This window comes from Columba livia, chromosome Z, assembly GCF_036013475.1.
Source record: "Columba livia isolate bColLiv1 breed racing homer chromosome Z, bColLiv1.pat.W.v2, whole genome shotgun sequence".
Taxonomy (NCBI): domain Eukaryota; kingdom Metazoa; phylum Chordata; class Aves; order Columbiformes; family Columbidae; genus Columba; species Columba livia.
In genome coordinates, this window is record NC_088642.1 from 15,296,281 (window position 1) to 15,440,459 (window position 144,179).

The 144,179-nt window shown below is 39.2% G+C and overlaps 2 protein-coding genes and 1 long non-coding RNA gene across 11 annotated transcripts; 2 read left to right on the plus strand and 1 right to left on the minus strand.

Moving 5' to 3' along the window:
* Positions 1-556: 556 nt before the first annotated feature.
* Positions 557-37,803, plus strand: ANKDD1B (ankyrin repeat and death domain containing 1B). Of its 4 annotated transcripts, XM_065047362.1 has the most exons (16): positions 557-655; positions 1,840-1,979; positions 6,905-7,008; positions 9,059-9,157; positions 10,896-10,994; positions 11,095-11,199; positions 12,874-12,972; positions 14,631-14,729; positions 16,533-16,661; positions 17,538-17,636; positions 19,193-19,291; positions 23,436-23,534; positions 31,465-31,560; positions 34,886-35,084; positions 35,751-35,882; positions 36,187-36,790. In XM_065047362.1, the coding sequence occupies exons 2-16, from the start codon at positions 1,943-1,945 to the stop codon at positions 36,243-36,245; spliced, it is 1,554 nt and encodes a 517-aa protein (XP_064903434.1). In that variant the 5' UTR covers positions 557-655; positions 1,840-1,942; the 3' UTR covers positions 36,246-36,790. The 4 variants fall into 4 exon arrangements, with proteins under 4 accessions (XP_064903434.1, XP_021147866.1, XP_021147867.1 ...); XM_021292191.2 differs by lacking the exons at positions 557-655; positions 1,840-1,979 and adding an exon at positions 3,134-3,360 and having other exon boundaries at positions 36,187-37,803; XM_021292192.2 differs by lacking the exons at positions 557-655; positions 1,840-1,979 and adding an exon at positions 3,137-3,360 and having other exon boundaries at positions 16,533-16,631; positions 36,187-37,803.
* On the minus strand, positions 36,939-67,993 carry POC5 (POC5 centriolar protein). 6 transcript variants are annotated; one of them, XM_065047358.1, is made up of 12 exons: positions 67,724-67,908; positions 64,002-64,101; positions 59,863-60,010; positions 51,665-51,861; positions 51,106-51,282; positions 48,404-48,508; positions 46,946-47,125; positions 45,678-45,840; positions 41,692-41,765; positions 40,762-40,875; positions 39,712-39,888; positions 36,939-38,073 (listed from the first exon to the last, which is right to left on the minus strand). In XM_065047358.1, the coding sequence occupies exons 2-12, from the start codon at positions 64,083-64,085 to the stop codon at positions 37,924-37,926; spliced, it is 1,569 nt and encodes a 522-aa protein (XP_064903430.1). In that variant the 5' UTR covers positions 64,086-64,101; positions 67,724-67,908; the 3' UTR covers positions 36,939-37,923. The 6 variants fall into 6 exon arrangements, with proteins under 6 accessions (XP_064903430.1, XP_064903429.1, XP_064903432.1 ...); XM_065047357.1 differs by having other exon boundaries at positions 41,692-41,807; XM_065047360.1 differs by lacking the exon at positions 64,002-64,101 and having other exon boundaries at positions 41,692-41,807; positions 67,848-67,993.
* Positions 67,994-132,225: 64,232 nt separating this feature from the next.
* Positions 132,226-133,921, plus strand: LOC135577440 (uncharacterized). The gene is made up of 2 exons (XR_010469237.1): positions 132,226-132,381; positions 133,643-133,921. It is a non-coding gene; the product is annotated as an uncharacterized LOC135577440 (long non-coding RNA).
* Positions 133,922-144,179: the final 10,258 nt, after the last annotated feature.

Sequence of the window (144,179 nt, forward strand, 5' to 3'; positions counted from 1 at the left end):
AGCCAGGCTCTTCTTGGTGACAACTAATGATAGGACAAGGGGCAATGGGTTCAAACTGGAACACGAGAGGTTCTACTTAAATTTGAGAAGAAACTTCTTCACAGTGAGGGTGACAGACACTGGAACAGGCTGCCCAGGGAGGTTGTGGAGTCTCCTCCTCTGGAGACATTCAAAACCCACCTGGACACCTTCCTGTGTAACCTCATCTGGGTGTTCCTGCTCCAGCAGGGGGATTGGACTGGATGATCTTTTGAGGTCCCTTCTAATCCCTAACATTCTGTTGGTTCTGTGATTCTGTGATCATGGTGACCAATTTTATTTATTAGTTGTCTGGCCTGAGTGTCTTGAAAACTTTATTTCTAGAAACTTTCACGTTGGGAATATATAAATAAGTTGCTTTACGAGGTTTTGTTCTCGAAGTTGCTGAAGATCCATTTTGAAGTGTCAGTGACAGGCAGGAACATTAGCAGGAGAGAGTTTGGGCTTGAATTGCTCTGCCTATAGCTTGATCCATGTTGGAATTATTTTTGGGATAGTTTATCACATTCATGTCTCTCTCTCTCACACTATAGTTTGCAAATCCAAGCACGAGGCTGGAGCCATCAACAGCCATACTGTCACCAAAGGAGCTGTGAACCGAGGGAGTAGCCTGCAGGTGCCTGAGTTTGTTGTGCAGCTGGTGTTCTGGGGATCTCTGTCTGCTGTGTTGTTTCTGTTTGCCTTTTTTTATGTGAGAAGCTGCTGAAACTGGGCCTCTCAATTTCATTGTTCTAATTACTGCAAAGGCAAGTGGTAAGAGGCAGGTGTAACCATGAGGCATGAGGGGAGGAAATGAGTGTAGCTGAAAGGTGCTGGCAGTTGCACAGGTTAGCGATTCATTCACCATGGGATGCAGAATCCTGCAGAGTTCTGTTCCTTCAGTAAAAGCACATGTTTTAATACCGAGTAACACACAGTTCAATAAAAGCATAGTACTTGCTACCTTGACTTGATCTTCAAATCTCGCCTTCTTTTATGTGACATAGTTTTTGATTGCTCCTCTTCAGGTACTATTCAACACACTTTTGCCTTACCTTTTTTCTTTATACTTGTTTTACTTGTTTATGTATTTATTACTACTGTTATATTAGATATTAAAAAACAGGCTGAGTTCCTGGCAGAGAGAGAGATGTGTGAAGTGAGGAAGATGTTCCAGTGCTCCCTCGCCCTGTATTCTGCACTTTGTTCTGGATTCTGCATCTCTGTTGGTTTCTGCATCAGTCTTTTCTGCAGGTTGCTGGAGCCACTTGAAAGAGTCATGACTGTGGGAAGTGGGTAGGGAATGTGATAAATTTGTTATTTGCAAAGTTTGATTGCATAAAGCATAGTTGTACTGGCAAAGTTAGTTAAGATACCAGGGATACACTGTGAAATAGTATTGTATGACAGTAATTAGAACTGGAAACTGACAGCTGATTTAGAGATTCACACTTTTAACTCATGCCCTATATGAGGCTGCAAATCCATTCCTCCTTTGGTGCCAGATTTGTAGGCAAACCTAATCATTCCACAGTTGTCTGTTGTCTCTCATTTTGAAAGGGAGCATTAATGTTGCAAACAGTGGGTCTGTATTACTAGTCCAGGCACCATACAGAAACAAAACTCTTCTCTTAAGTAATTCCACTGGAACATTTGACTCATAGGAAGCAAGTAAAAGTGAAACTTCTGTGATTCAGCTATGGATAAAACAGTTGCTTGTTTTACTTGTTCTTCTCATTCTGGGTTGATTTTCACAGGGTTTGGTGGGTTTTTTTGATGGTTGGTTGTTTATTGTTGGTTTTGTTTTGGTTTTGTTTTCAGCTAACATCTATCTACTGGAATTACAGTTGATGAAACTGTTGTATCAATCCAAGGTGTACCAAGTATAAAGATTCCTACATATCACAGCCTGACTGTATCAAAAATGTTTAAAGAAGAAAAAGACTGTGAAATCTCTTCAGGTATGATAAGCAGAATCTAGGCAACTGTTTTTGTATCCAAATCTGCTGAATGTACAAACTTTTTTGCATTTTTCAGATTAATTTTACCATGGACATGTACAGTGTTAATTATCTTGGAAGTTAAGACAACTCTGTCATTTAATTGCGAAGAAAATAACATAGTGAAGGATCTTAAATGTGTCTTCAGGTGTGTAAGGCTGAATACTGATAGTCTTGCTATTCTTTCCAGTATTTGTTTTGAAATCTTAGCAATATCAAAAGCTGTTTTTAAAGTAGAGTTTAACATAGTGACTTTAAACAATTTTTATATCCTATCTCAGAAAATCATTGTCTACACAAAATGCGATACCAATGCTGGCTTAAGTAGACCAAAGTTACAGTAGACTTGAAAATAAATTGATAAATGCTTAGATCAGATGTGTTTCAATATGTCACTTCATAAAAACCGAAACTTTGGAGATGTGTGTGTTGATTTAGATTGGACTTTGACAAAAACAAATAAAACTATTGTCTGTCTGAAAACAAGGAGTCTTGAGATTGGATCAATACTGCCACTGCATATGCATATTTCTGCACAAATTTTCACAGAAGCACCTTAGTCTCTCACATCCCAATGCTGTGTCAAGCTTGCAGGGATGCAGGGACATTCACCCTCTCTCCAGTCCTGTGAGAACTGGTTGACAGCAGTGAGAATAATTCATAAGAGGAGCTTCCCCCCCCAAAATGGCCTTCAACCTGCAAGAGAGAGCTCCGTGACTACCCTGCAATCAGTGGCAAAGCCACCTGGCTCCAGGGCTCCTGTGTATGCTGTGATGCCTTTGTGTGTCTGCACGTGTGTGCTTCGGTCATTGCTTTTCAGAAGCGCCACTTGTTTGTGTGGCAGTTTGGGAAGCGCTTCAGGAGCAAGTAGGACTACATTTTGGTCTTGTGTGTGCATTTGTAGGTGTGAATTGCTATTTGGATGTAAGGCTAGCTGCTAGAGAAGACCTGTGCCAGAACTGTACGAGGCTCACCCTGTTTGGTGCCTAGCTAGTATCAAGAAATTCTGTTTATTTGGTTCCTGATTTTTTTTTTTGAAACAAACTCTCGAAGCTGCTCTGCACCTCTCCCTCCTCAGGTGACAGGGCCAGCCGCTGGGGTGCCGCTGGCGTCGTGCTGACAGGGTGCGCGGGGCTGGCTGGGTGTGCTCAGCCAACACACAGCCCCAGGAACCGGTTTGTCAGGGCCAGCACGAGGCACCTCCCTCGGTGTCCCAGCCTGGGGCCCCTTCCCTCGGGTGAGGAGGAAGAGAAGCCAAGGGCAGTGATGAAGGGGCTGAGCCGTCTGCTCCACACCGCGGAGGACGCCACACATGGAGCCGCGGCAGCCAGCCATGACGGCCGTGAGTGTGCGGGGGTCGGAGGCGGCAGCGCAGGCCCTGGGCCCCTCGCTGCAGGCAGGACAGCCCCAGCTTCTGCTGCACCTCGTCGGGGCTGCTGGGGTGGTGGGATCCACCTGAACCCCCTTTTTAACTCGGTCAAAGAGCAATGAGCAGTGGTGGCGGGGAAGAAAGGAGGAGGTTAAACGTGATTTGCTTTATATGTAGTAGGAGACTGAGGGAGCTGGGTCTCTTTAGTTTGGATGAGACTGAGGGGTGATCTCCCTCATTCATGTTTATAAATATGTAAAGGGTGAGTGTCAGGAGGATGGAGCCAGGCTCTTCTTGGCGACAACCAATGGCAAGACAAGGGGTCATGGGTTCAAACTGGAACACAGGAGGTTCCACTTAAATATGAGAAGAAACTTCTTCACAGTGAGGGTGACAGACACTGGAACAGGCTGCCCAGAGAGGTTGTGGAGTCTCCTACTCTGGAGACATTCAAAACCCACCTGCACACATTCCTGTGTAACCTCATCTGGGTGTTCCTGCTCCAGCAGGGGGATTGGGCTAGATGATCTTTTGAGATCCCTTCCAATCCCTGACATTCTGTGATTCTGTGAAAAGATATCCAGGAGGACATGTGGATGGATTGGGAGCTGGGGTTTGTCACGTTCATCTTCCAGTGTTCAGCTCCTGTGAACATCCCAGTGCCCCACTTTAACTTCAGCCCCGAAGCTGTCCAAGGGGGTTCACTGGGATGGGTCACATCCCAGAGGATGTGCACCTGCCAGCAGTTTCACAACTGGTCAGAGCCCTTCATCTGGGGGCCACACAGGCATCGGACCTTCCGGCCTCCTTGCACTTGGCAGCACAACTTCCAGTGATGGGGTCTCCAGGTTTCATCCCATGAACCAGTTTATGGAAGAACAGTCTGCTCCGACATGGGCTGCAATTCATGAAAATGGGTTATTTGTGGAAACTGAGCAGTAATTGTTAAACACTACCACAGTCCTGTCTTGTGATCGCAGCCTGACATCCAGGAGCTGTTCTCCAGGGCTGTGTGTCCTGCTTCCAGGCTGGCAGAGAGGGCAGATAAAGAAACTAAATTAATAAAATATCACTGTTAAACTCAATAGGTAGTTTTTCCCATTACTTCTTTGAATTGGAAAATGATTATTTTAGAAGAAGGTTCTTGTGAGTTAACAAAATAACTGCTTGCCCCAATCATTTGATTTCTGGTAACAAACAAGAAAACACAGAGAAAACATTGAAAATATTGCCAAATTATTAAAGATATTATATAATTTTTAGAGACAGTAGAGTAAAAATTATTTTGTTGTCATTTGAATCTGAATATTGTTGTTATTTTTCTGTTTTATCTACTTAGAAGTCTTCAGCCAATTCAGCTTCCTGGGTTTTTCCATGTGCTTTTTGAGACAATGACAGATTTTCATCTTATGGATATAACAGCAGGAAATTAAAAATGGGGTGGTGGTGGAAAGATTTCCATTGTCTATGAGTACTGAAAACTCTGGTGCACTTTTTCTTTTCATTGGAAATCACCCTTATTTGTGGTATTACTGAAAGACAAATTGAGGCCAGTAAAATAAGATGCAAATATAAGGAAAGAAAAATTTGAAGTACCTCAAAGCTTGTTGAGGAAGAGTTTGTGTTTTCAAGTTAACAAAGCAACGGACTTTTCTGCATCTTTTTACTTCCTTGCCCTTCCATGTGAGGTGAAAAGTTGTCTTGTTCAATACATTGCAGACAGAGCTTGCTCCTGAATATCCTCAGATGCAACAACATTTATCTTTGCAGGCTTATGTAAGATGCATGTGTGAGTGTTCATCAGCAATCAGTAGAAATGAATGTGGCTTTGTTATGACTAATTGCAGCTAATTGGTGTCCTATGTTTTGTTTCCATGTTTGCCACAAATTTGCCTTGAGCAAGATATCCTGTGAACATTGGGTTCAAACCCATGTTTGAAATCAAGGTAGTGGAAACCTCTGCTGGATACTTCTTCATTGTGTAGACTACAAAATCTACACGTGATTAGTTTATTCTGCAAAGATCCCTGTTCATTAAGCCATTTTGCTGTTAGCCACAGTCCTTGTCACAAATGCCAGGGGTGAATTCTTATTTGCAATGGGGTTTTTTTGTTCGGTTGTTTGGTTGTGTTTTTTTGGTTTTGTTGTTTTTGGTTGTTCCTCCATGTTGTCGGAAAAGCGAGTAATATTCTGGGATTTACAGAGAATTTTGGGAGGATGCTTCTGTTGTCATAGTGACATTCAAAACAGCTTCACAAGTGTCCAGTTTAATTTCTAGCTTGTTTTGTACAGTACATCTGTGATTAATCCCCCTGTGATTATAATAATGGGTAACATGTAAACTGCAATTAAGTTAATGTCATACTGATTCTCCTTAGTATGCTCTGTAGCCATCTTGCCTCAAGCCGTGTTCTCATTAGGCATTAATGAACTTAGACATAATGCAGTGGGATGAACTTGCACGAGAGGCCTCTAAGGAACAGATAATTGCTGCAGTTTCTATTTCAGTGGAGAGTGCTGTCCTCTTTGGTGACACAATTAGACAAGTGGCTCTCAGGCCAAAATATTCTAGACAGAAGATATCTAAGCAATTAACTTTTAAAGTGTGATATGCTAGGAAATTAAAGATATCTATTAACATTTTTGCAACTGATTTAACTGATCCTCTAATTTATTGTTAAGTGTTTAATGTAAAGGTAGAAACATGAGAAACACTCTGAGGTCTAAATTAGCTAAACCAGTTATCAGACAATGGAATTTTGTTTTCCAGAGTTACTGAACTACTGGTGTCTAAATGCATGCTGCAGCTACTGCAGTTGTCCAAACATTCATTTTTTGGTTGAGACCTTAAAGGAGGGTCCTAATTTAATAGTAAATTCCACATTGTGGCCAAATTTTGAGTTCAAGCATGCACGTTTTCTTTTTTATTTAATCTGCAAAACTCCTGGTTATATTGTCTTGTTTGTTCATTGCTTGGTTTGTGTTGTTTTTTTTTTTAATTGTGGGGTTTTTATTGTTTGGTTGTTTGGTTGTTTTGTTTTGTTTTGTTGTTGTGTTTTGTTTTGTTTTAAAATGGCTCATACAATCTTGTTACTGTATACATTTTTGTGTATTTTGGTGGTGTGTTCTGTTTTAAAACTGTTCCAAAAATAGGAAATAAATACTGTGGTTTGTGCCTCAGTTCACCGCTATGCCTGTAAAATGCTTTGGGACCCATTTAGATGTGAGAGCTTCAATAAATGAACTCTTGTTCCTGTGAGCAGTGCAAATAATGGTAATCCGTGCTGTGAAAAGTCTGCCTCTATTTGCACTTAAAAGTTGAAACTAGAAACATCAACCAGATGTTTCTAGTGGAGAAAAATGTAGTCCTGGAACACTTCTATGGTGAGAAGCAAATAATTCTCATAATATATTAAATCAGGACAAATAACAGAAGGTAAGAACAGTACCATCATCCCTTAAACTGCTTATGGCTATTCTTTTAGTAATACATTTTTTCATCATGTTTTTTCCACAGTGTTGCCAGATGAGAGAGAATTTCAATATGCTGCTAAAATGAACAATTTGGAAACCATGGAAAAGCTTTTTAAAAAGAATGTTAACATGAATGCTGTAGATACTGTGAGTATGAACCGTCTGACAGACCACTGATCTGAGATGCGATTCCTCGGGGTTGCGTGGTGGAATCCCTGCCAGCTGCAAGGCAGTGAGGCTGCACAAGTCCCTTCTAGGACCTGATTAAGAAACATTTGACACCTCCAGTATGGACAGTAGGATTTGTGCAGCGTAACTTGCAGGTCTTTTCATTTAGCCACTGGTCTGTGCAACACATCAGAAACTGAGTGATTCTGAATTGTGGTTCCTGCTCTAATACTTACCCTTTGTTCTTGGGTGATTTATTTATTGAGTTCCCCATCTTTCAGAGTGGGAAGACTTAACCTTACAGTCACTTTGAGAATGAATTTATGCTGCTAGCATTACAAATTTCAAGTGTGAAGTGTTATGTTTGGTTTGTGTGGAGCCACAGGAGCATTCTACCTTGTCCTCTGGCTTCAGGCTGAGATCAGGGTTCAGATTTACCCTGGACAGATGAAAATGCATTAGTTATGCTGATATAAACTCTAGCCCTAAAATCTAAAATCACAGTGACAAAATATAGTGCCATGTTCTGCATGAGATGTAGTTCAACAGCAGTAGACTGTTCATGATATTTCTTTGGGAGTTGTGGAGAATAGTTTGCACTCAGTGGCTACATTTAAATCATCTACCCGTGAACACCCAATATTACTCAGTCATGGGTTCTGGAAAAAACTTGCTTTCCACGCCCATGTGCATTTTGCCCACTGGGGAATTGTGGAGATGGTACAGCTGCATTCCTTGGTTTGTGAAAAGAGAGGAGACAAAAATTTATTTTGGGTAAACTTCTCTTGAACTATGTGAGTGTTCCCACCAACTACACAGTACTCTAAAAAGTCGCTTAAAATGCAGTTCTCACTAACTTATTGCTTTCCAGAATTCAAGAAATTAATTACATAGTTTTTCAGTCCAGTGGTTCATATTTTCACTCTGTCATCCTTAAATCAGACCTATAGTATAAGAGATTTACTAGCATTGCTATGTGAACATTTCACATTGACTGATTTTCCTAGTGGGGACTAAGCTTATACTGGCAAAACCATTATTTTGTTAATGTTGATCACTTCTGCCCCTACACTCCCAAGCCAAAGAAGCAAGGCTGCCAAAATGTGAGTTTTGTTGACAGAACTATTTCTGTGCAAGAGGCTTTTTGGGACATAAATGCGTGTCTTAAATCCCACATTTTTATGCTTTTAACACATATTGCTGTAAATTTAGACTTATACATGAGTAAGTCAGTTGATCTGCACAGAACCATAAGATAACAAATCCAAACTGACTTTTAAAATTAATTGGTTAACTCAGTTGTATGTCATTGTCTGGAGACTCTCACTGAATTATGTTAAATTCAGTTATGCTCACTTTAATTGGAAGCAAAACTTTCTCCACTAAAGTTTAATTTAATTTAACCAATGCCTTTTAAATTCACACCATTAATTACTTTAGTGAAAAGTTATTCAAATTTTCCTGATAAGCCTTGAGCCTATTCACCTGTGTGAGATTACTCACTGTTTGCAAGGTAGAAGCTTTCATTTACATAGATAATGACTCAGTCTGGGAAGGTGACTAATATTGAGTGAGGCAGGAATCTTGTCATGTGTTGCAGAGGTATAGCCAAAAGCAAGGAGGTATCAAAAGCAAATCTAATTGCATAAATCTAGTCCTTAGCTTTTCAAATCAAACCATATCATAAAATAAAAACCATGGATGCTTCTTGTACTGTTTGCATCTCTTCTAGGCAGTATATGATTACTTAATCCCCTCGGACACTTCAGTGAATTTCAGTGAAGGGATGATATTACATAGAGTGACTAAATCATTCTGGTTCTACAAGAAATCTTTCAGATCTATACCTAAATTATATTCAAGGGAACAAAAATGCATATAAAGAATGGTTGTTGCAGGAGAAATATACAAATGTGTATATATTGACAAACACATTTGTTAATAATCAGATAATTCAGAAATCCTGATCACCTACACAAGGAAAAGAACGGTAATATAAACCTGATAACCAAAGCTTTGCTCATTTCAGCTGAAGCGCACTGCATTCCATTTTGCTGTTGCGAGAAGTCATATATCAGCAGTGGATTTTCTTCTCCATCACAAAGCTAGACTTGATATAGCAGATCAGGTAAGCTGGCTTACATGTTTTGAATCACACAATACAGGAACAAATTAGGACAAAAGTGAAGGTAAATGTTTGTCTTACGCTCTGCATTTTGCAAAGTTATGTGCTTGCTGTAAATGCTTCAGTTTATCTCAAGAGTGCACACGTTCATATGAAAAAACATTGTTAGTAGAAAAACATGTTGCTCAAAGCTCTGGCTACGTCTAAATACTTGAGGGGAAGCAAGGATGGTTGAAGCCACATGTGCAGACACTCTGTCTGTGGGTAGTTTATCATTGGCCACTTAATATTAAAGCAGTCACTAAAAGTGAAAATTAGCTCTGGGGATCTCCAGGAGCTCAGAAGGTAATTGCTTGTGTTCTTTCCCTCCATTTCTATGTGAGTAGTTTAATGCAAAACTATCAACTACCCTGCAGCCACCAAGACATTAAGAGCTCAGTAGCGTGTGGCTGGCTTGGTTGGGCCAGATGGCAATACACATCCATTTGATTCAGATATTAAAACCAAATGTATGGTATGTTATTAATAAACAGGATATTCAAACTAGTTTTCCAGTCAGCTGAGTAATAGAAGCAGATGAATTATTTAATGTTTTTCCCCTGCTTGCTTCTTTCTCCTTATGGCAGTGTTCAAGTTCTAAGAAAGAGAAATTCTGGGTTGTTGAGGGACAAAGCTACCTTGTTTCCACGTTGAGCTGGAGTGAAAACGAGACCTATTAGTTCCAGTTACCAGTTCCAGCTCCTGGCTTGGGCATCTGCTTGCGGTGTAGATAACCTATCCTTGTTAGCACTGCTTGAATTGCCCCAGAATGTTGTCCCAAGCCACTCTGCTAATGAATATCTCACATGCTGCTTTCAAGAAATATGAAGAACTCTAAAATTAATAGTCTATGTTACAAATGCTAATAAGGGAGTTCTGCAAGAAGTGGACAGTTTTCTTTAAGTAGTATTGCTCTCCCTAGCAGTAGTTAAGAAATGGATTCCTGGATCTTTTATGGAGTACCATTGGGTATAGTGTTAATGTAATTTTATTCTGTAACTATGCTAAATTATTATTTGTGGCCAATTTTTTTTCAGTGGCTGTCTTCCAGATTTATTGAGGCAATAAGGTGACTCAAAACATTTTGTGGGTCCTTTAATTACCCTGATAGGGTGCATTGTGACCAGGTTGGAAACACAGACCCTCCACCCTTGATGGAGTTCTGTTAGACACTCTGACTCTCATTCTAGTCAAGGATTATCTTTTAATTATTAGCTGTCTTTAATTCTTAGATGAAGCCTTTCATGCAGCCACTTCTGAGGACAAACTGGGGATAAATTGTAACACCTGAGGAAGTACCTCAATTCCTCTTGCGTCCTTTAGGTTCCTCTGACTCCACCTGTTAAGTCAGGTGCTTTCATGGTGGAATATGAATGGTGTTTACACAGCACGTAGCATGATGAGCCATGATTTATGGTGTTGCACCCACACACAATACACACAAACTGAGGAGGAGATGTGAAAAAGTTATAGAGATCTGAAGCCAAAATGGGAAGCAAAGTGGAGACACTGGCTGGAAATTCCTTATATCTATTTTTTCTGGCTCTGAGAAATTAAGAAACCCCCTCACAATACCAGGTGATAACACTGATTTTCTAGAGCCTGCATAACAGACCCCACTTGTACACAGAATTAATTAAAAACAAAAATTTGGCATGAAGTATATTGGTGGTAATTTCTGCCTTTTTCATTTTATTTGAAGCACGGCTTGACAGTGATTCATCTTGCAGCTTGGAATGGAAATCTGGATATAATGCGAAAATTAGTTAAAGCAGGTGCTGATCAAAAGGCTAAGAATGAGGTTTGTTGATGACAAATTTTTACCGACTCTAAACAAATTGATGTTGGAAAAATATAATACTTGTTCTTACAGAGTTGTTGGTTTTTTTTTTTTTTTTCAGGAAGGAATGAATGTACTGCACTTTGCAGCTCAGAACAACAGTGTTAAAATTGTGGATTATTTTCTTCAAGATCTTCATCTTAATGAGTTGAACAAGCCTGATGGGGTACAGTATGTTTCTCCTTGTTTATTTCTTTGATGTCATGAGGCATCTGTTGTGGGAAAAACAATCCCCACTTAGGGAATTCCAATGTATTTTGATTTATTGCTAGTTACGTACACTTTCAGTTACTGGTTTGGGTATTGAGAAACAAGTAAGACAATCAGCCAGACAAGCACCTAAGGAAAATACTTCTTTGCCTGTCTCATGTGAGCTCCAGACACCTCTCCTCCTTCCCCTGCTTCCCTTTGTTTTGTGGCACATGATGCTCGGTCCTGTTGGTGAACGATGGGAGGAAGAGGAGGTTGGGGTAGGTCCACACTGTTTTCCTTTTTCTGCTGCTCCTCGTTTCTTACTGTGTTCCTGTGCTCCAACAAGGGATCCTCCATGAGCTGTGGTCCCTCTGCAGGTGTACCTCCTCCTGGGTCTCTTCCCTTGAGTCCTGTTGTCTCCTCCAGTATTTCCCCATGTGCATCCTACCTGTAGCACTGACTGCCCATTTTCTAGTACATGTTTGCAGAGGAACCACATGCTCCTCTGATGGGTCTAGTGCTGGCATTGGGGAGGTTGGTTTTGCCCGTTGTGGAGCAGGCTGCAACACGGGCATCTTTCATCAATGTAGAACATAAAACTGTCCTGCAGAGGTGGGCCAGGTCTTCAACAGTGCCAGGGTCTTGTCCTCACCAGGTATCCTGTGCTTATATTTTCCCTTCCCACTATACCGGGATCTCACTTTGGAGTCTTACATGGCTAAGTAGGATATTTTATCTTTACGTGAGGCAAAACTATTCTTATGGAATTTGTCACCAAAACAAAGATCCCCTAAGCTCTTTTTGAGCCCTGAATTTTATAGACCTGATGGTACAAAATTCCGAATTTTTCCTAAGCATGACAAGGCTGACAAAATAAAGTTTAACAAAACAAACCTTTGTGGTTTAGACCTTGGGAAAGAAAGGGTAAAGAGGATTTTTCTTCGTGTTGAGTTTATTTAATAATGATCTATTACTTGTGTGCAATTTTTTTTTAGACATTTGACATAGGCCACTATGAGGTAACCTTTGATAACTGATTAGATAGCCTCACTGTCTGACCAGTGGTATTATTTTACATCAAGATAACTTTCTGCAGTTGAACCGCAAATGATTGGAAAAGTTTTTGTTAGTTTAACCACCATGAACACAACCCCCTAATACACAGCATTAAATTCAAGCCTCCTGGTTGAAACTTCTGAGATGCAGTCATTGTGGTCTGTACTTGCAGAATTCATATTAAATGTGTTACGTCATGGAAATAAATCTTACAACTTCTTTACTGCCTGTTTCTGAGCATATTCAGACTTCTAATGAGGCAGTTATCTTGATAAATAGTTTCATACTAAGAACAATTAATAATTAAATATTTTGAGGACATTTTCTACCCTGTTACCCATTCTGAACAGTTCTCAAATATTTTCTTCAGGTGCACAACCTGGTGTATAATTTTTTTTTTTTTTCACAAAGAAAACATTGCATCTTTTAAAAATTCTTACTCTTCTTGTATATATCTACATTTTGTTGATTTACCTAGTCATACAACATATAGATTTTTATGCAGATATGCATATGTACATGCCAAATATCTAGTAACTGGAAGCAAAGTATTTTTACTTTCAGTAACACTGTTTTTCTTTCTGTTTTCTAGAAAGGTAAAAAGCCATTTCTTCTGGCATCTGAGAAAGGTCATGTTGACATGATAAAAAACTTGATTACTCTGAAGCTGTTTACATCTGAAAAAGATAAGGTAAAGATTTCTTTTCCACAGAAGTACAACTAAAAATGTGCTTGTGAAAGATAATTTTTTTTTCAGTGTAGTTACTACATAACCAAGTGACATGAATAAGCTGTGCAGGTATCATGGTGGTGGCAGTGATATATGTTGGACCAACAAATGCATAAGGATGATGATTTTTCAGTAATTAAGGAAGGACAGTGAAACTTCCGCTCTTATTGCCAAGAGACTTTTCCATATGCATTAATAATTAATGTAAAGCAAGACTAGCATATGCTGTCTGTTGGGAGAAGTGAGAAGGTCTGGTAACTAAGATGTCAGCCTTTGTATCGGGAGATCATGTTTCCCAGGTTTTTGCTCTGCTCAGCTGTGTCTGTGTCACTGCTGAGTCCTGCATGACTAATTTTTCAAAGTTGTTTAAATACTTCAAGATGCAAATAAACACGTTTTTCAGACGTGCCTAAACACTTCAATCTGGTTGAGCTTGCTTTTGACACTGCATTTTAAGGTGTCTGAATAACTTTTCAAAGTCTCCTCTTAAATTTCCTTACTCCTTTACTTCACTGTTTGTGGAACGAGCATGTCAGTGTTTCTCTGCACCTGAGGCAAGAAGAAATACATTAAAAATTGTTAAATGGTCGCATAGTGCATTCATAGAACCATGCAAACAAGCACACAGGAAGTTATGCCTTTTAAATTTTTTTGTTTTTTAATTTTAATTCTGATGATACTTTAGAAGGTGCAGCCCAACTTGGAGCTCTAATGTGCTAAGTAGTTTATCAGCAGCAGTTAAATAAGTGTTTTCCCAGGCATATAGCAGGCTGAACATACAAAGCAGCAACAATGAGAGGTGAATGCTGAGATCCTAAAGAGTAAGTAAGAAGTCAGGACAGCAGCTCCAGTAATGCATCTCATGGGTCACTGAAAGCAATCACACTGTCATCATCAATTAACAAACATACCTTTTCCAAAACTGTATGTGAATTTTCTGCCCCTCCACCTCTGTAGTGGCCTGGTTGAAAAGCTGTCCTTGACCTTCATTTACCTGAAGGTTAGGATCCTTCTCCTAATTGCCAGCTTCAGTTTGTTTCTAGCCAGTTCTGTACTTGCTCTTGTGCCAGTATTGTCTTTTAGCTCAAAAGCTGTTGCTCTTCCTGTTAATGATACAGCTCACCCTGGTTTTGTTTGCTTGCTGGTGTGCTGGTTATGATGGAGTTGTTTGGTTTCTTTTGGTTGATTGTTTTTTTTCCCCTTAATTAGCTAGTGAGGGTTTGTACTGATGGCAAAGAGGACTGAAGATTATGACATTGGCATCATGGCCAGTACAGCATTACATATACTTACCTAGGTTTTGTCTATTTATCTTTAAAACAGTGGTTTTGGGGTCTTGATGTCCTCATCCTTGTAGGAACCAGTGTCCAAAGTTTTATTCTGATTAATTCCTCAGGAGTCAGAATTTTAGATCTTTTTGAATGCCTGCATACATATGAAAAGGTTCCTTTCAGATTAGTCTCAATCTTGGAACACGCCGTGTGGATCTGCTGCCTCCTTGTATATAAAAGAGAGGTGGAAAGACCAAAGGCTTTGTGTTTAAGTACATGGTGTTTTTTCTTCTTGTTTCTACTTTATTCTGGTTTTTAAATGATCTTATCTGACATTTTAATTTCAAGGAGGGAAACACAGCATTGCATCTAGCTGCCAAAAATGGTCACAGCAAAGTTGTAGAAATTCTGCTTGAACAGTGGGAGGAAATAAATGAACTCAATCAGGTAAGGACACAGAAATTATTAAAATAGATAAAGTCTGAGATTTGAAAAATTGATTAAATATAACATCTCAATGGAATAAACGTTGCAGAGAGTAGACTTCATCAGTTCTGCTGCTTTTCTGTTTGCATCCTGTTTAATTGTTTCTCCTCCAATAAATTCAGCTCTATTATCTCCTTCAATGTCTCTTTCTCTGTCCTCTGTTCCTCACACAATGGTCCTCCCTCTGTCTCACAAGCCCTATCTGCTGGTAGAAGGAAACAGGAGGACCTAACCTCCACCTTGCTTCCTGCCCTCCAGCAGTTCTTGCTACATGATCCCATTCCTTTTACTGTTTCCAATTAGGCTGTTCCCTGAGTCAATTCAACATATATACCTAGTACATACCATTGCAGGCACCTCAGCAAAGAGGTCTTAGATTTGCACCTTGTTCATTTGATCTCAACTGGTTGCACAGAATGGGCTGCAGTCATTGCCTGTCCAACTTTTTTTTCAGGGTTAGTGTTGGTGAGTTCAGCCAGCATATTAATAAATTGCATATTAGCTGTGAAGGTTGTATCCCTGAGCTGATGCATTCATGAGCATAATATTAAGGCTTAAAGGAGGAGTGGCAGAATGAAATGCACACTAAGTACGCAGCTCAGTGTTCCTGCCTTGCAAAGGATCCTCGTGTCTTCTGCTTCTTCTGTGGGGCAGCTGGGATGAACTGGGTGAGTTAATTCACTTTCCTGTGGGCTGACATGCCCGTTGCAGAAGCCTGCCATGCAGTTGACTATCTGTTCTGCTGGCCCAGTGGGTGAAATGAGGAATGGACATCCACTCTTACCCAAGGCCCTCCTCTTCTTTAATCAGCAACAGATTTAGGGGTTGAGGGTTCTCTCTTATCCAGGTATGCAAGCTTTCAGGCACACAAGCCTCTGTGAGATGTGATGTCCTCATGTTTCCAAGCCTGGTCTAATAATGCTGTTGCTTCTGCACTCAAAGCTTGTACTGCTTCTGTCCCGCTTTGCCATGGCTGGTGCTCAACCTTCCTGTCCAACTGGACATGTTCTGCTCTGTTGATAAACAAGTGTCTCTTTCCCCAGCATGCACAAAGCACTAAAATGTATTATAATAAGTTTACCAGAGTAATGGTGGCAGGACTTCAAGTCAAAATCAGGATTTATTGATGCTTTGGTGAATGCTGAAACAGTAAGGTACTTTTCAGCAAACGTTTGTGTATTTTAGGAGTTGAGAAGCAGGGATTAAATTATTGTGCAGCTGATGCAACTTATTTTAGAGACTTGCTGTGAAGACATGGAGGCTTTTTTGGGGTGAGAAGATTTGAAACAAATATGCAGCAGAAGTATATGCCAGAAGTATTCCTTATCACTAGTGCTAGAGCTGGGAATTCATCAGTAATCCATGGCATTTGGCTGACAGAAATCAGTACTTACGATATGTGCCAGTGTGTTAGTGGTGTTGCCTGATGTCGAACACCAGCAATTGCTACCCACCATCTTTGTTTCTGTGCCTGCTGCTAGCAATAATCTTCAAAAGGAGCACAATTAGTATTTATGAACTAGTTATCTGTATTGTAAACCTTATTGTACATCCGTCAACATTAATGTCATCCATCACTGAAGTGTTGGTGAGTTGCCATTTTACCCGAGTGTTACTTTAGGAGCATTCAGGTTGTGTTCTCTTGTGACCATCTCCTCTTTTGTATTTGGCTGAATGAGTCTGATCGAGCTAACCTGTTTTATATCACATCCTTACAGTCATGCAGCTTAAATTGGAACAGATATTTTCTCTCTATTGCTCTAGAAGGGAGAAACTCCATTTTACTTATCTGTTGAAGGTGGTCATGAAAAATGCGCTGAACTCCTACTGGAAGCAGGGAGTGACATCAATATTTTAACTCATGTATGTACACAGTATACCTCCAGCACACAGGTACTGGGACATCCTGGGCTGTGGGGAGAACCTTTTCTTCCCTTTTCTGTGTGTAATAATAGTATATTTCCTATGCTTATTTTTATGAAATGGTGAAAAGATAAAGAAATTAATAAAATAGAAATGAGAATGTAGAGAGTGCTAACAGAATAAAACCGATGTAGAAGAAATACAGCATAGATACATTTGGCAGAGTACTGTGGTGGAGGTTTTTTATTTACTAGGTGTCCAACAGTAAGACATATGGCTAAGAAATGGAACCAACCAGGGTAATTGAAAAATTCTCCTTCTTGGCAGTGCATATGATTGATCTGATGACAAACCTGTTCTCCATATCTGGTTCCTGGACACCAGTCCAGCTCACATCTGTTGCATGGCCTTGGCTTGCCTGCTGCAAGGAGTTTATGATTCCAGCAGACTGAGAGCTTGCTTGTTTTAGCAGAATTAAGAGAAAATTGTCTATTGATTTATTTTTTAAAAGCTTGTTAATATGACTGTACATTATTGTTAAAGGTCAAACTGAATGAATAAGACTAGGAGACATGTTGGCTTTTTCATTGTCCATGGCACAGGACAGCTGACAATGCTGATTTATCTCTTTCTTAAGAGAGATTGAAAAGGACTAAAGAATACTAGTGGTTTTAGCATGTTTCTTGTGATATAGTAAAAATGGGAAGTTCCTTCAGTATTTACAAAATCACATAACGCTAACTGCTGATCCACTTCGTTTTACATCATTTTATCAAAGGAAATTTTTTGGAGGGAGTAGATCATAACACAAGTTAAAACTAAAGATTGTGTATTGATAGCTCTCTTTAGTATTGTTTTTCCAGCAACAAAATCATAAGTTTTTGCTACATATACCATTTCTTTCAGAACAATAGCAGTGCTTTGCAGATTGCAATTCAGAATGGACACTTATGCTTGGTTACTTTTCTTATTGATAAGAATATTGACCTGGCTCCTAAGCCTGAGGTGAGTGTAAATCAACACAACTTTTCTGCTTCTCTTCAGCATGTCCTGTCTTTTATGACCTTCCTTGGGAATTCAAGCAGCTGAATGAGATTAACTAGTTCCTTTATTTTTTCACTATAAACATCATTATTTGGTTTATGGGTGTTGGTTAACAATATGTATGGACCAACAAAGCCAAGGTCCTGTTGCTCAAACGCAGTGAATACCTGGGCAGACTGGTGCAGAGCAGCGTAGAGTTGGCCAGGCTAAGCCAAGAACTGGGCCTTGTGTGAAGATAAGCAACGTACCCTGCTTGAAATAAGCAGTAGTAATGCAGGCATCCCTGTGTGCTATGGGCAAAGAGTTAACACTTGTAACTGATTTTGAATAAAGGTAAATGAACACTTCAGTGTTTTCACCCTCTGCACTCAAAGCGTATGCCTTCAAAATCTGCATCCCACTATTCTTTGGGGTTTAAAAAGAAAGAGATATTCCTAAAATAAAATCTTGCCTCAATTTAGATATTACAGTTTTTGTCACATCTGGGATTTTCCATCTCTACAGTACAGGATGGAAATGGAAAACGGGCTTCATGACTTATCTGCCATAATCACTGGCCTGTTGCATAATATTATCAAGGAAGACCAATTTATGTTTTGCTTGAAATGATTTGTTTTAAAGATCAGGAAGTTGTTGTGTTGTTCTTTCTCATTGGCTTTCTGTAGCAGAAGGAACTCATAAAATCGTGACTTAGCTTTTGGAAACATTTCCAGTGCAGTGTTGTATAAGCACTTGCTTTATTTTTTCTGTAGCCTAAAAGAAATGGCTATGGTTTATAAAAACACTGATGAATTGGTATCTGGCACCTGTGAATGGCACTGCTATGGAATTATTTTTCAGCTGTATTTAACAAGAAACTGATGAGTCACATGTTTAACATGATCTTGCCAATCTAATGTTTGGATTGTGACTGGTCTTGGACCTGTGCCTCAGTTATTTTCATGAATACTCACTCAAATTTAAAAAAAAAAGGCTTAATTTCTTTCTAGCTGTAATTTGCTTTTTATAAATATGACAGCAAATCAGCTTAGTATAAAGAGTATTTCAATCAGCAATATGTGACAAGATTTTTTTTCCTGGAGTGTAGATTTTGACATCGGTTTGCTCAATACAGAATTAATCTGTCTATTCAACTGTGGGCAAACCCAGTTTTCTGAGGGAACAGTAACATTACCCTAACCTCCCTATTGTCAGCCAAGTGTAGCAGTACGTTCGAGGTATGAACACATCAAAGCAGTGTCTTGCTGCATTCCTGAATGGTAACACACTGATACACACCCCGTGCACTCAACATTTCCAGGTTTTTCAGCTGTATTTGTTTGCCTGCTGCTGTAGGTGTTGCAGGAGCGGGCTGCCATTTCAGGCTAACTCTGCGCCTCAAGGTATGTTTTCTGCAGTCTTGAACCTTTGCTGGAGTGTATCACCTTTGGTGGATTTTAGTAAGAACCTCTTTTCCTGTTTGAATGAACTTCTAATAATGTACCCAAGTTTAATAGTTTATTATTTTCTCTCTACAGCAGAAGAATTCCTCTCTCCATCTAGCAGTCATGAGTAATCAACTACCAGTAGTAAAAAGCCTCTTGGATAGCAACCATGACATAAACGCCTTAAATCATGTAAGAAAACCTGGAAATTAGCATAACCTCGCTGGTAAAGAGGAGATTATATGGATTTTGCTTGATTTTATTTTTTTTTCCTTAAAAGGAAAGTACAAAAGAATAGGAAGGAAGAGGCAGTTCCCTCCTTAATTTTTTGCGTGTGTGCATATGTATTAGTCACTGGTACACACTGTGCTCATATTGTTTGTACAAGTTAAAGATAGCAAAATGCTACATACTCAGAAAATGTCTGGATCAATTTATTGTTTGAGTGTTACAATTCATGCATAATAAATGACAGAAATGTCTCAGTATTGATCTCAGAGGGATCTCAGAATGTCACTTGGGTGGGAGTTTATTTTTTTTTCACAGCAGCCCCTATACTGTGTTTTAGATCTGTGACAAAAACAGTCCCTGTAAGGGACCAGTGTTTTACGTGTTGCTGAATAGTGTTTGCACAGCAGCAAGGCTTTTTCTGTTTCACATTCTGCCCTTCCAGTGAATAGACTGGGGGTGCACAGGGAGTTGGGAGGGGACACAACCAAGCACATAACCAGAGCTGACCAAAATGATGCTCTACAACCAGAACATCACACTGAGTGATGAGGTTACAAGTCCCTGTGGTGCAATCAGTTAGCACCTTTGGCTGTTAACTGAAAGGTCAGTGATTCAAGCCTAGACAGGGCTGCCACCTTCTGTTTTCCCCACCTTTACCAGGATTGTTTGGCCTCTGCATGGAGGCCTGGTTGGTTGTTGACCATTCTGCTGCAGACCACCTCCACCATCACGAATTCCCTGAAGTAGTGGATACCATCCTCTCTGGAAGGCCATGTATTCAGTTTGCTTGTATTCAGTTTGTATTCAGCTTGCTTGATCCCTTTTTAGCTGCACAAAACCTCCTATAATTGTTCATGACCATTTTCAGCTTTTGCTGTATCACTTGTGTCGCAGTTGAGACGGACAAACGACATGGACCAAGTTCTTTCAAGATGAAAGTAATGGATGCCATTTATTGCTACAACTGCATTTTTATACAATTCTACCAGTTCATGTGTCTTTTCACTATTGGTTACAAGTTACAGCACTAACATCTCACTGGTTAATTTTCCTATCATCCATGTTATTCTTCTATCCCCTTCTTTCTCACGGGTACATCTCTCCTCTCTCCGGATACTCCTTTACTCCCATCCTTCTCAAGGGTAAATCTTAATATCTCAAGGCTGATCTCTACTCTCATATTTTCTGTCAAGGATTCCACAGACCCGCTGCAGTTTCCCACACACTTGCTTTGCCTGAAAGACCTGTGATAAAAACACTGATATTTTTGGGTGCATGCTACTGCTATCCAGGTACTCAGAGAACCATATCATAGAGAAAGTGAGCAGTTACACCTTTCCCCCTTTTGTCTTTGAGAGATGCTTTGTGGAGAGAGGAACAAAAGGCACCTACCCTTTCTTGTCCTCCAAGATAGGTGTCTCCCAGCTTCTTGTAACTGCCTCTCAGTTCCTTGAATATCCTTGTATAATCAGGCTGTTCATATTAGTGTGTGTCTTGAACCTGATTTTTTATTATAAGGTTAAGCAGCTAATTGGGAATGCCACACAAGAATGTGCCCAGAGCCAGTTGATCCTTGGGTGGCTGGGTGTGTGGGAGGAACTGGGCAGGTGTCTGGGGCTATTATTTGCCTCAAATATCTTGAGAATTCATGCCTGATTTGGCATGTAGTCCCAGGTAACTGGTACACCATTTGAAGGAAGGGCCCCTTCCCTGACCTGATGAAACACAGTAACTTCTAATGCTGTGTTGATGTCTGATCCATGTCTACTGAGCTGCCATCTGGTACCCTCAAAAGAGAAAGAGGATCTCTTGATCAAGGAGCACACAAAGGTCTTCTGATCTGAAGCCACCCATAAGGACATTGAAAAGGTCACTCAATCTGAGGGCGCACAGCAAAGCTTAAGCAGAAATCCAGCCCTCAAGTGTAATAGTTGCTCCTGTACTCAAGAAGAAATGGTGGAAGTGGACATTGACTTGGTTAGTAAGAAAAGCAGCAGCTCCTGCTTGAGGGGTGGAAAGGCAAGAGTCAGAAGAGACAGCCTGGCCAGCAGCAGGACAAGACAGGGAAGAAACAGGAAGGACAAAAGAGGCAGAAAGTACTTGGTCCCAAATCTGAACATTGTGTGAGACAGGCAGCAAGTATTAATCCATGAGCAAGGTGAGCACATTACTACCTGGTTGCTCCAGTACTGGGAAGGTAGGGAAGCCCAGCAGCTGGGGTCCATCACAAGGGACTATGGAAGTGACAAAGGGATCAGAAGAGAGACAGCCCACCTGTGAGCCTCTGGACGTGGCTCTTATCAAGTGTGAAGGCAAGGTATTTCCTCAAAGAAGGCATTGTAAACCAGCAAGACAAGGAGACTACCACAGAATAAGTTATCTGTGTAGGAGTTAATGGTGATGGACGTGGTCTACAGTGACAACCAGGCCTCCAAAGATCTGGATGACATCCAGAGCTCATGGTTCATATGGCAGAAGTTTGTACAGATCTTGTGGATGTTGTATGCTGGCGCCCTGGCCATAATGGACTAGGCAGACATTGAGGCACCAGCTGTATATAGACCAGCCTGCCGGCTGTGGTGCTTTAAAGAGAATGTCTCTTCCCCCTCCTCATCAACACTCTTTCTCAGCTGTGGAAACACTTCCCCACCAGGTCTGTGAAGTCCCACATGGGGCACTATTGTTCTGTTTGGAGAAACACACCTTGATTTCCCATGTGACAGGTGGCAGGGTTGCTCCCCAAGAGAGTAACTAGGACTAGTCTTTGAGAAAGTATAGTTTGCCCCTTTCCATCTGTCATTTTATTGCTAAAGGTTGATTTATACACATTTTTGTGGGAGGCAGAGGCTGCTATTTGCAGCTGTGGGCAAGTATGAAGATAAGCTCTTCTGTCACACAAACCAGAGAATTTTGTAACCTTCTTGAACACATGTTTCAGAAATGATTTGTGCTTTGTCTCTAGCATGTCTGAAGTTATACACAATAGCTACATACATATCTCTAAATTACTGCAGAAAATACTGTTGGGAGAAATTTATGAGGTGATGTGGTCATAATGTGTATTCCCAAAAGAGCTGATGAGTGACTCCAATGTGGAACCCTGAGGCTGGCATTTCTTGTGCTAGGTCTTGGCGGTTGACCCTGCAACCTTTAAGGTAAGGTCTGAAGGCCAAAAAAGTTCTCTAACTAGACCTACAGAATGTAGACTTGCAACATCAGACAAGCACAAGCACAAAAACATTCACCTTAAAGAGATGTTGTGTCACATGAAACATGCTACAGGACTTGTCCAGACACGCAGGGCTTCGAGAAACAACAGCTATCTTATTTGCTGCTCTATTACAACTGTAGGTGGCTGGAATTTCTTATCCTAACATTCTGTAGAAGGATAAATAAATAAATAGGTTTCATTTGGGTATATGCAGCTGTGAGGAGACTACACAACTCTCATTTCAGATGCAAAGATTAGATGTGAAGCTGGATGCCCCTTTAGCTGTACTTCTTTATTGTCTAGTTTTGTCTAATGCCTTTTTTTTTTTGATGTCTGTGTGTGGTGTGTGTGGTTTAAGTTTCATCAAACCTGTTATGGAGCAGGTAGACTTCTTAGACTTCTGCTACATATAACTGTTTGTGGCGTGGTTGGCTAACAAACCCCATTGTGCACTGCGGCACAATGTACCACTGAAAATTATAGATGTCCAGTTGTCTTTGCATGAATACCAGCAGGGAAAAGGTTACCGAAGAGGACAGTATAGGCAAGGGTTGGCAGTTGCATGAAGCACTCTGTCCAAAACACCTTGTTTTAAGAGGGAAGAGAGAGAGCTCATTATGTTACAGTACATTAGAGGGGCATGACATCAACTTTTTCCTCAGCCAGATGGAACTCCCGCCCGGTTTTCCTGCAGAGATCCCAGATGCTCCCTTTTCTTTTCTGAAAGCAGAACTGGCAGTCAGATCACTTAAAAGTTAAATTATTTCATTCTGTTCAGTATTTTCTAGCCAAGGCTGTCTCTTGTTGTGAATCTTGTTTAGATCCAGATTGTGAGCACTCTGCTTCCAGGAGGGAGTTTGGCTTATTGTATTTCTTTGGTGTCATTAATTCCAGAGGCAGGAAACCCCTCTGCATCTGGCAGCTGATCTTGGCAACGTGGAGCTGGTGGAAGTGCTGCTGAAGGCAGGCTGCAAACTCAAGACCACGGATAAGGTAGATTATGTTCCTCACCTATGCAAGGATTACATTATTTTACTGTTTGTTTTATGAACTGGCAGAGATGCAGGAAGCACTTGTTGCCAGTTGTCTCTCCTAGGTAAAGCTAACAGTTAGCTGTAACAGATTAAGTCTCCTTTTAAAACTGCCATACCTGCAGACTTCAGAGATCTCAAATGGTTTTAGTGTAGAGCTGTAAATCTTCCAAGTTCCATAGTTTGAGGGGTATACAATATTGCCAGAGACCTCTGATGGAAAAAAGGACTAGGCTTATAGTGTGAAAATCAGCCTTTGGCTGTTTTAACAGTGCACCCGCAGACAGGTTCATTGCCAGGAGACGCATAGGTACTGCCAGCTTTACTAATCGCAGTGACAGCGAGTTTGCCCTTCAGAACCCTGGGCCATCTGCAAGTGATGGTGCTGTGTCACTGAGAAGCTGTCCCAGATCTGTTCAGGTAGGTGCTTAGACTCTGTTGCTGAAGTTCAGCCTGGAAAGACTGAGGCAAGAATGGCAACAGCTGGAAGAAGTACCAAAGCAAAGACTCTCTGGGGAAGTGCTTTTGAAAGGACATAGTACCAAATCCAGTATTTAGAAATGTTACTAAATTACTGGAAGATTTTTTTTTCCCTTTTCATAATGTTACCACTATATTGATTTTCTTTATGACTGAGTTGACAAATTTTATGTTTATCATGAGCAAAATCTGGCTCTTCAGTAATTTTAAAAAGTAATTTTCATGTACAAGTTGTCCTGATGAGAAGTTAAGCTATGATCTGGGACCATCTCTTTCTTCTCAAGCCTGATGTGAGGCTCTGGGCTCTGAGTGCGGGTGACATGGTTGATATGTTTTGGGAGGCTGAGGTAAGGTAATGCATTGCAGTTAAGCCTTCTGATTCAGTCATGCCTATGCTAGCCAGAGAGACGTAATTTTCCTGCAGGTTGGCCCAGAATGAAGTCTTGTCCACTTTGGACAGGGACAGTGCCTTGGCAATTAGAAAATTCTCTCTACCTATCGCCAAGGGGATCTGAATCACGGACTGGGTCTGAATCTGCGGCAAAAGCAGCAGATTTTGGTGCAGGCAGGTGTTTTCTGAGGCAGGGGACCGTCAGGGCAGCACTAGGAGCCGTCGGCTCTGGCGAGAGTTGTTGACGAGACCTGGGCATTGCTGGGGCAGCTGCTACTACAGCTTTAAAAAGCAGCCTATGGAGGGCTAGTGACCAGAGCAGGTAAGCAGAGTGGGAGAATGCAGTTTGCATAGCGGTTTGTGCAGTAGGGCCTGCAGAAAGGGCAGGGAAGCTCTGCCAGCTCAACCAGGGAGTATGGTGTCCACCTGTCTGAAAGCGTACCTTCTGTAACGCCGGCACCCACGACAAGTGATGCTGCTGCCCAGACCAGAACCTGGTGGGAAGATGCTCCCACCCAGGTATCAGGCTGCAGGGTGTGCCCTGCTCTTATACCAGTACTGGATGGCAGCAGTGAGCACAGCTGTGGGAGGTGTGCCCAGGTAGAGGAACTCCTCTGCTTAGTGACAGAGCTCGGGGAGCAGGTGAGTAGGTTGAGGAATATCAGGGAGTGCGAGAGTGCAACAGATCTCTAGAGTTGCACCCTGCCTTCCCTGAGGCAGGTCCAGCAGGTAGACAGGGCACAGGGTACAGAGGACTCATTATCCTCTGTCTGCATGGCGGAACATGGTGGCTCAAGGGATAGGGGGCAACGGCAGTGTGTTTCTGCCCAGCACAGCAGGATGGTCTCTGCTGTGACTACCTGCCCAGCTTCCCTTGCACAACAGGTATGAGGCTCTGCAAGTGGAACCAAACAACAATGCTGAAGATGATGGTTCAATGAAGCTGGAGGTGCTGTGGAGATTAAGTTGGTCTATGCCCTCCATAAAACAGCTGCTATAAAGAATAAAAGGTAGGTTATTGTCACAGGAGACTCCCTTCTGAAGAGAACAGGAGGTTCTATATGCAGACTGGGGCCAGGGTTAAAGGTCTGAAAACTTCCTGCGCTGGTGCAGCCCTCAGATTATTATCCTCTACTAATTTTTCAGGTAGGCAGTGATGAGACTGAAAAGGGAAATCCAAAGGCAATCAAGAGAGACTTCAGAGACTTGGGATGACTGTTAAGCAATCAGGAGCACAAGTAGTGTTCTCCTCTGTCCCCTCAGTTGCAGGAAATGATGAGGGAAGACCCACCAGATCAATACCTGGCTGCAGGACTGGTGTCACTGGCAGAATTTGGGTTTTTTTGATGACAGGTTGGTTTAAATGTCACCTGGTCTGCTGATGACAAATGAGGGCACACCTCTCTCGAAGAAAAGGATCCTTGGGCAGGAGTTAGCAGGGCTCATTGAAAGAGCTTTAAACGAGGTTTGAAGAGGGGAGGAGAGAAAACGAGGAGTAGCAGAGATAAACCCAAAGGTGGTAGGCCAGCATTTGAGGGATGGGGTGCTAGTGAGCCCCTTTGTCTACTGTCTTGGTGGAGGTAGGGGATCCAGAACCATGTGGTAGAAGAGACATAAGGATCATGGATCTTTTAGAAACCATGGAAGCACCTGAGAATGGCCACAAAGGAATCAGGGCTTCTGTAGTGTCCCGGTCTGATTTTGGGCTCAGAAAGGTTTCAAAATGATCCCAAGAGTGAGATGGAGAGAGAAAGGAGGTTAAATGCCACCTATCAGGCCAATTTATTCCATCAATTAATTATGTGGAATGGAGAGAGACAGAGTAATGAAATTCAGAAGGAAAATGAAGCATGTATTTGAGCAGATAAGCAAAAGATAAGCAAGAGATAAGCACCATCTGGATTCAGCCGTTGTCTTCCATCTGTCCCATTGGTACTGGCAGGTCTCAGGTTTCAGGTCCTCAGTAGTGGATGGCCACACAAAAGGTGTTTTCATGCGGCTTCTTATTGCACTTGGTGACAGGAGTTGCCTGGACAAACTGCTGGCCTGCTCCCAGATGTTGGTGGCTGATACTGCTTGAGCTTCGAATAAGCTTACATGACTTTCAAGCATGCTCTGAGTCCACAAACTGCAACTCATGGTCATCAAGTATATTCTACCTTACATGAGTTTCTTTACACTACGCAGCTCACAGTGATCAAGACTTACTGTGATTAAGCATTTAGAGCAAGTATTTACAGCAAGCACAACAAGCACGCACCATGAGTAAACATCTTCCTGCCTTGTTCCCCCGAGCAAGCAGGCTTTCAGACAGTAATTCATATTATTTCAGCAAACAGGCTTTGAGACAATTATTTCAAATACCTCAGCCTCCCACACTCACACTGTGGGCTAAGAACCACCGCCTCTCATAGCTTCTCTCTGGAAAAAGGTGGCAGGATCAATAGCCCAGGTGAAGTGCATCTATATGAATGCAGCCAGCATGGGCAACAAACAGGAGGATCCAGAGGCCACGGTGCAGCAGAAAAACTGCAATGTAGTTGCCATCACAGAAACATGGTGGGATGACTCCCACAACTGGAACGCTGCATTAGGTGGCTATAAACTCTTCAGAAGGGACAGGCGAGGAAGGAGAGGAAGTGGCGTAGCCATGGATGTTAGGGAGGATGTTAGGGAGTGTTTTGATTGTCTGGAGCTTGATGAGGGTGACAGTCGTCTCATAGGTAAGAATCAAGGGGAAGGCCAATAAGGTAGATATCCTAGTGGAGTCTCTTACAGACCACCCAACCATGGTGCAGAGGCTCAGCAGAACTGCTGCCTTGGACTTCTGAAGGGCAGTTTTTGCTCTGCACAGGAGGCTGGTTGGCAGAGTCCCTTGGGAGGCAGTCCTGAAGGACAAAGGAGTCCGGGAGGGCTGGTCACTCTTCAAGAAGGAAATCCTAAGGGTGCATGAGCAGGCTGTCCGCATGTGCCAAAAGACAAGCCAGCAGGGAGAAGGCCAGCCTGGCTGAAGAGAGAGCTCCGGCTGGAACTCAGGAATAAAAGGAGAATCTATAAACTTTGGAAGAAGGGGCAGGCTACTCAGAAGGAATACAAGGATGTTGTGAAGTTATGCAGGAAGAAAATTAGAAAGGCCCAAGCTCAACAAGAGCTGAGCCTTTCTAATGCTGTAAAAGGCAACAAAATATGCTTCTATAAATACATCGGCAACAAAAGGAGGGCTAAGGAGAATCTCCACCCCGTCGTGGGTGCGAAGGGGAACACAGTGACAGAGGATGAGGGAAAGGCTGAGGTATAAATGCCTTCTTTGCCTCAGTCTTTAATAAAGACCAGTTGTGCTCCAGGTACCCACCCCCCTGAGCTGGAAGACAGGGATGGGGAGCAGAATGAAGCACCAGTAATGCAAAGGGAAATGGCTGGTGATCTGCTTCACCACTTATACACCCACGAGTCTACGGGGCCAGATGGGATACATCCAAGGGTACTGAGGGAGCTGGTGGATGTGATCACTAAGCCACTTTCAATCATTTATTAGCAGTCCTGGCTAACTGAGGAGGTCCCTGTTAACTGGAAGTTGGCAAATGTGATGTCCATCTACAAAAAGGGCTAGAAGGAGGATCCAGAAAACTACAGGTGTGTCAGTCTGAAATTGGTAACAAGGAAGGTCATGGAACAGATCGGCTGGAGTGCCATCACATGGCCTGTACAAGAAAACCGTGTGATCAGGCCCAGTCAACATTGGTTTATGAAAGGCAGGTCCTGTTTGACCAACTTGCTTTCCTTCTTCCCGGGGGGTATTAGAAGGGGAGTGGTTAGTAGGTCGAGAGAGGTTCTCCTGCCCCTCTGCCCTGGGGAGACCACATCTGGAATATTGTGTCCAGTTCTGGGTCCCTCAGTTCAAGAAGGACAGGGAACTGCTGGAGAGGGTCACAGAAGATGATGGAGTGGAGCATCTCCCTTAGGAGGAAAAGCTGAGGAGCTGGGTCTCTTTAGTTTGGAGGAGACTGAGGGGTGACCTCATTAATGGTTATAAATATGTAAAGGGTGAGTGTCACAAGGATGGAGCCAGGCTCTTCTTGGTGACAACCAATGATAGGACAAGGGGCAATGGGTACAAACTGGAACACAGGAGGTCCCACTTAAATTTGAGAAGAAACTTCTTCATGGTGAGGGTGACAGACACTGGAACAGGCTGCCCAGGAGGGTTGTGGAGTCTTCTCTGGAGACATTCAAAACCCACCTGGACACATTCCTGTGTAACCTCATCTAGGTGTTCCTGCTCCGGTGGGGGGATTGGGCTAGATGATCTTTCAAGGTCCCTTTGAATCCCTAACGTTCTGTGATTCTGTGATTCTAGAATGAGGTGACACGCTTAGTGGATGAGGGGTTGTGGATGTTGTCTACCTGGACTTCAGTAAAGCCTTCGACACTGTTTCCCACAGCATTCTCCTGGAGAAGGTGGCAGCTCATGCCTTGGATGGGTGTAGTCTGTGATGGATAAAGAACTGGCTGGATGGCCATGCCCAAAGGGTTGTGGTGAATGAAGTCAAATCCAGCTGGCAGCTGGTCATGAGTGGTGTTCCCCAGGGCTCATTACTGGGGGCAGTTCTGCAGATGACACCAAGCTGGATGCAAGTGTTGATCTGCTGGAGGGCAGGAAGGCCATACAGAAGGATCTGGACCGGCTGGATTGTTGGGCTGTGGCCAATTGTATGACTTTTAACAAGGCCAAGTGTTGGCTGGAAAGCTGCCTGGCAGAGAGGGATCTGGGGGTGTTGATTGACAGCAGATGAACATGAGCCAGCAGTGTGCCCAGGTGGCCAAAAAGGCCAACAGCATCCTGGCTTGTGTCAGGAATAGTGTGGCCAGCAGGGCTAGAGAAGTGATCATGTCCCTGTACTTGGCACTGGTAAGGCCGCACCTTGGATCTTGTGTTCAGTTTTGGGCCCCTCACTACAAGAAAGACATTAAGGTGCTGGAGATTGTTCAGAGTAGGGAGACGAAGCTGGTGAGGAGCCTGGAGAACACGTCTTGTGAGGAGTGCCTGAGGCTGTTCAGCCTGGAGAAAAGGAGGCTGAGGGGAGACCTTATCGTTGTCTACAACTACCTGAAAGCAGGGTGTAGTACGGAGGGTGTTGGTCTCCTCTCCCACATAACAAATAATAGGACAAGAGAAAATGGCCTCAAGTTGCACAAGGTAAGGTTCAGACTGGATCTTAGGAAAAATTTATTCACAGAAAGGGTTACAAAGCACTGGAACAGGCTGCCCAGGGAACTGGTTGAGTCACCATCCCAGGAGGTGTTTAAAAGACGTGTGGATGAGGTTCTTAGGGACATGGTGTAGTGCTAGAGTTAGGTTATGGTTGGACTTGATGATCTTAAGGGTCTCTTCCAAAGAAAATGATTCTATGATTCCCTGATTCTATTCATATTCCAAGGGCAGACAGAGAAAACTACTTCTAATTGCCCGCTTTGTCCTTAAGCACCTGCAAGCCTTTGTGCCAGATAGTGCCCTGGTATTACAGCAGGGCATATTAAGAGAATATGGCTTTGAGCCAGCACAAGTTCTGTCACCTTTCTGCATTGGTTTTATTTCTTGGAGAAGCTCTTCCCTTGCCTTTTTGCTGGACGATGCCTGAGGCCATGCCACTGCTGGGAACATTTGCAAGTACAGCCCTCTTTAAACTGAATTGGTGCTGAGATGCCAAAAATATTCATGTCGCTTCTGAATACAAGGAAGGAAAGAGGGGAGCCTGCTTTGATTGCACAATGTTTTGCTGGCTTCCATCCCCTGGTAGCAGGAGTCCTCAGTCTCTGGAGCATGTGATGCATCTGCATGAGTTCCAAGCTGTTACAGCTTAGGAAATGCTCTCTTGGGAGATCTTCCTTCCTCACGTCTGCAGATATAATTGTCGTTGGTAGTGATTGATAGTGGAGAGAGTGCTCCCTGTGTGCAAGACTGCTGTGCTACATATGGATTCAGGATGCCAGTGGCGTCTGCACAAGCACAGGAGGCCAGAAACACCGCCTTTTTCCACCTGTCCACTTCCCTGTGAAATGCACAGCACATGTGGAATGAGGAGCTAGAACTCAAAAGGTATATATTAGAGAATTTTATAATAGCTGGAGAGTTGAAATGCCTTATAATTTAATTACTGAACCATCTAATTAAGGGGTTGGCTTCTTTTCTGTCTAATTTTCTAGAATGTCTAGCACTTGGTATGTGGAGAACACCATGAACATTTACATCTGAGGCAGCTCCACTCAGCAAATCTGCTCAAAATAGACAATTGCAGAGAGAGCTGGACAACTGCAGAGGGAACCCCTCAGAGCCACTGAGATGCCTTGACATCAAAGTGCTGACAGCAGGGATGGGTTCAGATAAACTGAGCAATCCTCTGCAGCTGGAATTAAAGCAATGGCTTATAATCCCTTTTGCTGGCTTTAATACCCATGAAACATCACCTTCAGTTGTGCTCACCTCAGTTGTCATAAGAAAGTAATTCCTGCACCCTCTTTCCATTGTGTGAACCAGCTTCTTTCACTATGCAAAACAAGATGCAGGTTTGCCCTTAAATTTGGAGGTTTCCAGCTTTGCCAGCCTGTTGGTCTGAAATGCCAGTTTAACCATAACCTGGGAATGAACTGTATTTGTGGTAGTTTTTGGCCTGTGGATGCCTGGGCTTGCATGAACTTGGAAGCAGTGACTGGAGAGTGTAAGCTGGTATAAAGTAAGCAGCAGTCTGAGTGCAGGAGGTTTCTGGAAACAGCTGTACCTCATCAGAAATACTTTAGGGGGAGTTCAATGAGGGGGAAAAGTGACCACCTCTGGGCTGAGGAAATGCAGCTTGTGCAAAGCATAAAACTTTGATTGTAGTTACCCTAAAGCCATAAAATTGTAGTAATACGTTCTCTTGAAAAAACGGGATGGGGGGGGTCTGTAAACAAAGATCCTTTGTTTCTTCTATGTTATACTTATCCTCACATATATAATGTTCTGATTCACTACCTCTGCTTTCAGCATGGGAAAACTGCACTAGCTGTGGCATCAAGGAGCAATCACGCCCTCATCGTAGATATGATCATTAAAGCAGAAAGATACTATGCCATGAAACAGGTAAGAGATGTCTTTCCTTACACTGAGGAGAACTATAAGGGAAAAGCTGATTCTGATCCTGAAGTGCCTTTTTCCTGCGGTGGTTCCTTTTGGCATGTTGCAAAACTGGCCTTGATGAACGGAGATTAGGCTTGGGAATGGGAAAGTCTCTACCCCAGCCGGGTTTATTCCTGACTGGCTGTGAAATTGTAGGCAGATCTTATAATTTTCCTGTATCCTGCTCTACACACAGACATAAAGGGATGGTGGGAGATTCTGACCTAAATTCAAACTGTGCTGTCAGCATCAGGGCTGGGATGACCTAAATCCAGGTTGATCTTTGGTCCTCTGGGACAGCAAAACCTGTGGCTGAAAAATGGAGAAGTGGGGGTGTCTGACTCCTTTGCTAGTGAGAGTTCAGCTGCCTTGTCAGGATCCCACTCTTCTCTTTTATATGTGTTAATTATAAAACAATCAATGAAATGGGAAAGAACCAGGCAACAAGTGTGAATGACACAGCCTAGATTGACTTTTGATTGAATTTCTAACCTTCTTTCCTTAGCTGTTATTTAAATGTATGCTGTTTAATGATGGCCCTCGGTAAAGGGCTGAGAGTCATAGAATCATAGAATGTCAGGGGTTGGAAGGGACCTCGAAAGATCATCCAGTCCAATCCCCCTGCTGGAGCAGGAACACCCAGATGAGGTTACACAGGAATGTGTCCAGGTGGGTTTGAATGTCTCCAGAGAAGGAGACTCCACAACCTCCCTGGGCAGCCTGTTCCAGTGTCTGTCACCCTCACTGAGAAGTTTCTTCTCAACTTTAAGTGGAACCTCTTATGTTCCAGTTTAAACCCACTACCCCTTGTCCTACCATTGTTTGTCAGATGTATTAGAGTGTAGATGACAATTATTTTGGCCTGTGTTGACTATTCCATGTCACCTATGAATCTGTACACACTCCATAGGTGATGTCTGAACAAGAAAAAGTAAGCTTAGTACCTCTTAAAATCAAAGGAGTGTTTGGAGCTGGCCTGCTGCTGATGCCCATCTAGGCTCATGCCTTGGAACCCTGACCCAGCCCAAATGGGACTTGAAAATTCAGGACATCTCATGTCACAGGGTGGTAACTGGGACCATTTAGAATTCTGAGAAGGCTTATTTATTTCATGAGCACCAGAGCTAGCAAACCAGGGTAAAAAAGGACTGGTGAAAGGAACCCACTTGACTGTCAGCTCTTGCACTCTTATTGCTGAGCTGCCCCACATATCTGTGACTTCCTTCTCATTCCTGCTTCCTGCTAGGGAGTGTTTGTTTTACCAGGTCAGCCAAGTGCCTCCCAGGGCAGTAAAACACACTAATCCTGTCCAAGCGTAGGTACATGAATTAGCCCAGCTTTTGCCACCCCTGCATGTTCAAATCTGTGACGCTTAATGTTGCTGGGCATCATGCTGGTACAACACAGACCTGGATCAATTACGAAAAACACCTGCACACATTCCCCGTGTTGTGCGTATTTGATCTGTGCCGGTTCAGCTGGAGTTGTCAGGCACAGTATTTTGTATGTTGTTTAAAGGAGAATTAGAAGTCATCTGCTGCCAGAGAAGACATGCCACATCTGACAGCGGTGAGCCTGTAATGCTCCTAACCTCTTGGCATTGTTTACTGAACTGTCTAAGGAAAAGAAAACATGCTTAAGCAGATGGGAAAAAGAAACCTAAGTGTCAGTGGAATCCCATTACCTGAAGCTAAAAGCACAGCCTTTGGGAGCAGCTTAGATCTTACAGTTATGGAATACGACATTGTTCAGGTGGTGTTGCCATTCAGGAAACTACAGCATTTTTAAACCATTAATGTAGGAACTTGTCTTTTTGTCACATTGAGATGACTTATTACCTGTGACAAGGCATTAGTTACAAAAGGAAATGTCATGTTGCTATGAGAAAGTGCACAATACTGGTTTGTGTGAGAACATTTTGTTCTGTTTGCCCTTTTCTCTATTTACTGCTTCTGCCTAACCCCACTCTATCACTGCCCAGCCTGCTTTTGGCGGTCATTGCCTAGACACACAATTAGCAGCAAAGAGAAGCTGTAATGCTGCAAAGGGAAGAGGAAAAAAAAGGGGTATTTTTTGTTGTTTGCCCTATTAAATTAAAAAAAGAAAAAATTCTTTTTTAAATTTTAAACCTCAGAAGAGAAACACTAAACCATGGAGAGCCTGAAGCCATCCTGTAGAATGTCCTAAACCTCACCTTGCATGTGTCAGGAAGCATGAAATAAAGTCTGCACTAGAAAAATGGAATCAAACATACGTGACAATGCTAATTGAACTATTATTTTTTTTCTTGCAAGACTCTTATAACATTAGGAAATAACCCTCTTGTATTTTTCTGACTTTAATCTGGAATGGAATGATTTTTGCTTAGCACTTTTCAAATGTGGCATGCTGCCATTTCCTTCTTTGCTTGGTATCTGCTTTGTAATCCTGGATCAACCTCCTGTTAGAAACAGGACTAGCATGTAAACAAATTGAAATATCAAAGTTTGAACACACCTACACTAGCAATGAAGCTTTTCCCTAGCACCACCCTGCGAGGGCTGAAATCACTGCTAGACATGACTTTTGCAGAGGTGCCCAAAGACACAACCTTATCACTCCTGTTCCAGGTGAGCCATTCATAAGGTAGCAAAATCACTTTTAATCTGGAGGGTAAAATGCTTGTGGTTTTGGTCTCTCCCTGGTTTTGCTTATGAAGGCAATAAAACTAGACCCAGGTTCAATGTGCACACGCTTACTGGTGCTCAGGCACTTTGCCAAATAGGACTCTGCAACCTAAACCCAATGACCCATGCTGCCACCAAATGACCTGGCAGTGCCACTTCAGCCAAGCAGAGCTGACAGGGCAGGGGCAGGAACGGCGTGAGCGAGTGCCATGCCAACACTGCCTCTTCTCAGGGAGAGTAAGAACTGTGGTTGAAACCCAACTATGTTCAAAACGTGACATATAAAGCAGAGAGAGCCAAGGAACACAGCAATGCTAGCGTAGTACTTGCTCTTGGATATCAAGTGTCACAGAAAGAAAGTGGTTTATTTTGCATTTAACTCAGTAAGACATAGCAATAGACACGGGAGGGCTTTGTTTCTGTTCTGTTTAGACTGTAACAACACCTTCTACGCTAAGACAGTCTTCCAAAGAGCTCTAATAGCCAAAAATGGTTCCTTTTCCTGCACTGAGCAAATCACCTGTCAGTACCTACGTATGGCTGTACAGGACACATTGCTCACTGCTCGCTAAGCAAACATTCCCAGCTTCAGTTAAATGTTTATAATCTGGTTTCTTTTTCAGGAAAATCCAGCTGATAGTGATGACGGGTCACACTTTGGCTTGTCTTTCAAACAAGATCATAGTACACAGACCAAGCAAATCCGTTCTGCCCTGTGGAATCTAGCATACAACCAGTTAAAACCCCAGGAATGGAAAAAACTGGCCCAGTGCTGGAAGTTCACAGATGAACAAATTAAAGCTATTGAAGAACAATGGACAGGTAACAACATCTGAATGGCTAGATATAATTTATAAGCTATAAAAAACACAAGGCAGAGTCGCTTTTTAAACTGGGTATCACAGATATGTACTGCCTGTGCTGTTCTTATTTACATTATGAAAAAGAGCAGTGAATAGATAGAAACCTTGTCCCTGGTTCCTGGGAAGTGGTCCTGTAGAAAACCAGAGGCAGTGAGCACCATGGAGTGGTCTTACAGATCATGCTACAAAGTGAGGACCTGGGGAACCTCGTGACACACTAAGACCTCGTTCACACTTTGTCTTCACAACTGCCATGAAACAGCAGTTTCTGGTTTCAGGCATCTCAAGTACTGGGAGAGCCCTATTTCTATAGCACGCATTGTTTGTGTTTACCACTATTCCCGAGTGTATTTCCACACGTTGAGCGAAAATGAAAGGAAAAAACACAATTTTAAGATGTATTAGCTTCCCCCTCCCTCTCCTTACAGTAGCCTTATGATAAAACTAGAATTTTTGTTTGGGGCTTTTTTAACCTTGGTAAACCTCAGTGTTACTTTCGCTTCTAGGGGAGAAAGGAAATACAAGCAAATAAGTAGGTGTTAAAATGTCTCCGAACTCTATAAGGGCAAAAGCACAAAATACTTTGTTACCACCATATGCAACAAATACTTTGTGTATTGCATAGGGAAAAAGAGCTATAAGGAACATGGAAACAGAATGTTGCTTATCTGGTTACACGGTATACTGCTGGCTCACCAGAACCCTGTGAAGCACATCTACGAAGATCTGGTGGACGCAGGATTTCGGCCTTTAGCTGGTAAGTTGTGTCCTCTGTGCGGTTCTGCGGTCCCCGTGGCTGCTGGGGGTGGGACTGTGGCGGAGCTGAGGGACAATCTCTGCCTTCCTGGGAACCTGCTCTGGCTGGGGAAGGGGGTGAAGTTGCTTGAGGAAGAGTTTAGGTGCAAGGTGAGATTTCTAAAGGAAGATAAAAATGCACAGACTCTGCTTCCCTCCCTTGTCCTGCAAACACCATTAAAATGTGACTGACCATCCTTCAGTTAGATTAGTCTGACATTGTAAAAAGTGGAGCATGTCAAACATTTCCTCTTCTTACTTCACAGAGAAGATCAGAGCTGCAAGTAGTGCTGACATGGACTCCAGAAAATGTGTGATTTCTTGAGTTCATCAATAAAATATGGCATATACGATGGAATCACAGGCCAGGTGGAAAGTGACTTTCAAATACCAATAATATGTTTTCTAGAAACAAAAACCTATTTGGAAGCTGTATGACTTTTTACAAACTTGAAGAACTTGCACTCCTGAAATAGTGCTTAGTTGTTATGTTTTTTTTTTTTTTTTTCTCATATGCTTGCTATAATATTATTTAAAGAATTTAAGAGTGAATGGCCTGCTGGTAATTTATGACTATACTGCTAAGCAAGAACTACCCCCTCTACAATTTCTACACCTGATAAACTAACATTGATAAACTAATTCTGTATTGGAACTGCAAATTAAGCTGTTCTGTCTTTGACATGAAATGTAAATGAGATGTTTTCTACCTGAAAGAAATTAAATTTAATAAGTGAAAATTATATGTATAAATCAACACTTCCAGAAATAGGTCTCATTTGGGATTTAGGTGTTTATAAAGTCTTGTTAGGATTATAGTGTTCCTGTCTGAAGAGGGCTTTGCTCTTGTTTAATTAGTGTGAGGATTAGGACAAGTCTTTCCTTTTCAGTATTTGATTTATGTAGTGAAAATACACAAAAAAGCACTGTCTAAAACCATGTGTGGCTGGCTGCAGAACTTTCTAGAATGGCATAACCTTTGTATACACACTCAAAAAAGAACATTTGATATATAATATTTAACACACTTAGCATTTATTTACCTATTTTTTTGGTCATATCTTAAATTAGTATTTGGTAGTATTTTGCTGAACATTTTTACATGGTTTCTCATTGAGTATATTTTGCATCTGAAAAATTATGTAAAATGTCTGTCTTTGTAGTCTTCTCTATAAGAAAACAGCAGTAGTTTGATCACATAATGAAACCATTGAGTATGTATAGCTAGCATTATTTCGTACTAAATCTTACTGTTTGTAATCAAAAGATGATGATCTGTATCTTAGTCTGAAGTCTTACTCCTAACCCATCTCTTGTGCAAAACCTGTTTTACCACAGCTGCAGAGCACCACAGGAATCTGAAGAACAGACTAGTAAATCCTCTGGTTTTGGAATTAGGGACCTCAGATCACAAATTCTTAGATACTGACAGGTAGACATCAAGTTCTGCAACATTAGCTTGGAAAATGAGAACGTTTAACAACTTGACAGCCTCAGTACCTCACGTGGCCCAAGTTGCACCCCAGGTGTGAAGGCTGCAACCTCATTATTCTTCTTTTCAGTATGCTGTTGTAGGATATCATTAAAATGTGTGTCAAGTACATTTAGTTGCAGAAGCAACTAAAAACATGTGTAACAAAGATAAATTAAATTTTCAGTTTAAAACAGACACTAGTAACATTAGAACTAAACAAAGAGATTCAGACAAAAACCACATTCTATCCTTTATTTAAAAGCGTGCAAAAGATTCCTTAAATAAAAAGTGTTTATCTTAATAAAATAAGTTCTCACACAGTCTGGAGGTAGAACAACATTTCAAGCTCTCTTATCCCCCTTCAGTTATTTACTATAAAAGCACCTTTACTTTAAAAATATTTTTTTTTTAGAAAATGTTAAAAACATGATACATATTTTAGGCCTTCCTACATCAAGTACGAAAAGACTGGAAAAAGGTTTAAGTTGTACCTTGATGAAAAACCCCCACGGGTGAGAAAGATATTCACTCAGTCAACAACTTTTATTGACTGAACACTGGTATGAGATTGGCCCTGAAGCATTCGCCCAACTTGTCCTGCAGGTCTCACAGTGGTAGAACCAGAAGAATGGAGCATGGTTCGAGGATATTTAGCAGCAGTGGCTTGGGATATGGTTTGCTGAAAAGTAATCACATACATCAACACTTAAATTCCCATTAAAATAGCTCTAAGTGAGCCATAGTTTAAAAAGAAAGATTTGCAATCCAGCAAACTGAGATAGAGTTAAAACAAAACAAAACAGGTTACTTTAACAGAATGAGTAATATTTTTCCTTCCTTATCTGTAATATACTTTTAAAAACAAAGTACTAAACTTCCAATTAACTATGTACTCTGAGCTTTCATCACCTCAATTTTATTTCAGGGATGGTTTGGTTGTTTTTTTACCAAATTGTTCAGAATTCTCCTGTAGTGCTAATTTAATCATAATTCCTTTTGAAGTTCAGTATTTGCTATGAGGAAGTCTCTGAGAGGTATCTGGTCTCTGAAAGGAAAAGGTTTGCATTTATTTAACAACAATTAATTCTCTCCCCAAAAAACAGCCACCTAACTGTAATAAACAGCAGCCATTCTGCTTTTAATCAAGGTAAACTTGCTCCCCTGTCAGATTAAATCAAGAGAAATAGATCAATTTGATTGACTTCGACTTAGGCATTTATTTGTAGAAAGAGTATATGAAATATCTCTGGGACTGCCACATTTATTACATTTCTAGAAGTCAGTTTTTGGAACAGTAGTGCAGGTGCCTGTCACACTAGTCACACAATCTGAATCCAGAAATTGTTCTTCATAAAGGAAGTCTCACAACAAACCTCCAACCCATTAAGGACATTTAATTTAAATAGAAATTTAGAAGCCTAAATTCACAAAAGCTGTGCACAGCCTGCCACAGGGCTGTTTCACTGCAGGAAGTGCATGAGAGCAGAACATCCCTCAGACAGACAGTTACCAGTATCTCCAGTTCAAATTAAAGGACCTGATGTATCTTTGCTTGTTCTGGAAGTATCACTGAAGAGAAACTGGACTTTCAGATAGCACAGAGGAAACTCAGATCCTACTTCACTGGTTAAAACATAAAAAATAACCTTCAACTGTTTCATACACCTCCAGTCAAAACTATATTTTACTCAGATTGGTCTAAAAGTGTAGCAATTGCCTAGGCCATTTAAGCCACTGTGTAGTCTTTTTGTATGTTGGTTTCACACCCTATTAATGCACTTATTTCAGTGTTTTCTTTAGGATAAATGAGACGGGTATGACTTAAAACACTACAAGCAGCAGGCTTCACAAATCTGTTTGCCTTTGGACAAGAGTTTAACTTTTTTTCAGCAATATTTTGCTACACTCAGCCTGTCAATCTAATCTATATCTCTATCACATCTGGCTTAGTCTCTTTTCCTGCTACACACCGTGAAGCTTGTCTTTAAGTGGTGGTTGCATGGTGATGACACCAAACATTGCTATACCAACTGACCACTTCTGCAAAGAGGATGACTCACAGAAAAGCTGGACAAGAAACAAACAGCTAAAACTACTAGACCTGTGAAATAACAACAGCAGAGACAAGACAAATAGATTGAAGTGCAAGTATTTACTTCCTCTCCTCACCTTCTACCCAGCACAAAGACAGTACTGTTTGTTATTTTAAACAGGACTCAAGTCTGAGCCTTATTTAATATCTCTTTGTAGGGGTCATTTTTCTCTAAACTGCTACCACATGTGTTTCAATAAGAATAGAAATGTAATTCTGACTTACCTGAGTGACTGGATGATGTTTTTCAACAATGACGGAACTCATGGGTGGAACAACTCCCATCACTGCTAAACTACCACATATTCTGGCTTTTTGTCCCATATCAGCTCGGCCTGTGATTCGAGCAGTGATTGTTCTTCCTGCTTTCTGTTGACCAGATGTTATTACTTTCGCCACAGGCTACAAATAAATTAAGTATTAATTGGTAAAAAATGCTAAACATAATATTTACAACTGTCTATAATGTCTGTTTAACCAGCCACCTGCCCAAAGAGAATATGGGATGTTGCAGATAATCCAGTTATGCTATATGAGACTGAATTTGCTCCACCTAGTCGCAGCCTGGTTTATTCCATCTTTTTCCACTCTTAACCATGAGACAGCGACTTCTATACTGAGGGGAGTAAGGCTAATTTGACAACAAGCAGCATGGACAGTTTATCTTTGCTCACTGGCTGCATACTTGAGTGACAGCTGTAGGCATTTCCATCACTCTGGAAAGCCTTTCTAGCAGTGACAGCACAGATATAAAAAAGCTTTCGCGCAGTAAAATGCTGCATCTTTCTCTGACAGCTGGTAGCAAACTGTATCAGATGGGAAAAAGAAAGGAGAGCAATGCAGAAGACAGTGGGGAAAAGTAAGAAGGACAGTATAGCAACAAATACAGAAAAGGGAATGAGACACACATTTCAAACAGCAGGCTGCTAAAAGTAAAGTATATTCTTTCTAGAACAAAATGGTATCATGTGAAACACCAAGTGTTCCTATTGCGCCACACGTGAGGGTACATGCATTCTTCTATTCTTCATTCTGTCACACTTCCCCTTCCAAAAAGAATTTAAAATTGCTCCTAATATACAAGAGTTTCTCTAACATTAATCAGCATTTGCAAGCTAGTGTCTTCACTACCAATCTTCACATTTGAGGAAACTAGTGGCAGTTTCCTCAAATCATCCCTGTGTTGCTCTGAAAAATGTGGAAATACTGATATCAAAGCTAGTATCTGTTATAATTATGCCTTAAAAATAAAAAAAGTGAACTTTAGCATGTTACCAGTTTCTGAGCTGATGCCACACCAGATCCTGCAGCTGTGCTGGTGACAATTACTGGAGAATCTGAGTCCAGCCTGGTCTGAGAAGTGCTTGCATGACCCAGGTGGGTAGAAAACTATGAATGAAACCAGAGTTCACAAAGAATTAACACAACTTTCTACAAGATCAGTTTTATTACTCTCTAGGTAGTCAAGTTTTTTACTATCCTAATTACCCTTCTAAATTTAAATTCTTTGCAGATATTTTATCTCCAGTTTTTACTGTTTTCTGGCTAACTTAAAAATATTAGACTAAAAATTGCAGACATAGCATGAATAACATTTGATAGTATTATAATGAGAAATCAGGAAGAGAGGCAAGCCCATCTTCTCTTTTCTAACCTGTACTTTAGTGTGAAATTGTTTTACAGTGGCAACATCTTCAGCATGGCTCCAGGGCAGGTCTGGAACATTTAAGCTGGATAACGATCTGGCTAAGCTGACATGACAAGATAATAAGCTGAGTTCCCTCAGTGTCTCTACGTGTTAAAAACTGTTAAAAAAGACTGTTAAAAAAGAAGCTTCAAGCCAAGCCAGCTTTTCCTCTTTTCAGATTATATTAAGCTCAGGTGGGTTTTTTTTTGCAAAAAACTCTTAACAGCTTTTTTTTCCAGAAAGAACCTCAAAGAGCAAATTCTGCTTATTATAGTGACCCTGTCTTCATCAGTCTAATGGATTTTCACTAAAACAAAAAAACAGAGCTTAATGAAAGTACAGCAAGCTCTGCCCCAGTCACTTCACTTGCACAACAGAGTCTGAACATACCTACAGGTTTCTTTTTAAGCTTAGGCTGTCTTCAAATTCCTTCCAACCAAGGAAGTTCATTTTTGTCACTACAAAATTATAATATACAATTATATTGTAAAATAGTTCTGTTCCAGCTACATGCTTACCATGTCTTCCAGCTGAAGAGTAGTTGCTGGTGGAGGTGGGGGTGAGGGCGGACTTTGTGAAGAAGGTAGCCTTCCTGCAACAATGGTACCATTATAATTTCTCCTGCCTCCTACATCTATTATTAGAAACACAAAGTAATGGGATCAACACATAATCTAGCAAACCCTAAGGGGAAGAAAAAAAAAAAGAGATAAGTCACAGTAAAAATTTTACTATTCCTTTGGGATTTCTGTATAATCTAATTAAAAGGATCAGCCTGTTCTTTATAAATGTGTATATAAAATGTGTGTGTGTATATATATATATATATATGTATATACACACACACATAAAAATTCATGTATTTTACCTTTCTTTTCAGATGCTTGGAAATAATATTTTCCAAGGGCCTTGTTTCTGTCCTTTGCCTCAGCATCCCTCTGGCACTTGTGACACATGGTGCAAAGAACTGAGGTTCTCCGTACTGCTTACCAATACTAAATCCAGTGTGCAAGAGCTGCTCTTACACTAAGAACCAGTTCAGGTAGAAAGCAGCAGAACACAGGCCACTCTAGGCTTCTGTGTGGGTGGAAGATCCTTAAGGGGGTGTCAGTAAAATAAGACATTATTTTAACATTCCTGAGAACATACTGCAATTTCAAAGAGCTGTAAACCATGCTCAGCAGCACCTTGTCTCCACGTACAATGGGTGGACACTGGCCACATCCTGGCTGTAGGGCTGGGATGATATATGGGCACCCTACAGCCCTCACCTCCCCCCACCAGCTGGCTAAGCCTGAGCTTGTGCAACATCCAGCCAGGATTCACTTGTCATGCAATGCAGACATCCTGGGGAGGTCAGATCTTCAGACCTACATTCAGTATCTTTTCCAAGCAGCTTCAGCTTCTTCCTTTAGAATACAAACTTCTTTAAAGAAAGCAGATATTCTCATTTACTCTCCTATTTCTGGAGCAGATGATGCTGGCAGCAGCTCCAGGGCAAGGAAACTTTGCCCAGTCCAGGGACTGGAGTGACACCAAGTGGTAGTTCATGGGTTTTTGTTTGTTTGCTTTTTTTGTCTTGAAGTGAATGCAAAAAATATAAGGAAAGTAGTTCAAATCAGTGCAATTCTCAAAGATTTCAAGAGTGAAAGTATGCCAGAATATGCATTTTGTACATATATATGCACACAAACATTAAGCTTAAGCACAGACAGTGCCAACATATAGTTACAGACCAGTCAGTTCTGACTATGTTACTTAAGTTGCTACGTTACAGTGTTAGGCTTTTTAAAGTAATGAATTCTTGTGGCTTCAATATTCCTTAAAATAAAGAGTTTTTAAAGAATCTTAACAATAATTATAAAAAAGAACGCCTGTCAGTAAAACAGCCAGATAGATTTCAGACCATCAATGTTGTTATAGACCCCTTAAAGTTATGATACTTGCACACTAATAATAACCTACATTATAATGTACACTATATGTATGTTATTTGTATATTGTATGTATACTAAATACACATTATAATAACCCAACAAGAATTAACTTGTAAATGGACCAAATGCTGCTTTTATTTCCAATGCCAGTAGGTGGCACTGCAGTGCTCACATAAATACATAATCCCCCACTGACTGGCACATTGAAGTTTTAACGTCCACAGATTACAAGACTAGAACAAATCACAGTAACCATCCCTGATGTCCCGATCACTGTCCTGTTATACTCGAGGAAGAATGCAAATAAACGGTTGTACAACCATATTAAATAATTATGTAACTAATTTCATTAAAAGCACCATCTGGCTGTAGCAAGAGAGATACCGTGCCTGGGGCAGGGGAGAAGGTGGGAGAGGCAGTGGGAGAAGACAACAGGCATGGGGACCAAGGACAATAGAAACTATGAGATGTTATGACACCTGACGAGGACTACAGTAACTACAGGAAATTAAAAAGCATGATGATGGACACCCAAAAAGTTGGGTACAGGCACCTTGGTGTTGTCCAGCACAGCAAAATCTTTAGGTACTGCACCTGTGCAGAGCATAAGCTTCTGCTTCACAGTGCAAAACAAGCAAAATGTTTGGTCCATGAATCCCAGGGGCTGGCCATGGCAGCTCTAGAGCTCAGTTTTCCTAATTTCCTTCCTACTTACCCTGTTCTTTACAGGTTTATAGAAACAACACTTTCCTGTATCACACCACTCAGATACTCAGCATTATTTTGGAGACCCACTGGCTATTGCTTATTTTTGGAAAACAATAAAAACCCAAATTTAAGAGAAAGCTTCAAGAGAGAGTAGTTCTTTATCTATAACACAGTGAAAAATAAAGTACCTGGGCAATGCCCTGTAACGTTATTCCCAAACTCAGTATTGTTTGACAAATACTTCATTCTTAGCATTTCCCGAATACTGATCCTATGTTTTTACTAGGACATAGCTACTGCACTTAGCCAATGTCATATTCTAGTTTCCTAAGCAACTGTACAAATCCTGCTTATGTTTAATAGGCTCAGACAGCTGCTTAGGTAAGTCTCCTCTTCAAGCTTCTTCAGGTTTTTATTTCCTCTTCATATCTACATTTTTGGGAGGAATTTCTCTGAAGCAGTTCAGAAATTTCTGGTATAAGATTGTTAAGTTTAGCCACTGCAATTACTTGTCTAGGGCCATTAACAACTGCTGCCAGTAGAGCTGGTTGTTAAACCACACATACAGCTGTGACATTACTGCTGGCACAGCTATTTTCTCTGTAATGTAGAATGCTGCACCAGCATGATTATGCTTCTACTGCTATAGATTGTCTCACTCTGAGGGGGTGATTTCATTGCATCAGTAAGGGTGTGCATTTCCTTCCCACGTAAGAGCGTGCTGCTGATATAATTAGGCTGGTGTTCCCTTTTCTGGCACAGAACTCCAACTAAATACAGAACCTGGGAGATTTACTTGCACTTTTTGCATTAAAAAGAGAGATTAAGAAAGAATGGAGAGCTGAGAGCTGTCTGGGAAAATCAGATTCATTGCACACTGAGATTCCAGAGAGTTAAGAAGGGTTTTCCAGGATCTCCCCCTCTCCCTCCCACAAGCTGTGTACTGACAGAATTCTGGGTAATCTTCCACAGTATTTTAAGAAGTTTGCTATCCCTGGCTTCTTGTTCTGCCTTCAGCTGCAGGCTACCACCCTCACAGCAAGGAAAAATGAAGAGAACATGTTCCACCTTTCAACTACTTTGTTTCCCCGACAATAAGCCCTAGCATGATTTCTTTCAGGATTTTTGAGGATGCTTGAAATATAAGCCCTACCCCAAAATAAGCCCTAGCTACAGTTAATTTTAAAAGTCAACTTAAATAGTGTCCAGGCAGCTATACATGTAAAAAAGTAAAAATAATTCGCAATAGAATGCAGTAGGACAAATAGAGACTTTGCCGAGAAAAGCAGACACCTGACAGCCAACTGACAGTTGCATTGCCAATGTGCTATGAGCAGGTTCCATGGACAAGAGGTGCTCGTTTCAGGAAAACACTGTCACTAGACATGAGAAATTGGGGCCACTGGTTCTAAAAGAAATAGAGTCACAAGAAATTCACGATGGAATTCAGGGTTTGGAGAATTATGATGATGTTCCAGAATGTGGTGAAATGACTATATTTGAATAAATGTTGATTTTTTTTTTCAAAAATAAATGTAGATTGTTGTCCATGGAAAAATAAGACATACCCTGAAAAAAAGCCATAACGCATCTTTTGGAGTAAAAGTTAATAAGACCCTGTCTTATTTTTGGGGAAACAAGGTACAGCAGTACAAAGCCCAGCATCGGAATATTTCTCAACATATTCAACAGGACTTTTTAAAGCAAAGAGTTTGCTAAACTACATATTATGTCCTCATACTAAAACAAATAAAAGAGAGGGGAAAAGTAGAATCCTTTAAAACAAATGAAAAAAACTCCCAAACAAACTCAACAAAACCCTCACACACTACCAGATTAGAGCTGCTTTTCATACTGACCAGAGTCTGTCCTACTGTCCTTGCTCTGAAACATTGTCATCGCTTCGAGATTCAAAGCACACACACCACGCATAAAGGCTTTCTTCATGGTGTCTTCATACTGTTCTCTTTCACTGTGCATTTGCAGAATCTCAGCTTTTGTCTGTTCCAAAGCAGCAGTTAGCTACGAAAGACAATAAGGAAAGAGCTGCCTTGTACTTCTGAATGCAAAATACAAGCATATTCCTCAATTAGCTTTACAAGTCACTATGTTTACAAAGATAGGCATGTTCACTTCAAAATCTCTGGTTCACTAGAGATGAACAGACACTTGTCACTTCTCTGTACTACAGCACATTATTTGTACCAGAGCATGCCAAGGACAAGAGTGAATTTGAAAGGACTGCCAGACCCCACCCAACCAGCTAAGCATCACTTTATCTTGCATGCTTTTGTGTTCTAGAAGTTAGGCAAGCATCACAAGCTAGATTTCTGCGGGAATATGTGTTTTCTCAAGAGAAGACAAAGTGGTGCCAGAAAACTATTTCAGTAGAGAGTGAATTGTCATCAGCAATCTCTTTTCTAGCTACTGTATAAAACTACAAATAGTGAGAAAAGACAGACCTTTGTAACTCACTACTTATCGTTTCTGTGATGCTAAGCCACATTTAGTAAGCCTATTCTTAAAATTCTAGATTTTATTTGTTGTTAAAATACAGAGTTTTAAAAATACGTATTTTAAAAGTTTATTTACTTACTGTGCACCAATGCGTACATTAATAACTCTACCTTAAGCGCTGAAAATTCTTTAACAAGCTTAACTGGCAAATTGTACGCAAAACTAAACTTAAATTCAGCCTTTAACAGAGTAGCTATTATAGCAAAGAAGTATTGTACTCGTCTGATCATTCATTATAATAATGGTCTTCTATTTCAATTGTCTTCTTCAGCTAGACCTCAAAATGCATAGCCAATATTAAAAGCGTGTTCTTAAAAAAGAAGTATCGTCCCTATTAGTGGGTAAACAGAGATTTGTCTCATTTCAGCAAGAGTCCAATTTACTTCACCTGTGCATGCTGATCAGCAACATTTTACATCAGATGTACAGAAAAAAAAAGGCTACATATAGAAGCCACAGTAGGGATCCTAGAGCTCAGATATTCTTATGTACTGGGAGCTCTGTTCATGGCAAGTCCCCACGTTTTTAAAGTTTGCTGAGAAAGACATACGATGGAGGGAATGGGGGCAGGGGAGTGAAGGAGAGAAAGTATGAAGAAACCTTATTTTACCTCTGCAATTTTGGCTTCATAATCATTGGTGAGTTGGACACAAACATCTTCTGCCCTTAACTGACAGGCTTTTGCTACTTTTTCTTTCCATTTTTCTTCACAAAGAGAGCGCCACGCTGCCCATACTTTCTTCAACAAAGCTGTCCGGAATTGTTTGTCTGCTATTCTATTTGCATATTCCTTAGGAAACAAATACAACTACAAGTTACATGCAAGCTCAGATTTCCTAAAAATTTAAGTACTCAAGGGAGCGTGGACGATTGTTTCACAATCTGTTACACAGACCACAGTGGGAATGCCTAAACCGAGTCACACATGCTGCAGTGAAGTGGTAGCATCAGCAGCAAAATGCTTCTTCCTGCACACGTCACACAGTGTAACTGTCCCATGTATGAGAAGCCACTTTTGCCAACTCCTAGGTTACACAAAACAGTGTTTTTACTCTTAGCTCAATGGTGCTTGAACAACCACCTCACATATATGGTGTAACCATGCATATGTGAAGCCATTTAATGATTATGTGGCACATTTTGATTCACTGACGGAATCATACAAAACCTGCAGTTGCAAAGATGGCAGATGATTAGCATAAAGTGACTCCTTTTAAAATAAATTTAGTCTTCAGGATGCTTTAAAAAGGCTGTAAGACAACTCTTTTATTCTACCCTGCTTCAAAATATCCACCAGACAATATGTTTCAGCATTTTTTTTTCAGAAACAAATCAGAAAAAGAAAAGAGCTGAGTAAAAAACAGACTCCTAATAATAAATTTTAAGATGGGAGGGAAGGAAAAGAAAAAAAGCTATCCCTCTCTGCAAATCACCAGTTTTGGATAGCATCAAAGAAATTGAGTTCAGCCATGAATGAACAAAGATCCTGAATACAGATTTTCCTTTTTAACAGTCTGGAATGGGAAAGGTTTGCAGTCTTGACATGGGATCCTTCTTTTCTGTCATAATTCACTTAGTAGACTGTTTACCACTAGATGCCTGATGCAATGTCCAATATTTTGTGTGTGACTAGCTCTTAGCTACTTCAAGGTTTGACAATGCAAGAAAAGAGGGCAGCAAAGGTTTTAATTGTGAAAGTGGCTTCCTCTGAAAATATGATACTGTATCACATCGCTATTCAAACACAAAGTGTTCAAAATTTAGATAGAGATTCCCTTGGCATCTGCTTCAAAATGCAGATATGTAAACTATGGTGATTTGCTGTGAGCTGATCACAGTAATTGGCCCAATATAAGACAAACATAGGTTTGACTTTTTTCCCCATCCCAGAGAGTATTCCAATACCAGCATTTGAGAAGTGATGTTTTCAAACAGTTATCTGACATTGTCAAACATGTCAAAATAGAAACACTGTCATTCCTTCAAACTGTAACAGGAACTGCAGCAACTCTGACCCTTTTGAGTTCAGAGGTTTCATTTTAATCTCATTTTTATTTTGCACACATACCTCTTGTTTGTAATTAACGTGCTGAATTCGCCACAGCATAAACTTTCTCATCAGCTCTGTTCTCTCCTTTTGTCTCTCTAATGCTTCAGTCAAGTTAGTAATCACCTGCAAAAATATTTATTAACACAATAGCTATGGTCTTTGTATGGTCAAACGGAATGTAATTTATATATCAGTTATTTTTCACTTAAAGCAATTGCTTTTAACAGATGCTTTCTACTGAATCTTCCTCTTACTCTAATCATGAAGAATAATCAGAGTTCAAATCAAAAGTAAAATTCCTGGGGCTTCGACACTCAGACTGTGGTTCTTAAACACTTCAACTGTGTAGTTTTAGGAAAAGTTCAACAGAATTGTTATTTCATCCTGCATCTGCAGGCTTTTGTGCTACTTCCTTATAATTAAATGCTACTGTACCAGAATTACTTATTTCAAAGACAATTTTGATAAATTAGGAAAACTTTTATTAAAATTTTGGTTTAGTGCCTTCTTAATTAACTGAAGTGTAGAGAAATTATTTATCTGCAGAAAGCTTATTCAACTGTCTGAACAGAATAAACAGGCTAAGGAGTTGCAAAGAACCAGAAAAATCTTTAGTGCTAGTCTCTTTAAAAGTTCTCATGAAAGATAGCATTTAGTCCTATAGCAACCAAAATATTTGAGAGGCAAGATGGCCTACTGGCCAGAGAACTCAACTAGCAATTTTTACCATCAATCTCTAAGTATGTTTTAATTAGTATACAGAACCAGCTGAGGTCACCTGATTAAAAATTAGTCCAGGCATGGTACAAATTAGGTACACCAAATCAATAAGTATTTCCTCTACTTTTTTGCCTATATTCTTAGGCTAGATTCTGCCATCAGTCACATCCGAGCAACTCCAGTGTGCAATAGTGACCAATCTTAGGACTCATGGGAGTAAAGCTATTTTAACTACCCTGTTCCATGACGTTATATGCTAACATGTCTTAATATGTTATATTGCATACGTTACGTGCCATAATCGTTCATTTCATTGATGTATATTCAATACTTAAAACAAAATTTATCCTTTAATCAACAAAATTATCTAGAAAATAGTAAAACTCCTACTTTGTTTCAGTACAGAATTTCATACAAACTGTTTCAGTCAATCTTCAGAATTTTAAATGAAATATTATGAGGCAAAAGGATGGTTTATTTAAGGTGTTTAAAAAAATTGAAGTCAGAAAAAAATAAAAGTCAATTTGATACATTTGAAGTAATTTAAAACTGATCCATCTCTAGATTTTTAAGAACGAGGTAATCATAATAAGATTCATAGCTCTAGTGTTAGTTACTTTTCTCTGCTTAAACATGACTGATTTTAAGTTTGTATAGTTTCAGAATAACGGAATAGTCTGAGCTATAAAGTAACAAAACACTTATCTAAAATTAGAAGTAAATTTGCATAAATTATCAACAAATCAATAAGAACATAGAAAGCAAAGGAAAATAATATAATCACTTCCGTTGAAAAAGTGTCAGACTAACATAAAATATCAACTTTTGATATTTCATACTTGCTGATACACATTAGAAGTCTTATTCTAAATCTATGCTTGTTAATTAAAAAGCATTTGTGAGGTTTATAATGTGAAAACAAGAATCCACAGTATTCATAATCCTTGAGAGGCTGATGGACTTTGGGTGATGCCGAAAACCAGCAGTTTTGATAAATATGGTGTGATACATGGAAACACTGCCACTTACTGTTAAGATGGTAGAAATAATAATTTTCTATTGAAAACAACTTGATTTTGGAAACAGAACTATTAAATTGACTGAAGAAATAATTTCTTTGGTAGCAGAAAAAAGCCCACCATTTTCTAAGTGTCATCAAGAATTACAGCACATTAAACATGAGTGACATACAATGATATCCACGGCATTAGATATGTTTGAATGATATACCCTGAAATAACAACAGATCTGTATATATGTACTCATTAAATTACATTTTAATAATCCTGTTTTTGTAAAGTTAAAACGTTCTTATTTACTTGGTCTGCAATACTAGACTATTTTCTAGATGGACACAGAACATCATCTTCCTCCAGCTTTTAACTCCTTCAGTGGATACTCTTTTTAAAGAAGGTAAATAGGGGTCAAACCATCAACCTCTGCTAAGTGTTCTTAAGTCCAAGGTTAAAAATTCGGCATAGCAATAAGAGGATTCAATTATATTATGTGATTGCTGGGCTGCCAAAATTTTATATCCATTTCCACAATTCTAGTTTATGTTGAAGTTGTTGATGTTGTTGATAGAAGAAAAGTTTAACTCAGAGACCCCAAATGTACTATCCTAAGAATTTGTACAAATGTACAGTTCTTAAGAATCCTAAAACAGAGACTCTCTAACATTTAGGAGACTGATGCCCATTTAAATTTCAAGAAAACAAATCCAGTCATTGAAACATTAAATGTTTTTCAAGTGTGAGAGCTAACAGACTCATCTTAGCCAGTGTAATCTTCAGGAAATAAGTAAGAACCAACAACAGATCCTACATATAAGGACAGACAATGCAAAACATATAACATTAGCAACAGTAATTATTTTTCTAATCTACAGTCTAAATATATTATTCTCTTATTTATGTTACTTGCTGCAAGAAGAACTTCGTTCAAAGAGATGGATCCAAAAATTCAGTGTGGATATTTTTAAAATAAAATTGAACTACCACCTCATCTTTTCTGCCAATAGAGATTTCATAAGTATGTAGCAGCTCCTTCAGGTTTTCCATCTCACTGGTCAGTTGTCTCACGTGAGCAGTTTGTTTCTCTTTTTCTTCTCTCATTTGAAGCTTGTAATGGTCAATCAAACTAAGCCTCCATTTTCTCAATTCAGTCAGAACATTTGTCTGAAAAGTTAAGGGTGACAGTAGAGAAATTAGTAAAATTATTCCTTTCTCCCTGATCTTTAAATCTTAAAATGCTTAGCAGTTAAGGAGACGTGGATATTTACAGTGATCCCTCCGTTACACAGGCTGTTTTTATCTCTAAATATTAGCAAACATGAGTTTTTGAATGATAGCAAACTGAACATCTCTCATGGAGAAAGTTATTCCAAAGTTCTGAAATAAGATCTTCTAATGCTTACATGCAACGCACAACAAAAACGATCAAAAATAAAACTATAATTTCACAGTGCAATCACACTGCAACCTTTCCTGCACTCATGCTTACTCTACAACACACTGACATCTGTATATGACTCTTAAGAATTCCATACAAAATAAATACCTTAAGACTTCCACTCCAGAGATCAAGTATGCTTTCTATTTGAGTTACTTTTTCATCGGGTAAAATTAATTCAGTTGTTACAGTTTCATTGATTTCTCTTGGACCACGTGTGGACCCTTGTGAAGAAGTCTCTTCTGAAAGACCAGGGCAAAGTCGTTCCATATTGGCCTCAGAAGGCTCCTTCAGTGATATTAAGACTAAAATGAAACAGAGAATAAAGAGTGATAGTCTGAAAATGCTGACTGGTCTGCATTCTGGATGTAACCCAGAAGACAGGCATTAATAACAACAACAAAAAGCCATCAGAAACCTCCCTTTCCCATGTAAACCAACCTTAATTCAAATACATGTTTCCAAGATAAGTATATTTAAACCAACAGTCCTACTGTAACATTAGTCAAATCAAAACTGCCACTCCCTTGAAGAACAGAATCTTTTAATGTAATTTCATTTTAAAGAGGATGCCCATAGCAAGTACCAAAATATAGTGTTGCCAGAAACAAGAGCCATCTGACTCAGTAAAGACTCTTTGTTGATTAACATCTCAGGTCAAAAGTTTAAAAACTTTTGCCATTTTCCTTAATGAGACTGTAAACTCCTGAAGCCAGGGGCCTGCCTTTGTGCATTCACAACGCAACCTTTGGATGTATTTCAATGTTGGTATGTACTTGCATCCATTTTCCTTGCAGGCTTTAAATTGCTCATCTAATTAGATTTTAAACTCTTCTAGAAATAAAGTATCTATTATTGTTTAAGGGATTATATAAATCCATAAGGCCTCACTTTCAGGTGCCGTGGCTAACTACCACTGCAGTAAAAATTAATCCACGCCCAGAAGCGAATGGGCATGTATGTGAGTTCCAACTAATGGGAACAACAACAACAAAAAAAAGCGCAAAGAGGTTAATAATTAAGCAAACAGATTAAATTCAATCTTGTTTCATATTTAGTTATTCCTGACAGAAAATTTGTTATTTGAGTGGCCAGCTGAATAGAAAAATTTGAAAAGAAGAGGGATTAGCAGATTCCTGGTATTAATAACAATCAGGACAACTTCAAAAGAATACTCTCCTTCTTTCACAAATGGAGAGGGGAAACCTCCAAAATCTTATTCTCCCCTTCTGAAAACAAATATTGTCTATCCAGCTGGTTTTGTAGTGGATGGGTACTATTTTTTGTTACAAGCATCCAGAGATAAGATTAACTATTTGTCACAAAACAGTATCTTCAGTGGACACTGGAAATGTATGTTTCTAACTTATTCAAGGCTGAGCCTGACAGTTGACACAGTTACCGCGACTGTCAGGCCTCCTGTCCAAAGGAAGTGAGAGAATCTGTCTGGCTAATACGCCCCCACATCAAGTAAGCTGAATTGCAATGACTACACTCATGCTCCAAAACAAGACAGAAATAAGGAAGAACTGTGACGCAGAGGCAGTTATAGCTGCTCTTTGGCACTCCTCCCAAGGCCATATACAACTAATCACCATAAAATTAAAATTGGCTTGAGCTAAATTAGCCCCATCTAATACACCATTTCTCTAGACTAAATGCCCTGCCCCGTTACGTAAGCAGAAGTCAATAAACAGATTCTTCCCAATTACACCAGCATATCAAGATCAAGTTCTGGCTTTTTTTCATTGCTGCTCCTGTAAATAAGAGAAGTATTACTTAGCTAAAGGCAGAATTTGAATATTGTTGCTTGTAAAGATCTCCAAATATATGACATGCTAGCCAGATGACCCACACTACTTGAAATAGTTCTAATTTCAGTAATGAAGAATCTGACTGATGCTTCACAATCTAAAATATTTGACAGTGCTACTATTATCAAGTATTCCCAGTTCTGTCCTTCACTACTTGTTCCCGTTCCTGAATCACTGTGTTCTTCCGTCAATTGCAACATTGCTGTAAAATGTGTGCTTTGCTTTTATTTTTAAACTTTTATTATTTGCTTGGTTTACTAACACATCAAATTTTCACAGCACAGTTTCCAAGATATTTGCAAGGAAAACCAGAAAAAAACTGTAACCAATAAAAACAGGATATCAACATAGACTGACTATTGCCTTAATCCATGATTGCAGTAGAACAAGTTTGTCGCTGGTTCCCATTAATGCTCCCTTATGTTCAGATTATCCTAAATCAGCTTTGATTTTTCCTATTTACCATTTATCATAGGATGTATCCTTCACTGAGTCCACTGAGTGTATCTGTCACATATTTATACCATTGTAGAATTTAATTTATAGAATAGAAACATTCCAGTTGGAAGAGACCAGCAAGATCATCGAGTCCAACCACAACCCAGCTCTAGCACTAACCCATGTCCCTAAGAACCTCGTCTAAATGCCTTTTAAACAACTTTAAACACCTTTCGGGGATGGTGACTCCACCACTTTCCTGGGCAGCCTGCTCCAATGCCTGGCAACCCTTTTCCTAATATCCAATCTGAACCCTCCTTGGTATAACTTGAGGGCATTTCATCTTGTCCTATCACTTGCTACTTGGCCTTCCAGTATTGACTTAATTTTCTAGTTCTATACATTTAATTAATTTATTTTTTCTTATTCCTAATGCTCTCCTGTTGTCCCTGTTCTTTCCACTGCATTAAATGATTCCATTTAGTTAAAATGCACTAAGTAATCAAGGACACGGAACTATTTGGATATGAAAAAGTATAAAACGTATGCCACTAAATAACCGCCACTTGCATTTACTCTGACAAATCTCTAGACTGTGTTTTTTGTTTATAGTAGAGGCTATTAGCTGTTTTTCCAGATATCTGTTATCCCAGTACTACTTTTTTAAAAATGTTCTTCCAGTGCTTTTGTTAAGTAAATAAGCTCTCACACACTTCTCACAAATGATCTGCTATCAGTGGCCCAAGCTGAGGGCAGCAATTTGCTAAAATATATATTTTTTTTTCAAGAAATATTCTCAAGTTCAATGGATCAATACTGAGGACTGGTACTCTGAAGAGAAGGAATTTTCCCACTGTTTGGGTGTGAATCATCATTACACATCTTTGCTACAAATAATTTACTACTCCAGCCTTAGTCATTTTCAAATTTAATCAACTAAACTGGTAACGAAAACAGGAAATTAAGTTTTAGGTTTCAAGGTTTAAAAGCATTTGGACATTGAATTGAATAGCACAGCATGTTTTATTCCATTTATTTTTCTCATTTGACTGTAAGCTTTTAGTGAAGATACTATGTGTTATTAGATTTACTGCAACAAATAGAGGTTACCAGTAATTAGACTTCTACCCCCAAAGTGGAAACATTCACTTCAGTTTCAAAAACCTGAGGAGAAACTCAAAATGCCAGACCAAAGAATACTACACAAACAGAACTCAATTTAAGAAAGCATAATGTGGTAATGGAAACTGTTGTTTTCAATACCAACATCACATGGAGAAGGAGAAAAAATATTGCAAGCTTGAGAAGATCTGCAGAGGAGAAAATTCTAGGCATCAACACTATACTCAGCACAGATGTGCATTTTATTTTACCAAGTTATAGGACACTACACTAATAAATTCCAGTTTTGTTATTTTAACACAGCAACAGTATTAGAGCTGGACATGGAAAGAAGAAATGTCAAAGAGCCTGATTCGTAGCATGAGCATGTAGCAATGTCAAAAGAACAGAGCTAAACAACAACAAAAAAACCTGGCCTTCAGAAACAACCCGCTAATCTATCCCACTGATCAGTGTCACAAGTATGGCACTGAACTTGAATTTACCTACTTTTTTGCTGTCCATCCAAAGTCTTGTTACTAGTATAATGAAAAAAGAAAAATGTATTCAGAGGCCATTAACACTGGGGCAAACACCACTCAAATACGCAATAATCCTCTATCAGTACTAGAGGTTATATAGGAGAGTTGGAAAGATTTTGGTCAGATTCTTTTGAAAAAGATGAAATAACCTCCTTTTTACAACTAGATTGTTTCAAGATCTGTCTCAATGAGATACAAGACATCTCTTTTCTAGAACGACAATGACATTTTAAACACCAAACCTATGTTTTGATACAGCAGCAAAGCATCAGAAATTTATTTATAGTGTGTAGTTAAGAGAAGCATTATGGGGCCATGTAAATATTCTCCTTGCCTCAGCCTTTGAGATGAACAAGCACACATTCTTAACTGTTTTTAACAATTTCTTTGATTTTAAAAATAAAAGACAAATTGTATTTTACAAGGTGCTGCCCTTTGCAAAGATACTAAATATCGGAGTGTCTGTAACTGAGGGCAACATGGGGCTCCTTGCACTGAACAACACATACAACCACAATGCAAAATTTTGATCACCATCAAGTATAAGAGCATGTCTTTTCCCTCTGCTGTGAGAATTAACTACAGCTTGCAAATAACTATTCTTATTCGATAATACCAAGCATATTCAAATATAACTCTATTCAAATATTTCAAGAGACGTAATCAAGGGAATGGAAATTCATTCTCTCACTTCTGTTACGTACCAATAGGCAGTCAAAAGGAACAAAGAGTTCACAGGCTACGTGTTTGGCCCCAGAAAAAGAGAAAAACAAAAAAGACCCACAAGAGCACCACCTTTCTCGCAGAATTAAAGAGAGAGCAGACAGAGCTGGCAAAAATCTTATCTTCAGACAATGACTGAAAATTGAGTGTACAGTCACCTGCCAAAAAAAGGTACAAGTCTAGTACTTTGATTCTGATTTTCTTTCTTATGAACAATAGTATCACACATCACAAATATTCCACTACAAAATGATGTTTCACTTAAACTGGAAGACAAAACTCTACAGAGAGAGTGCACTGGGGACAAGACCTGAGCTGCAATTTGCTCCATAATATAATTCCACATAGCTGGGTTTGAAATGTTCTACTCCCCTTTTAAGAACAACTTCTCAAGATGAGAAATGCTTCCAGCAGCTGACCTGAATTGCTCTACAACTGAAGAGGTTTGCAAGTGTATTTGAATCCTGGCCATCTGCTAGTGTGACAATGGATGAAGACTCGGGGGCACTGTGCTCATGAAGCTCAGGGAAGAATACAGGGAGTGACCACAGCTATTGTAAAGAAAGCTGAACCTAACACAGGAGAGGCAAAGGGTGGCCTTGGTTTTTCATAAATGACCATACCAGTCTAGTGGATCAACTGGATGTTTAAGTGGCCTTAGCTGATCAAGAAGTGTGAATGCATTTCTGTGCTAACCAGATGAGAATGCAGGACGTGTTGGCTCAACCCAACACAGTATAAAAACTGAGCAACCAGAAAAAAAACAGACTTCCAACAGAACAATGGGTTTGAGCTGGCTTCAACCTACATAGTCCTTCACGGCAACTGGGGACACCCAGCGTCATGATGGTTAGTGTATTGAGACCAGTAACAGGAACCATGTTGGTACTGTGATCTAACTGTATATGACAATTTCTCTACTATGCTGTGACTGTTCAGCAAGTCCTGCTCAGATTTTGGCTAACATACAGCTCATGCTAAAGTCTGGTGCATTCTGGGAGTAGTGCTATTAGGCCAAGGCAAGAGCAGCATGTAGGGAGGACATGATGGACAGAAGGGCTACAGGTCATTACGCAGCCGTTATCACCTGCAGCTTGCTGTCTCCTGCAGCCGTAATCCTTGCACATTCATTGTCTGGCAGTTCCCTCAGAATCCACTAACTAACGGAAATGTTATGGAACAAACTTCCAATCTGGAAGATATAAATATGTCATCTTACCCAAAAGGCTTACAAAGCATGTCCAACAGCAGCTGGACTGCCAAGGCTTTTGAGCTTACTGGTGTGATACAGGGGATGCCTGCGCTGCGATGGAGGAGGAAGGAGGAGCAATCTTGCTGTCAGCTAGGCAACTATTTTGCTCATAGGGTGAGAGCTACAAGTTGCAAGTTATTAAATGGAGAACTTGTGAGTCAGAAACCTCATGAACTAAGGGATGAATTAGTAAATTCACGTGTTAGACTAGTCTGTACAAAAGGGATTGAGCCCTTGTTTGATGTGTTTGTTTTCCTTCCTAATGAGCTTAGAGAATAAAGTTTAATTTACAGAGTATGCTGACACGTAAATTTGAGACATTCAAACAGACTGTGACAGGTGCTTGTATTGTGATTTCAGGATATTGCTTTATCACTCTGATAAACCAAGATTCTACGTAACAGCAAATAACTTCAGACAAGTCAGCTGGTATTAGAAGACTAAACCCTTCCCATGTGCAATATCTAAACAAACTTTGTCCGAGTGTATTGGGCTCTTGGCAGTAGCCACAGAATGTTCTTTTGCTGTGGAAATCACAAACAGTTTAAATGTTACCTTTAGCTGAGTCTACCAGGCTGCAATTTTTGGTACCTAGATCTGATATAACAGATGAGGATATTTTATTCCCCCAATAAAAATATTTTTTATCATAACTTTTTAAACCCAAAGCAACTGTTCTCCTTCTAGGAAATTTTTCTACAAGTTTTGACTGTTCAAGAAAAATTGCCATAGTAGAAAATACCAGCAGCTTCTATTGATCTGATTTCTTATACAACTTGGTACAATTTTCACACAGGACCTAACTACACTGGGCTAAATTAATAACCTTCAATATGTAAAAATCATAATGCAAAGGCTGCACTTGAACCTTTTACGTTGACAGAAGTTTTTCTAACATTTTTCATATTCTAAGTCCAGATCCACTTCCATTACAGAATATTTTCTCTCTCCAAATCTCTGTTCCCATTCTCTCAATGAAACCAAAATCATGCCTTCCACATTTGCTATTGCAGTCTGATATTCAGAAGAACAACCACCCTAATTCTGCGTAGGAATAAGTTACAGATGTGATGTCCTTAAGGACTAAGATTCGCCACTAGTTTATAAAAATAATAGAACATTTCTCATTATGGCATACTTGAAAGAGAGATATTGGCCTGGGTGTCTGAATGTACCTAAAGTCCACTGCAGAAATTCATTGTGGAAGGATACAGAGCATAACCAATACTAACACCCTCACTTTAATGACAATTTCTTATCTTAAGAACCTATTTCTAGATTTTTAATTATATTGTATTAACATGAGTTAATTAAATGGTAATTGACAGCTTACTAAGCCTGCTTTATATTCCAGTGAACACAAAGTACAATTTAAGAAGATAGATTTTTTTTGTACTCATGGTTCTTTTTCTGATATGAAGTAAACAGCTGTCAGTGTCTGCATTGCCCTCTGCAATCACACTGGTAAATTCCTCCTAGCAGAGAGTTATTTAGCTCTGATCAATGTAGCCGAGAGTTCTTCCACACATTAGCCATGCAAAACATTTATTCCAAGATAATAATTAGCACCAGACTTACATAGCACTTCAAGACTGCTTAGTCTCTAGTAGTAAAATTATCTGCACATTTTGCACCCCATGCTCCTCTAAATAGTAGACATAAACCCATCCTCAAGGATCACAAAAAGAGAAGTGAAGAGAAAACAGTAGGTAAATATTTTTCTAACGAAATTGCATGATAAAGAATAGAAGTTAGTTTAAAGTAAGTTCTTCCTGATTAAGCTAAAATCCTTAGTAAATAAATAAAGCAGGCATGATTGCTTACTATTTCTTCTGAAGCAAAATTAAGAGAGCTTCCTCAGTCGAAATGCTAGTGATTTAAGCAAACAACATATAGTCATAAGTGCCAGCGCTACTAATGCATCATAGGACACTATACAGTCCTAAATACCAACCAATAAAGTAAAACTTAGAAGAGAGTAATTGAACTAAAAGAGCACAAATGACACTCATGTAGTGATATGATTAGTCATTACGCAAAGCCCTTTTAAGGTAACTCCTGCTTCCAAATAATCCTATTTTAAATATTAATTTATCATGGCAGCACAGGTATAAGCAAAACCAGTTATGACCTGTCAAATTTCAGTGAAGCATACTGTAAGTAAGGGCACTCCTTTTTGCATTATTACACCAACCACTTTAAACATCTGCATCACAAACCACAGAGAAATGTGAGAACACCAATGCTATAATCTGAAAACAATGTCAGAGACAGAAATCGTCAGTGAATATGCCTTCCTAAATTTCTTGTGCAAAACGTAAATGTACTATATATCAGCTACATATATTTTTTCTAAGAGAAGCTATTAGAAAACTTAATTCAAAAAAGTTATATCATTGCTCTTGTAAGCTCAAAACAGAGCTTTGCACATACTACCTGGAGTCTTATGGTGAATGGCATCATCTGTTGCAGCTGCAAATCTGATACCTGCTCTCAGTTCTGAAGCAGGTTCTGACCTCTTTGAGACACGCTGTTCAAACTTCGGAGTCACTACAGCATAATGAAGCAGCTCTTCATATTCATCCTGTCACAAAGTGAAGGCAAATAATTATAAAACTACAACTACATTTTTAAAAACTATGTATGAAGGAGTAGAAATGGTTTTCAGGTTTTTATTATTATTATTATTATTGTGAAAACCAAGAGGATTTCCCTTAAAGTGGCAAAAGTAAGCTGTTTTCTAACAATGATTATAATAATTTATCTTTCTATTGTTTCATGTTCATTCCAACTACAACTACATAGTTACACAGAGAGACTTTCCTAGATGTCAGAATTGGATATTATAATAGGCACCTTAAACAAAAACATGAACTAAAAAAAAGTTCCAGATCCTGTAAGCTATTAATAACCTGGTACTATTCCTAAGCATTAGTATTACTGAAAAGAAACATGTATATTTATAGCCACAAGAAAGATGCTACTGAACACAGCCACATTTCACATTCCATAACATTACAATTTATTTGGCGAGAGTTCTAAAGCCTATCAAAAGACATTTGATTATACAGTATTTCATTTAGATTAGATATAATTGTCACCTCATATTATTAATTTTTTAAATCACATAGGTATAGAGAATGTGTACATAACACTAAAATAAAAGCTTTCCAGTTAAGAAGTTATAAATTAGTTTAACTGGTATACGGCACTATACTACGTATGAAAGTGAGCTAATTAACATTTTTTTTTAAATCCCCTAGTTAAATAGATTTTCAGAATGCAAGCATTTAGAATTCAATGTGAAACTGTGAACAGTCTGTACTATAACTTAAAGACACTGTATGAGGAGCAGTTAGTCATATGAGAAGTGACTGAAGTCACTGGTTTGTTCAGCCAGGAGGAGACTGGGGGGAGACCTCATCACGGCTACAGCTTCCTCACAAGGGAGGAGGAGGGGCAGGCGCTGAGCTCTTCTCTAAGGCAACCAACAACAGAACCAGAGGGAGTGGCAGGAAGATGAGCCAAGGGAGGTTCAGGTTGGGCATTAGGAAGAGGTTCTTCACCCAGAGGGTGCTGGAACACTGGAACACGCTCCCCAGGGAGGTGTCACAGCCCCAAGCCTGACAGTGTTCATGAAGAGACTGGACAACACCCTCAGACACATGGTGTGTACTGTGGGGTTGTCATATGCAGGGACAGGAGTTGGACTCGATGATCCTTGTTGAGTCCTTTCCAACTCAGGACATTCTATGATACAATCCAGTAATTAATTTTAAAAGCCCCAGTAGCAGTTAAATGCTGAAACCAATCAAAGCCACTAGTTAAACATTTGGAAAAAAAATGCCAGTTGGAAGGTACTAAACCAGGCCACTAGTAATCATTTTTTTCTTCACTTAATACTATCTTACTAATTCTGTTCAGTATCCTAATGCAGTCAAACCTCAGAAACCAAATGTGAATTTAAAAATTATTTTCCTCTTCAAGCTGGGAAAAGTTAGAGTAGAAACAATCAGTCAAAGGTACCAATAACATGTAATAAGTTTTTGGATCTACCAGCTGAAAAGGATAATATTTTAAAACTTTTAGTGCAACCCTTACATCTATGAGGGTTTCAACTAATTACATGCCACTCAAAGAAGCTAGGTTTTGTGCATTTTAGCTGAATTATAGCTTCCTTTCTATTTCCCATCTTGCAGTCTATCATGTTAAAATTGAAGTGCATGTGAAGCTATATAATTATAAACAAATATCTACTGTATCTTTTTGATAAGCAAAAGGAAGTATCATGTTCCACACACAACATATAGTTAGTTGTGCATCAGTAAATTATCAAATTTTCCATATCTTTCTAGAGAAATACAGTTTAGATTTTACCAAATGTCAAAAAAAGAAAACAGATATCTTCAGATGATTTACTCAATCAGGAACTACAAGTATCTATACAAAATTCCCCACAGCAAAATTTCAGCAGAATAAAAAAGCCAATGTGTTAGTCTCAGTTCCACTTTAAACAAAGCTGTCAAACTGTTATGTTAACTACAAAAATTCTGTTAGAGCATAAGGCTACAGGAATATAGTTCTAAGGCTGGATGGTCAGAGGTCAGAGAAGTTTTGGTCATTTAAAGCATACTATCTTGGTTTTGTAGAAGTAAATAAATTAGTGTTACAATGACCAAGGGGTACAAGAGCATTCAGGAGTTTATGTTTTTTTAAAATTCCTTCTTAAAATATTATAAAATTCTACAGATGCTGCATAGAATTTGCCCTTAGGATTGCAGTCAAGGTTACTGAACAACCGGAAAAGAATGGATTAAATGGACAAAGTCTTGCAACTCAATTATCAGTAAATGGAAATTCTCGGAAAGCCAGTGGATTCTTTTTATAAGGAAAAGGTAATAATCTGGCCTCTATTTAAAGACATCGAATTATCTAAAAGGCCCAAACAAAACAAAAAAGGCCCTTCAAAATTATCTAAAAGGAGTACTTCCCTGTCAGTATTCCTATTGCTCAGCTGTGACCCCAGTGTTCTTTTTCAAGAATAAGAGGCTCCTACGAGGAGTCGCTGAAGACACTGGGTTTGTCTAGGCCGGAGAGAAGGAGGCTGAGGGGTGACTTCATTGCTCTCTACAGCTTCCTGAGGATGAGAGGTGGAGAGGGAGGTGCTGACCTCTTCTCACTGCCATCTAGTGACAGGACACATGGGAATGGCTCAAAGCTGCACCAGGGACATTTAAACTGGACATTAGGAAGCATTTCTTTACCGAGAAGGTGGTTGAACACTGGAACAGGCTTCCGAGAGAGGTGGTTGATGCCCCAGGACTGTCAGAGTTTAAGAGGCATTTGGACAATGCCATCAATAATGCCCTCATGCTTTAATGTCTGAATTGGTCAGGCAGTTGGACTAGATGAAGATTGTAGGTCCCTTCCAACTGGAACTATTCCATTCAAGACCTGTTCTCAGTTGCAAAGCAGTCATTCATTAATATTAGCTTACTTTATTATTCTCCACAAGGTGGCTTTAGAACCTCTCTGGTAATCAACCACATCATAAAAGAAAATTTTGCTCTTTCAAAATTTGTTGCACAATATCTTGATCCTGTTTTGCAACTACAAAAGTCATAGGAAACACAGATGAATTACTATTGCTGAAAAAGGGTTAAGAAAAATTATCCATGAGATATGACCGCAGAGAAGCATATGAACTGCAGAAATGAATCATCCACGAACAGGTAGTTCAAAAGGGACAAAGTCAATCCACATGAAAAAAAAGTCCCCTTAATTTAACAAGGCTTGTGCTGCACAGGCCCATTCCACCAGGTGACAGAAGTGGAGATGCATTTCTACACGACAACTAGCAAAACTTATTTTCTTCAAACTAGCCTGTTTTGGATAGAATCCGATCAAAGGAAACAAACCCCATCCACTACTCAAATAGGAACAACCAATTCCTAAAGGATAAAAATCTGCTGCTTTCAAAAGAATAAGACTTTACCCAGTACCCTTCCATCCTCTCAAAATAATGCTGAGCACAGAAAAGGATAAAACCCCACTGTTATTGTTCTAGCATATCGTGACATATTTGATGCAGGAAACAAAAATAGCATTTCCTTTCTGAGATTAACTTGGCCACGATCCTACTCCAAAGGAAACAAATTCATTAAAATGAATCAATTCGTACAACACCATGCATGAAGTCTAACAGACACACTTCATCCCTTAAAAATAGTTTCTTCTTTATAAGACTTAACACACATAAAAAAATAACACCAGAAAAAAAAAAAAGAAAATGGTACCATTTTACTTCTAGCTGTCATTGATCAACCTCTCAGGTTCAGATAAGAATTTTGACATAAATTGAAATTTCTTGTGAAATGCACAAAAGGGAATCCAAGTGAAGATATTTTAATCTTGGATTTTGTTGTCTGATTTGCTTCCCTTCACTAACATTTTTACTGTTTTCCTGTATGCGTGAAACATAAAAAAGATGCAAGTTTTGTTAGATTTCATCTTAATTATTCTTTGCAAAATAAAATGCCATGACAGTGAACTAAATGAGGTTGCCTCTTTCCTACCTGAAGATGTGAAGAAACAGAACTGCCCCGAACAGAGTCTTTTGGCAAAATTGGACTTGTGCTTTTCTCCTCATTTGATGACATTCTGTACAAAGTTAGTCTATAAAACAGTAGAAGCTGAACTTCATTTTTCAGTTCCAACATGTTTACTGTATATCCACCAACATTTTCCCCAGAGACAGAGATTGTGATGTAGAACATACATAAACGCCCAGTCAACAGGTTAACCTGATAATAGAGTCTCATTGTATAATGCTAGGTAGGAAACTGCCTTATCCAAACCATACTAAAAACCACGAAAAGACTTCCACTAACTTTAATAGAAAACAATGGCAGATCCAAAAGCAACAATATGAAAGTTTTATTTTGCATTGATTGAGTATGTTTAATACCTAATGCTTCATGATATGCAATATAAAATTTACACCAATAGTAACTAAAATACACTGCTAGAGGAAAAACAAGAAACAGATATATCAAGAATAAGAGAAGGCTTCATTTACAGATACTTTCCTGTGTCAATTCCTCCTTATAATTCACACTGTATTGGTTTGGACCAATATCAGCTTGTTTCAGTACAAAATTCTGAAAGAGCAATGCAGGAATGACTGAGCTACACTGCAGTTTTTTACCCTTAAACTATGTCAACCACAGCCACATCTGAGATGATGCCATGAAAACTCCAGTTCAATACCCCGAAGCCTTAACTTAGTTGTCAACATCAGTCTCTCTCTACTTTTTTGACTCTTCTTGTCTTATAGGCCCAGGAAGATTAACAGGCATGGAAGAACAGGTAATGCCTTAGGTTCAGGTATCACTCCAGCAATTTCTAAGCAAGAGAGTAAGGTATTCTTTGAACACCTGGGAAGCAGATGATGTAGAACTGAGAAGAAACTTGAAGATTTCTTGAAAGATATATGTCTCTTTTAAATCTGCTGCAGCTTTGAATAAGTCCTTCAGTCAAGAACTGAAGTTCTTGTGATAAAACTTGATAGGATATAGGGAAAAAGAATTCTAAAGGATATGAGGAGAATGAAAGGAATTACAGAATGAGTGGGAACTAAGTATTAAACACAGTGAATTTGTTAATGAATGAATAGCAGAGTGATATAGTGGCCTGATGCACATGAAAAGTAATCACCAGACATGTTGAGCAGGGAGCTGTCAGCAGAGAGTAAGTACAGGAAGAAGACCACCACAAGTAAACAGAGGAATCAGCTGCTTGTACAATGTGGCAAACAACCGCACAAGGAAAACTTATTTTGAGAGAGACCTTTAAAACGGTCAATTATAGTATTCTCATTTTTTTTTAAACAGATGCATTTTCTGACAGAAATGTTGTTTTTAAATTGCTAATTGTACTGTCTTTAATTTGGGAGGAATACTCTCCTTAAGCATCATCATCTTGTTTTCAAAATCTCAAAAAAATGTAATAATCTCATAGCTTTCTATGTAGGAATACAGAAGGAAATGGTCTTTTTGTTGAGTTGATTCTCCTTCCCTCACAAAAGCTCTCTCTGTCAGGAGTATATACACCTTTCAGAATGGGAAGTTTGTTCCTGTGCTGAAGACAGACATTTTTAAATGGTATAGAAACCATTTTAAATGCTAAGGTTTTCTACAGCCCAAGGTTCAAAAGACATTATTACCATCTCTCTACTTCCTGCTGAGCCCTAATATACTAACTGTGTTTCTTAAGTACAAAATATGAAGTCAGGGGAAGGTTTACTAAGTACTTTCACTGCTGTATAGTGGTGTGTAGATGAGAGAATAAATACTAGCTTCCTCATCTGTTCTGTCTTCATTGTCTCCTTCTCTGATAATTTTCTTCTTTCATCTCTCCCGTAAATTATTTCCTATCTGTTCCTTTGGTTTTGGCCTCTTTAATTAATCAAATAATTTTATACTAGCACTCCTCCTTCCCTTAGTCAATAAATTCTATTAATAACCAAAAAATATTTATTCAGTAATCTTAAAAAGTCAGGTTCAACTCCATATGCCTTCCCACTCACATGGTTTCTAAAATTGTGGGTCCTGAGTGCCCTAAGTTCTGGAGGTATTCAAATGCGCACGGAGTGTGCGTAGGGGGCATTAGGGAGGATCACAAAGGACTGGCTATCCAGCACTTACAGGTATTATAGGTGTATTTGCAGGCAGAAATTACAAATACTGTTGTTTTTCCTTCTCAGTCCACTTAAAGAGATCTAAACTACCATAGACTCTTCTGAGAAACAGGAGAGCAAAAGGAAATACATGTGGGCACAGATGAGCTCAAGGAAGATGAGGAGAAAGGTTTCTTCTGAAAAGCTTGTTCAATAACTTAACACCACTGTCCTACTTCTATTTGCAATTTTCTGAGACTGTGCCCTTGACATTCAGTCTAGTGCTACTCTCAAGCTTGTGGTCGTCCAAAACTCAAAAAGCTCCTTTGTCATAAGTGGTGCTACCTCTCCACTCCAGGTCACTCTCCCCTTCAAATCTATAACCACAGCTCACCTGTTTGACATTGTATTACAACTCACTCACTGTCACCTCAAGCTCAGCGTGTTTGCCACCCCTTCCCATCCATTTTCTTTATACCCAAGGATTAGGCCTCCCAGATGTTTGTTCGGTCTCCCCTGGCTGCTTTTACTGACTTGAATGCCTCTTTAGGTTCCACTAACAGGTTACTACTTAAAGTTTGAACTTTCCCCACATTTCTTTGTTTTGCTTGTCTGTACCTCTAGTGTTTGCATTTAGAGTCTAACCTTGTGTTTTGATTATTGCAACATTCCAGTGAAAATCTCAGTAAATCTAAAATTCTAGAAATCTGCTAATGTACTGAACATTAGATTGTACTACTATGATAAATTAAGATAAATACACTTATTTTAAGATGATGTTTACAGACATCATTACCACATCATGCTAAGAATACGTTGTCTGCTTTGATCTCAGTGAACAAGCACTAAGTTCAAGAAAATACTGGATAAGTTTCTGAAAGAGAAATCGAGGGTTATTAAGTAAGACACCACCTCTAGGTCAACAAGTTGATTTGCTAAGCTGCAAATCATTATATGGTGAGGGACAGGTGAGAGGAGCATCTTCATGCTTACCATGTTCTTCTAATCTTCCTCAAGCATCTGCTAAAACATATTTCTGACTTCACTATGGAAAGATTTCCTGTTAAGAGCAGCTTCTTCCAAACCTGTGTACAACTACAATGCTGAGAGCTACTTTTAGAAACAGGATGCAACTATAAAGACCTTTGGTCTGACCCACCACAACTGCTCTCATCCTTCGTTTTGAATTGCTTGCCCTGTAATCAGGATTTTGTGCTTTGGGTTTGTTTTAGACTAAAAGTCAAAATAACTGAATGCTGCATTCAGACCACAGGCCTCAACACCCAGGGAAGAGAACCACTCCCTCTCCCAGCACACACAGGACATATTCCTTCCCCTTCACAAGTACCCCATGGCAAAGCAGCTCGAGTCCACGTTTTTAAGCTCCTCACTGCAACACCTCTGCAACGAACCCTGAGCTGGTGTACAGCAACTGCTGCTGTCACGTCAACAGCGACCACAACGACAAGCCGCAAGGTGTCACACAGACACCAGGGCGGCACAGCCGGGCAGTCACAGGGGTGGACAGGCACGAAAGAGCACAGTTCCGTATTAAGAGAAGGCATTTTTATCTTTCTTTTTTAGCAACCAGCCCAACTACCCGGGGGCAGCGGTACGTACCTGAGGGAGGCGGGGGTGTGGGGGTTGCGGCTAAGCCGCCGGACGGGAACAGCGGGGTTACAGAGAAGGTACTGTGGAAGCCGCGGCCCCCGGGGCGCAGCACCCCCGGCCGCCCCCGCCTCACCTGCGGGCACCGGCCGCCGAGCCGCACGGGTTCAAACTATCGGGGCAGAAGAAGAAGCACCTCTCTCATAGGCTCAGCCTGCCTTTAGAAAGCCTTATGCGATTGGACAATTCGGTGACAAAAGAGCCAATTACATCGTTCAACCGGAGGAAGGGTGTGCCAGCCCGTCCCACCGCCGTCCTTCTTGCGCCGGCGCCCGCTTCGCCGTCCGCCTGCCGGCGGCTGCCGCGCGCTGATTGGCCGCAGCTTTCCCGGGGCTGGCGCGCGGGTGGCGGCCGGCCGTTGGCGGGGGCGTGAGGGGCTGCTCGCGGGGCGGGGCGGGGCGGGGCGGGGCTTTGCTGTGGTACCGGTGTTGGGCGGGCGGTGGCCGGAGCGTGTTGGGTTCGCTCCTGCGGCCCCGCGGAGGCCGTGGTAGCCCCCTGTTGCGGTGGAGGCCCCGTGATCCTGGCCTGCGTCCCGCAGGGAGCCGCGTAAACGGTGGCGAGTGGCCTTGTTAGTGCGGGGGAGGGGGTAGAGGCATAGGGGATCGTGCTGGCCTAAAAGTTTGGGCTAGGCAATGTGGAAAAGCCTGGTGTTGTGCATGAGGGAGGACAGCTGTTGAAAGGCATCCCTGTGGAGAATGAAGGTTTTTTTCTTTTTAAAAAAGAAAGAAGATTCTGTGGTGGAACTAGTCATTCTTAGCCATTCCCACTTACGCTAATTATGAAGCTAGAAAACCTCCCCGAGTAGGTGCTTTAAATAACTTTAGCAGTGATGTTACAGAAGGTGCTATGAGCTCAGGATTTCAAGCATTTCTCTCCAATCCTGTCTTTTTATAAAACCTTTTCTAGGTAGATGTACTAAATGAATTCAGGTATTAAATTCAGTCTAGCCTGTGGCAAAGCATCCTGCACTTGAGACAAAGCTGCCAGATCAGCAGTTGGAGCACTGACTGCTTGATGTGTTCCCAAAGGGAATTGCTTTTATTGCTGGTATGTTAGCGCTATAATAAAAATAAATTCAATGCCAGGTTTTAAAGACTGTCTGTTGGACATCAGGGAGTCCTGTTTCCCAGGCTTTGTTTATCCTGATACCATCTTAATTGTTCTTTTTGTAATGCAAGCTGTGATATATAGAAAATACCTTCAAAATAATTTACAGCATTGAACTCTGGGTACAGCTGTACCATCTGGAGTACTAGCGCCACAAACATCCCTGTCATAATATGTGAATACATGTTATATTGCACAAATATTTTCTCTGGTAACATGAGACATAAAATTTCCAAACATCCACAAAGTTATTATTTATAATTTGCCCTTTATGCACATTTACAGCAAAATATGTGTCTTGTTCTAGAATCTCTTGTGTCTACAAAGCACAGTTAAACAAGGAAACCATCACAAAATTTTAACTCTCTTAGAGGCATTAAGTTCTCTCAAAGTAAGCCTTTTTTCCATAGTAAAACTCCAAGATTGGTTTGTTTGTTTTCCAAAACTGACTATTGCAGTATCCACTTAATTGCTGGTTTTTTCTGATGTGAAGCTTCGCTAATGTAGAGCGCTTTTGTTTTCTGCTGCTTCCCACTCTTAGGTCTGAGCCATACTGTACATGATAAAACCCAAGACTTTGGTTCTGCTTTTTTGGGTACTTTACGTAAGATATATAAGTGTGAAAATGTCTACTTTCTAGGTCACCTCTAAGAAAAAGATCACCACAGCCTCAGGATAAATGAATAGTTTTAAATTAACCCAGGAATAGTTTCTTAAAATGAGTAGGCTAGTAGAAATACGATATTTGTGCTTTTTTTCTTTTTAACAGTTTTTTTGAGGGATTTCAAGAAAAATCTTTTACCATGGCATATATTGGTTATATTTTTTTACATTTTCATAACTTCCCTGTTTTTATATATGTTACATTGTTCTCTGTTGTATTTATAATGTGTTTATGCATTTTTGATGGAAAATTGATTGCCCAAATCTACCTCAAGATCAGCCCTAATTACAAGCAGGTCACTAATGTCTGTACAGGCATCAACATAAGAGATTTCCTTACTTCAGCCATGAGCTTTCATGCAGTAAACTAAATTCTTCATTTCTGCTTTTCTGAAAACTTGTCTTTAATCCCAGTCATAACTTCAGTCTATACCAAATGACCAACATATGTCAGAACTAACAGAAAGCGTTGCTTTCTGTTCTCCATTCTAGCAATCTACACAGAAACCATCTGTTAGCTCAAGGTATTCTATTTTTCTTTGCTAAAAATTAATCATAATTTCAGTTTAGTATTAGCTAAAGAGAGATGATGACTTCGTTAATATTAAATGCTATAGAAATTGGGACTTGCCCACATTAGACTTTCCTTTACACCTAGAAGCTCGAGGAATAAAGCAAATTTCCCATATTTTTTGGTAAATTTGTAACCCTAATTATAGCTAGAATATTTCCTAGGTTATAATAAAATAAGATAAGCATATTCTGAAATTAAATTTAAATCATTCCTTACCTATGAATACCACTGTGGGATCAGCAGTGTAGTCTCTTGAAGGTCTTGCAGTGAACCAAACACTTCAGCTCTTGATTACCAAACTATAATCCTGCCCCAACCTTAAACATTGTCTAAGTATTAACCAGTACATCTATATTTGTTCAAAACCTGGTTATGACTGAAAATGGGAAAGAGATTAGGTTCGGTTTTGAACCCGGCAGGGTTTGAAGAAAATTTTCGGTACAGGACACTGTGAGGTCTTCACGAACGGGATGAAAGCTGTTAATCTGTAGAAATGACTGCCCAGTCACTCTTTTGGTAGCTTTTATGGAACTTGTTTAAGAACAGTTTGGAGACGTATTTGGAGTTGGGATTTAGATAAAGTGGCAATAAAGGGCTGTGTTTAATTGCAGCATCTGGTAAGGTCTGCTTGATTGGATATGCAAAAACTGCAGCCTGAGTGACTCCTCATTATTGTGCAGTCATTGTGTTTCACTGAGGCCTGTGATGCTATTGCTGAAATTAGTTTCCAGAAAAGCAGAATGGAAGGACTGTGTTTGCTGATGCATTGTACTGACCATGAAGGGGTGGATGGTTTCAGAGGAGCATATTTTTTTAATTGATTTGGTTTTATGTATGTATGATAGGATCTTTGGTTCCAGTTAGGGTTAAATTTCATTTGAAGAGGAACTGTGTTTTGTAAGATCTGCATGAATAGGAAGAGTACTGACCTTCAGATCTTGTCTCAGGACTATTACCTCTCTTTTTTTTTTGGATGCTAAACTGAACCTGACATCCAGCTGCAGTTGTTTCTTGGTGACCAATGCCTACACCAATGCAAAGCATAATCTATTTTCCTTTGCCACAACTGGCTTTTCTGCAAGGTCGCAGCTGAGGGAGGATTTTGTAATAAACCAAATTATTCCTGGACAAAAGGGAAGAGGGTCGTCACTGTACCCTGACACAAATTTATAGGTGAACCATCCCTAAACTCTAAAATAAGGGTCACAAGGAATAATACTGTTTATCAATGGACTGAGTTGGCCTCCATATCAAAGGGCAGGAAGCACAGTGACTTCCTCTACACATATTTCTAGTATTTAAGAGAGAATACAGTTAAGAGTGAGATAAAAGCTCCTCCAAAGAGCAATTTTAGATCACTGAATTCAAATGAGCTTTTCTGACCCCTCTAACTACTGAAATTCAGCCTCCAAATTTAGGTATTTGCTTGGTGTTTGAAATAAGGTCACAAAAATGTAGAAATACTGCAGTGTTTTGAAATGCTTGTCAACACTAACTTTTCAATAAAGCTTACATTTGTCTGGTGCACATTAGTGAAACAGAGTACAAGTTCCATATCTCAGACCAAATAATGTAGGAGTATTATTCAAAACAGAAATGATGTATGCTTCTGGCATGTTGTTCATACTGATTTGTGTTGCACACTGCTGGTGTAAAAAAAGATGATGAATCTTTCTGCATAAAATAATTTAAAAAAATACATTACTACCATTGGCACATAAAACATAGCCTTTAAATATGTGTTTAGTTTTCAGTCTCACATCTTTGGGAAAATGCAGACATTTGAAAATTGAAGGAGATTGCAATGAGTACTCAAACCAGTCTTTGTGATGCAAACATCTACTGCTACTTTGTAATTAGATGGATAAAAAGCAAAGGAGATCAAATGGTATAAAGCCGATTACTAGTATAAAGAGATAATTGTAGATAGTTAGAGAGAGAGCAATGAAATGACAATAATTACCCTACTCCCACACTGCAGATTTCATGGAGTATCTGATAAAACCTTCTGTTGAAACTTTCTGATTCTGAATTGCATATCAAAAATACCAGTCATCTTTAATGTTGGAGTCTATAGTACAATAGAACATACAATTATTTTTCACAGAGGGAAGGAGATTTTTCCATGCTTTTATGACCTGATAGGTTCATAGGCTGCTCTAGCCAAGCAAATGTCACAGCAGTGATTTGAGCCAGGAAAAGTACAGTAATCTGTGCAGACTAGTAATTAGTTTTGAACTGTTACTGTCCTGTGCCTTTTTGAAAGAAACAGGGAGAAGGGAGGCAGAGAAAAGAGCTTGAACTGATTTAATAGCATTAGCACATCTAATGACAAAAGGTCATCTCTTTGTTCTTTGAAATGTTTTTTGAAGGATTCCAAGTACAAAGTAAGCATAGTCTAGCTTATATGAAATATTAATTTATAGTGTTGTCTGCAGTTCTATAGCTTGTTGAAACACTTTTTCTGTGTTTTCTTCCACCCCCGCATTGTGATTACTGTGATGGAAAAGCAGATGCTTTGTAGTAATTTGGGTGTGGATACTGTAGTGATTACTGATTAGCTCTACTACATTAACTATTTAGCTGTTTACTGTGTGAACACAAGATCTGTCTCCTCTCATGCAGTGTTAGATGCAGCTCTGGCCTCTAGATAGTCTTACAATCTCTTTTTTTCTCCATGGCTCCACATGCTTCAGACAGAAGCATTGAGTGTCTGGAGGGAAAGAGCCAGGCAGAAGGCACTGAGCTGTCTTTTGGGGAGTTACATTCAAAAGACTGTTATGGCTACTGCCTTATGCAGTGGGGCCTTCAGAATTGCATGGTCCAAGATGATTCCTTTCCCATCATGTGAACTGAAATATGAAATATACCTGATTGACAGATCACCTATTTCAAGAGTAAAAATTTCTTTTTTGTTGTTCCAACTGAAATAAAGAAACATTTTTTCAAAATACCAGCATTTCATATGCAATTGAAGTACTAATTTTATTTAAAAAATAATGGCTGAAGATAAGGCATACGGACACTGTGACAGCGAAGTTCCAAGTATTTTGGAAGCTACTGGCATTTTTTTCTTTAGTGGGAGAAACAGGAGACCAGCTGTTTAAAAAGAAGGCGTTTCAATGATTGTTCTGTTCTGAGTACTGAAAAGAATTGCAATAGAAGATGCCCGAATATTCTTGCTTCCACTCTATGCTAAATTCCATTCTGTGGCACTATGTGACTTCAGTAATTATCTGTTCCTCTGTGGCAAATAGTGGTAGCACTACAGTGACTAGAATAGATCATTTTAGTGAAATGATCTTCTGTGTAAAGTACTTAATAGCAATGCATAGCTTATATTTTTAATAATTGAAAGAGTATTTTCTGTTGCAAACTTCTGAATTGAAAAAAATACAAGCAGCTTGATAAAATCTTACAATGCTGGGAATACTCTGCATAAACCAAAACAGCATTGTAAGTCATGGAGTCATGGGTATGTTCCTGCTATAAGAAACACTCTTGAACCAGTCCAAAAAAGATCTGTCAACAATTTTGCCAAAAAACACCTGGAGTATTTTTATGGCAATGTTAATTTACTCCCTTTAACCTATAGAGAAGATGTGATCAATTAGGTCTCTCTAATAGGGAATCAAAAGATCAACATCCCGGGAGATCTTTCAGTGGCAGGGTGCACATGTACAACATATTTGTGGTGACATATTCTGCTTCAGGGGCAGCAGAACACTACTGTGCTACAGAGTATTGAATGACGTAAAATGCACAGCATCAGCTTCTTTCAAGACTAGCATTAAGGATGCCCATAAATTTGCTATTGAAAATCGTATCTGAAGAATGAATACTGATTTTGGTTCTGTAATTGTTCCTCATGGCAGCATGTAGGACTTTAAAGAAAGGTAAAATGCTGTTTCTTGTAAGGGTCTATGGAAAGCAGCTGGCAGTAATTAAATTATTTTATTTGAAAATAAGTAAAAGGTTTTCCAAGCTTAATTATATTAATGATCTGTTCCTAAGGAAAACATAATCTTTATAAATAACAGTTGTGGTATTCATTGCTGTCTTTAAAAAAATATATGTGCTGTACTTGCTTTAGCACTTTGAAGAGGTTCTTTATGCGAAGGAAGACTAGACAGGTTATTTGAATGAGGTTTCCATTATAAAACACAGATCCATTTGGCAAATGACGTGCAAGAAAAGCTTGAAATGATTAGTGTGAAGCAGACTTCCATCCTCCCTCTAAGAGCAGCCCATTTATATGAGTGATTGTATAACAGTCATAATGTTTCAGCATCTCTCCGGCATCTTATGGCAGGATCGAGACGTTGGCTGTTGAGAGCTGTAAACACATACATTTGCACTCTGGTGTGAATGCTTCCAGCTCCTTTGCCTGTAGCCTTCATTCCTTCTCTCCCCTTCTCAGGCAAGTTCTGCAGTCCTTGTGCTTGCCTGCTCCGCATCATCGTAGGTGAAAGACAGTTTCTTTCCTCAGAGCTGGTTTCTTCCCAAGACGTGAGTCAGCAAGCAAGGGAGCTGACGGCGTTGCCGGGATGGACCATGCAGAGATGTGCCTCTGCAGTGCCAGCCTCTGCTCATACAGGAATCAGCAACGATTTTTACATCAACTCTACACCAGGTGGCAGCATAACATGCAGCTCTGCTTGTGAGCTGGATTTAAATAAACATAATATGCAGCAGTCTGTAGAATTCAGTCAGTAGAGAAAGGAAAAATCAGCTTTAGGTGTTGAATCCTCATTTGTTCATATTCTGTCCACTGCTCATCAGCCTGCCCCCCCCCCAGCTCTTATATTCAGCTTTAAAGGAGTTTCGATATTATAAAGAGCTCTGAAAACTCTCCAATCCACTTGAGATGTTCTGCAAGAGGTGTTGTGACATTCAGCTATAGGATTTCTCTCCACACATGTCCCAGGACCAAATGTGTACTAGGATGAAAATACACTAGGCTGAAGCTTGAGCTTGGATTGCGTAAGGTGTGTGGAAACACAAAGCTGTCTAAAAGCCACCACCCATTGTCCCACTGTGTTCACCAGGATGACAAAGCAACAAAGTTCACTTTAGTCAGTTGCTCCCTCTCCCTTAGATCACAACATAGAATACGAGCAAGTGTTTTGGATAACTTTTAGAGCTGTAGAATTTTCTTGAGTTTGGGGCTTAGTGCCAACTATTGTTCTTTTGGCAGCCACAAGATAAAAGCTGATATAAGCAACTATTCTTGATTACTCCTAGGATCACATATGTGGTAGCAATATCCTGGCTCTGCTACTCCTTTCTTTTTTTTGAAAATCAGATTAAGAGTTTCTGGAATGTGTATAGTATCGTATAGTATAGTATAGTATAGTCAAGTCTAGTCTAGTCTGGTCTAGTCTAGTATATTACATTACATTGCATTACATTACATTACATTACATTATATATGTTGACAAAGACTAGTGAAATATCATTAACTGAAAGGAAGAAAGTAACTTAGTTAGATGGTCTCAATCAGGGGTGTCAATTTCATTTCCACTGGGGGCCACATTAGGCTTGTGGTTGCCTTCAAAGGGCCAAATGTAATTTTAGGATAGTATAAATGCAGGAGTACAGTCCTAAAATTATATTTGGCCCTCTGAAGGCAACTGCAAGGCTGATGTGGCCCTCGGTGAAAATGAATTTGACATCCCTGGTCTAGATGGTCTATGAGTGTACACTAAAGGTACACTCACTTTGAAGTTTTAGAGTGGATTGTTGGCACTCATTTTTAGATGCAGAATACGATTCATTATGACAGGTTTTTTCTTCAAATTGTCTGGCACCTAGTTAATAAAAAAAAATTCTCTCTGCCAATAAAGAAAGATTCCTAGTCTTTGAAGCACTATCACCCCCAATTCAGACTGTAAGAAAAACTTTGGTTGCTATTAAAATACCTTTCAAACAAGTGTTCAGAAAAGCTCCCTATCTGTATGTCTGTGACATTCAGGCTGAAGTGTTTTGTGTGGTATTCGTCCTACTAACTTTAAGGCCTTTTTATTGCAGACATCTTCTTCTGGGCTATTCATTCTGGATTCCCCTTATAGTTGCTTAAGTGACATCTGAAATAGCATAATCTGAAAAGTCTTTTAGTCTTTTATAGTACTAGCAGTGAAACAAGTGCCTGCAGGGGTCAGTTGATCTCATACATTTCTAAAAGGTCAGATGAATCATAGCAGAAAAGTGCTTATCTCTCTGTTGTGATTGTAAAGAGAGTCTAGACAACTAGTTCAGATAGCTACATTTGCATTTACTTGGTTGATTCGTATATTTTGAATTGAATCATACTTCAAATGGAACTATGGACTCAGAGGATTTGATTAGTAAAGCCCAGATTTTGGGGCGTTTGGCACCCAAATTCTGCAAGCCCGGCTTAAATATTGGTCTGAGCAATCCATATCCATTTTTGGAGTAAGTAGACACAACTCCCACTACATCAGGTGAGGAATGAATCTGGTAGGGCCTGTCTGACTTGGTTCCAGAGCACTATGTTAACATAATGAAAACATAGTAAAAGCAATATAAGGCAAGACTCCTTGTTAAATGTTTAAATGGCTTCTTCTGTGGTGTTTGCACAACAAATGTAAGAAGCAAAACATAGCTTTCATTATAAAAAAAATATGTGAAGTATTTAAGATGCAAATGAAAAGCAAACTGACAAATGAGACATTTACAGAAGACAGTATTATGAAAGAGAATAGGAAGATAAAGGCTATATGAAAGAAATTATATAGACAAAACCAAATCCATGGACATGAACTGAAATTAAGGGAATAAAAGTATTTATGGAGATTTTTGCAGCCTTGAATGAAAGAAGGAGGAGGAGAGAGAGGAAGATAAAAGCATGTGTGTGTAGATAAGCCACAACTTTTTAGGCAGAATGTCAAAAGCTTTAACATTGGGATGAAGCCAAACAGAATCAGTGACGGGGTAGAATGTAAGCTTGTATGAAACTGCTTTGCAATTAGTTCATTAATCAGCAAAGTCAGAGACTAGTGTTCTGGAAATCCTGCAAGAATATCTGACTTTTAATTATTAATTTTTGGAGTCCATGAGCTACCACGTAGCACAAGCTTCTTATTTCAAGGAGACTAACAGTGCAGGGTGAAAAAACACTGCCTAGCACTCACAGACCATCTCTGATTATCTTCACGATAGATTTTTGAGACAGTGATTGGAGGTTGAGGTGGGAAATGTCGAGAAATGAGTTGTGATATTCACAATCATTCATCACTCCAGTCTTCAAAAAGGGCAAGTAGGATGACTAGTCAGCCTCACCTCCATCCCTGGAAAGGTGATGGAATAGCTCGTTCTGAACACCATCTCCAAGCATGTGGAGGAAAGAAGGTTATCAGAAGCAGTCAACATGGGTTCACCAAAGGGAAATAATGTTTGACCAACTAGATAGCCTTCTACGATGGTATCATTGGCTGGGTAGATGAGAGGAGAGCAGTGGACATTGTCTGCCTTGCCTTCAGCAAGGCTTTTGACATCATCTCTCACAACATCCTCATAGGCAAGCTCAGGAAGTGTGAGTTGGATGAGTGCATGGTGAGATGGATCATGAACTGGCTGGATGGCAGAGCTCAGAGGGTTGTGATCAATGGTGCAGAGTCTGTTTGGAGGCCTGTAGTTAGTGGGGTTCCCCAGGCGTCAGTAGTGGGTCCAGTCCTGTTCAACCTGTTCATCAATGACCTGGATGAAGAGAATGAGTGAACCCTCAGCAAGTTTGCTGACGGCACCAAGCTGGGAGGAAGGGCTGACACACTAGCAGGCTGTGCTGCCCTTCAGTGAGACCTGGACAGGCTGGAGGACTGGTCAGAGAAGAACTTGATGAAGTTTAAAAAGGGCAAGTGTAGGGTCCTACACCCAGGGAGGAGTAACCCCAGGCACCAGTACGGGTTAGGGCTGGACCTGCTGGAAAGCAGCATTGTGGAGGGGACTTGGGAGTTCTGGTGGACAACAGGTTGATCATGAGTCATCAATATGCCCTTGTGGCCAAGAAGACCAATGGTAGCTGGGGTGCATTAGGAAGACTCTGACCAACAGGTTGAGGGAGGTTGTCCTCCCTCTCTGCTCTGTCCTGGTGTGGCCACATCTGGAGTACTGCGTCCAGTTCTGGTTTCCCCAGTTTAAGGAATACAAGGAACTACTGGAGGGAGTCCAGAGGTGGGTTATGAAGATGATGAGGGGCTTACAGCACCTTTCTTATGAGGTGAGGAAGTCGTGCAACTAGACATCCTGGATCTGTTCAGCCTGGAGAAGAGAAGGCTGAGAGGGGATCTTATCAATGTTTATAAATATGGATGTCAAGAGGATGGGACCAGACTTTTCAGTGGTGCCCAACGATAGGATGAGGGGCAATGGGCACAGACTGAAGCAAAGGAGGTTCCATCTGAATATGAGGGGAAACTTCCTTACTTTGAGGGTGCCAGAGTGCTGTAACAGGCTGCCCAGAAAGATTGTGGAGTCTTCTTCAATGGAGATGTTCAAAACCCATCTGGACACATTCCTCTGCAATCTCCTCTAGGTGAACCTGCTTTAGCAGGTGGATTGGACTAGATGATCTCCAGAGGTCTCTTCCAACTCCAACCATTCTGTGTTTCTGTAATAAAAACACCTCAAATTTTACACATAATACATTGGATTTTGAGCTGTCCATCTTCATTCAGAAACAAGATCTTCAGTTCACAACACATTTTTTGAGAACATGAGTTTAGTGCTTAACAGTTGTTACCCCTTCCTCTTAAAAAAGCTGCAGCTGAACTGGAAAAAGTTCCAAGAAAGTGTAAAAGGATGATCTAAAGTACAAAGTGGCTACAATAGGAAGAACAATTAGGCAAGTCAGAGTTCTTCAGCCTAAAGAAAAGACTATTCTGTGAAAAGGTAATAGAGAGATAAAACAAGTGGTCTGAGGGTGGTGCATTAGGGATTTCTTATTTACTCATTTCCAATTTACAAAGTTGAGTAGGATCTGTTGAAGCTAACAAAAACTTCATGCAAAGCAAGCAAGGAGACTTGTTTCTTTGCCTACTTTTAGCACGTGTAGTTTCAAGCTTGACAAATTCACTCTACAAAGTTTACATGCCTTCAGAAGAGTGGACAAGTTCACGGAAAGAAAATCCACCAATACCTGTTGAATACAACGACACCTCTGTTTGAGAAAGTCTCAATGTAACCTGTCTTTGGAGGTTAGGAGGTCGTTTGGGAGAGGTCCTACTACATGTCATATTGTTCTCTTTTCTTTGGGTGTTCTTTTGAAGACAGAATACCAAGCTTGATGAATCACTAGACTTTGTCCTGACCTAGAATCACCGTTATGTTAGAAACAGTCCTGATCTTAGATAATAATGGCTTTAAATGATTGTGTTAAAATAGATTTACAATAGAAGTATATAATTTATATTGAGATATCTTTCGGGTTATGAAATGGAATTTTTCAGATTTCTTTTAAGGTAGATCAAATGCTTTTCATTCTGTATGTGAATTACAGTTGTCCTTACTGTCATTGCAAGAGTGTGCTTTAAAACAAAAGCTGAAGGCTTTCACATGTCAGTTCTGCTTCAAAACAAGTGAAGATGATAAATAGGAGAATAAATGGTGAAAGGATATGTTACCTTTAACCGTATTTTCTGGTTTTCTTCTTCAAACATATGTATTTGCTTCTCTTTATGGTTTAGTTCACTAAGTTTTGTTTAATTTACTATCTCCCACTTGCTTTAAATTTGCCGTAAGTACAGTTATGCCAAACCCAAGAACATTCACTTCCTATTTTCCATTTTTATCAGTGTGTTTCTTTTCCATTTATGGGAGAACATATCTACTCAGTGGTATCAAATCTGTGGTAAGTGCTGCAATCACTCAAATTTCCCTGCTTCCCTTCTTCAGGACTGCAGATTACACACTTTCCAGCATGTTATGTGAATACAGATGGCTCTTCTATTTGTGGAAAAGAATAGCACACTAGCAAGAAATTTGGCCTGGAAGAAGAAAGCAAAAGGAAACAAATAACTGTTTGCTTTGGTGGTGTCATGGCAGGTAGAAGGCACCTCTTCAATCTAATTTTAATTTTAACAGAATATTTGAATGTGTAAGCATAAAAGTAGTTAGCATTACGTGCCCTACAATCTTGTGTCCGGTATGATGCAGGAAGTCAGAAGGAACATATTGAAATTGGCATTCAGTTGAAGGTGAACTGCTTATATTCTATTACATATATCTATTAATATGAAGACAATAATTTAGAACACCTTTAAAGATATTAAATACCACCTTTAAAGATATTAAATTAATACCATCAAGCACATACTCACTGAAGCCTATTGTGATAATGCCACGTAGGAATTTCTTTTTGCAGTACTTGGAAACATACCACCCATCTGTAGGCCAGCATTAAAATTCTCCCAGCCTTCTTTTCCATTACATAATTAATCAGTACTCAAATTTATATTGAAAAAGAACTTTTCAGCCTGCAACCTGCAAAAAATAGCATAGCAAGAGTCTTTATCGAAGTGTGCATAGTTGTCAGTGACTGAAAGGTTGTAGTAGGAAACAGAACTTTAAAGAATGCCTGAAATGGATGAGCTTTTGTAGTAAGTCTTGTGTTGAAATAAAGAAATCAGTTCCAGTAATGTATCTGACCAGTACGGTACTGGCATGTGTTAGTGTTGCTCTCTTTTTGTGATATAAGTTGACTTTGCTGAATGGTAGTGAAGGCTAGGGGCAGGAGGAAAAAGTGGAGAAGGACATGCAGCAGAGGACTAGAAAACCTTAAAATTCTAGCTCTCTTAGTCTGGACGAAGACAGAAGGCCATGCAAAAGTGACCAAACCACTTCTTGCTTAAACAAAAAAAAAAAAAAAAAAGAAAAGGAAGGGCTTCATGCTGATTTAGAAGACATTGTAAACATTTAAGATCAGATTGTGCTTGTGTAAATTTAATTATACAACTTGGATTTACATCTGAACTAGAAGTCAAAACTCCTTTTCCCATCAGTGGTGAAAAACATGCATGTTTAACATGTGATTTATTTCATCCTAAAGCAGAAATCTAAAACCTGCTACAGGACTCAGGTGACTAGTTCAGATGCAGACATCTAAACCTAGATGAGAAGTATTCTGCTGGTGTGCAGGAAGAGGAAGATGAGTTTTGTTTTGTTTCGTTTGTTTGTACAAAAGCAGCACGGAAATTTGTAACAAAGAGGGAGAGATCTTAGGCTGGAGACAACAGCACTCAGAATGTGGTTTGACACAGTGAGAAGTTGCTATGCTGGCAGCAAAACTTCTGCCTAAGCAAGAAGCATCCTTCCTTTTGGATGCTGTGAGGTGTCTGCATCCAGGTAGCAAAATGTCAATACAGGCTGCAACAATGTGTACTTAGGGTTTGCATATATGAAGCTGTGATTCAGCAGGCTGTAAGGAGCTGCACAGATACACAGAAAGGTGGAGCACCCACACCTCTAACAGGAGATGTGTAAGGAGGGGAACCAACACTCCCAGATGAGGCGTGTGTGCTTGTAAATACTCACAGGTCCTGTGAGAAAGAGATGTGCATATGTAACTGTGTAAACATTGCACATACATCTAATATTGTGGCTTATTAGCATTTTATATACATCTAATACTGTGGTTTACTTGTACTACTGAATCTTAAATACACAGCTCACGGATTGCTGTTGTTAATAAATTACTTCCATTCCGATTTTGGTGTAAACTGAGTACCTTTTCCCTGCAATAATGTATCGCGTTTAGTGGAACTCTGAGGTGTGCTGCTACTGCTGTTGTGCTCTAAGAGGAAAAGGAAGGACAGTTTTTTGCTGTAGAGTAATAGCAAAGTTAATAGCTAGTTGATAAATAAGTTTTTGATTTATGGTGAGATCTTGCCGGTCTCTGAAATGCCTGCAATTGAAACTTTTCAAATTTGTGTATAGATACAATGAAAACATCAAATAAGGGTCTTAGCTTTGTATCAGTTACAATAGTTCTTGAGGGATTGAGGAGAATCCTTCTAAAACTAGGAGCTTGATTAAGAAATATAATTCAGGAAGGAAAGATCATAGTTCATTCATTATTACTTGAGTAAAAAGGGAAGTAGAATAAGCATTACTGATAGTAATTAATAATGCACCAAGAATGAGTCTTGTGAGATGTTATGGGAACTGCTGCGTTCTAGAGTTGTATGATGAACAGATTCTTTAAAGACAAAGTCTTGATTAAAACCTTGGAAATAAAGGAGGTAACTGAGTAATAGTTGGAATCGATTTTCCTTTAGTTAGAAGACATAATTAAGATATGATTTAGTATTTCTAACCCTTTCTAGAGTTTGCATCAAGTTCATAGGCTTTAGTTTTTAAAATGTTATGACAGTTTTAATTGACTTAAAGCTTTAAGCTTCTCCATTTGAGCTACTATGTGTGAACAGATTTTGGTCTTGAAGAGCTTTGTTAAAACCCCCTGAAGTTATGTGTACAGTAAGCCAAGACTCTGATCTATGTTAAGGCTTTTAATATACTTCGAGGAAATAAGGCATTCATTGTCTTAGCCATCGCTGTGAAGAACGGTTGTGCAATCCTTAAATAATTAATTTTGAGTCATTAAGACATTATTTGCAAGATTGCATCTTAATTTTCTTCTTAATGTTGCCTCATGCTGCAGTTTCATCATTGCAGTTTAAGTTCTTACAAAGATACTGCAATGTCTTGAAAAGATAATTTTTCTTACTTCTAAAGGGAACAATTGAAATGTGATATTAAGGTGATTTTACAAAAAAAAATCTGACTAGCTGGTGGCCTTGACAATCCTTAAGAAAACTCACATTGTTATGCAAAAAGTAGGTTTTTTTGGTGTTTGTTTGTTTTTTTTTCCTGATCACACAGATCTATCAGTGTAGAACAGTTAAGTATTATAATCACTAATGGCAAGAATATATAATGTCTAGACTCTGTCAGAGTTTTCTGTGCACTGAATGCAGATGCGACATCAGGCTGTCAGCTCTGTAGCTCATTTTATTCATTTTACCTAAGGGAAACATAAAAGTATTTATATGTTATTATATATTTAATCAGAGATGGGGGTTTTGGCTAGCCCTTCAGTGATATGGAGTCTTCGATTTTCTCTCTGTCATAGTGACTGCATCTGTTTCTAACATTAGACAAGCATCATTCTCTTTTTTTGTGTGTGTGTGTACAGAAAATGAGGCTTTCCTGAGATACTCCTCTCTGTCTGTGCTCATATTTGATAAAGAGAAGGATCTAATGTTCCTGATAGAGAAAATAATTGTCATTAAGGAGTTCTGTGTTGTTGCTTGATATCCTAGTATGTTTGTGAAGCACTTTGAAATATTGATAGGAAATATACTAGTATGTAAAGTATTCCTGTTTGTTAGATAATCATTATTCATAATGAGCAATCAGATAGAATATATCTTTTAATCTGTTGTCTTTTTATTTACTCCTTCTACATTCAGATCATGAACACCACTCAATGAGACCAGCAGCTCAACAGACTGAGAAATGGTAAATTTGAAAAGACAGCTCAAGGGAAACCAAGCAAATGCTAGCTCTGCTTCGTGGCTTGGAAAGCTACAAGGTATATGGATTCTTAATTAATGACTTTGAGAAGCATTAACTGTTCTGTTCTTTTTTAACCACACATAGAATCCTACATTTCTAAAGCTTTAAGGTGGATCCAGGGCAATAATTTGTTTGACTAAGTGATTTATTGTTGTAGCACATCTTCCAAAAGATACATTGTTTTCTTTTTCACTAGTGGCAGCTACCTTAACAGAGCAGTAGTCACACAGTTCATTTCACATTTGGGAAAGCTTTCAGTAGTGCCAGAGCATTTCCAGAATATTCTGATACAGCTTTTCCCAGTAAACAATAATAGTGTGGTGGTTATACTTGTCAGGCTTATTACAGTTCTTATTTCTTCCTTTGTTTTTTTTTTTCCTTTCTCTTTTTTTTTTTTTTTTTCCTGAGGTTACATGCAGTTTAATATTCATATGAAGTGAAAACTATTGTTAGCCTTTTATCTGATATCACTTATCTTCCCATTACATAATGTTTATTGTTGAGATCCCTTCAAATATGGTCATGGATATTTCAGTTATATTGTGTTGCAGATTTAGCACTTTTACACTGTGTCATGCTCCTTCCTTGCCTGCATAAGTTGATAGCAGTATGACATCTCCGTTGGACTTCATAATTTTCACACAAGTACAGACCCTTTGCCTACTTGTGTAGTTTGCATTGTATTGTTTCGTTTCCAAAAACAGCTAATATGCAAGTACCTGAAAATGTGGTATTAAGAGAAATAATGCTTAGAATTCTTAACTATTATTTTGTTTGACAGCTGTGTAATTATTTATTTGTTTACCAATTCATTTCACGTAATCTCTCATAACAACCAATTCAGGCTTTTGTGACCAGTTTTGTGCTTAAGATTTCTAAGTACTTTAGGGAAGTTTTTGGAGAAAGGCAGCTTTTCTCAAGGAGGTATGTGAAATTTCAAAAAGGGCTTTTCTAGCAGACATGTTGTCCCACATTTTGAAAAAGGAGAAAGGTGAATGAAGAAAGGAAGTGATAGTGTCCACACGAAATGATCCAGTGGAATAAATACAGGCCTGGTAAAGAGGAAGGTTTGAGTCAGCCCTGTATTCCTACAATTGATGTGTCTTATTCTTGGTTTGGTTTTTGAATATTGTATAATGATGAAGTAACTAAATTCATCATTACTGTTTATGGGCTTTAAGGAACTAAGAAACTAAAATGTAGAGAATTGAAATCTTACAGTTTTCAAATCAGCTGTTAGTTTTGCATGTGCTCATTTGGATGTGCTCACTACAAGATAAACAAGGAAGAGTTTAATAGCAAGGTCCTTCACTGAGGACAGGACTTCATGTTGTTTTTTTCAAATGTGCTGAGTACTTAGGTTCATTCAAAAGCAGCAGAATCTGCAAGTGTTCACTACTCATGGAGCTGAGCAGTACATGTGAACTCACTTGTCAGCTAGTGTTATTAGATACTTGGAAATGTTCACTAGTCACAAGCCATTCCGTTCCTTCATTCACGTAGAACAGAATAGGCATTCTTTAGCCTAACAAATAGCTAGTCTTTAAGACTTGTGTGGAGGAACTCTAACTTTCAGAGCTTGGCCAGTAAGATTCTTACAGTCCCAATGCTTTTCTTCAGGCCAACTAGCCCAGTGACTAATTGTTTTCAGCCTAGTTGTTTCAGCCTTATTGCTTTCGTAGTTCCTGTTAGCTTCTCTGATTGTGACATAGATCTCTGCTGATAAAAATACCTGTAGTGGAGCAACTGGCTGTGAGAACACAGCAATATACAGCTGGCTCTGACAATGTACAGCAACTGGCTGTGACAAGACTCAGACCTGGGATTATTTTTTCTGCTAAGTTGATGCCATTGCTGGGTACATTTTATTGTTTCAGTACAATTCCTCAACAAAAGAATGATGGAAAAATTTGCTAATGTGTTTACTTTTTTTTTTTTTTTTTAATAGAGCACTTTGCAGTTTTCTTGCAACAGTAGATGAAAAATAATTTCAGGTATTTGGGCTTCCAAAAGAAATGCAGTTTTCTTATGTAAAGACATATTTTGCTGTATAGATGTTGTTGATAGAAAATATGTCTGTTTTATAGCAGGAACATCTGCAATTTGAAAAGTATGAAGGAGGGAAAGCAGTGATATAAGCTCTGTAAAAATGTACATTTTGGAATATGGTATGTCCTGTAATTACATGAGTAGATGCAGACTGCCAATCATTGCTACAAGTAATACACACATGATGCAAAACAGAAGGAGGAAGACAGATAAAGGTGTGATGAGTCCCTTTTGCTTGTTTCTTTACCTCTCCCATTAGCCTCTCTAGCTCCTCCTTTGAACGTGGTTCTTCAGCATGATATTTTGCAATTAACATTTGGCTGCCAGTGCTTTTGTGACATTTGTTATATTCACTGGTACTTCGTTCACTCTAAAATGAACTCTCTTACCACTGCATTTGAATGTTTTTTGAATATTAGTATCACATTCATGTATAATCTTGTGTATCCTCTCTCCTTGGAGACTACAGAGAGCATTTTTTTCTTGAAGCTGGATTTTAGAATAGTTAGTAGCCCTCATGAGCTATGCAGGATTTCCCTGGATCTGACTCATTAATAATGTTTTCTACATCTGCCCAAAAAATGTTGGCCAGCAAATGAACAATGTCAGTTTTGACCTCTACATACTTATATGAGAATCTCCTAGCTATCTAGGTCAAGACTTTGTCTATACTAGTAAATTAAAACCTCTCCCAGGCACTGGGACTAACTAGCAGTTTGTGCCATGGACATATGTTATTAAACTTTCTTATCCTCCAAAAATAGGGTGGTTGTGTACAAACTACCTTTTAGGAATAGTTGTGGGAACATTGTACCTCACAAATCACGCTTATGAATTCTTCGTGAGAGGTATGTGACTAAATTGTTTTAGGCAACATTTTAAGAATTTTCTTGTACAGACAAGTACGTTCTAGTGTTCAGGGATGTTTCTGGGTGTTGTCTTGTTCAGTACTGTAGATACAATCTTTAACAGAGTCTGATAATCACAACATTTGGAATAAATGAAAGGGTAACAAACAGTTCCAATTGGGGAACTGGGCAGTTGATAGTGTACTGGAAAACAGTAGAAGAACATTTCAGCATGCTCATTCTATATATGTTCTTTAATATTAGGTAGATATTTGAGATGAGGTCTTGTAGGGCTTGTTGCAGGCCTTACAAAGTTCAGTTTTATAGCCAGTGTAATGTGAGAATGATTAATAGTGATAGCCCTCTCTGGCCCTGAAGATTAAATACAGGCTGCAAGTGTTCTTTATGAAGGGGAACTCATAGAAAGCAAAGGATGCAGGAAACTCTGGAGCTGAACCTGGGTAACTCCTGAGTGTTCTCTCAAGGTATGACTTGCTGACATTAGCATAGCATTCCCTTCCTGTGGCTCTTGGGACAGTTATGATGGGAGCAGATTCTTCTTTAGCAGCCAGTTTGGTGCATACTCACCACCTTAGATACAAATAAGCTCCAGCTTCAGTAAAGGTGAACTGCGGGCTATGTCCACAATTACCTGAGGCAGAGAGAAATAGACTCAAATTTCTGTTTTCTGCATTTTCTCCATTGCTGTATCAGGCTACACAAGCAGAAGACCATCTCTACAAGCTGTCTATTTGCCTCCCAAACTGATGAATGATACCACCTTGCAAACATCAGAAGTTGAAAGAACTCAGAGATACTAACCACTTTCCAGCGAAACATAGATAAATGAGGACATTCTAACCAAGCAGTTAGTATAGTGTCTAAGAGATGAGAAACTGGAATCAACTAAAATGTAACAAAATATTTTGGAGATCTAAGTTGAAGATTTAAATTGAGTTAGAAGTTTTTCAAAGCCATGATGCCATCAAGCTCAATAAGAAACTAGCCTATTCCTTAACTTAATGAAAGTCTTCCTAATCTGAATCTTTAAGAGTCTGAAGCTTTTTTTCACTCAATGGATCTGAGAGAAGGCTTAAGAGCAGACATAAATATGCCAAGCACTCTGGTGCTTTCAGTCTCCGTTAACTCTTCTGGCTGTTTCCAATCGACAATGTAATATTTTTTTGGACATAGGCCTGGATGTGGCCTCCTGAAGGTGTAACCCTGAATGTTTGAATTCTGTTTTAGCATATAGTGGCATAAGGAAATAGAACAGTTACATGGATACCTATTATAGTGCCTTTGTTTAATAATTCCCATTACAGTGTCATAAGGAAGTCTGTTGTGTTCTGGGATTGGCAATTGTACATCACCTTGGAAGAACATTTTATTCTTTGTTGATAGCAAATTTAGAAGAGTCCATTACGATATCTTGATGAAAAACAGGAACATTCTGTTTTCAAGAAAACGACTTTGTTCTTACAGTCATCCAATATTTGTATATGGATTTTTAAAAATACATTTAGATATATCTGCTTTCTTGCAATAGCTGAGGCAATTCCTACAGACCCATATTGTAATGTTTTTTCCGTAAGGAAAGAGCATTTCGTGTTCCAAAGAACTTCTGACCTAAAAAGATGCATTGAATGAACACAGAAATGTTGTTGTCTTCAGTATCTCGATGAACACCATGACAAGTTGTCTTTGATATTACCCCTGGCATGCAGAATTCATCAAGTCTTCATCTTAGTTGTTGAAATTCATAATTTTTTAGCCATTAAGCATGTATACTAATGTAAGTATCCCTCAATTCAATCTAAAGTGGAGCACGGGGCTCATAGTCTTAGACTGAACATTTTGCATAAAGGGGAACTTTAAAGAGTGTGAAGACTTGGTTAAAACAGTGAAATAAGATTTTCTCTTTGAAGCTTTTAAATATAAAAGGTGATGTGTGCTTGCCTTATATAAACTCCGCTTTTTCTCAGTTTTGCATTTTTTAAAACTTTTTCAAAACTGTGGCTCGATTATATTTTTTCATTATTTGAAGCATGTGAATTTTCAACCTGTTCACTTTCACAGCTGTTTTGCCTGTGAATTGAATCTACAGAGTGACAGTGACTTCAATATATAGTTAATATTTTTGCTATCGTAATTCTTCAGATTTCAGCAGTTTTAGTCCCAATTTATTTCCTAAAGTACAAATAAATCTTTCATGCATTGTTGTGTGTAGCTAATGGCATAGTGTTTTTCTCAATGTAAACTCTACTTAATCCCTTAAATAAACAAAATCTTTAATATGAACAGGCAGTTATAGTCTGATATAATGACACATAGAATTAAAGTGACAAATTGTCCAGCATGAATGTGGATGATGCTGTTTTTGCTGAAATCTGAAATATTTGTATGCTCTTCAGTATTTAATCAGAAATTTCAACCCAGAAAGTGGTTTCTAAGTTTTACATCTCTCCAGCTCTTTTTTGTATGGCTTAATTGCTCGACATAGACAGGAGCCAGTATTTCCATTTTTCCTTGTTACTGGAACATCTTTCTGAAAGATTCAAACACAAGCACTGGACTCAACTCAAATGCCACTGGGGAGGCTCAGGGCCTTAAGCAAAATGTTCAACGATAATGGTCCTCTTCAGTCATGAAACCTACCTTCTGTTTAGCACTGAGAAAATACAGATCTTGTTCTTTTGGTATTAGTTATTGTGAAATTCGGGGCCTGGACTCACAGAAGTATTGGTTTGATGGGGTATGTGGATCAGAAAAGTCTAGGGTTAATTTATGCATTCAGTCTTTCTAATATCTTATAATTCAGGTTCTTTAGATTAAAATTAACTGGCTCTTCTCAACTGGAAGTGTTATAATAAAGATATTTTTTTCTGTGTGTGTCACTAGACTCTTTTCTTAAGGCAATTTCAGCATTATCCTCAAGACCATGCTCACAGGTTATGCAGGAAACAGACTACAAACACCAGTTCTGTTGTAAAGGCCCAGTGAGGTCTGTGTGTCCAGACAGCCCAGTGGATTAAAATGCTGCCAAGTCTGCATTTCCTTATCACTGTTAATTTTCCTCTACCTGAGCAAGCTTCTGAGGGCCTCACTGAAAGCAGGTGAGTCCTGTGCAGGCTGTAGTGTGCGCTCAGTCAAGGCCTGCAGAAGAAAAGCCCAAATCACGTCTGTGCTCCCCAAGCTTCTCTCTGCTCTGCTGGAAGTCAGTACCATAAAGTTGGCATTTAGGTATTTCAGAGATTGCCTGACAGAAAGGCAAAAGACACAAAAAGGAGCAAATGAAGTTAGGATACCTGTACGCTGACTGCAATTCCTTCCAATATCCTCTTTCATTTCTTTTCCATGGGGAAAAAACGACTTGGAGGTTATTGATATAACATATGGGGCTTCTGAGCCATTATCAGTCTCTCTATGAAGATTCCAGAGCTCTTTTATCTTGTAGAGAAGTGCAGCATAGTAGCTAGACAGGAAACCAAAACCAGTAGGCAGTCATCTCTGATGGAACAGAAAGCTGCTAAAGAGATTATAAAACAAAAGTAGGCATAACTGCTGGCTGCTGAGATCATTTATCACAGAATCACAAAATGTCAGGGGTTGAAAGGGACCTCGAAAGATCACCTAGTTCAATCCCCCGCCAGAGCAGGAACACCCAGATGAGGTTACACAGGAACATGTCCAGGTGGGTTTGAATGTCTCCAGGGAAGGAGACTCCACAACCCCCCTGGGCAGCCTGTTCCAGTGTCTGTCACCCCCACTGAGAAGAAGTTTCTTATGAAATTTAAGTGGAACCTCTTATGTTCCAGTTTGAACCTATTGCCCCTTGTCCTACTGTTGGTTGTCACCGAGAAGAGCCTGGCTCCATCCTCCTGACATGCACCCTTTATATATTTGTAAACATTAATGAGGTCACCCTTCAGTCCCCTCTGAACTAACGAGACCCAGTTCCCTCAGCCTTTCCTCATAAGGCAGATGCTCCACTGTATCCTGTATATTCATTTTTTTCCACCTTTGGAAGTAAGGAAATGCTGACATTTAAACTGTTCAGATTAAGAAGTGTTGAAGTAGACCTGGCAAAGAAACATGTTCATACCTTCCTTTCATCCTGTGGAAAAAGCTGAAATCTTATAGGGAAGCCCTTCCTGAGATTCTGGCCCTAGGGATGTAAGATGTTGGCATTTTGTTTGTGATCAAAGGTGATTAACGGAAAACACAAATAACTAATGCTTTTAGTAAAACTGTCAGCTATCATACATCTGAAACACCACCTCAGGGAATGTAGTCCTTTTTTGAAAAGTTAGGGAGTACTGCTGTATTTTCAGGCCTTTTAAACAATTGCAGTTGACCGTAAGATGATGCAGTACAGGACATCTCAAGGGATTTGGGTGCAGTGATTTTAAATATTGGACTTCTTCCTAAAAGAGAAGGAACTGGGCTTGGTGACTTTATTGTGGTTCATTGCCCTTTATTGTGGATTGTTAAAATTTGATCTACAACTGTTTATTCTTCTAAAAATACATGAAAATAAGAGGCATCATACAAATAACAGAATAAAAGGACACTTGTACATAGATGTAAGAAGGGAGCAGACTGATCTTTGAAGTATCAATATATGCCAGAAAAAGCCAGACAAACCAAACCAGAAAGTAAATAATGGAGGATTAGGGAGGCAAAAAAGGAAAACAATGTGAAAATGTAGAAATGTTATTTTTGTTTTGTATTATCTAAGATAGCTTTTAATTTTCTTTTCTACTGAAAGTACTGTGTGTTGATAATATTTTAATAAAGGGACTGTTCCTTTTTGTTTTTATGGAAAAATAGAGTAGGATTTTCTGTGAGTAAAAGCAGCTGCCACAGATCTGTGCTAAAGAGATGGGAGTGGTATTCTGAGCAATATGTTATGATGAGTGAGAGAGCAGCACTCAGCAGCAGGACAACTCAGTAGAAGCTTTGTCTGGGGCAAGAGATACCTTCAGTGTGTATATCTTCTATGGATTTTGACATCACCACTCCAAAAAATGAATCTGGGAGGAGTGGCTGGCACGCCAGAAGGCTGTGCTGACATCCAGAGACCTGGACAGGCTGGACAGTTGGGCAGGGAAAAAAATTAATGAAATATAACAAGGGCAAGTGCAGAGTCTTGCATCTGGGCAGGAACAACCCCAGGTTCCAGTATAGGTTAGGGAATGACCTATTAGAGAGCAGTGCAGGGGAAAGGGACCTGGGGGTCCTGGTGGACAGCAAGATGACCATGAGCCAGCACTGTGTCCTTGTGGCCAGGAAGGCCAATGGCATCCTGGGGTGTATTAGAAGCAGGGTGGTTAGTAGGTCCAGAGAGGTCCTCCTTCCCCTCTACTCTGCCCTGGTGAGACCACACCTGGAATATTGTGTCCAGTTCTGGGCTCCTCAGTTCAAGAAGGGCAGGGAACTGCTGGAGAGGGTCCAGCCCAGGGCAACAAAGATGATTAAGGGAGTTGAACGTCTCCCTTATGAGGAAAGGCTGAGGGAGCTGGGGCTCTTTAGCTTGGAGAAGAGGAGACTGAGGGGTGACCTTATTAATGTTTACAAATACATAAAGGGTGCGTGTCAGGAGGATGGAGCCAGGCTCTTCTCGGTGACAACCAGTGGTAGGAGAAGGGGCAATGGGTTCAAACAGGAACACAAGAGGTTCCACTTAAATTTGAGAAGAAACTTCTTCTCAGTGGGGGTGACAGACACTGGAACAGGCAATCCAGGGAGGTTGTGGAGTCTCCTACTCTGGAGACATTCAAAACCCACCTGGACACATTCCTGTGTAACCTCATCTAAGTGTTCCTGCTCTGGCAGGGGGATTGGACTAGATGATCTTTTGAGGCCCCTTCCAATCCCTGACATCCTATGATTCTGTAATCTGATCTGGTTTGGGGAGCGCATTGGGTGTTAGGCAGCTGTGATGGCTGGTTAGAGTCCCTGTTCTGTAAGTTCTGTACTTCCACAGGAAAGATTCATGTGGGGTCACTGCAGTCACAGGGGTCTGCCACTGCCTTTCCACAGCTCTTTCCGAGGCTGTGCCCCAGCTGCACACATATGGCAAAGGACAGAAGCTGTTAGGAGCCTGGTAATATCTATGTGGCTTTGCTGTGAAGACTTGGCACCTGGACTTCTTAAACATGAAACAATCTCACTGTTCCTTTGCAGGACTTGGAGGACAGCCTTGCCGACCCTCTAAAAGCAGTAAGCATTCTGTTAGATTTGAGACTGACTGTGTGGAAGAGCTGTATGCATAAGCATTTTTCAGTTTGGAGGACCTTGAGTCCATGACTCATCATGCCTAGCCTTTGTGTTAGATACTTGGAAGAAGTGGTTTTGTGCCTCCTAAGTGATGTGCCCCCCTCCAACAGGTAGACACCAATCTGGCTTGCAGGGGCAGATGCATGGGCTTAAGAATGGAGTTCTTAATAATAATAATAATGCATCTAGTTTTATATCAATACCTGTTATGACTGATTTAGGGCTTGATATTTTCAATTAAGGGCATTGATTAATATTTGTGAAGCTCATTAGAAGCATGATCATACATCCACACACATATCCTATTTAGGCATGCAATATAATGTGCAATGCAATTAGCTGTGGGGCAGTGATGATTAAGCAGCACAGGATCTTTCTTCCAAATTGTGTGCTGCTGTTTATTATTTCTGGGACTGCAGTTATCTTTCCTCAGTCTGATTCATTCTGAGTCATACAAAACACGTCCTCATTGAAATGGGGTGCACAGCAGCAAGGGCTGTCGTGCTAGTTCTGCACCATTAGGTAATTGAATCTTTTCTAGTGGAGATGTCTGTTATGCAGGCAGTACAAAAAGACTAGGAGAATGTGGGCGTCTGGTGGGAGGAATCGAAGTTAGAGGAAAGATACCTATTAGAAAAAATTCAGCTTGAGATTTCTTGTTACAAACTCATCAATTTTTCCATTTTAAAATATTAGTACAATGTAATTTGCGGTATGGAAATGATTGTTTGTATGCAGAACTAATGCTCTTTAATACAGTGAAAAAGGGTAATGAAGATTCATCTGTTTGGGGGTAGATTTGGGGCCCAGTTTTGATATTGGATCAGTTCTCATGACAGACATTAGTGAAAAGGTATTTGAAAATACGTCCCAGAAATCAGAAAGTGGAATGTTTCATGATTTTTATGGATTATCTCACCAATCCTACTGATAACAGCACAGCAACTTCCTTTGATTGTTTTAATCCTGGAGTCTCATTTGGTAAGAAGTTGAATAGGGCACATTCTGGTTTATAAACAGTGTTACCCTCTTTGTGTGAAAGGTAGAATTTGAAGAAAGCAATGCAGTAAATATATTTTAAATTTATTTTCTCATCTACTGACTAAAATTCAAAAGCTGTTTACTCAGAAACAGGCAGCCTACTTCTCCACTGCTTAGAGAGATATCAGATTAAAGAAAACAGCCACCAAGGGTAGCACATCAGAAATGACGTCTATAGTAACAAATTGAGGTATTTATGCAGAGATGAGGCACTTCCCTTACCCACGCTGTGAGCAAGTCAAAAAGGATTATTATGGATAGCTGAAAAATCACCTCTTCCCTTCTGTCACTGATGGGAGAAGAAGAAAATGTCTATATAGTTCATTTGGAGTAAGAAATAGAGGAAAAATGAATGGCAGACATGAAATATGCTTTAGTTTTAAGGCACTGGTTGATGTACAGTTGATTTGATGTGCTTTGGTAGCAGCAAGGACTTACATTAGACAGAAACATGAACCGAACTGCCTGAACACAACAGGGGAACAGTTGCTGTGTAAGTGCAAAAAAGTCAAAACACAGCACTATTAATAAAAATATTTAAAATAAAAGTAAATAATATGATACATTTTCCTTTATTGGAAGTAGAGTAGTGTATAGAGATAAAATGTGTAAGTCTGTTGTTTTAAATGTAATACATTTCTTATTTATTTTAAATCCCTTTTTGCTTTGAGATACCTTCCATGGCTATGAATTATGAGAGTGTCTTTTTTAACTGTGTAGCTTTCAGTAAAATCCATTATCAGTTCTTTGTTTGAATTCAGTTCACATCGTCTTCTCATAGGCTATAAAGAGGCTCAATCTGTTCCAGAACAGTAATCACAGTCCATTAAACTCTGTTCCCTGTAGTCTTTGTTCCCAGTTACATGTGATACTGTAATTGCGTGTGTGTGAGAGGCAAAAAAAATCTTTAAGCAGCCTTGCAAAATTGTCATGAAGATTTACCAGTCCAGGCAAAACATATGATTGCCTCCCCTTTAGAGCGATGATAATTTCCCTGAAAAATATGTCTTTCACTTGCCCAGTTAAAAAAAACCAAAAAAGCACCCCCCAGCTCCCCTGCCCAAACCAGCCCCACCCTGGAGTAATAGGTTTTTGCACAACTGTATCTGAAAGAAGTATTCCTGTATTAAATCATTAATGTTCTTGATCACCAGCTTAATCTGCACACCATGAAGAGCAGCCAGAAAAAAAAGAATAGCCTTTCATGTTAACTTCAGAGATAACAGAGTTCATGATCTAAAAGGCTGTCTCTGTAGATTGAAGGTCTAATATTTTTCTGCCACATCAAACCTGTTTTGAACTGCTTTAACTCCATTGATTTCAGCGAGGCATATTACAAATCTGGTGTAAGATCATAAGAGTATTGACAGATTTAAGTTAAATAATAAATACAGTAATAAAGGATGTTAGATTAAAGCTGCAGCCCTATGTGGTTTTCAATGTTTTTTCAGTGTAAAGGGATGAAGCGCTTCAAAAATGGATGTCAGCTGAGCAGTCTGTCTGATCACAGCAGTTGAGAGTGCTGCAGAAGTAGATTTCTAGTGTTTTTCCATGCTCTTCTACTGTTAACAATATCCTCAGCCTAGTGGAATATACTGTGGAGAGCTTCAGAGAAGCTAGGGTATTTTGCTTTTTGTTTGGCTATGTAAGATAAATCTGTTCAAATGAAGAATACTCAAAGAATAAGTTTTATCAGAAATGATCTGATTAGCATTTTAGCCCCAGCTCACTCATTTATTTCCCTTGAAACAAACAAGTCAGTTTGGTTTCAATGGGCTTCTCACATAAAGTTCAAACCTTTCGTTGTTTTACTGTAATAATACCAACGTGTTCTGTAGTTTTATAGACTCAAGCCTAACAGTCTCAGAGCTATCATCAGCTCCAAACCTTGCACAGTATGGCTGAAGGTCTTTGGTCTTTTTTGTAGGCTGCCTTTCCCACAACCTGCTGGACAGTAAATTTATGCAGTGTTGTTACAATAAGGTTTAATTTCTTCTCTTAAATGTAAAGAGAAAATACTTATGTTTTAATGGAAAAATAATTGCAGCTAGTTTCAAGAGAGAGCTCTGATGCTGTATAGTAAGATGCCAATCAAGAGGGCACCCTGGGCATCCTTTTTCTGCATTATTTTGCTGGGATTCATAGGAGTGTAACCTGTTATTTTCTGGGCACCAGGGCGTCCCCAGAATTAGTGTTGCAGTCCCTCCTGCAGATTGTTTGCTATTAAAGAGTGGAAAGGAGTTTCTAAAGATAATACATGGGGAATTGTCATAGGTATTTCTCCTTCTATAAAAACAAGCACAATCAAACTGCAGTATTTACCTATGCTTTTCTTGCTAAAATAAATGCTTTACTGATGTTTTCTAAAAAGAATTAATACCTACTAGCAAGCTATTATTCCTGAGGAACCATACAGAAGCATGCAGTGTGTATGCATGGAGGGAAGACGGAGATTGGATGAAGAAAGAGATTTCCATTTTCAGTATTCAATTCTTTATTCTAGAACAAAAGAGAAAAGTCTATTTTATGAAAATATTTTGACAGTGTCCTTTTAAATGCAAGCTTTCGTTTCAAGGCATTTAATTTGGAGCATAGTTTGACTGTGAAACAGACACAGTAATTATCTGGCCGTTTCTTCCTATTTTGTATAACAAATTTGTTTAATTGGAAATTGGAGAGCAACTTGAAACCAACTACACTTGGTTTGTATTTGGGTGAAATGGGAAGGATCTAGACTGAAAAAAATGTGTGTTATGCAGTGGACAGGTGTGCTGTGTTCTGCGGGCTTCATTTATTTGTGCTGGGGTAGTAGTTTATGAAACCAAGGGACATGGGTGTTTATATGCTGTTAGAAAACATCATTCAGATAGATGTATATTAGGGTAATGAACAGGGGATGGGACATGGTCAGTGACTGAAAAATCAGATTAAAATACTTTTGGGAGACATCTGAGCATGGCCTTACTCTGTTATAGGTGTGAAATGTTTAACATTATTTTCTTGTACATTTAAGAAGGTACAGTTCTGGTCAAAGAGGATATTCTGTGACATACACGTTATGTGGATCAACCATTTTCTCTGTAGAAATGTACACGATATGTAATACATTTGTAATGTGGCATCCACATGCATACTATATACAACAGAACACGGGCAACTGAAAGTTTAAATTAATTCTCACATTATTTCAATTGAGATGAACTTCTGATTTTAGTTTACTTTGGATATAAGCCTTCAATAATTATATATTTATATATAGATATATATACACACATTTTTCAGTTTTTTAGTTCATAATTTCAGAGAAGAATTAAAGAAGACTCCATGTGTATGCACTGGATATTCTGGACTGCTGTCTGAAGTTTAACACAAGAAGCATTCCTTTGTTAAATTGCCAGAGAGCCTTTCTAATGTATGGTTCCAGAAATACCAGGGCAAATACAAAGTTTACATTCTTATTTGTTCTGTCCTGGAAGAAACTAGCACTGACATCTCGGGAATCAAAACTCCTTTTAAAACAAGCTTCATTTTATGCTTTAGTACACAGAATGCACAATAAAAATGCATAGTTTGAGAGGAATGTATCATTAAATGAGTATTAATTTTGAAAGGTAAAGCTCTGAAAAGCACTTCAATTATGATTCATTATTTATGTAGTATGTATGTACTAATACAATACTGTTGTACAATAAAATCTGGAATTATAAATCCCCTATCTTAAAACACTACTATGCAGCAGCATAGTATTTGACTCAATAAACTGAGTTACACAGATGTGTCAGCTTGTAATACTGTGTGTTGATTTGTGTGTATCAACTAAACTGACCAGGATAGGCACATAGTATAATGTTCCATGTATGGAGCTCCTATAGTAAAGTTTCCATTCATTTAGTGTTTTCAATATTGCATTTGGGAGTGGTACTGTTACCTTTTACTAAAATTGCCCAGCATGTTCTATAATGCTTAAAATTGCCTGAAATTTTGATAATTTGGTCTGATTTTTTTTTTTTTTGATAGCTTACTTCAATATATTTGTTTTCAGACATTCTTAGGGATAAAGCTAGAGAAAAAGTGTCTTTTCCCAGTGCTTTAAAGAAGGATAAGTGAAAGTTATTTAATCTGACATTCTTATGCTTTTTGGGGCGGTATTTGCAGTAGGAAAAGCCTTTCAGTCAAGTATGGGCTTATTTTGTTCTTACAACATTCTGTTTATATAAATCCATGAAGGATTCTAATTTGCACATGCACAAGAGCACTGGAACAGGCTCCCCAGGGAGGTGTCACGGCCCCAAACCTAAGAGTGTGCAAGAAGAGACTGGACAATTCCCTCAGATCCAAGGCGCGAACTGTGGAGTTGTCATATGGAGGGACAGGAGTCAGACTCGATGATCCTTGTGTGTCCCTTCCAACTCAGGACATTCTATGATTCTAAGACCTTTAGTATTAATAAACTCAAATGGCATATCCTGGTGTGTCAGGGCATGCTTCAGTGTCACACAGCTCCTAGGGCTGACAAGGCCATGCATGAGAGATTCAGGCAGAGTATCTAAGCCTGGAGCAATGTCTCTGTGATGCTCTTGCCTGTCCTGCAGCAGGTTGAGGCTGGGCTTTCAAACTTGTGTTCCTCTTTTCTCCCTTATCTAGGTGTTGGTGTCTGCACCATATAGAGGAAAGTTTCAGCCTGATAGGTTCCTAAATTACAAGAAATCAAGGGCAATAGCATGAGTGGCAGGGAACCGCTTTGCTATCTGGGGCCCTGACCTGCTGTCCCCAGTGAGGTGAGAAGGGAAGACTTGGAGGTGATAGCCAGTTTCAACAGAGAGTCCAGGTCATCAGGCAGGTGCATGGTGGCAAGGCAGGTCCAAGATAAGCCGCCAAGTCAGTGAGCAGGTCAGGATCAGAACCAATGATGGTAGCCAGGGTGTGACACAGTCCGGTGATCACCAGGAAGGTTTGTAACGATGAGGCAAGTCCTAGGTCAAGCTGGGAAATCAGTCTGCAGGTCAGGGTCTGCATCCAGGTAGTGAGAGAGGATGGAAAGGATTCAATGAATTGTGGAGGCTGAGGACAAGGAAAAGAAGCAATTAGAAATGACTTTGCACTCTGAGTCTTGAGTGAAGTTTAAAAAAATCTGTTTGGATGTGAAGACTTGGACTGGGAGGAGGACTCTGAGTACCAGACACATTAAATGAAGAGTGTAAGAAGCAGACTGAATATCATGAGCTGGGACTGGAGCAAGAACTGGTTGAAGGGAAAAATGCAAATGGTCCAAATTAGAGTAATGGGTTGAAAAATATTGGTCTATTGAAGAAAACATCTCTCTTGTGAAATGATGGTGAAAGATTCAATTCCTGTGCTTTCAGGAGGTATTTGTACAACACTTAAGAGAATGACAGGCTGTCTGAGGTTACTCTGTTTAAGTAATATAGGCATGACTTATAGAGCTGTCACTGACATAGTAATTAAAACTGAGTTTGTGTATGTATTGTCTTTATTAAATTCTCACAAAAGTACCAAAGATAAGATCTCAAAAAAAACCAAACCAAACCAAACCAAACCAAACCAAACCAAACGAAACCAAACCAAAAAAACAGTAATCCTGCTAGCAGACATTTGTACATTTGTACTGCAGTCTTTAATTACAGGCTCACTTCTCCACCCCCGCCCCGCCCCACTGGATAATGGATGATATTTTGCTATAGATGGAGACCTGAAGTTTGTAGAATTCAACCTCGTTTATTGTATGAATTGAATACTTCACAATCAATGTGGTGGGGCATTGTGGAAAGGGGGTGCTGTATCATGAATATAAGCTTTGCAGAGTTTAGATCAGTTGCATGAACATAGGCATTTTTGATACTGTAACCTGTTACAACTTTGCCAATTTTGAAGGACATGAATCTTCTGTAGATACTGTGTCATATGACAGCCTTGTGCAGGTATCTCATATGTCCTGTAGCATAGTGCTAGACATCTATATTTAGGCACCTGAACTGAGACCCTAATCTTTGTGAAGCACTTAAAGTAATGACTATACTGAAAAAAATTAAGAGCTAATTAATACTGTTTTGGACACCACAGAACGGCTGGAAAGGAATGATGTAAATTAGGTTTAGGGTCTTGCACCAGAAAATGTTGATAAAGCCAAACAGATTATTGCTAAATTAGAATAAACCATTTAATGTGGAACTCCATATGAGTACTCCATATGAGAAGTGGCAGAATAGGGATGTAATTGATTATTTTCATACAAATGCTAAGATCAAGTTTGCATAGCATCACAGACCTCCTTTTTTGGTTCTTTGCTTTAGAGGCTTTTACTCTTTTAACAGTTTTTGTGTGGAAGCATGCAACAGAAAATAGTAAGAAAACGTTGATTTTTCTCTATCTATATGAAGTTAACAACAGTTAAATACCTTACTTCTGGTGCAATGGAAAGTGATGCTGCTGGTTGAAATCTCTGCAGTGAAGAAAACCCCTAAATATAGCCTTCAAAAGAGTACATATCAAAATGCATCAGTCAGTATCACAAATGCTCTGACAATTACTGTAAGTATGAAATTATGTAAATAATACAAATAATATCACAGAACCATTTAAAATAAGGAAATACTTCAGGTGCAGAACAGTTGACCTATGCTGTATTGTCAAAAAATTCCAGCACGCACATGCACAAGGTTAAGCTTTTACTTTACAAATACTGACCCAGATAGTCAGCTGTCCTGTTTGTATTCCAAGCACCTGGTGAAAACTGACTTTATGTGACATTTATTCTCTCTGTCTCAACTCTCAGGACCCCAGTTCCCCATTTACCTTGTGGTCCATCTGAGGAAGTACTGCGCCATTCCAAGTCACATCCAGCTGTGACAACCATTGTGAGTCTGCTGTTCACAGCTGGAAAATACTGTGGTACTAAGGGACATGAGCTTTTCTGCTGTATATTTTGGACATCAGACTGGCAAATTACCTCTTATGTTCCCTTACATTGACAGAAAATCTGTGAGAAAATTTATGCCAACTTTTCAGTAAGTAAGGATTCCCCTTAAACTGTGAAATAGCTAAATAGATGCTACTTAAGCATTCAGGATGGTCTTGGCTTCTCTAGCGGTGTAATATCGAAAATCTGGTCCATAAAATGTGTCAGAAGCAGCAGTTTTGTTTTTCATTGGCAACGTGCCACCATTATTTTGAAACTGTAAAGATAAACATGTTTTGGTATAAATTGCAATTAAAATGTTAATTTGAGCCTCCAATCTTTGCTTTCTTTCTCTCTCTGTTCCCCTCCCCATTTCTCATTTATTTTTGGTTGGAAATCAAAAGAAGAGACCAGAATGCTAAAAGCTTTCCTCCCAGCAGTGTGTGTATATACTTGTGTGTGTTATGAAAGCCTGCGCTGATTGCAGCAGCGGGAGTCAGCTTCAGGGAACAAAAGCTGTTTTCTCTCCCTGCCATTTCCTGTTCAGGAATTAATCTTGCATGTGTGCGTGCATACACACACAGACACACAGACACACACACACACCTTGAAACACAATGTGGGCTGGATTTCACTTCATCAATGTGTTCCCCATAGCTCTGTGTGAGATAATCTCAGCTGTAATACACAATCTTTTTTTTTTCTTCTAGCAAATTTATGTTTAATATTCTGTTGATTTTTTGTTTCAGTAAACCTAAACCCAATTTTTTAACATAGAACATAATTTATTATAATACATAAGATCATTGGCCCTTCTCAGAAAGAAGCAGCTGCATATGTTCTTTCTTTTCTAAAAAAGGTGCATGAGATGGCGTTTTCTGTTTGACAGCCCAGAATGAGAAAGTTGAGTTAGAAGTGCCAGGAGTCAGCTCGTCAATTATCAGAAGAAAACTGGAGATGAACGTTAGAATAAGACCTTAGAGATGTGAATTATGTCACTTGTGACAGTGGCCAAATAAAGTGACAGCGTCAAAAATTCCACTTGGAAAGGTTGTGTATAAAAAATTGCAGGCATGCCCGTTATGCCATGAAACTACAACCGTGCTGACATTTTTAACCACATTTAAGCCCGTGCTTCTCAAGTTAATGTAACGGTGGAAAATGTTATGTTAGTAGAAGACATCAACATTTATTGACAAGATAAGGAACTGAATGTCCATTTCATAGGTGTGGAAGTTCAACATGCTTTTCAGTCTGAATTCTTACGCCATACTTAGGGTGGAAGGCTATGTTTTCAACTAGTATCAGACTTCCAATTAATTTATAAGTTGCTTTCTTTATAGGTACAGGATTAGTTACAATACGAAAGTGATTGGCAGGATTTGAAAAAAAATAGCCAACAGTAAGTGAAGGACCTTCTTGTCCAATTTCTGGGCAGGATAATAGCATATTAGTTTAGGTTTTGCTTCTCAATACTGACATATACCCACCTCTTATGGAAATCTTGGTCAGCATTTCTACTTCTACAAAGACACCCGAGAGATATTTCTTAAATGCCTGAAGAGCAATAGCTAGTACTTCTTACGGGTTTCTTTCATGACTGAAACTCTGACATTCTTTACATGAAGGAAGAGGTGAGAAGGAAAAATAAAGCAGCAGATACAACAGAAGATTCTTCATGCTTTAAATGACAGAAGAAAAGGCATGGTGAAATTACAGTATCCAAAATGCTACTGCTTTCAGCCTTTTATGGGTTATTACTGGTGTTTGAAATCCATCCATAAAGTGATTTTCAGTTTGCAAAATGCAGTCCTGTTGTGCAGCTTTTTTTTGTTTTTCTAATGGAAAGGAAATGGTAACAGAATGTTAACTAAAGAAAACCCTAATATTAGTGCTGAGAAATGAAGCTTTGCAGTTAGGTTGTATAGGAATTAATTTGTTAGTTTCCAGTTATTTTTTGGATGAAACTGTCAGCCACTCTTCAGTCAAATAGACATTACAACCCAGCGTCTAACATCTTTCTTGTAAACAGCTGTTGGAAATAGCATTTCTTCTTGAGGCTTAGTTGTCTTCTCAAAATTGGCTTTGTCTTCTGCAGTGTATGAAGCCAACTAATTTCTTAGCTGAAGCATTTAAATGAATTTTTTATTTTCTAGCATGCTCACATATGCCTGTCTGTGACCAGTATTCCATCTGATAAGAATTTGAATGCACAAATGAGAAAAAATTAAGAACATGCTGAGTTTCTGCACTTGCAAAAGCACATCTCAAGCTGTGTGTATCAAGTTAATCTCTGCCTCCCCTTTTATCACCTGCCTGAAATGGAAATTTGCAAAAATGACAATAATGCAAATTACTTGTATCACTAACTTTGGAAAGAGTTTGAACAAATTCTTACGTCATGCCGGGGACAGTTTAACTAAAACATGCACTCAAAGGACTCGAGACTTTGCTGAACAGGGATCACATGTGTTTGTGCACTTATAGATGTTCCTTGACTGGAATAGTTGTTAGATTTTTGTCACATTTACCTCTTCCAACAGCTCGTTTATTTAGTTTTGATTTGCATCAGTCTAAGTTAAAAGTCTTTGATAGTGCACTTCTATATTTAATACGTTGGGTGCTAAATGTGAAATTTTCAAGTTACTTGTGAAAGGTAGTATGAAACTCTAGGAATAAAGACACAGGAAGAGAAAATAAAACATAACACCATCTGATATTAGAATTCTGGAAGTATGGACATAACTAGAGAGATACTAGGCTGGAAGTAAGATGAAGATATGTCTGGAACTGCTAGAGTTGAGATCCATGTTAAATTTTGCAACTTCCAACATCTATTAAAGAGAATTAGTTTTGCTTGGTATTTTCAAACTCAATAGTAAAAATGCTGGTAGCCCATTAGAATTATAACTCTAGCACAAAACCCCATGTGTAAGTATTATTTTCTCTGTGTTTGGGAGCATGTGGGTATCTATGAGGGCAATACTTCCTCAAGAGAGATGGAGTGTTATCTTTTCTGCAATGATCTTTTCTGTGAATGTACAATGTTCAGGCCAGCAATATTCAGGACAGTGAAATAAGGAGAATTCATCTCCATTAGCAGAAAGTCACTGGACATTAGCCTCAAAAGAGTGTATGTGCAAAGCTATGATTCAATGTCAAACATAGCTGAAGTCTTCTGTCAGTGCCAACACTGGGGTAACTTGCTTTTCTGATACAAAAGATAGACAATGTTCTGGTAACAGCAATAATGGAGGTTATTTTCGAGAATTCATTATCAAACCTATCTACATCAGGCAAAACCTTGTCCTTACTGATGACAGAGAGATCTTTGCAGGACTTACATGGGACTAGGATTTCGTCCACTATAGTTACAGGCTGCAGTTTGTCACGTGATGTCACATAAGCATGTAGTGGCATCTCTTCCTAAGGGCTGCTTATCAGGTTTTGTTTTATTAATAAAAAACAAAACAATCAGTTTCAGTAAGGTGGCTCTCAAAATGAGATTTTAATGAGCATATTTGACTCTATGCTGCAGAGTTTTTCCAGGTTTATGTTTTTCCATTGTAGTTTAAGTCTAGAGACATCTGACTGGAAACTTTTTGGTGGCATACCTGGAAGGCAGTTTTACCTCCCAGATGGTAGAAGACTGAAACAAAATGAGGATTCAACTGTTGCTGATATATTTAATGAAAGAGAAGGGTCAGAGCTGGGCTGCAGATTGAAAAGGGGGTCCTAGAGAGTTAAGCTTGCTATTCCTCAAGAGAAAGCAAGGCCCAGAAGTGATATTTACGGGTATTCCAAGGGATCATTTTCCCTCCTGTCTTTCCCCTAGTGGTAGCTGCTGATTCATCTTACAGTGGTGGCAGCAGTAGTACCTCTGATAGAGGTAAAGTAGTCAACTATGATGATTTTACCTCTTCTTCTGAACTTATCAGCTTCACATTTTTTATGACTAGCATGAGCCCAGCATTTAGTTCTAGCATCTTCATTTGGTCAGTTTAGGTTTGATGCTCTACATGTTTTGGGTGGCGTTTTAGGTGGCTTTAACCTCATTTTTAACTGAACCATTTGTTGCAGATTGTACAGTATATATGTGGACACATACAAAACGTGTCTTGCCTGGAAAGTGCTGTTACCTGTTCAGCAAATCTTTTTGAGACTATAGCACTCAGCTTATTTTGCCCAGAGATGCCCTGTAAAGAAAAAGCAACCTGTGCAGGGCCAAGGAATATCCATGTAATAATGTGCCTAATGGCAAAAATTATACGTATTTGTGAGAGTACTTCTATTGTCATCTGGTCCTCTGTTGCTGTCCGGTCCTGCTTTTTACCTGTTCAAACACGTCTATCTCTGGTGTTATAGGCAGCAGTTGTCCAATTCCCGGGCTGCTGTTTTGTGCCTCCTATCAAGGTGCACTATTTATAGACTGGTCAGATCCATTAATATGTATTATTTTTCAGAAATACTTAATTTGTAGCTTTGGTAGTATAAGGCTCAAAGTTTAATGTTTGAACTGAGAATTCTTTGACATATCCAGATTTTAAGAACCAGGCTCTCCTTTTGCTTTTTTGCATTTTTCTAAATTTTTATGAACTGTTTTTCAGACATAATGGATCAACTAATTTGTCAGGATATATCTAAAATAAAACCTAGTTTACACAGTCTCAAACTTTGAAATGTACAGAATTAGTACATCTTTCCATGGACGTTTGATTACTATGATATCTGACTGACAAAGACCAAAGTATTTACCTCCTGCATAATTAATTTTATATATATATATATTTTTTTTTTTTTTTTTTTTGCTTGGTTAAAAAACAGCGCTCTAAGTTATATCACTTCCTTGAAGGTAGAAAAATTATTGTAACTATCATATTTTTTTTACTGATCCTTGTACTGAGTCGTGAGAGAAGATTCCTCTAGAAGAAGAGAAACCTATTTTATTTCATATTAGTGGATATTACTTGCCTTTCCCATCATAAAACTCATTCTGATGACTAGTTGATCTATTGGTATCAAGCTTTGTGTTACATACAATTGTACATGATTTGCCTGATATATTCTGTTTTTAACTGGTCCACATTTTTTTGTTTGCTTCAGATTTCTTCTCCAGATGTATTTTTTTTGTTCATTGCATACTTACTTTGTAGTAAAAGTTGGGCTGCAGTTTTTTTCCCTAGTTCTTTATTTTTCACTTCAATAATAGCAAAACAGTATATTTAGAATCTGATTTTTCTGGATCACTATCAAAACATAGGTCCTCACCAATTGGGAAAATCTGCTAAATACTTGCAAATCTGCTGAAAAAAAACCCAAAACCTGTTGGCAAATCTACATGGAAAACAAACAAATAAATGTGTACCGTATAAAATCCCATAAGGGTTTCCAGTTCTCCTAGCAGTACATATTTGTCCTGTCCGTGATGTGTCCCTCTTCACAATGCCTAGATGTAATTTTTTCCCGATTTATAAACATTATCACAAATTGCATTTTGCTTTTCTTTCTACAAAGCAAATATATTGTTTGCTTGACTTTGTGATGTTACTTGTGTCAATTTTAAGCGTGGTTTTATAGTGTGTAGAGTAAAACCAGGTTAACCTGCATCAATCTGAGGCTCAGGCCTTCAGGGAGAGACAAACTGAGAAACTGCATTTTGAAATTCTGAGTGAAATACTTCACTTGGAAGAAAGAATGCAGCAAATTAAATTCATCCTTCCTGTGACCTAACTGAAGTAAATGAAGTTCTGCTACACAAGGATTTGGATCAACTTTGCTTTGTATATTCTTCCTTTGCTGTCCTGTTAAACTGCTTTTATCCCAACCTATGAGCTTTACCTTTTTTGTTCCAAGTCTTGTCCTTATCACACCAATGGGGAGGAGTGAGCAAGCAGTTGTGTGGCATTTAGTTGCTGGCTGGGGCCACACCACAACATATACATACCTGCTCATTCTATTCCGACCTTAAATCTAGCTGCCTTTGTCTTTGCTTTTGAAGTGTCAGAGAGACATAGTTAACTCAGATTATTTTGTCTGTAGCTGAGAAATTTACTTCAAATCTTATCTTCCCATTCTGAACTTTACAGGGTGCAAACCTGCATGGCATTTAGCTTATGTTGGACTGTCTTATGGCAGTGGATGTTTTTGAAAACTGATCAGATTTATTATATGGTTCAGAACTGAAGCTGCTCAGGAATTTTTTAGTGCAGTTTTGTGAACAGTTGAAAAATGTTCATTTATTAATACCAAAAGCTTTTTTGGAAAGGATTGGTTACAGCTTGCTGATGATCTTTAGAGAAAAAGCCCAAACATCAGGCATTACACATTGTGCCTTTTCCCAAGGCTTTCATTTAAAGAAAGAGTTCTGCCTTTCTTGACCTGAGGAGTGCTGTACAATGGTACAATGGTAGACCAAATTATTTCCAACTCTTGTGTGATGAGAAAGTGAGCTCATTCATAAGGAATATTTGAAAGATTTATATTCTCCGTCTGCACTCTGCTGCACTCAATGTCCTTGCTTAAATCTACAGATCCATTAATGAACTAAGCATGAAATATTTTGGAGGTTGCTTCTTTATCTGTACCCTTTAGAGATAAAAATGGATGTTGCAGCTTACAGAACTGTTACTCAGTTTGAATCTGAGAAGGCAGGTCCATGGGACTTTCTTTTGTAATACTTAAGACAATTTTAATCTGATACACTGATATTAAAAAAAAAAAAAAAGAGGAGTGAAGTCTTTTTTTATTAATTTTTCAACGTTAAAGTCTCTACCACTGTTTAAAACTCCTCCAAATTAGGGAGAAAAAAAAAAAAAAAAGAAAAAAAGAATGAGAAAAGATAAATAGGATAATATAGAAGAGGAAAGAGAAGATATCTTTAGCTGCCACCTGCTATCTATGTTGTTTCTGAAGCTTAGCTATCTGGGAGTGAGTGACCTGCGATAATGAGATCATTAGGTCTGTCTTCCAGTCTTGTAAACTTCCAGTCTGCATTATATGTTGGGGAAATTCCAAGCTCCATCTGGGACTGCTAGCCTTCAGAAGCCTATCAATAAAATGGATTCCCTGCAAGTCAAGTGAAATAAACTCTAAGCTAGAGACTTAATGCTCTGAAAAGACTTAATGCTCAGTTCATCTTGAGTCCTAGGTCCAGTGTGGTGAGAAGAGCTTAATGTTGAACATCAGTAGTGCATTTTTTTTTACCCACAAAAATGCTGTTCAAAATCTTAGAAGAGAAAAGCAGGGAGAACACTTTTTGTGATTTTTTGCTTTATTTTTTTCTCCAGTTCACCACTTGGGCTAGCAACTGAGAACATAAGACTTACTCTGCAACAGCTGCTACTGGTGCACACCACTAGCTCATCTCTAATTAGAATAAAATACTTTCTCAGCAGCAGTGCATCTGTAATAACTTAAAAAATAACAACGAGAGCAAAGAACAAACAAATTTTTTTGCTCTTTGCCATAGCAAATTTTTTTATTCTTCGTACGGCTTCTGAACTCTTCCACCATTTAAAGAAATGCTTGAAAAAATTATTCTACTGGTCATTTCATAGCAACAGCTGTTTTACCCAGATATTTTCTTTTGGGCATGCATCTCTGCCTCATTATAAATGAACACTATGCTTCTACAAATCTAAGAAATTTAATTTAATGTAATTCAAAGATTCATAGAATAGTCTGGGTGGGAAAGTGCCTTAAAGATCATCTAGTCCAATCCCCCTGCCAAAGACCTTCCACTGGACCAGGTTGCTCAAAGCCACATCCAGCCTGACCTTGAACACTCCCAGGGATGAAGCATCCACAGCTTCTCTGGGCAGCCTGTGCCAGTGCCTCACACCCTCAAGGTGAAGAATTTCTTCCATATATCTAATAGAAATATAACCTCTTTGTTTAAAGCCATTACCCCTTGTCCTACCACTACATGCCCTTGGAAAAAGTCCCTCTCTCGCTTTGTTGTAGGTCCCTTTGAGTTAGTGGAAGGCTGCTGTAAGGTGTTCCTGGAGCCTTCTGTTCTCCAGGCTGGACAATCCCAAGACTCCCAGCATGTCTTCACAGGAGAGGTGCTCCATCCCTCTGATCATCTTCATGACCTTCCTCTAGACTCGCTCCAACAGAACCACGTCCTTCTTGTGCTGGAGGCCCCACAGCTAGATGCAGTACACCAGATGAGGTCTTGCAGGAAGGAGTAGAGGCACAGAATCACCTTCTGCAACCTTTATCTGTAAAATAAACTCAGGTACAATGTTGGTTTGTTTTTGTTTTTGTTTTTGTTTTTGTTTTTGTTTTTGTTTTTGTTTGTTCGATTGTTTGTTTGTTTTAAAGGTATTTATTTATTTTAAAGGTATTTTTGTACTTAAAAATCATTCTGTTACTACATCTGAATTGGCAACTTACTGCTGACAGAAAAACAACTGCCACACTAGCTGTTTATCATAATAGAGCTGTTACATGTCTTGGCCGAATTAACCCTCAGAAGAGTTTCTTAGATGTTCCTAGTCAAAACCTAACTAGCAAAAAATGCAAATGACTAGGTTTAAAACAACATTTGGCATCTTCTCTCTGTTGTATGCATTTCTGCGGAGGAGCATAGTTTGGCTTCTTCAGGGTAGCTAGAATTATCTATACGACCAATTAATCTTGCAAAGGATAGAGGAGTTGAACATGAACTGTGCTGATCAGGCATTCCAGGGCATGGACTGTGTCCCACTTTGTGTCTGAGTCATGTGCACATCACAAACACTTAGTGAGTGTAACAAACCATCAAACACCGCAACTAGTGAGAAGGAAGGAAAATATTTCTGCAGTACATGAAAGATTTTAGTGGTTTATTTGCCTGTTTAGATTTATGAAGTAGATGTAAATCACAAAAATACAGAAATTTAGGTAGCTGTGAAAGGATTTTTTGTGCATCATGAACTGACGGTTTCTGTTATCTTGTAAGCCATTTTTACTCCTCCTCTGGACTCCATGGTCAATGGTTGCTCAGTCATCCTTTATCATTTATTTGCACCTTTTCCTTTGAACATGCAGCCACTGTTGATCCCACTGCCTTTCCTTTACATTCTCCCACCCCTCGGATTCTAGCCCTGTTATTTGAAAGAAAACATACACCATCATTCATTTAATGCCATTCTCTTTCCTTGATTTATCAAGGCCTGAAGCAAAATTTTGTGGCACCTCTGGTTTTGATGACAAAGGTGATCCTTGAAATGACTGTTGTTCACTTTCATGATTTATAATGTCAAACTTGATTAAAAACTTGCAAGTAAGCCAGATATTTATCAGATCTACTTTTAGTTATTAACCTTCTGTAGATTGTTTTTAATTTTTTCAGTCTGCTAAATGAAGCATGGAGTATACACAATTGTATATGTAAATAGTGCATTCTGCTAGTTCCAGAAACACATAATCAATAATAAATAGGTAAAACTAATTAATTAGCTATTAGCAAATTCAGAAGCCAAGCACAAAATAATTCTTCCTTATATAGGTGAACTTCCCCTCTCTCCAAATCCTCATACTTTGATCTTTTGGCCCTGAAAGATTTGTTTGTTACAGTATTCCCAACATTTATGACAACTAGATATCATTTGCTTTCAGGGTATATTATTTGAAATGGAGTATGGGTGCAAGAAGACGCCTGCTCCCTATGCCTGACGTGAGCAGTTCAACAGTGTTGTGCGGAGTCCTAGAAAGCATCTTCTTTTTTGCCACCTGAGAAGAAAATGAATTTTCTGTGCAAATGCTACTCTGTGTTGGAGTAAATGTAGCTTCTGTTGCTTCTCTAAACGTATCCCACAGTCCTGGCCTTTCTCTGACTCCTTACATAATGATGTTTACAGAACCTGAATTCTATACAGGATCTGTAGATCTTAGCACAAAGCAAGGTGGGAAATATCTCTGTTCTTGCAGCTGAAGAGAGGTAAATTTTTCCTGACTGGACAAACTTTCATGAATGTAGTAATAATGAAAAGAAAATAAGGTCTAAAGAATTCTTCTGCAATTAGAAGAGGAAAAAATGCATAAAGAGGGAGAATAAAGTCCACGTTCTAGAAACAAGCAAACATTATATTCTGATTTCTGTCTTTTGGATTATTTAATCATGTTTGGTTTTTTGTGGTTTTACTGGAATACAAAAGAAACTGTGTGCCTTGTTTTTCTTCAATTAACCAATTAATAAGCCAAATATTTTCACATTTCTTTATTCCTTTTGGTTTATGACAAGAAGAATCTAATTGGGAAAAGAGAGGAAAAAGATAATACCGTCAAATAAAATAAAATGTTCTAACAAAACTTCAAGTTCTGTTTTACAGTGTCTGTTTGCTGCTGACAGTAAGAAACATGCTGTCTGAGTACACATTCAAGTACTTTTGTCATCATTGCAACAGAGGAATCAGTTCCTATTATGCCAGTTGTATTGCTAAAATTGCAGCAATATCAGCTTTAAAGCTTTCAAGCTTTATTTTTAGATTTTCCAGATTAATTTTGAAAGTCAATGTGTGTTGCTTTTAGATATAGAGGTTATAAAGAAATTAATGAAGTTGTCAGAGAAGTTAATGGTGAATTTCTTCTTTACTTAATTTAGGCCTCAATTCTGTCATATATTCAGAAAGTCGCCAAGGATGTACCTTTGGGAAAGTATGATGCTGTTATTTATTAGATGCCCAGAAAAAATAATCATAGGCCCTAGTCCTATAATTTACTGTGTATAGACTGAAGGTTACACCCATGCAGAGCCTCAGTGAAGTTAACAGTGTTTCATGCTGGCACAACAATCTGCCCATCTGCTATAATTGCAGGATCAAGACAATGATTTGTAAATTACAACACTGATGGGCCAAACTGAGATGCTAATTCTTCCTCTAAAACTCTGGGGGAACTCAGTCCTGTGTTTAGCCAGAGAGCTATTCCAGAGATGTCTGTCTGCTGTATAGACAGTAGGGATGTGTTAGAGGTAAATGACCATCTCTATGTGAGAGAGCAACTACAATGTACTAAATTCTGCCCAGGAGTGGATGACGAGCGAGTTGAGTGTATGGGTCAGGATCAAGGGGCAGACTGGCAGGGGTGACACTGTTGTGGGCGTCTGTTACAGGCCACCAGATCAGGCTGAGGAAGTTGATGAGGCCTTCTATGGGCAGTTGAGAGTGGCCTCACAGTCACAGGCCCTGGTTGTGGTGGGGGATTTTAACTTCCCTGATGTTTGCTGGAAGGACCATTCAGCCAGCCAGCCACAGTCCAGGAGGTTCCTCCAGTGCATGGATGATAACTTCCTCATGCAGATGGTGGAGGAGCCGACTAGGAGAGGTGCACTGCTGGATCTCATCCTCACTAACAAGGAGGGTCTGGTCGAAGCAGTAAAGGTTGAGGGCTGCCTGGGTTGCAGTGACCACGAGATGGTGGAGTTCAGCATCTTGTGTGGCAGGAACAGAATAGCAAGTAGAATTGCAACCCTGGACTTTAGCAGGGCTAAATTTGGCCTTTTCAAGCAATTGCTGGGGGAAATCCCATGGGCAAGACTGCTTGAAGGAAAAGGGGCCCGAGATAGCTGGATTGCATTCAGAGATTGCTTCTTCCACGCTCAGGATCAGAGCATCCCCACACGAGGGAAGTCAAGGAAGGGAGCCAGGAGGCCTGCGTGGTTGAATAGGGATCTGTTGGGTATGCTCAAGCAGAAGAGGAGAGTTTACAGGTCATGGAAGCAGGGGCTGGCCACTTGGGAGGAATATAAGGCTGCTGTTAGAGGATGTAGGAAGGCAGCTAGGATAGCCAAGGCCTCCTTAGAATTACAGCTGGTGAGAGGGGTCAAGGACAGCAAAAAGAACTTTTTCAAAAACATAGCAGTTAAAACCAATACCAGAGGCAATGTAGGCCCACTGATGAATGGGGTGGGTGCCCTGGTGGCAGAAGATACAGAGAAGGCAGAATTACTGAATGCCTTCTTTGTCTCTGTCTACTCTGCCGGAGGCTGTCCTGGGGAGCCCTGTACCCCTGAGACCCTGGATGAAGCCAGGTCAATGGAGGAGTTTGCTTTAGTCGATGAGGACTGGGTTAGGGAGCAATTAAATAGTCTGGACATCCGTAAATCCATGGGTCCAGATGGGATGCATCCGCGGGTGCTGAGGGAGCTGTCTGAAGTCATTGCTGGACCGCTCTCCAACATCTTTGCCAAGTCTTGGGAAACAGGGGAGGTGCCCGAGGACTGGAGGAAAGCAAATGTCACTCCAGTCTTCAAAAAGGGCAAGAAGGAGGACCTGGGTAATTACAGACCAGTCAGCCTCACCTCTGTCCCTGGGAAAGTGATGGAACAGCTTATCCTCGGTGCCATCTCAAAGCATATCAAGGATAAGAGGGTTATTAGGGGCAGTCAGCATGGCTTTACCAAGGGTAAGTCATGCTTGACCAACCTCATAGCCTTTTATGAGAATGTAACAAGGTGGATGGACGATGGCAGAGCGGTGGATGTGGCCTACCTTGACTTCAATAAAGCCTTTGACACAGTCTCCCACAGCATCCTCACAGCTAAGTTGAGGAGGTGTGGTCTAGACAATAGAGTAGTGAGGTGGGTTGCAAACTGGCTTAAGGAGAGAAGCCAGAGAGTGGTAGTCAATGGTGCAGAGTCTAGTTGGAGGCCAGTATCTAGTGGAGTGCCTCAGGGGTCAGTACTGGGGCCGATATTATTCAACATATTCATTAATGATTTGGACAAGGGAATAGAGTGTACTATCAGCAAGTTTGCTGATGACACTAAGCTGGGAGGAGTGGCTGACATGCCAGAAGGCTGTGCTGCCATCCAGCGGGACCTGGACGGGCTGGAGAGTTGGGCGGGGAATAACCTAATGAAATTTAACAAGGGAAAGTGTAGAGTCCTGCATCTGGGCAGGAACAACCCCAGGTTCCAGTATAGGTTGGGAAATTACATATTAGAGAGCAGTGTAGGGGAAAGGGACCTGGGGGTCCTGGTGGACAACAGGATGACCATGAGCCAGCACTGTGCCCTTGTGGCCAGGAAGGCCAATGGCATCCTGGGGTGTATTACAAGGTGGGTGGTTAGTAGATCGAGAGAGGTCCTCCTTCCCCTTACTCTGCCCTGGTGAGACCACATCTGGAATATATTGTCCAGTTCTGAGCCCCTCAGTTCAAGAAGGACAGGGAACTGCTGGAGAGGGTCCAGCGTAGGGCAACGAAGATGATTAAGGGCATCTCCCTTATGAAGAAAGGCTGAGGGAGCTGGGTCTCTTTAGTTTGGAGAAGAGGAGACTAAGGGGGGACCTTATTAATGTTTATAAATATATAAAGGGTGAGTGCCATGAGGATGGAGCCAGACTCTTCTCGGTGGCAAACAATGATAGGACAAGGGGTAATGGGATCAAGCTGGAACACAAGAGGTTCCACTTAAATTTGAGAAAAAACTTCTTCTCAGTAAGGGTGACAGAACACTGGAACAGGCTGCCCAGGCAGGTTGTGGAGTCTCCTTCTCTGGAGACATTCAAAACCCGCCTGGACATGTTCCTGTGCAACCTCACTTAGGCGTTCCTGCTCCAGCAGGGGGATTGGACTAGATGATCTTCTGAGGTCCTTTCCAGTCCCAAACATACTGTGATACTGTGATATTCTTGGAAGCATTCTCACTGCATTATGTGACCACTCTGAGATATCCTAATATTTCAAACTTACTGCAGTTATTTAACCTAATCCATATATGTAGGATGTAATTACTTTCTCTCTTGTAGGAGGTAACACAGGAAAGGAACGGCATAATTCTGCATGTCTCTGTTCTGTAGTGACAGCCTGTCATTTCCCGTACTCTGCAAGAGAGTAGGAATAGACAATGTATGTAGGCTGAACATAGTTGCTTGGTAACCATTTTTTTTTTTTACTTTCTTAAATGTAATTGCCTCTCTTCAGAAAAAACATCCATTAGTTTAATTTCTTTTGATGTTGAAGCAATAAATTATCCTTTAACTCCTCTGAGTATCTCAATAAATAGGGGGGAGGTTGTCTGAAATTTCAGACTGTTAATTTTCTTGGACTTTTAAAGTCAAGTCATCTAGTAAATGTTAATAAGGACGTTATCATAATCAGATTTTTTTTTTTATTTTTTTTTACTCAAGGGGAAATTATATATAGCATACATGAAACTTCAAAATCGTTATACTCTGGACCATTTTTGTGATACAGGAGTGAAATGTTTGCAAATTTGATACAGATGTGAAACATTTGCAAATTTGACACCCTTCTATTTAAAAATCAAGTTTGTTCATCAGTTAACTACATTAATATTATGACTGCAAAGCCACAGACATATTTGCACAATACTGTAAATGTTAGGAAAGACACCAGTTTACTTGGAAGTAAACTCTGAACATTGTTAAAAAAACTGCTTAAGTTGATGTAGAATACATTAAAAGACCTAAGATGAATCCCTTCCAAAGTATAAATTAATTTGGTGATGAAACTAATTTGCGGCTGTACACAGAACATATGGGAATAAACTCTGGGATGTGAAGCACAGTAGTTTTAACAGGGTACAGCAAACAGTCTTTAGTAAAACTCAACCAGTCTGAGTCAGCTAAGGGCTACACTCTGAATATTTCAAGAATATTCTGGATGACATGGAAATCAGTGGATTTTTAATTGTATCAGTGCAAATAAGCTTCCTATGTAGAAGTAAGAAGCAGCTAGAAATAAAATGCTAATAAATAATATTTTACTTATCTACAAAGACCTAGAGAAATTCACAGTGCTTAAATCTCTCCTGGTTGTTCATTTGGGGTGTCCATATGTTTAATAAAAAGAATCTTTTTCTTTCTACTAAATAGCTTCATCATAGCATGGACCATGGAATTTATAGCATCTCATTCATCACCAGAAATGTATTGTGAATAAAAATAAGTTGTGTCTGAGACAGATAAACTATTTTGCTGCACTTTGCCTCTGACTGACTATAGTTTGAATACTTTTCCTTCAACATTCATGTTTTTGTGAGCCTATTATCTTACTATTTCCTGATGTTAAGTGTTTCTACCCACTAATCAGCTGGTGAAATCTTAAAAGATGAAAGGAAGTTGAAATTTTATGTCATCCCACAAAATGTGACATTTGCAGACAATTTTTATCTACTTCTATTACCATTGTGCTCAGGAGTAACCATGAAGGATTGCAAAAATAGGCATTTTGAAAAAAGGCGGCAGTTGGTGCTGACATAGTACTGGTTATGACAGATCAATGGGTATCCAGGTTTCAATGAATTTCTACAGACTGTCCCCAAAAGGTCATTAATTTTTAAATTGCTCTTTTCCTATAGAGATAAATCAAAGACAGTGTAGGGACTGATGAGGAGGTCAAGTGTTATCTTGAAATGACTGCACATGCTTATGTAACATGCAGAGTGAAATTTGGAGGTCATTCTGAAACAGATAATACCAGAAAACACACCACCAAATTTTGGGGTTTTGTGAAAGTGTTCCTAAGTCATTCAGAACTGTATATTGCAAAAGCGCATCTGTATCTAACCAACTGACCCTGACATTGTGTGGCAGTACATAGTATTTCAAAGCAGGTAGACTGAAGATTCAAAACTTCTGAATTGAACCATTGTATATTAATATTTCTCGCAAAGTGCATACAAGTTCTGCAGAATGTGCTTCAAAACATTTTGTTTGATCTCTACAGTATTTTCCAGCTCTTTGTCGAGGGTTAAGATTGCGGGGTGACAATAAAACCCTGGCAGATGTATTGTTAACCCCCTCTCCCCCCCCCCCCCCCACTTCCCCCTCCCTCTCCCCCCTTTTCACTAAGGAGAGGCGATTGGGAGGAAAAGAAGCACAGTGTGAAGAGAGTTGGAAAAAATTAAAGATGTTTTACTAATGCTACTAATAAGAATAGAGAAAATAATACAAAATATACAAAACCAATCTTGAAAGTCTCAGCAACTGCAGAGCCGGCACCTGAAGTCCTGGATTAGACTCTGCAGCCAATCGGAGCTGCATTCAGTCTCTCACTAGGCCTCAGTTCGCAGGGACGACTAGCAAGGTCCTCTTCTAATGTCGGCCATAAGCAGAAGGGAAAAGGGAAAAGCACACGAGATCCTCGTGATCTCCCACTTTTATATGAAGTATTCACGTGAATGGAATGTTATACACAGTTGGTCAGTTTCTTGCTCACTTGCTTCTCATCGCCCCTCTCGCGAGATGTCCATCCGTGCTTATCAATAAGTTTGCATTCCATTGCTAGGTTTACCAAAACATGTGTCTGGTTCTCCAGGAAAATGCAGTTAATATGAAGGCTTTAGCTGACAGGCAAATTCACTGAAAGAGATACTTGTTTTTAACAAAACCAGGACACTCTTCTTACAGAGATCACTTGGGTGGACTTTGCAATTTCAGCAAGAGAGTGTTGGTTATGAAAATGGACAACAGCATTATGTTAAATATGACAGATATTACCAATAATATGCCTGCTAAAGTGTTATCAGCATTATGGGTTATTATTACTGGAATTTGGTATCTGAGTGCTTAAAACATGATTGTACATAAATCTCTGATCTTTCCTTTTCAATTACATATTCTAGTCTTCACGTTTGTCAAACAGATTTTAAACACATAACCTACATATATGTTAGACACCCTGTAAGAAGAACCCCAAATTTACAGTTTTGCATAAGTATCATTTTTTGGTAAACAGAATTCTTTATTATAAGATTATCATATTCTCTGTTATGTTTAATATCTTTGTCAATGATCCACATAAGGGGATTGAGTGCAGCCCCAGTAATGTTTCAGATGACACCAAGATGGGCAGGAGTGTTGGTCTGCTTGAGGGTAGGAACACCATACAGAGGGATCTGAAACAGCTGATCATTTGGCTGAGACCAGTTGTATGAGGTTCAACAAGGTCAAGTGCTGGGTACTCCATTTGGGCCACAACAACCCCAGGCAGTGCTACAGGCTCAGGGAAGAGTGGCTGGAAAGCTGCCTGGCAGAGAGGTATCTGGGAGTGTTGATTGACAGCTGGCTGAATATGAACCATCAGTGGCTGAGGTTTATGAGGTTTTATTATAAAGCTGAGAAGACTGTGTTTGTTAAAAATCATGGCCATAGTACAGGACCACTTTAGTTAGTATCCATTTGAATGTCATACTAGAGTTTCTTTAGGAGAATATATCTCAAAAGTGTGTCATCCATCTTTTATCTTCATGAAAAGTATCAATCATTTGAGAACTCTGCCTGTTTCCTCATCAGGTTCAGTTTGGTTAGTCACTCTCTGTCTTTTTAGGTACAAGGATAAATTTACGTGCCTGTTCTTGAAAAGGGGAAAAAAAAATCTCAGACTTACATTATACAACATTACTGGAAGCCTGGACTATAAAACATTGCTGAGCTGATTGTGCCAACTAGAAACATTGAAAGAAATCACCTCTCTTAAACAATTCCTTTATGCTTGCAAAGATCCTTTATAGATACAGGTTATAATGTCTTTTTTCCAATCTCTTTCTTACCCATTCAGGGTAAGATTTGTGTGACCTATAGAAAATCACAGCTAATTTATTGCAGCTCCGCCTTTAGAAGTGCCTACCTATATGACCAGAACTGTGTCATTGTATATAGCTGTATCAACAAAACATTTACATTGTAGAATTGCTGTTACAAATTGCCTATTTTTTAAATGTATTTTCTGTATTAGATAATTGTTATATGAAAGAAGAAGAAAAGAAGAAAAGCCTAATCACATCTTAAAACAAGATCTGCTCTCCTGGGCTATGTGTAAATTTATTGGAGGAGGAATGTAAAAGGGCAATATTGCTCTCATTAAAAAAGTTAAAATTTCCTGGTCATAGTAGCTGGTTGTGGTTACATGTTTAAATACTCCTGCATTCTGATCACAATTATGTCTACTCTTATCCCCCAAGAATTCTCAACAAAATATGAAAATAAAATGCAATTGATTGAAGTCATTGAAATCAGTGTGTGAGCTCATTCCTTAGAGAAAAATGTCAAAGGCAGCTGATTCTGCAGAAGTATATGGTATTTATGCTGCCACTGAAATATAAACAAATGCTTAAAATGAAGGCTATGCTGCAGAGGGTATGGTCGGTTTGTGTGGCTTTTGATGCATAGTCCCACATGGAACTACAACAGGTGGCCACCCTTCTGGTACCATCTCAGAGTGTATCAGGATATTGTTAATGAAGCTAGCCTTGTGCTTTCCAGCTGCTCATATGGTTTAGAATGCTAAGAAACTAAGTACACAATAACAGTAACTCTTAACTGGATAAATAGTGCAAAATGCTAAAGTAACCTGCAAATTTTGTTTATGTCCAATATTTTGCTTATAAATTAATTGAAGGATAAGGTTCAGCAAGAATATTATTTCCTTTTTTTCACATGCCACTTTAGTATAAATGATTAAACACATGAAATTAGTTTCTTGACTTCTGCCTACTTAGTCAGACTCTTACCTGTCATAAAAGAAAAAAAAAAGTGTTCAACTTTAAACAGTATTTCTCAGAAACTGTATGCATAGCTGTTTTCAAATCCATAGAGACTCATACATATAACTATTTTTCCACATCATACAATACTTTCCTTGCAGTTTTAAAAAGGACAGTAGTTGTTAGGCATCCTCTGTTATTATTCCAGTGCTGCTGGACAATCTGCAGGTCATAGTGTTTAGTAGGGTAATACTACACTGTGAGTTAAGAGTAGTCACATTCTGCTCTGATGGGCTTCCCTGCAACACCTTACATATACTTAAACATTTAGGGCGTTTATGCCAGGCTACTTTATTTGCTGGTTTGATAAGTCAAACAGCAGTGATAGTTTCCATGAAATATCTGACAATATGATGGGTGTGTTTAACTTGCCACATGTATTTTTAGTTTCCATCAATAGCTTGACTTGTCTTTTAAAATAATTACATAGGCTAGCTAGTGAGCTGTTATCAGAAGTCTGATTGTGTCATGAATGCTGTGACTCAGAAGTGCTGTTTATAGTAGTTCCAGGAACTTCACAGGTCCTCCTTTACATGTGACTTATGGACACAGACTTAGGATTTTCGTGGTGTTCTCACATAAGACAGATCACCCCTTAATGCTCGCCTCCCTTTTGTGCCTGTTGATACTTACAGTGACCTGGAGCCTGTAAACAGCATGTTGCTGACATGAGGCAGACCTTTAATTCCTCTAGCCATTTACAGGCAAATTACTGAGATAAGAAGTTTCCCTTGATGACACAGAGAACAGCTTTGAGGAGTAAAGTAAAGTAGATAAGGCTGAAATGATTATCTGCTTCCATGCTGGTCTATTGGAGCCATTGCAGGGATACGGCAACTTACCACAGCACATGGCTGGCTCATATTCAGGTCTAATTTGTAACCCCTGCTAGTCATGTGTTCATGTCCATTCCTGAAGATGTATCCTTCAGGAAGACTTGTCTTCCCTGATTATTTTCCAAGTATTGTTTGGACAATAATAGTATAATTAAACATATGGTTTTGTGAGTCAAACTCCCTAATATGGATACTCTGATCTGTAACAGGAATGAGAAGGGCAGACTTTGATCTGTTTAGGAGGATGGTTGGCAGAGTCCTTTGGGACACAGTCCTTAAAAGACAAAGCAGTCCAGAAAGGTTGGTTACTCTTCAAGAAGGTAACCTTAGAGGCACAGGGACAGGCTGTCCCCATGTTCCGAAAGGTGAGCTGGAGGGGAAGAAGGCCGGCCTGGCTGAATAGAGATCTGTGTCTGGAACCTGGGAATAAAAAGAGAATTTATAACCTTTGGAAGGAGGGGTGGACTACTCAAGAGGAATGCAAAAATGCCATGAAGTTATGCAGGGAGAAAATTAGAACAGACGAAGCCCAACTAGAGCTGAGCCAGGCCACCGCTGTGAAAGGCAACAGGAAATGTTTCTATATATCAGCAACAAAAGGAAAATTAAGGAGAATCTCCATCCCCTGATGGATGAGGCAGGAAACATAGTGACAGAAGATGAGGGAAAGGCTGAGGTGTAAATGCCTTCTTTGCTTCAGTCTTTAATAGTAAGACCAGTTGTGCTCGAGGTACCCATACCCCTGAGCTAGACGACAGGGCTGGGGAGCAGAGTGAAGCCCTAATAATCCAAGGGAAAATGGTTGTTGATCTGCTACACCACTTGGATGCTCACAAGTGTATGGGGCCAGATAGGATACATCCAAGGGTGCTGGGAGAGCTGACAGAGGTGATCACTTTCCATCATCTACTAGCAATTCTGGCTAACTGGGGAGGTCCCAGTTGACTGGAAGTTGATGGATGTGATGCTCACCTACAAGAAGGGCCGAAAGGAGGATCCAGAGAACTACAGACCTGTCAGTCTGACCTCAGTGTCAGGGATGTTCATGGAGCAGATCATCCTCAGTGACATTACACAGCACATACAAGAAAAACAATCAATCAGGCCCAGTCAACATGGGTTTATGAAAGGCAGGTCCTGTTTGATCAGCCTGATCTCCTTCTATGATAAGGTGGCCTGCCTAATAGATAAAGGCTGTGTATGTTGTGTACTTAGACTTCACTAAAGCCTTTGACACCATTTCCCACAGCATTCTCCTGGAGAAACTAGCCTCTCATGGCCTGGATGAGTGTAATCTGTGATGGGTAAAGAACTGGCTGGATGTCTGGGCCCAAAGAGTTGTGGTGAATGGAGCCAAAACCAGTTGGCGGCTGGTCATGAGTGGTGTTCCCCAGGGCTCAGTGTTGGGGCTAGTTCTGTTTAATCTCTTTATCAATGATCTGGATGAGAGGACTGAGTGTACCCTCAGTAAGTTCGCAGATGACACCAAGTTGGGTGGGAGTGTTGATTTGCTGGAGGGCAGGAAGGCCATACAGAGGGATCTGGACCTGCTGGATCACTGGGCTGAGGCCAGTTGTATGAAGTTTAACAAGGCCAAGTGCTGGGTCCTGCACTTGGGTCACAACAACCTCAGGCAGCGCTACAGGCTCAGGGAAGAGTGGCTGGAAAGCTGCCTGGCAGAGAGGTATCTGGGGGTGTTGATTGACAGTGGCTGAAGATGAGCCAACAGTGTGCCCAGGTGCCAATAAAGGCCAACAGCATCCTGGCTTTTGTCAGGAATAGTGTGGCCAGCAGGACTAGAGAAGTGATTGTGCCACTGTACTTGGCACTGGTGAGGCCCCACTTTGAATATTGTGTTCAGTTTTGAGCCCCTCATGATAAGAAGGAGACTGAGGTGCTAGAGAGTGCTGGAAATGGCCTCAAGTTGCACCTGGGGTAGTTTAGATTGGCTATTAGGAAAAAATTGTTTACAGAAAGGGTTGTCAGGCATTGGAACAGACTGCCCAAGGAAGTGGTGGAGTCACCATCCGTGAAGGTGTTTAAAAGATGCATAGATGAGGTTCTTAGGGACGTGGTTTAGTGCTAGAGTTAGGTTATGATTGGACTTGATGATCCTGAGGGTCTCTTCCAACCAAAATTAATCTATGATTATATGGGAATAGGATAATATTCTGTACCTAGCAAGCGGATGCAACAGAAAGTATTGTATATATTTGCTGTTGACTATGTACACAAAAGTTAAGTTTAAATTTGATGTGTGTCTTTAGAATGTGAAGAAATTCATGTAATACTTCTAAAGCACAGTTCTTACTGTCTTCCTGGAATACTTTGTTTTGCACGTTTTTAATGCATACTTTTCTTACATCTTCTTTGCTTATTCAACCATGATTTTTTTTCCAAGAAAATAGACAACACTCTTCAGTTCTATTGTTATGTCACCCTTTATTCCAAATTAGGGAAAGATATTTATCATTTATTGTGTTACTGTGGCAGGATGCAAACCCCCCTCTCTCCCCCTCCCTCCTTCATCATGGAAGGAGTAGACACATCTCCCTTTCTCTCTGCTATTTGAGGCTGACAGCTTATTTTGTTTGGCCCCAGAGCCCCTGACCAGGGCCGTCAGGAGAAGGGAGCACCGAGGCCAGTGTGTGGGATGTTTGGAGGCTTCAGGGGCACCCACAGCCAGGGTGGGGGTGCAGAGAAGCTTCTGGAATGCCCACAGTCATATCTGATCAGCCAATAGAAAACGGGATTCTCGTTGAGACTCCACCCCTTGTGGCGGAGCTCTTGGAGCACAAGCGAGATGCTGCCTCCGAGAGCCCCGCCCCCATCCCCGGGATGGAGACTGCGCTTGCCGTGCCGCCACGGGTGTGGGTAAAACTGCTCCTCGCAGGATTGCGAGTGTATTTACTTCCCGTGCACATGTGCACATGTAACTTTCCGTGCTCAATACAAGCATGTGTAAAATTAATCCTCGCAGGATCGCGAGTGTATTTTCCTCCCGTGCTTCCACATAAACACGTGTAATATTCCGTGCACCTTTGCACACGTATTTCTCCTCGTAGGATTGCGAGTGTACACTTTCCATACTCCATACTTGTACATGTATCCCTTTAAAATAATCCACCGTGTTCAGGCAAGTGTGTACTCCTCCCGGACTCATAGACGGCTCCGGAATTGTTTTGCATGAAGCCATGTGCGTGCACACTGTGGACCGCCTGTTGTATTAGTTGCTGCCCCTTGATAATTTTCCTTAACTGATATCAGAACCCGTATTCAAGTCACTTTTGCAGTGCTAAAACCCAGTTTCTCACTGGTTTAATAAAAGTTGTTTTGGACCCTGTTGTCCCTTAAACTAACCTCGGGGTGCCTCTGTGACAGTTACTGGAACACAAATCAATTAATATTGATTTGATATTTAAAGTAGAAGTCAGACGTATATTCTGTGAGCTGTGTGTCTTCCAACATTGTCCAATGTTGTTGTCATCTTCTTCTTTCATTGTATTTGAAGTAAAAGTGAGAAATGAAATAAATACAGACAGAAACTAATTTCCAGCTTAACACTTTTATTCTCTAAACTTTCTGAGTATATAATTAAATCTATTGGATCTTTTTTGAAAGACATCATTGACAAATGATGTGCTGAGAGATACTAGATACAGAACTAAACACACACAGTCTAGAAATCCATGACAGATTGTCTGGATTTTATATGACAGCATACTGGTTTATTCAGTAGCATTTAGGACTTTACATAGGAATTGGATGTCTAGATGCCTTTGAGGGCCTTGGCCATGCACAATCTGTATCATACACAGCTTTGTGTGCTGGTGCCTTCTTTCTGTAGTTAGTCACAGAGCTCCTTTTCGTTATTTCGAAGTAGATTTGTGATCTGCTTTACATCTTGAAAGCACCTGATTCTCTGCGTGCCTATTGGGAGGCCATAAAAAGTAATTAATAACTTTTGAAATGGGTCCTTGCTTTGTGTGCTGATATTTTGTGCCATGGCTTTTTATACTCATACTTTACTATGATGTCGAGGACAAAATGTTGTACCCTGTGTTATTTTTTTTTTTTTTTTTTGGTAAATCTTTATGCATTCTCATTATTAAGCCATTGAAGTCATTTCTCAAGCAGATGCTTTGGGTGATCCTCTGGCTATCACAGTCCCATGGGAGGGGCACTTAGCAATGGAATGAAATTTTTGCTTACGATGAAAATACCTTCTCAAAATCACAACTCTGATGTGAATTATGTGCTTCCATAATAAGCCACTTCTCCTTGAGGAGAGGCAAGAAACAAGCTATAATTTTTAGTAGTAATTGTATTCTTGAAGATATTCACACCAGAAGCAGACAATGGCTCTCCTATAATTAACCACAAAAGAGAAGCACTTCAGTACCACCTCCCTTTTTCCCCCTGCATCTTCAGCTGTAGTGCTGTAGCTTTGAAGGTTTTTTGTTCCTGGCAGGTGATATGCATATACTGAAAATATATTTAAAAAAAAAAAAAATAGAGAAATGCAGATAATCTGCAAAAGTAGAGAGTACAGATAATTGGCACTGCCTGTCAAGATTACATTGTGCAGAGCAGAATAATAGTACGTATAATTAAACCTCCCTGTCTTTATGGTTGCTAATTCCGCCTACAAAGATCTCTAGGGAAATTTTTCTTGCAATCACAAATATAATCAGCTTCCAACAGGGCTTTATTTCTGCAAATGTCCTCCCAAGCCCTACAAAATCTCAGCAGCACTTCTACATCAAAATCAGTAGCCTGAAAAATTCCTTTGTAGAGACTAAGAAACTAACTTCTAAATAGACTGTATTATGAAGAAGCTAAGGACTTCAATTGGAAAAGCACAGGAGTTTGTCTTAATAAACTACACAATCTATAACTCCATCTTTCTAACTATAGGGAATATTTACTACCCCTTCTTTCCCGCAGTTCTGATATTTGCTCCCTCTTTTACCTACATGTGGAAAGACAGAAGAAATAAAAAAGAATATGTTGTGTCTGCATCTGTGCAAAAACAAGAGTTTCATTAAACATTTTGTATGAAATTTGAAGGGAATGCTTGAAGAAAAGTTAGAAATACCCATTAGAAATAGTGGTAATTCTCACTTTAAAGACACCTATCATGATTTTTAGTTGTAACTCTGTTCCTAAAACCAGCCACATAATGAGCTATCGCTTTTGAGGGCAGAATGTTCTCTCTGGGTTAGTGGTACTGAGTTGCCCTCCCATGCAGTAATTTTGCACTGAAAAGCTGAATCATGGCTGTTTTCTGTTCTTTTACAGTAATAAAATGTGTAAATACTGGATATTACTTTTTCATTTGGATTTTTTTTTTTCACACCTTGGGTGTTGGATACGTTATTCTTGAGAGCTTATTCATTCTTCTTCATTACTTCTCTGCAAACACATTACTTTTTATGTCTAGCACCCCGATTATGTTAGCCATAACATTATTGACTTTAATGTTCATCTGTTGTTATTTAAATTTCAACATGGAATGTTACTGAAATAGTTAAAGAATATAATAAAATATTTTTTCTTTTCAAAAGCTTCTCTGTGATGATGCTCTATGATTTTGTACTGTTCAATTGTTTGATTGTTCAAAATACACTTGACTGGGGGGAAGTAAAAAAATATAAGAACTTTGTAGGTGTTTTCCTGTAAAGGTACTTATTGCCCCTGTGTAGTAGTAACCTCTTCTTTAATTTTTGTGTCTTCGCTGGCAAATAAGAGGCATAAGGGAAGCAGTCTTGAAACTGGAGAGAATGAAACTGATAGAAGTATATCATAGTTTATCCCTTCACTCTGTTTCCCCCAAGGTAAAATCAAACACAACAGCCAGCTGTTGCACCAATGATAACATGATTACTCAGTGAGCTCCAGCACTGAGGATGGAAAAGGCACAACAGTTGGTGCTGCACGTTCAGGGAATGATCGAAATGCTTGACCCATCCATTGTATACAGGGCAGCAAGGATGGTTATGACTGCATCAGACCAGGTGGAGGCTACGTCTGTGCTGTAAATAGCTAAATGATTTAGATGTTATGTCTACCTAAGTACAGTGTGACTGAACCTGTATCATGATGACTGGATAGGTCTTTGTGCCCAGCAGAATACATATGGACATATGGTTGTATTGTGCAGCCTCTCTATTTCTTTATTTGTCTCCAAATTAATGATCTATTAAATGATGCTTTAACATATGTATGTATGTATATATGTATGTATGTATGTATGTATGTGTGTATGTATATATGTATGTATGTGTAATTAGTTAAAGCCAGTAAGTTATTATTCTGATTCTAAGATTTCTATCAGCTTAGGCTCCATGTGTTACAGGTCTGGGACAGAAGAGAAGCAGTTCAAGAGAAGACTAAAACTGGGACTACCCTGAGGAATGTTATCTAAATGAGGAATGCATTGGCAGAGATTATTGCTATTTTGAGGACTGTCACATGTAGAAAAAGAGTGACACAAGCTGGCAAGTGTAAGAGAATGGGAAAAGGTATCATCTTATCAACAGCACCTGTTTGTGTGGTCCAACTCAAGAAACAATTGTAGAAAAGGATTAATTTTTGGTATTTCTAGTTCATGTACAAACATAATTCCCTTTATGCTATTGTGCACTTTACTTCCTTTAAATGTCTTTTCTGGTGCTTTTGAGAACACTTCTCCCTTTCCCTCATACTAGCTGTTTATAAAAAACATCAGATAATGTAAGAATCAGAACTAAAACTGGGTTTTTCAGACCAAGTCATTCCACACGTACTGCTAGCGTAAACAGAATTGTCAGTGAGAAGAACATTTTGGAAATACCATAACTTTTATGGCATACCAGACTTAAAGAAAGAGTCTTACTTTGGGCAAACACTGTTTTAAGGGAAGTTGTTTTTCTTTGCAACAGAGAAAAAATTGGTCATTAAACCAAAATAATGTATGTCTTAGAAGAAGAAATACAATTCAACAATGGGTCAGAAAAGTGAACAAGTTACCATCAGGCAATGAGTAACTACATTTCAGGCAAATCACAGAAGTTGCTGAGAGAAGCTTCTACCTTGTAAGAAACACAAAGTAATTTAAATAAGCTTTCATGCCTTCCACTGTCAGCTAAGCTAGGTTCAATGACCTCTTCTGGTAATTCTCTTCTCTCAGCTGGCTAGAAGTACATAGATGAACAGTTTGCAAAGGTAAACTGATAGGTGTTAAGTAGTTAAATCACACTACGTTTCTTGTAACTTTAGGTACTATTTTCTAAAATTATTGGTGGTCACAACAGTACTGTTGTACAGTAGGTTTGTACAGTTTTCTTTCAGCAATACAAAGATGTATTATTAGTTATTAGAATTAAAACAGCCTCTAATCATGCACAGCTTGATATCAATGACATAAAAGCAATTACAGTGCAATCATGCAAAGTAACATTGACAGTCTCCATTTACAGTTTCCTAAATCACCACATCCCAAAAGTCAAGTATTTATTAATGTTATTATTAGACCCATCATGCTTTAGAGCATCTACTATTCTTAAAAAAGAAAGCATGTCGATTTTACTGCCCAGTCTTTTAATGTGACTTTTAAATCAAATAATGACATCAAGTGCTATTTTCTGTGGGCCCAGACTGATATTACCTTTGTCTTATTAGATCACATTTTATACTTGCAATTGACTGAACCCACTTCTGTCTCAACAACAGTTGTTAAACTGGAGCTTCCAGTTTTGTAAACATATATTTCTAATAGAAGTAGATGGATTATGTGTATACTGAAACTAAAATGCAAATGGAAAGCTTTTAGATTTTTTATTTGTGATTTGACAGAAAGAAGTATTACAGTTTCTAAGACTTGTGTCATGTACTATGAATTTAAGAAGGTAACATTTGAAGTTTTATCATATGTGTTTAGCCTATATAAGTGTAAAGAAAGAAGATGATAGCAGGAGAGTGGCTGCATTCTCTTGTCTGCCTTGCATGGCCTATCATAACAACTACCTTGCAGCTGTGATGCTTACCTACCAGCCTGGCACTGCCTGGCACTGCAAGTGCATCTAACAGAGTATTGGTGAGATCCTTTTATCCTGATGTGGTCAAGCTAGGAGAGGCAAGCACTAACAAAGCTGAGTATCAACAGAGTCAGAAAGAGAGGTGACATAGTAGCAGCCCCTGGGGTTTAGGGACATTTTAGGAGATATGAGGCAAACATGATTGTGTCAAGCAGAGAAGATATGGATTTACCAGAGATATTACTTAGCTATTAAACTGGGATAAAGCAGTTAGCTAGCTGTGCTTAAGTTTGTCTTAGCTTTGCAAGGCAACTCAGGACTGTTTCACGTAATGGAAAGGCATATCCCTTGACCTGAAATACAGGTAAATTGGTACACTAATTTTGAGTAAAAGTTTGCTTAGAGTAGTCATGGCCTTTAGTGCAATCTGTGGTCCATGCCTTTCATTTTAATGTGACTTTCTCCTAACTCAACCAGTATTTTCTTTTGTCAGAAGTTACAACAATGAACACTCCAGCTGAGAGACAGGAGAAATCACTATTGATTTGGCACATAACTGGTGATTGATAGATATCTTTCTGTTCCAGCTTTAAAGGAGACATATTCCCCAATATATATTTGGATGATTTTTAGTACCACATTTTATCCTTTTTTATTTTTTACTTGGTAAACTACTGAAGGATTGCATGACAGAATATCAGAGTTCTTGGTGAGAGAAAAGTAACATTCAAAGTTTAAGAATATTGACTCTAATGTTATCTCCAGGAAGACTTATAATGAGACTATTCTTTATTTGAATAATATATATCTTATACTAATCTCATCCTTTAAGACTCATAACACAAAAAATTATCTTTTCCTCTTCGTGCATAATTATTTTAGAGAGATATTTTCTGTCATCCTCTCAGATATTAAAGATGATCACAGATAAAGGTGCATGTATGTCCTGGTTTTGTTAAAAACACGTTTCTCTTTTAGTGAATTTGCCTGTTAGCTAAAGCCTTCATATTAGCTGCATTTTCCTGGAAAACCAGATACATGTTTTGGTAAACACAGCAATGGAATGAGAGGCTATTGATAACGATTGATGAACATCTCGCAAGTGGGGTAACGAGAAACAGGTGACCAAGAAACTGACCAGCGGAGTATAACATCCCATTCACGTGAATACTTCATATAAAAGTGGGAGATCACAAGGATCTCGTCCCTTTTTCCATATGGCCGACATTAGGAGAGGACCTTGCTAGTCGTCCCTGTGAACTGAGGCCTGGTAAGAGACTGAATCCAGCTCCGTTTGGCTGCAGAGTCCAATCCAGGATTTCAGGTGCTGGCTCTGCAGTTGCTGGGACTTTTCAAGATTAGTTTTGTATATTTTGTATTATTTTCTCTATTCTTATTAGTAGCATTAGTAAAACATTTTTATTTTTCCAACTCTTTTCTCTCTGTCCTTCTTTCCCTCCCTATCACCTGTCCTTAGTGGGAAGGGGGGAGAGGGAAGGGCTGATGGGAGAAGTGGGGGGGAGAGGGAGTTAACAGTACATCTGCCACAGTTTTATTGTCACCCTGCAATCAAAACCTCAACAATATATGTGTATGTACATACCTATACATATGTTGTTAGTTGAATGGGTGTTGGGTAGCTGGTTGATTTGTGGTCCTTATGCATTCATGGTTAATCAGCCACACTTCAGATCAGCCAGGAATTCCTTCCACTGTCATCAGTTTAGCAACATCCATTAGCCTATTTTTGTTCCCAATTGTAATATGTAAACCAATACACTTTTTAGGAGTATTTAGGCATATATTTCTTCCAAACATCCTCAATTATGGGATCTAGAACACTGGAAATAACTTATTCACTTTTCCTCTGGAACACTACAGTTTTTCTACAGTTCTTAAATTTCTTGTAAGGTATTAAAATAATTTTGTTAAGCTGGGTTTGTGGAGCAGATGATCTTCGGGTCATAAAAGTCTGCATACCTCTTTTTCTCATTAACCATTGCATACTTAGTTGGCTTTAGTGCTTATTTACTATATGTTACGTTGGGAAGGCAACACTTTAGCTCTTATTTTCCTGCTACATGCTTGGGAGTTTGGTAAAGACCTTTGCACATTAGGGCTATATCCTTGTCAAAATGATATGCCATAACATCTAATTTCTAATTGTTTTCTATTTAAATTGACAACTTGACAGTCAGCAGTTCATTCAGCGACAGCTAGTAGACTTAGTGCTCCAGAATAAAATTATATTGTCTCAGAGATCTGCATATCACTATAGCAAATACAGATCACTTCAGAGGCAAAAGGAATATTTCTAGTTAGTAAAATTAATAAACTGTGTGCCTGCATAGTTTTATTTTCAACTTTTAAATATGTTGTTATGTTTTCTTGAAGAGTGGAGATCAAGGGCTTAGTTTTTTAGTGTATTTTTATCACAGTTTCACCTGTGAGTCATCACCATGGACTGGAATAATCATAAATACTTTCCTCCTGTTAGTAACTGTTCAGATTTCTAGACCATACATCAGGTAATGATTCCTTCTTTTTTTCAGTTGATGGTATTTCTGGTTTGGGGATAGAAAGTTTGTTGTTGCTTTACAACAGTTACAGAAGTTTTCAACTGCTTATTGTAGTGTCAAATTGAACTTATGGGAAGAAAAGGGTCTAATACCTGTGAATGGACATGTTTTGGTTAGTTTATGTTAATAAATGAGACGAGTAGTTGATATTTTGAGTACTGATATTTCTTCAAATTGTCACTCTCCAGTGAAGAATTATTATTTTGGAAACATGCTTGTTAGCCCTGTTTTGAGTCACTTAGCCTGCCATGTGGGAAGACTTGGCAAGATATCCGGGACACTGTTGGCATGGGCACCACTTCTTTGGTGTTTCTAACTTCGTACAAAATAATTGCATTCTAGGTGATAGAACATTTTGGGATAAACTGTGTGTTTGAATTTAAAAGAAGAAAACACATCTTAGTGTTGACTTGTCTTTACTGAACTATAAGGCAACACTGTCAAAATAAAAAACTATGGGGTTTCTTATCTCTCTTTCTAGGAAGAGAGGAGAAGGCATATTCAAAGCTTAATTTTAAGTGAGTCCAAGGAAGAACTAGTTGCAGTGTAAATGAGGCAGTGTAAGAGGGTCTGACACTGTGCATACATTTGTAGTATACATTTTAGTACAGTGTACTCAAGCTTTGGAAGAGCTGATTTGAGAAGAAGAATAGTACAGTGCTGGTAGTTTGAAGTTCTACTCTACCATGCCTGTTTGGTGTTAGCTGTGATATCATCACACTGCTTCTCAGTGACGAGTGTGGATATATACTTTGTTCAGGCAATAAGTAGAGCCCCAGAGAGCTTCCATTCTTAATACAGAAGTGCGTTTTTCTTTTTAGTTCATAAGGGCAATTGTTACTGTTATTACTATTAAATATAATAATTCTGTAGCTGTGTGAACTTGTCTGTCTTTAATTCGGCACTGCAGTAATACATTGTTATTATAATAAGTAAAAATGACTCATGGAACTGTGGAAATAACATAGTAGAATAAATGGTCTTTCCCAGATTTGCTGTTACTCATTCCCTCATGTAAGGAACCTACAGTCTCTGATAAGCCTTGGAAAAGGCATATTCTGATCACAGTTTCTGTAAGTTCTGGCTAGACTTAACATCACAGACATATTTTCCTCTCTTCAAGGTGTCTGACAACTAAAATAACCCCACATGTAATTCTATAATAGTAATGTTCGTTGAACCTTATGAACAGAGGAGAAAAAAAGCAATTCAGTGAAAACCACAAACAACACATGTATATTAAACCACTTACAGACAATTCTAATTAAACTGTTGATGGTCCTTAGTCTGTAATACCATTCTTGCCTTGTATTTCTTATCATTTTATGATGCAGAAGAGATGAGAAGCAAATAAAATATCATCACAGTGTAATTTTCCATCTTGTTCTCCCTCCCCAGCAGATCTCTTACCATGATACTCATTCACTAGTATCTGTTGTATTAATAAAACAGAGTACTTTGGAGAAGACATGCCAACAGATGGTCTTGAGCCATTAAGTGGGAGGAAGAGAGAAGGAAATTATTCTCCAGTTTTTACTGAGAAGCAGGATCATGTTTGCTGGGAAGGTCATGGAGAAAGAAGGTGATGGGAATAGAAAACAGATAAAGGTAAGTCTGTGGTGTAAACTGAAGCAGGAGAATTCTGGAATATTCCAGAGTACTCATTCATGTTTAATAAATAAAGCTTTTTATGCTTCTAAGCTACATATAAGAAAAACCACAAGTATGTAGACAATCACTTATTGTGGCTTTATAAATGAGACATAGTCCAAACACCCATAGTCTCAACCACTTGATAGTTTTTGATTCCATATGATAGTTTTTCCTCTCCTTGTCAAAATCCCTGATTGATATTTCAGAGTAGGTCAGTCTTCTCTAAGTAAGGGCAGGACATTATTTTAGGGCTACTATAAAATGAGTGTTTGCACAGACCATCAAAAAACTTCCCTTGTTGATCTTTTGCTCTGGGAAATGCCAGCTTTTAGCCTCTCTGTGGAGCAGTTTAGGCTCCCTAGGCACCTGACCCATAATGGCAAGAGAGTAGAGAACTATTCAAAGGACATTTCTTCTTTAGTGTCCTTACATGCTCTTCTCAAAGCATTCAAAGATAAACAGAAGGGCCCAGGAGTAGAGTAAAGAAGCAGTGTTAACTGGGACAATGTAATCCGGTTTAAAAATGTAACAACAACCTTCTGATGTAAAAATGTCCGAAATATGGCTCTGTTAATAAATAGTCTCAAGTCATAGTTTGTAGCTTCCACTTCAGTGAATTGTTTCCATTGAAGATTGTTAGAGTTGTGCAAAGGTGAAACATTGATTCAATTGAAGTTAAATGAGTTTTGCTGTTTTCAGCAAATACAGAATTCCATTCTCAGTTTTAACACTTGATGCTCTTCAGATTTTGATAGACTGTGAAGTCCTTAGATCTAATGATTGTGTCACCCAGAATAGTTAATAGGGATTTTCCTCCTCTCTGATCTGCTTTTAACCTTATTTTTTTTTTTTTTAGAAACAGTGCAGTCACGAAATGATAGAATTACAGTATGGTGATTTCCTATTACTAATGGCTTGTAAATAACCAAACCAATATTGGAACCAATTGGTTTTGTTTTATTGAGTCCTTCCATTGAAATAAATCTTTGGCTTTACAGCATCAATATATTCAATAAAAATAGCTCGTTGTTTTTTTAGATGTAGATTTCCCAAAACATGCAGAAGCTGCAGTGTGTGCTATCTGACATATTCCTAGACAGCAGTTGTATTAATATGTTTTAAAATGTATTGGGGGTAAATATGTTTTGTCACTGTTTTTTTTGCTCTGTCATTTTGTTCACCTGCACTGAATGAGACATCTTCTGTATTCTAACAGGAAAATTTTAGCCTTTATTTTTCCTCTATTCAAAAACTGGAAATTCACCTGGATGAGGATTAAGATGAGCATGAAAAAAGTAAGATGGATTTGTAGAAAGCAAAAGTACTTCAAGAAAAACTCAAATGTTCTAAAAGACACTGTAGCGTATGTACAAAAGGAGATCAAACCCCATGTTCAATAAAAGTATATTCAGTAGGAACAGCTGATCAATCCCATAAGATGGATCTGGACTTTCTGGCTAAACCTGAAGTGTTGAAATAAAATTCATTTACTGTGCTTCCAGTTTCAAGTCTTTTAGTCTCTGAGATGTGTATGTTCACTGAACCAATGATTTTATTGCTTTTATTGTATATAACTTATTGGGCTATGGAAGGATTTTCTCCCCTCTTCATTGTAACGTGAAACAATGTTGGTGGGAGGCAACTTGTTTTTATATTTTTTTTAAACAAATTATATTTGTAATATAATACATCATTTAAATGTAATTGTAGTAAGGGCCACTCTGGGTATGTTTTCAACCATGTATATTGTACAATTCCTTTTATTTGCCACTCCTGTCAGGATTTTAAAGTTAATGGCCTTTCCACTGAGTAGTTTCTTTGATATTTTCCTTGACCTTTAGAAGGATATTTTCATTCTCATATTCAATTTTTCACAGCATTTCATTCTCTCTGCTGAGCTCTAACTTTCAATTAATTGCATCTCTTATAATGGATTTCTTGTCTACTGTTCCTTCACAGAAAATATTGTCCTATCATAGACACATTAAACTAACTGAAGTCAATTTTGGTTTTGTCGTGGGTTCACTGTGTACTCTTTCATATCAATCTGTTTTAGTGGGTTTTTTTTTCAGAGGCATTCAAGCCTAATTCTCCCCTGTAGCTTGCGCAAACCCTCTTTCTCACTGGCAAGGATGAATCAAGGACTTAGAAGATATTCTCCAAAGCCCTTTTAATTTGGCAGACATTCATATGGGTGTGCAGACCTTGCTTTTCTGTAAGCTTATGTTTAATTATATATAGAATAACCATTTTGCTGGAAAGGCAGCTTTTACTGTGGTTTCTCTTTGGGTGTCAAGCTGTCAGTCAGTGATGTCCCCTCATTATGGAAACTTTATAACTTCTTGTAAGTTGTTTTCCTTAACTTAAAACAGTTATCCAGACCAAAGGAACACACTTTTGTCTGTCTCTCTCTTTCTGAACAGGCAATCATGATGGGTTTCATTTTTGCTCTCCCTTGTACAGGATGGTTTCCACCATCAGCTATATGTTATAAAATCTGGACTCCAAGTGTATATAGCTGAGCAAGATTTAGCCCACTTGTACCTTTTTGGATATAGTTTGTATGCAGCAATTGCAGGCAGTTTTGGTTGTTTTTGTTTGTTTGTTTTTGTTTTGTTATTTTGTTTGTTTTTCTTTTTGAATATGTGACACAGGTTTTACTGACACTCATTACTATGCTTGCAGACAAACTGCTACTCTAAATAAAAAATGCTCACTAAAATATTCCTCATAATTTTCTTGTAGTATTTTCTTTAGGTGTTACTATTACCTTTCCACCTTTTGCCAACCATATCTTTCACAGTTTTGCATACAGAGTTAAGTAAAACTGTTTACTTCATTATTTCAGTTGTGATTTCATCAAATAGTATCACTGTGACGTTTGCTGTGAAGTCTACTGATAATGTGTGTACTTGCCCCAGTTGCTTCTAATGGACCCAAGTCGAATGCTTTTGTGTTTGTTTTCAGATCTGTAGAACTAAAAGTTCAGAGGTGATCGTGGCATTAACAGTTGTGAACTGAGTCAAATCCAGTTGGCAGATGGTCATAAGTGGTGTTCCCCAGGGCCCAGTATTGGGTTTAGTTCTGTTTAATATCTTTATCAATGATCTGGACCAGGAGACTGAGTGGACCCTTAGTAAGTTTGCAGACAATACCAAGTTGGATGGGGTTGTTAAGCTGCTGGAGGGTAGGAAAGCCATACAGAGAGATCTGGACTGGCTGGATCATTGGGCTGAGGCCAGTTGTATGAGGTTTAACAAAGCCAAGTGCTGGGTCCTGCACTTGGGTCACAACAACCCCAGGCAGCGCTACAGGCTCAGGGAAGAGTGGCTGGAAAGCTGCCTGGCAGAAAAGGATCTGGAGGTGTTGATTGATATCTGGCTGAAGATGAGCCAGCAGTGTGCCCAGGTGGCCAAAAAGGCCAAGATCATCCTGGCTTGTATCAAGAATAGTGTGGCCAGCAGGACTAGGGAAGTGATTGTCCTCCTGTACTCAGCACTGGTGAGGCCACACCTTGAATCCTGTGTTCAGTTTTGGGCCTCTCACTACAAGAAATACACTGAGATACTAGAGAGAGTGCAGAGGAGGGCAATGGTGAGGGGCCTGGAGCACAAGTCTTACGAGGGGTGGTTGAGGGAACTGGGGCTGTTTAGCTTGAAGAAAAGGAGGCTGAGGGGAGACCTTATCACTCACTACACCTGAAAGGAGGTTGTAGCATGGAAAGTCTCCTAAATAGCTGTGCCATCAAACATATTCTTGAGAAACTTGCCTGTAGACCTAAAGGTGTAGTAATACTTTCTCTAAGCCAATAGCATAAGTCTGAATCTGTTACACAATACAGGTTTTCTGGTCTCTGTTACTATTACATAGTGAGAAGACTGAAAGTGGTCAGGAGAAGATACAGCTCTGCTGAGAATATTTTAACTATAGGTAGGTTTATATTGGAGGCAGTCAAAAGAACAGAAGCGTAAACTAAACTGACTTTAAAGTAAGTAAACCTGGTAACAGTGTAGCCAGCATAGGAAGCAAAACATCCACAAAGCAAGGTAAATAAACGTCTTCTGCAACTTCACTGTGCATCTATACAATGGCATTTAACACAGCTCTATCATTTATATTAGCTGTGATGTCTAATTTTAAGAGACTTTATGTTTCTCATAGATTAAGATACAGCCCTCTAGTCTGTAGACAATAGGACCCAGCACCTAGCAGCACTGAACAGCTGACAGTAGGTGATACAAATTCTTCATTGCTCAGTCAGATTGTGGGGACAGTCCACATCGCCTGCCAATAGTAGTCTGTTTAAATGTGCTCTTTTGATTATTTCACTTTGCACAGGATAGACTTGTGTTGTAGTGGAATAAGGAAAAGAAGAGGCGGTAAATATTTTTGTCTCATCTCAGTAACTGGAAAGAAAATTTCTCATTCAGAGACAGAAAGAGCAAGATCTTAAAGGCACTTCTCCATAGCTGTTCATAGTAGGCTTGTCATTAGTGTTGAGTTTCTCATCATAAGTTCATAATTTCTTTAAATAAATTTTCTATCTTGGACATTACAACATAACTTCTATAGTCTCATGCCTATATGTGACACCAAAATCTGTCTCTTTTCTAGAATAATAATTTCTTGAAATTCTTAGCTGCATTAATAGCATTAGGTCTTTACATAAATGGTGAGAAAATAATAACACTGAATTCTCACCATAAATTCCTACTCGGAGCTAATTTCCACTTCAAATCACCATACTTGAACCTAGTCTGTTTAATGCCAGTTACTGTCCCCTGCCCTTTAAAGGGCAAGAAATCTTCAATGTAACTTTAACATTTTTGACTTCTGTTTCTGTCCTGTGCTAGAGGATTCATGAAGATTCACTGCAAATGCAGAGAAAGGAAAGTTATATTTATACCCCTATTAGGCATATTTATAATGTCATTTTGCTTAGCTGGCAGAGCTGAACAGTTTCTCATAATGTATCTGACTGACTAGTTGTACAATTGCAGTACATGTGCTTTATCTTCTGAGTAGCTGTGGGTGGGTAGTGAAAGCAAAATCTTATGCTTGCTGGCATTGTACAAAGAATAATTTCAGCAGTAGTGTAAGAAGTTTGTCCACAATCCGGCAGTGAGCACAGCATTGTTCTCAGAGTGCTATAGTTATGGGTCAGACAATAGTTTTATTCAGAGCTTTTCCAGTGATTTATGACCTTCCAATACTTATATTTTTGCATGCTATTTTCCTGCTTGCTCTTCAGAAAAAAAAACCAAAACACCAAAACAACAACAACAACCAAAAAAAACCAAAACCAAAACAAAACAAAAAACCCAACCCAAAAAAACCCAACAAACAAACAAAACAAAAAAAACACCAAAAAGAAAAAACAAAAAAACCCCACAACTTTGGAAAAATTTTTGGAAGCCTGGAAATAGTTCAAATTCTTGTTTAGCTTTGCTTAATTATTTTATGTATTCTTTCGTGTTACTCATGTGGGTTTTCTTGAATATGCTTTCTGATTTCTGAGCCAAGTATTAAAAATGAATTTGTGAGGTACACAAAATTTTAATAAGTATAACTGATCTCTCAGTGCTGTGAACAGAAACAGTGTTAGACTGGTGTCTTGCAGGTGATATGCTTCTGTGGAAAACAACTGCCTCAGCATGTTAGTGAGGTATCTTCATACAGTGTGTATTATATTAATAATAATAGGAACATTATTTCTTTTTGGAGGTTAGGGGAAATAGTCAAAGGCAGTTGCATTTTTTCAGTACTGACAAATGCTACTAACCAAGTGAAATTCTTATTTTCTTACATTCTGTGGCAGATTTGCTACCTACTCTATTGAACCCATGTGTTCACCTTTCTGGTCCAAGGTTATGTATCAAGAAACCCTCAACACATTCTTTGCTGACAAATCAATTAGGGCTGAACTTCTGGTAAGACGTTAAACACTCTCATGTTCCAATAAAAGGCATGAGAGTTTACATATTCATTGATTATGAAGCCAGACACTACCTTTGTAGATATTTTGACTGTCTTTACTCTGTAGGCTCTTGGTCTCCCTTTAATTAATTGCAATGCAAACTTGAGAGTATCTTCAAAACAATATCTGGGCTTTATGTCAAGGATGGAAAACCCATCCTAGTTTTTTGAAGTGGCTCCAACTGTTAATTATTCTTCCTGTTAATTTATTGTGCCTATTTGTCTCATACTATCTCGTTTGAAGCTTTAGGCATTGGTACATGTTGTTTCCACATATGTCAGCATTAATCAGATTGTACTGCTTCTTTCTTTCTGATGAGAGATTGATCTTTTGTAGTGCTTCCTCAGAAGATGTATTTTTTGACATTTTAAGGACTTCTATGGGTTTTCCCTTAATTTTTCAACACTATGGTATACAAGAGGCACAATATTCATGTCTTTGCAGAAACTTTTCCAGGGCAGTTTATAGTCAGATTGTTACTCAAAAGGCTGCACTTTCTATTAGAACAGCAGCAATTACTCCATTTCTGACTTCTCATCCAGAACTCTAAAACTGTGCTAGGGCATACCACTGATAAACATAATCCTATTCTCATATAAACTGTTATAAAATACAGTATGTTTTAGAATATGAAAAATGCACTGGCTAAAAAGTTGATCAGCATAGTTTTTTAATGTGTTTATTTAAATAGGACCGCCACTCAATAGGAATATCACTGGGGGGGGAAAAAAAAAAAACACACACAAAAAAAATTTGTCCACATTTTAATGAAGTGAAGGGCTTAGCTTGGATTTATATGTTTTCTTGTTTATAAGCTTACATGTTGTTATGAGTTATTGTAATGCTTGCATGAAAACCACAAATGTATTTCAGGTTTTCCAAATATCCCTAAATTACTTCTATTGACTTGTAAATATTTCCCTTTTCTTTTGCATCTTTCTGATTCTCTTTGCTCCACTATGACTTAACCATAATCATGAAACACTGCATCTTCCACTTTTCTACATCAATCAACATATTAGTTTTTGCTCAGCTCTTTTATGATGGAACATAAGAAATGTTTTCATCCCACATTACCAACATGAAGATTATTTAATAATACAATCAGGAATAAAATTTCCAGGTTCTTTCTCTATGTTTGCTAATAATTAGTCAAATAACACAATAAGGAAAAATCACATTCAACCTGTTATAAACCTGACTTGTTTAGGATCATTTTTGTCCATGAAGATGTTAGAAAAAACAGGATACTTCTCTAAACCTTTTTATGGGCAAGGTACTAAAGAGAAGAGACCTAATTGGATTAAAAAAAAAAACTCTAAACAATGCAGCCAGCAATACTGTTCCTATTAGTCCATCTGCATACTTCAGTTAAATTTCTCAGTGTTTGCAAATTAGTCCTTTACTTTTCAATCTGTTCTTTAGGATTGATTAAAGTAATCGGACTAGTTACCTTCCCCCCATTTATCAGTCCTTTCTATACTTGTAAATATAACTATACCCCTCAGTTTTCTTCAAACTAAGGAACACCAGTGCTTGCAAATTCCTGTTGTAGATCATATTTGCTAAGTAAATATTTAATGCTCTATTTAAATACATGAGAAAGATTTACACTTAATATTCAAAGAGGACTAAACATGACTCAGTTAGCAGAGAGCATTCCATAACAATATATCCACAAGAGACTGCTGGTCCCCAGACTTTCTGAAGTCTGAATACCCTGCACTCTGTAACACTGAGTGCATCATGTGGGAAATAGCAGCTTGTTGTCACACAGTGTAACCTGAGTATGTTGAACACTCCTACCAGCTCAGCTGTATTCCTGGTTAGACCACCAGGTACTTAATTTCTAAACTACAGCAATATCGCTTCTCTCACTCCCCAAAAACATATATTGATTCAATGAGGTAATAATTTTAATTCCAGGTCAAGAATTCGCATATTGACACAGGAGAGTGCAGATATTGGTTGCAGGGATGCAGGGCCTGAGGCCTGTAGATCACAGGCAGACAGACAGGGTCCTCTCTAGATGCCAGCCATGGTCGAAGAGAGAGAGACCCTCGTGATCACCCTCTTATATAGGGCGTATGATGATTATGGGATGGAATATTCAGTTGATCCTCAGTTGATCAGTTCTAGTCACCTGTTTCATCCACCCTTCCTCAAACATGCCACTCTCACAATGGAATGTGGGAAAACTTATCAGTCTTTCTTGGCTAACATAGTAATAAATCTAAACATGAGCTTCTTCAGCATTCCGTTGGTCTCTTATCAGCACCAAGTACAGTATCCTAGGAAAAACATGCAGGCTAAAACTCAGAAAAGTACAGCCACCTAGAAGAACTTAGCTGAAAGGAAAATCACTAAAAGACAACCGGTCTTGTTTTTAACAAAACCAGGACAGATATTAAAAACAGATTCAAGAAAACTAATTCGATTCAGCCGCCTTTTTTTTTTTTTTCTTTTTTTCCTGAAAGGGAGGCAACCTTTAATTCACTAATGTTATTTCATTAAGTCATAATCTGATTATTTTTCTCTCAAAATCTTGGGAATTTATTTTTCAATACAAATCACAGCTTAGACATTTTTGACTTTCTTACTTTCATTTTCTGTGATTGTATTTTGAAAAAAAAAAATATTCCCACTACAGTGCTTACCATAAAAAAATTTGCAAACAGGCAAAAATTTACAGGTAGCTTTGAGAATTAACAGAAAGCACAAAAAACAACAGAAAATAGAAGTGTGATGAACTAGGTAGCTTGTTGTGACAAATAAACTGCCCAGGGAAAACAATGAGTTATTCTGAAAACTTACTTGTCTTTATATTCTTTTTTATTCCAACACCTCACATTCTTGATTCTGAGTGAAGCAAAAAGGTATCTGTCAGGTCAATGCCTTGTTGCACAGCTGATGTCACATGCAAGGCTTTGTTTTTGGTAACTACTTGGATCACGTTGAAGAATAACAGCCACAGGGGAGAGATGGACTGTCTTGAGGGGGCAAGAGTATTTTTGCCAACAAGTGAGAGAGACTTTAATATAGGTTTGTCAGGAAATGGTGAGCAGAGCCTGAAGAAAAGTGTAGGGGAACACAAAAGGCAGTAAGGCAGTGCCTGGGGACAGAGCATGAAGGAGTCTCTCGTATTTCCACTCAGAAAGCAGTGTTACTGGAGGTCTATCTCAGACACCTGTGCATCAATGCACACAGCATGGGAAACACACAGCAGAAGTCCAGGTGTGGTTCCAGAGCTAAGATCTCATTTGGATCAAAGAGATATGATGAAATAGTTTGCTTGAATAGAGCGTTGTACTGAATTGACATGGAGTCTTTAAGCAGGAGGTGTGGCAGGAAGGAGGGCTTGCAGTCTACACAAATACACAAAGCTCAAAGCAGCTCAAATTTGCATGTTTATGGGTAAAGGGCCATCAAAGAGAAACCAAGAGTGACTTCATGGTGGCTGTCTTCTGCAAACCACTTAATAACAAGAAGTAAATGGAGTTTGCTTTAGACAACTGAAAGAAGCCTCACAGGTTCACACCCTGATTCTAGTGAGGAACATGAGCTATTCCAACACTTACTGAAAGATGGATGAGCAGAAGCAATCCAGGATATTCCTGGAGTGTGTTTAGTACAATTTCTTCATGGAGATACTAAAGAAGGAAGATGCTCTGCTGGATCTGTTACTCTCAGAAAGAAATGGTTGGAGTGTGAAGGTCATAGAAGTCTTTGCTTTAGCTATCACGAAATTGTAGAGCTTAAGATACAGAGAGAAGTGAACAAGATTAATAACAAAATTTCAAACATGGAGTTCAGGAGAGCAGAAACATGATCTACTACAGACTTACTATGTTAACTTGACATCACGCACCCCCACGTCTGTGGGTTCACTCATTCTATTCGGTTGTGTATGTGTTTATGTAATTTATCAGACAACGAATGAAAGCTTTAGATTCAGGCTCTTTCTCACATTTTTACAATTGAATATAACCACTAAACACAAAGCCTCTTTGAAATTCATCTATTTATTACTTTTTTTTTTTTTTTCCTGTTTACAGCCAGTATATTTTGGATTTCTTTTCAGATTTATTTAAAAATAAATCATTTCATTCCCTGTGTGGAAAGGGGACATGAGTTCTTGGAATTGATTTTCTAGTTCCAAATCATCTGTGCACTACATAATGAAATGTCACTGGCAAGAAAGAATGGAGAGGTCAATAGGTGAAATGTGGAAACGAAGTGCTATAATCCTGAGGAAACCACACAGTGAATTTTCCTGGTTTATGAGGCTGTCATAACTTCCAACATCTAGAATTAAACTATGTGAGGTGACCAAGTGCTGCTGCATGTCAGATTTACTCCATGAGAGTTGCACATATTTTGGTCCAAACCCATTTTTCTCCAATAGATTCTCTTATGGAATGATGTCAACAAACCCTTACTTAAAGCCCCATGCATTTTATCTTCCTTTCTGGTCTCTCTAATTTATATTTGAGAAGCTGAAGCAATGAGAACTTTAGAGGTGAGGCAGTTAACTGTACAAGCAGGAGAATTTCAAGCTTCATCGGTCTGTCTAGCGCATACATCTTATGATCACTTAGGGCACCTTCACAGTCTTCTGTTAGCATAGTCTGCTTTTATGCTGGTGCTGTGCCACTGAAAACTTCAATCTAATGTTTAAATGCCTTCCTATATCCTGAGATTCAACCCCTCACGCTAGATGCCCCCTTTCCCTTTACGTTGCTTTGGGAATGTCAGGTGCATAGACATGGGGTACGTGAAAACATTGTGCTAACATCTTTAGAGGATCATAAGGCTAATGTACAGAACTGTGCTTAAGCTAAATTTCTAACAGAAACATTTATATACAGACAGAAGAAATCTCAAGACAGTTCTTCCACCTTCTGAATAAGTACTATATTTAGTAGTAGAGAATAGGAAGTATTGTCTCTTTTTGACTGTGTTTTTTTAGGACAGTTTGTCATTTTTCTAAGCACTACTCTTAATAGTAGGCTTTGGACCCCAGAGGTTAGCTATGTGGGAAATTCCTGCTGTATGATTTTTGATGGAGCTCAGCATGAGAAAAACTGAGTGTGGCCAGTCCATAGGTGGCTGTGCCGCTGCCCAGTAGCAGAAATTTAGTCCTGACAACTATAGTGACAAAACTTGTCGACCTCCAGGACTAGCTGGTGAATTTTAAAGGACATACTTTGGACATGGGTGCTTACATTGTCATATAAATACCTTTAGACGCCCTATTACTAAAACCTGAAGTGCACAAAGTGTTCTTTATAATCTAAGAAAGATATCTTAGAAAAGTTAGAGAAATAAAGGGCAAATATAAATTTTAGATATCTGCTTCTTTATGTTGCTTCTAGTATGAGCCAGTATCAGCAGGGCAGGGAAGAGGCTTCAATTTGCTGAGGGCAATTCTGTGGCTAAGAGAAATGTAGTCCTGATACAGTGACTCAGAGAGAATACAAACTGTCAGCTTCAAATGATTCCCTCTGCCCACACACTTACTATTGTCTATTGTGGCACAGAGGGAAGAAAAAAAGATGGAGCTAAATGAGCATTACCGTAAGGTTAGGTCTGCAGTATGATGCTGCAACCTTGTGATCCCTGAGCTGTTTCTCAGATGGTACTTTTGTGGTGCACTGGCTTTTTGGAATAAATTACGTACGCTTAAGAAAGAAAAAGAAAATGCTAGGGCCTTTGACCTAAGGAAGTGAAAATAAAATGAATACTTTTTGACTGAATGATAAGTATACACTGTGGC

Excerpts from the sequence above, each read along its gene's own strand:
- ANKDD1B (XM_021292191.2), top strand. The coding sequence starts at position 3,285 with ATGAAGGGGCTGAGCCGTCTGCTCCACACCGCGGAGGACGCCACACAT. Across the intron at positions 14,730-16,532 it reads AAATAAATGAACTCAATCAG|AAGGGAGAAACTCCATTTTA; the intron begins GTAAGGACACAG and ends CTATTGCTCTAG. Across the intron at positions 16,662-17,537 it reads AGTATACCTCCAGCACACAG|AACAATAGCAGTGCTTTGCA; the intron begins GTACTGGGACAT and ends CATTTCTTTCAG.
- POC5 (XM_065047357.1), bottom strand. The coding sequence starts at position 64,085 with ATGTCATCAAATGAGGAGAAAAGCACAAGTCCAATTTTGCCAAAAGAC. Across the intron at positions 60,011-64,001 it reads CTGTTTCTTCACATCTTCAG|GATGAATATGAAGAGCTGCT; the intron begins GTAGGAAAGAGG and ends ACTTTGTGACAG. Across the intron at positions 48,509-51,105 it reads CTATTGGCAGAAAAGATGAG|GTGATTACTAACTTGACTGA; the intron begins GTGGTAGTTCAA and ends ATATTTTTGCAG.